The sequence below is a fragment of the Dendrobates tinctorius genome, unplaced genomic scaffold (assembly GCF_039654945.1).
Source record: "Dendrobates tinctorius isolate UK_male_01 unplaced genomic scaffold, ASM3965494v1 ptg000121l, whole genome shotgun sequence".
NCBI classification, from domain to species: Eukaryota; Metazoa; Chordata; class Amphibia; order Anura; family Dendrobatidae; genus Dendrobates; species Dendrobates tinctorius.
This window is the reverse complement of record NW_027361789.1, coordinates 1581626-1725804: the sequence shown is the minus strand read 5'-3', so window position 1 is coordinate 1725804 and position 144179 is coordinate 1581626. Positions and strand designations below refer to the sequence as shown.

The window sequence follows — 144179 nt, the reverse complement described above, 5'->3', positions numbered from 1 at the left end:
TCCATGAATAGTTTATTTCTGTGTTTTTTATTACACACGTTAAATAACAGTCATGGGTGTTAGATGCATATGCACAAAGAGGAACTCCGATCATCTTGTCATTGGTGTGAACCACAAACAACTGCACAGAACATCGAACTGAAGACTTTATTAAAAGGTCATTTTCTACTTTTAGAAGATTACTGACACGTAACATAAAAAAAAAAAAATAATCACATAATATTCCCCCTCTCCAGGTTTAGTGTGGGCTCTCCACCACTGCTCCAGTCTCAAGTGTTTTGCCTGAAGCGGTGATGTCATATTAACAGCCCACATCACTGCTGCAGCCAACCACAGAGTTCAGTGACTCTTGCCTACCTCCGTCACCTATCTACCTCAACTGGCAGCACATTATTTGTACCGGCCACTGACCACAGCGATTGGCTGCAGTGGTGAGGATGAGTACTGTCTGTTGGGATTTACTTTTCTGAAAGTGGAAAACCTCTTTAAAAGGAGTTGTAAACTACCGGGACAACCCTTTCTCAATCGCTACGCTCCCCTTTGTAAAATAGTAACAGCTGTACTCAAATCAGGTGGGCAAGACCTTGCAGCGGTGTCGGCACTAGGTCTCCTGGGCTCGCATGACATTGCTATGCCACGCAAGCCCTGGGGCCAAACAGCGGCTGCTTCACTCATTTCCTCTGGATCTCTGAATTTATTTGAAGGAAGTGGGGGGGGGGGGTTGTTTTTTTGGGGGTTTTCGAACTTTTACTGCGACTTTTGGAGCTTTAGTTATTGCATTTAACACATTACAAATTATGTGATTCAAAGATTTCTCTTATTCCATGATTTGGAAAAAGCCAATGAAAAGCAGCACCAAGAACCACTAGACATTAACACAAACAGCTGCGTTTGCTTATTAAAAAATAAAAAAAAAAAAAAATTATCTACAAATAAACGATATATAATGGTCTAAAAAGAAACAGGAAGATGGAAGAAAAATAATGGCACAGAAAAACACAAAGAGGAAAGTCTATCTAGCAGAAAGCAGCAGCAGTAAGTTCTACAATCTTTCTGTGACTTGTAGAGACAAACCTCTGCATTACCATATTTAAAATATAAATCCTTATTGGTCTGGTAGGGCCAAGGATAGAAATGATGCCCACTATAATCCGAGGCGGACATGAGGGAAGAGTGGGCTGCAGCTTATGGGCAGCCAGGAATTTCTGTCACTTGTTTTTTCTTTTAATTATTCTTAAAATTAAGTTTAAAATTTAACAAAGGAAAGTTTTCATTATTCTTGTTTTAGTGGAAAGCAATAAGGACATGTCATAAGCCTGACGTCCATCAGCATATTACAGCAATTTAATGGTTCAAAGAATGGCCATGTGCAGCCATGGGGAACAGTTCCATCAGATTCCAACAGGATGTCTGCCAGGATGTTTCCTTGAGCAAACCACAGTGAAGGAAACTTATTTTCCAGCAGCAAAGACCAACAAAGCTACAAGCTTAAAAATGCAATGAATGAGGAATACGGTGGTTTAAAGTCCGCACTGCCAGAGGTTCCAAAAATAATCATTTAGACTAGGATCACATTGCGTTAGGGCATCCGTTTAATGGATCCGTTAAACGGATGCGCTAACGCTGATGTCATTTTTGACACTTTAGTGACCTAGCGCTAACGGTATGTGTTAACGCTAGGTAGCACTAAGGTACCAGGCGCTACCTAGCGTTAGCCCATACAGTTCTATGCACAGCGTACGGGTCCATTAGCTGTGCGTTACTGCCAACGCACCCAAAAACGCTGCAAGCAGCGCTCGAGAGTGCGTCATGAATTAACGCATACTTTCTAACGCATGCCGATTTTGGCATGCTTTAGTATCATTGCAGGCAATGGGTGCGTTAACGGATCCGTTACATAGCGTTAGTGCTGCTATGTAACGAATCCGTCAGCGCATTGCCCCCTAACGCTGTGTGAACCCATCCTTATCATCGTGGTTTCGTCCTGATGAAGTGGGTTGGAAAACCTTGAAACGCGTTGACAAATAAACCGCACTCACGCTTCACCTCCGTGCGTGATCGCATTTTTGGAACCTTGGGCAGCGCGGACTTTGAACCACCATATTCCTCATTCATTTGCATTGCCACAACCCTATCAGGTGAGCATACCTACAATATCTTAGACCACTTGGTGATCAGATAAGATCCTATTTGCACTTAGTCTCTCCAGCTTTACAGTTTTTTACCAGCTTAAAAACGTCAGATGCTAATATATACTGAGAAGACGAGTACTTAGTAGTTAAAAGCATTGTGCGTTAAATCTCCAGTCACTAAGTGACTGAATACTCCTGAATTCTCACAGCGAGCACACAGAACACTGTCAGGATTCTCCGGAGAGGACAGACAGCTACTTGACCGCAAGCATGCAACTTGCATACTTCGGGATACATTCTGACTAGATGTGCTCAGCCTCACTTAATTCTCTTACATGTGAGCAGGATCGCTCCATACAATCGGAATATGCAAATTGCATACTTGCAGTCACATGACTGTCCACTCTCACCAGCGACAACACTGGAGAATCCTGACAGCGTGCAGTGCACACAATGTGAAGATTCAAAAGTCTGCAGTTACAGAAGAGTGACTGCACACTTATCGCAAAAGACTGGACAACTCCTTTAAAGGCAACCGATCATCCAATTAACGCTGACAACTACAGACTGCATGAATCGTACACTGGATGTGCGATAGAAGCAATGTAAGTTTTACTCTGACACGCTTCAGCATTTCAGAGAATATATACCGTACTTTGGAAAACCAAACAAGGACTAGGATGACTAATCTGAGACTGGGTGAGGAATAGCTGCTGGTTACCTATCTTGTGGACTTATTAGGCTGAGTTCACACGTGGCGTTTTTTTCGCGTTTCCGCTGCGGTTTTGCCGCGAAAACTGGAAAAATAAGCATCCCATGCATTCCTATGGGATTCCGCAATGCTGTGCTAATGCTGCGGTTATTACCGCAGCGGAATTGCTTAGCAGTAAAAAACGCAGCATGCTCATTAATTTCGCGGAATCGCGGCGATCCCACACCCATAGGAATGCATTATTCTGCTTACTTTCCGCATGTGGCTGTGCACACCATGCGAAAAGTAAGCAGAACATTTGCCGATGTTACTCACGGTCCGGAGGAGAGGAGACTGTCCTCTGGGCTTTGGGTACCATATCCCTGTAAAAATAGAATTTAAAATAAAAAATATTGTTATTCTCACCTTCCGACGTCCGGCGCAGCCTTCCCGCCTCTCTCCACGCTCCCGGTCCCAGTAAGCCTTTGCGAGCTATGACGTCCGTTCTCGCGGGATCGCGAATTCTCGGTCATTCGCGCGACATCATCGTGAATGACCGCGAGAACATAGGCGGCCTCAATAGTAAAAAGTTGGTCACACTCGTCAAACACTATGTTTGACGAGTGTGACCAACCTGTCAATCAGTTCTCCAAGCAATGCTACAGATCGCTTGGAAAATGCTAGCAAATCTGCAAGCTAATTACGCTTGCAAATTGCTAGTTTTTCCGCGGGAAAATTGCGGGAATTTAAAATGCGATTTTCCCGCGGAATGGAATTCTCGCGGTAATTTTCACGAGAGTTCCGCTGCATGTGAACCAGACCTACTGAGTCTAGAACTACGTGTGTGCACAGGGACCAGTGAGCCAAATAGATCCAGGCAGGGGAAGCAGATATAATAGATTCAATGAAACCCACAATTTTACCTGCAAATCTGTCTTCAGCCATTTTGAATCAAATCTTGATTGTGCAACCAGGGTGAACTTCTCTGAAGACATCTTGCTTACAGTACACTGCCTAGGATTTAATAGAGACAGAGAATTAGAAAAGAACTTTAATATAATGAGAATGAGTGGTAAAGAAATTCATTTTTACCACTCCAGTAAAATCCTTCTTAAAATGCCCCAAATAATATCTTTTGCTCAAGTTGAGGTTCTGCTAAAGTCTCATCTCCTACTGCCCGAGCGATTCTTTGATAACAGGGGTAATATAACAAAGCATACACATTTGCATACACTGACTTAATGCCCATGTACGTACACCTGACTTTTGAGACCACGGTCGCTTAATCGCCCATTTACACAAGCAGCCCAAACTCCCAAAGTCTCATAGTTCTCCGCATCGTGGATCCTGTTTGCACAGGACGATGGAGATAGAAAGTTTTCCAATCAGCACAACAAGTTAAAACAATTTTTATTGTTGCTCCATGAAATTAGTAGCATAAGCATACTAAAATATCTGACACGTTTCAAATCCAACTGGATCATTTTACCTGACAAATGAGGGTTTTGCTACGTCACGTTGCGATTGGCAACCTCTTTACCATGCAATACGATCATGAGCATAGGAACATTCGTTAACGATAAAGGTTGTGTAAATGCAACTTTACAGTGTGATGGGAACATTTACTGCAGTAAGACTGTCCTAATAACTAGTGGATAAACACGTAACCAAAGTCAACACGTGAACACTTTTTTTGTAAAGCAAACGCATAAAATTTCGTCTCTGACAAGAAAAGACATAAAACAATAATAATAATACAGAATATATATATATATATATATATATTTTTTTTTTTTTTTTTTTCAATTCATAAAAAACACAGGTGAACGGCACCAAGGCATCAATCCACCAACAACTAGTCCAGGATCAATCAAGGGCACACACTATGCAGCACGCTGCTAGGGATAACGGTGCTCTGCATCAGAAAAAAAACACCTAAGATATATGGACAGAGGAAAGAAGAAGCGGCACTCACCCAATTTGCAGTGCAGTGTTTCTTCATTCAACCATTAAAGGTCACACAATAAAAGACAGGCAGATAACAAGAGGCATGCGGGGAGAATGCCTCATGTTATCTGCCCGTCTTTTATTGTGTGACCTTTAATGGTTGAATGAAGAAACACTGCAAATTGGGTGAGTGCCGCTTCTTCTTTCCTCTGTCTATAATATATATATACACTCACTGGCCACTTTATTAGGTACACCTGTCCAACTGTGTGTTAAGACTTAATTTCTAATCAGCCAATCACATGGCGGCAACTCAGTGCATTTAGGCATGTAGACATGGTCAAGACAATCTCCTGCAGTTCAAACCGAGCATCAGTATGGGGAAGAAAGGTGATTTGAGTGCCTTTGAACGTGGCATGATTGTTGGTGCCAGAAGGGCTGGTCTGAGAATTTCAGAAACTGCTGATCTACTGGGATTTTCACGCACAACCATCTCTAGGGTTTACAGAGAATGGTCCGAAAAAGAAAAAAAATCCAGTGAGCGGCAGTTCTGTGGCCGGAAATGCCATGTTGATGCAAGAGGTCAGAGGAGAATGGGCAGACTGGTTCGAGCTGATAGAAAGGCAACAGTGACTCAAATTGCCACCCGTTACAACCAAGGTAGGCAGAAGAGCATCTCTGAACGCACAGTGCGTCGAACTTTGAGGCAGATGGGCTACAGCAGCAGAAGACCACACTGGGTACCACTCCTCTCAGCTAAGAACAGGCATCTGATGGCTACTTTCAGCAAGATAATGCGCCATGTCATAAAGCTCGAATCATCTCAGATTGGTTTCTTGAACATGACAATGAGTTCACTGTACTCAAATGGCCTCCTCAGTCACCAGATCTCAATCCAATAGAGCATCTTTGGGATGTGGTGGAACGGGAGATTCGCATCAGGGATGTGCAGCCGACAAATCTGCGCCAACTGTGTGATGCCATCATGTCAATATGGTCCAAAATCTCTGAGGAATGCTTCCAGCACCTTGTTGAATCTCTGCCACGAAGAATTGAGGCAGTTCTGAAGGCAAAAGGGGGTCCAACCCGTTACTAGCATGGTGTACCTAATAAAGTGGCCAGTGAGAGTGTATATGTGTATATATATATATATATATATATATATATATATATATATATATATATACACACACACACACACACACACACACACACACACACACACACACACACACACACACACACACACATATATATACAGATATTCAGTAAGCGCTATAGCCATTCGGATAAGCTGTTATCCGAAGCTATTCGCTCATCCCTAGAAAACTACCCAAAAAAGGCAGAATAAAAAAAAAAAAAGTCACTTCGGGTTTACAAAAAGCGTTTCCTAAAGAGTCTTCCTCTTGGAGAACGCGGAAGGTTTGCCTGCCTGAAAAAAAAAAAAAAAAATAGAATATTGGGTGCGCAAAGAGGAAGCACATAACTCATAGGAGTTACAGGGGGTTTCGGTAACCGAACTTTTACAGTTCTGTTCAAATATATAATTTGCTTGTTTATTGCTCTATTATGACTAATGACACGGATAGTGTCACTGAGGAAGCCTAGGGGGCACTAGCAGGGGGCACGGGACCGAGCGCAAAGAGTGGAAGAACTAAAGAACGCAGTGCGCACAAGACCTGAGACTAAGCAGTCACGTGATCGCAGGAGCAGGGTCACCGCACGTGAGGACAGGGAAACAGCCGAGAGCGCGGAGAACAGGGCACAGAACGTTAACGTAGTCAGTGGGGAGCCGAGGGTCAAAAGCCAGACGAGAGCGAGGTACCTAGGGATGAGAGAGTAAACAGAGACAAGCCAAGGGTTCAGAGAACCAGAAAGGACAAGGCAATACCAAGCAGGAAACAGAGGCAGAAGTCAGGGGGCAAACCGGGTCATACACAGCAAAGCTCACACGCACAGCGATTACAGAGGTGTAACCTGGGTCAGCTACTGCTAACCGAGTACACGGAAGTATCACCGACACCAGACCCAGGAACAACCAGCATTAAATAGCTGCCCCAGAATCAAAGACAGGCAAACTAGAATTAACTCTGAGGATGGAGGCAGAAATAATCCCGGCCAGAGTCATGACATTTTGTGATTAATCTGTCAATTCAGATCCTTGGGATTAGACTGTTCCGCTTTTCTTTTGTATGCCTGTTTCTTCCACCAGCGTACGAGTCATCATCACAAACAAGGCGGTTTTAGGTCCTTTTGACAACAGTGAACGTGCAGTCCTAACAATGGGAATGTGGGAGGTTTTGTAATGGTGGAATCGGTGGTCAGGGCAGTTATGGTGCATTAGGCTGCAGCCCGACAGCCAGAGATTCACTCATCCGAGACAATCAGGGTGACTCTCGGTAGAACGCAAGCCGGGCAAGATCCTCTCCCCTTGGTACCGGTCTGTCATTGCTCACGGTAATTTATATCTGTATTCTGTATGTAACCTCTCCTCTTGTACAGCACCATGGAATCAATGGTTCTCTAAAAATGTATAATAATTATGCAAATGACACTGATCAGAGCGTGATCCAAGTGTCAACACAGTACGATCATATTCTCTCGGATGCAACAATCGGATCACACTGAGGAGAAGAAGAAGACAAGATTTCTCCATTCTGTGAGTCTACAGAGATCAGACTGCACTCCTATGTCATCTGAGTGCAGTCTGCCGTTTCCCTCGCACCCACAGACTTGAGTGGATGAATGGAATCTGATTTCAAAAGTGAAATCACAGAATTTTGAGATTTTTTTTTTCCACAGACAGGTTCTGTCAGTAAAAAAAAATGTCTCATTGAGTAACATTAGTCCGAGTGCTGAGAAAAAAAAAAAAAAAAAGTCGATAGCACTTGCTCGATGTATGTGCAGTTGTGAGGGAGCCTTAAAGGAATTTGTAATTCTTAATAAAGCTCTTTAACAGTTGACCGTTACAATTGTAAGGATAATGAGCCCTATATTGAGGGGAGAGTGCCATGAAGATGTGGCTCCTTCCATCATCCAGGTGTACAGGCTGCCATTATGGCTGTGGATCTGTGAGCCTGGTATTTCTGCCCACAGGCCGTCCCTGCAGACTGCGGGACTATCCAAGATATTCAACCCAATGGCGGCTGCAGCCCACCCAGGCACCAGCTATTAGACCTGCTGGTTGAAGCCGACAAGATAAGCACAGTAGAGAATCAGACACAGACTGGCAACACAAACAGGCAGCGAGTGACACCCATTCACTATCTGTGCAGAACAGGGTGTGAATGTGCCCAAAAACAAAGATTAATCCGCGTAACCGACACAGCGAGAGATAGTACCGGAGCGGACGCCAGCTCACAAGGGGTCTATTATGAAGACAAGGGGCCCTAACACCAGTTTGAGATTACGGTGCATTCACATGCCCAGGGTCGGGCTGGCCTGGCGTGGTACTGGTGAAATGCTCAATTGGCCCGAGACAGAGAAGAAAAAAAAAAAAAAAGTTTTTAGCGGCATGGGCCCTTTAAAAGCGCAGGCAGGGGCGCGCACGCAGGGTACCTGACCCGCTGCGACAAAGCACGGGCTGCAGCTGTGACAGGGCATTCTCTGCTATGATGATAGAGGCAGCACGCCGACGTCACACAGCAGTGTCATTACATGGCTGCAAGCCCATCATAGAGGCGGTACGCCAACGCCTGCGGCCTTTCAATGTTACAGCCTGTCACAGATCAGAGCGCCCTGTCACAGCTGCAGCCGGCGGCCATTTTAACAACCCCACCGAATATGAAGTTGCAAGAGGACATCAAGGGAGCGCAGGAAGCTGAGAACAATCTTTTTTCTTCCCCTTTGTGATTGGGCAGGGTAGTGGACATAGGAGCAACATAGCGGCCTATGCGCATGTGTCGTTTTGACGCGCCTGCAACGTTGTGTTCGGCGCAGCGTCAAAACGACACATGCGGACGCATCCACATGGCCTGCGTACCCAATGTTAAAGATAGGTATGCAGGCAGACGTAGCAGAATGGAAGAGGTGCGGCAGTGGGCGGGGCATAACGGAGGATGTACGCAGCCCTCCACAGCTCTGCCCAACGCAAGTGTGAAACCAGCCTAATCCATTCATTCCCTATGTGGCTGCACTTGGCTTTTTCTGGAAGACCCCAAAGAGGATGACTGGAGCTGCAGTCAGATGTCCCATCTGCTGCTCCATTTTTAAAAGGGGATAAAAGTTCCCCATTCTCCCGATCAGTGCGGTTTCCAATGGTTGGTTTCCACCGATCAATAAGATAACCACCTACATAACCTGTGGATTGGTGATAACTTGTTGTCATCAAAGAACCCTTTAATGCAAACTACCTTATGAATAAAATTTGCTTTTTATTTTATTCCATTAAAAAGGAAACAAGTGTCTTCTACGACTAAGAGCTACGGCCAGAAACGCGTTAGAACGTTGGATTATTTTTAATTCGACTGGACAACACTTATTTGTATCCAGCCTGTGGATCCTTTTTTCTAAATGCATCCTATAGTCAATGGACTTGGATCCTGGCTGCACTATGAAGCGGTGAGGCTTGTTTCCTAATTTCTACTACTTTTTTCTCTACCGTAATTCTACATCCCAGGTTTGGCGGCACACAGTAGAAGTGCAGGAGCCGCCTGTGTATCAGTCGCCTATATTGGGGATAACGATTAACAGGTATTTGCATATAGATGGGCCCCTAGGTTCAATTCCCTCTGTAGGCCCCAGGCACCCTAGTCCGACCCTGCATGTGCCTGCAGTATGGGATCTATGACACCGTGAATTCCGATCACCAGAATTGCTGCCAACTCAAGAGATTCTTCCACAAGAGCGGAGTTCCCATTTATTCATTGCATTGGGATCAGTTTTCACATCTGTTGTTGTCTGACTTTATCAGTTTCTATTGCAAAATCATGGAGACAGATGGGAAAGAGAGGAAAAAAAAAAAAAACAAGCAGCATTCTTGGATCTGGCTCCTTGAATCAGAAAGATCCTATAGAAATCTACGGGATCCATGTCCACCTCAGTTTCCCTTCATCTCTCAAGATCACATCTCACCACCTGTGCACTTGACCCAATCCCATCCCACTTCATACCAAACCTCACCACAGTCTTCATCCCAACACTAACCCATCACTAACAACTGGTGTTTTCCCCTCAAGCTTTAAACATGCCTCCATCACACCTATCCTCAAAAAGCCCTCTCTTGACCCATCCTCTGTATCTAGCTATCGCCCTATATCACTTCTCCCCTATGCCTCCAAGCTACTGGAACAACACGTCTACCTTGAACTGTCCTCCCATCTCTCTTCTTGCTCCCTCCTTGACCACTTGCAATCTGGCTTCCGGGCACACCACTCCACTGATACTGCCCTTACTTAGGTCACCAATGACCTCTTAACCGCCAAGAGCAAGCGACACTACTCTGTCCTCCTCCTCCTGGACCTGTCGGCTGCCTTTGACACAGTGGACCATTCCCTATTATTACAGACTCTCTCATTCCTCGGCATCACAGACTCGGCCCTATCCTGGATCTCATCATACCTAACAGACTGGACATTCAGCGTCTCCCACTCGCACACCACTTCCTCACCTCGCCCCCTATCTGTCGGAGTCCCACAAGGTTCAGTCCTTGGGCCCCTGCTGTTCTCCATTTACACCTTCAGCCTGGGACAGCTCATAGAATCTCATGGCTTTCAGTATCATCTCTACGCTGATGACACACAGATCTACATCTCTGGACCAGATATCACCTCCCTACTAACCAGAATCCCTCAATGTCTGTCCACTATTTCATCCTTCTTCTCTACCAGATTTCTGAAACTCAACATGGACAAAACAGAATTCATCATCTTTCCCCCATCTCATGTGACCCCCCCAAGGAACCTATCCATTACAGTAAATGGCTTCCCACTCTCCCCAGTCCCACAAGCTCGCTGCCTCGGAGTAATCCTTGACGCTGATCTCTCCTTCAAACCACATATCTAAGCCCTTTCCACTTCCTGCCGACTTCAACTCAAAAATATTTCACGAATCCGTTCATTCCTCACCCAAGAATCTTCAAAAACCCTGGTCCATGCCCTCATCATCTCTCGCCTTGACTACTGCAACATCCTGCTCTGTGGCCTCCCCTCAAACACTCTCGCACCCCTCCAATCTATTCTAAACTCTGCTGCCCGACTAATCCACCTGTCCCCCCGCTATTCCCCAGCTTCTCCCCTCTGTCAATCCCTTCACTGGCTCCCCATTGCCCAGAGACTCCATTACAAAACCCTAACCATGACATACAAAGCCATCCACAACCTGTCTCCTCCATACATCTGTGACCTCATCTCCCGGTACTTTCCTGCACGCAACCTCCGATCCTCACAAGATTTCCTTCTCTACTCCCCTCTTATCTTCTCTTCCCACAATCGCATACAAGATTTCTCCCGCGCATTCTCCCTACTCTGGAACTCTCTACCACAACATATCAGACTCTCACCTACCATCGAAACCTTCAAAAAGAGCCTGAAGACCTACCTCTTCCGACAAGCCTATAACCTGCAGTAACCACCAATCGACCAAACCGCTGCACGACCAGCTCTACCCTCGCCTACTGTATCCTCACCCATCCCTTGTAGATGGTGAGCCCTCGCGGGCAGGGTCCTCTCAGGGTCCTGTACCAGTTATGACTTGTATTGTTTAAGATTATTGTACTTGTTTTTATTATGTATACCCCTCCTTACATGTAAAGCGTCATGGAATAAATGGCACTATAACAATAAATAATAATAATCTCTGAATATGTCAGTTCAGGTCCTCAAACTGAAAGTTGTTCCAGGACAAAGACATGTCACCTGTCACACAATCGTCGGCAACCGACCTGAAACAGCCGATGTCTGACCGGAGCCACGAGGACAACCCTTAATATCTGTTTTTCTGCTAGTGGCACAGTGATGGGCAGTGCCAGGCAGATGCGTTCTATGCCACCCACTGTCCCCGGGTCACGCACGCAGTCTCTGGCGCTGCCCCCAGTGTCCGGCATTGTGCGACAGCTCAGCGGCTCTGCCCGTGTACCCGGACCGTCCCCTGCGGAGCTCACCGACTGGCTGTCAGCGTTACAGACAATCCCAGAGCAGTGGAGAAAACCACATTGGACCTGGGGAGGGGGAGGATTGTTCAGAATATCTGGACCCATGTCACTGTTGGAAGGGGACAATCCCATTAATCCATATCTGGTGATCGATAGAGGCGCATCAAGATACGCAACAAAACGTCCTTTAATCCGTCACCCTGTAGTCCAGAGACCCCCGATCACTGCACTGTGCAGCAACCTAGTAGTGATCAGTGACTTGTGGACAATCTCTGGGAGGTACCGCTGCGCCCATCACTTATACACACAGTGCTGGATACACCGGGAGCAGCGATCACAGCCGGGCACATGCCCTGCCGGCAGCCCGGATCTCGTACTGAGCCTCGGCGAGCATTGGCTAGAATAGGGGGAATGCTCTAGGACCCGGATGTGACAGCTCAGGTCCCACTCACCTGATATGAGGGCCCCGGCAACCTGCGAGGGCCACCAACCCCCAGCGGGTCACTCGCACAGCCCGCCACAGCAGGAACCCAGCTCACCCGTCAGGATCAAGCGGCCTCTGAGTCTGTAGACAACACAGGAAGAACAAGACGCAGCCTGCAGCATATTAGCCAATCACACAGCAGAACACAACCGCGCCAACTAATCAGCACCGTGTGTGGGCGGGACATCCTCCAAAAGCTGCAAAGGGGAGGGGTGTGGGTGGAGCGTAGACGTCACGCCAGTACCTGTCACGTGACATGTTGCCAGGCTTCTGGATGCGTATGCTGAGCGCGTAGTACACAGTCCGGCACACAGAGACGCCGGGCGGGCTGAGGAGGGCGGGAAGTGACGGTCACAGGTCATCAGGTGTTTATTTGCTGTGCAAAGTGTGCATGGTGGTGCTCTACTGATGGAGATAATGACGTGACAGACGAGTCCTTGAAGTGTCCTGTCAGCGTGCGTTGGGGGACAACCAATATCTGACTGACTGACAATCTCCTGATCTGACTGCAGTATGGTGGTTGACCAGACTGGCGTAACCAGGGCAGGGAGCCGCCTAGGGTTCTCGCTCCTCCAGGGGCCCTTTCCGCCAGTGATGTGCCGCTAAGGGTGGTTTCACATTATCGTTTTTGTGCGCAGCGTTTCATGCGCACCTAAAAACGCATGACTGCACCCTTTTTCCGACCCATTCGCTTAAAAGTGCAGCGTTTACACTCGTTTGTATGCGTCTTTTGCATGCGTTTGCGTTTTTATGCGCATGCGATCGAAGAAAAAAAAGGACAGATAAAATTCAATGATAAAAACACAACCAATGGGACACAAGTGGCGTGTCTCATGGGATTACGTCACTATACCACTGCAGAGAAGAAATCCTCCCATTTTGCTTCTGTATCCTGCGTCAAGATGGATCTTCAAATGGACAGTTTGTACCGCCATCTTGATTTGGATCTTGGCTAGTTTTTTGCTTTTGTTGTAGCTTGTGACGAAGAACGGAAGAGAGAAAGTCGGAGAAGCCGGCGTTGGCGACACCCTATTATGGAAGTCCGGGAGAGCTTTGGAGCTTACCACTCTTTATTCACCGAGCTAAAGAACAATCCAGACAAATATTACGACTACACGAGGATGTGTTAAGACAGTTTTCGTTATTTGCTTCGACGCGTTGAAGGAGCCATCACTAGGCAGGATACCCAGCTCCGGAGAGCGATTCCTGCTGAGGAGCGTCTGTTGGTGACTCTACGGTACGTAATATTTCAAACTAAATGCCTCTGATAATTATTATAGTTTGGCAATGTACTTTTTTTTTTTTATTTCTCTTTTTGTTAGATTTCTGGCTACTGGAGAGACATTAACATCGCTCCATTTTCAGTACTGGATAGGAATTTCAACACATTCTGGGATTGTTGCAGATACCTGCCGGACTTTGTGGGACGTTCTTCGTGGTGAATTTTTACCAATACCCACCACGGAAATATGGAAGGACAAAGCTGCAAAATTCCAGGAAGTTTGATTTTCCCAACTGTATTGGAGCAGTAGATGGCAAACATATCCGGATTACCAAACCGACAAGAACTGGATCTCAGTACTTCAATTCTAAAAAATATTTTTCAATAGTGCTCATGGCCTTTGCCGGTGCGGACTGCAGCTTTGTGGCCGTGGACATCAGATCATTTGGACGCACTAATGATTCGAGAACATTTAAAGACTCATACATGGGCCAACGATTATATCTGAATAATTTCAATTTCCCTCAGCCACAACCTCTTCCCAACACTGAAGGACCTGCAATGCCGTTTGTTGTGGTTGGGGATGAGGCCTTTCAGATGTGTGCCAATCTCCTTAAATCATATTCCAGTCGGGACTTGGACCATACTAAAAGGATTTTTAACTACAGACTGTCCAGGGCAAGAAGAACTGTGGAGTGCGCCTTTGGTATCCTTGTCTCAAAATGGCGCATTTTGCAAGCATCAATTAATCTAAAAATTGAAACAGTGGATGAGGTGGTCAAGGCGTGTGTGGTTCTCCACAACTACATAATGGCTAAAGAGCAACGCAATGTTCAACTTGATGAACCTATTTCTAACCCATTGCCAGATTACCAGCAACACCCTCTGAGGTCAACAGTTGAAATGGGACAAATGAGGGATAGATTTGCAGCCTATTTTGTTTCCGATGTTGGGAGTTTGTCATGGCAAGATCAAATGGTATAGTGTTTGTGGGCTTATTATTTACTTTTCTGTGCTGTTCATAAAAAACCTAGTGCCATTCTTGGTAATGTTGCTACCAATAAAATACACCTTTTTTAAAAAAAAAATTCCATTTTATGTTTCATTACACCTGGTGAAATTTTGATAACATATTTAAAAAAAATAACTATAGAAAAATGTACTATCCTGAGTGCAATAGTGCCGACAACTGGCAAGGTGACCTGACCCCCTCCTCTTTGTGTTGTTTTGGACACCTTATAGCTCAATGAAAGATACCTAAAGCTGCCGAGCAAACAAAGAAAAGTAGAGGAGTATATTGTACATTGGAACTGACATGGAGATATGAGGTGTCAAAAATCTTTTGTGTATACAGCGCACGGTGTCTTGCCAGCGACGGGAGACTCAAAGAACAGTCATTGGTTGGGGGAAAAAAAACACATTTATTTGTCAAAATTATGGGAAAAAGGGGGATTGGTAAGTTGGAGTTTCATTTGGGTTTGGCGAAGGGGAGGTGCCAAGTATGCTTGCTGGAACTTCAGGGATACTGGAGGTTGAAACATTGGCAGGTGAAACATGGGAAGGTAAAGACAAAGGGGGAGGTGATGGTGGAGACACATGGACAGTTCTCTTTCTTTCTTTTTTTTTGACCTGTGGCTCCGCTGTGTTTGGGTGCTTGTACACGGCCTGGTGGTGGGTGTGGTCTATGTACCCTGCGTCTGCTCTGTGTTTGTTACACCGCTCCGTCATACTCACCCGGCCTCCGCTCCCACGCCGCAGCCTCTCTCCACCCGACGGCCACGGCGGTCACCTCTGACGGATTCGCAGCCGACGCCATCCCTGCATGCAATGCGCCATAGGCCGCGCCTCCCTGCTGCTTCTTGTGCTCCAGCTGTGCCCTGACCCGGAAGCACCTTCGGACCAATGGCAGGCCAGACGGGGCTATATCAGGCCGCTTCCCCCCTGAGGGAGGCGCCTGATCATTGTGTTACCTTGCACACTGGGCCCTGCTTCCTCTTGTGCTCTCTACAGTCTCTCGGTGCCGTCCTCAGTGTTTCCTTCAGCAGCCTCGCAGCCTGTCTTCAGTGTTCGCTAACAGTTTTTCTCAGTCTTGCTCCAGTGATCTTGTTTCCTCCGTCTCCTGCCTCCGGTGTTCCTGATCCATCCTGCTCCAGTCCTGCCTCCGGTGTTCCTGTTCCAGTCCTGCCGTCCTACTCCAGTCCTGTCTCCGGTGTTCCAGTTCCATCCTGCTCCAGTCCTCCTTTATTCCTGTCTCCTGTGTTCCAACTCTGTCCTGTCATCTACACTTCAGTTCCTCCACGTTCCAGTCTATAGTCTTACTCCATTCCTCTCTCCTGTGTGCCAGCCCTGTTCTGTCATCTACACTTCAGTCCCACTGTCCGACTCCAGTCCATCCTGAGCCGCCCCTCTCGGGACTGGCTACCGTGGTACTTGAACCCCTGGGCCTGCTCCTAACGGTCCCTGTATAGGGGTCGGTTCCACCTGGCAAGCTCGCCCGGGGTCCCTCAGTGCCACGGTCCAGAGGGTCCACTCCTGGAGATTCCGGCTCCTGACCACCCACGCTAACAGTGTTGTGGTCTGGCCTGGTGGTGGTGGACCTCCGTGCATGACCAGGACCCAGCATCTGCTCTGTGTGGTGGGCTGGCCTGGTGGTGGTGGACCTCCTTGTATGAGCAGGACCCTGCGTCTGCTCTGTGTGGTGGGCTGGTTTGGTGGTGGTGGACGTCCTTGCATGAGCAGGACTCAGCGGAGCGGTGTAGTGGCGGTCCCCAGCACCCGGCATGGTGTAGTGGTGTTGGGCGGCTATGGGCATGGTGGTGGATGCACAATGATATGCAGCAGAACTCGGTGTTGGACTTGACAGCTGTGGTACTGGTGGAAAGGCAGCCGCTGGTGGTGGCTGCATGAACCGAGTCTGCTGCATAGCATTGACATATGCTGCATTGCAGGCCTGTGTCACAGTTAACTGGAGTTCCGGCGTTAGGTTTTCGGACATGCCCTTCTCTATGGCACTAAAGAAATGTCTTGCCGGTCTCTGGAGCTCGACTTCCAGTTGTTCAAGGCATCGGGTGACATTGGAAAAGCCAGTTTGCACTGTGTCACACAGCGCCTTGAAGCAATTCTGGAACACCGTGCCCAAACGTACAAACTCGGGCAAGAGTGGCCTGTCCAAGCCCCGCTGCCGCTGGCTGGAAGAGCCATAAAAAGGAGGGGCAGAGGACTCGGACAGGGGAAGACCGGATGGACTGGCTGTCGGTTCTCCAGACTGTGCTGCAGGCCTACTAACCCCTTCGCTGTGGGATGTCTGGGACGGGTCCGATGGCATTTCATGAAGGACCGATCCTGATGCCGGTCCAGGTTCTAAGGTGCTGCTATGGGTTCTGTGAAAAGAAATGGAAACATTACTACCCAAAAATTTTAATTTTAAATTCGCCAACTCCTGTGGAATATAAAAATTCTGATTAGGTAACACAACACAATGGAATCCAACAAGAAAATACTTACACTCTGCAAGCAAGGACCGGTCTCAGGAAGCTGAGGAGACGATGGTACTTATACTTCCTGGTCCTTGCCCCAGCACCGTGTCGAACCTGGCCCTCCTGCCTCAGGTCCCTATTGAAGCGGTCCTTCATGGAACGCCGTCTTGTTTTTACTTTCTTCACTGTGAAAGGAAACAAAAAAAAATTTAACAATAGCAATTTTGGCAATGAAAAAATACAACCGTATGTGATGCAATAAACTTGCTGGAGTTCATCACATCACACACGGTTGTGTGATCACGGCCAACTCTATCACTGCAGCGTTGTCGCAATACTTACGAAAGTCCTTTTGACCCCTAGCTGAGGCATTGTCCCATCCATCGCACAGCGATTTAGCCACCTCGTTCCACAGCCGCCGTATCACCACTGCGTCGGAATGCAGAGGATCACGGTTGTCCCACAACGGAACTCGTTCATGGACAGATGTGATGAGGAGGTCGTTATTCACCTCGTCCCGCTGTGGAACCTAGAATTGAAAGAAAGACATGAATGATTAAATGATATAATCGTTTAACCCCTTTACTCGCAAGGTTGGTTTGCATGTAAATTCCCGGGCCAATTTTTACAATTATGACCAATGTCCCTTTATGAGGTAATAACTCTGGAACGCTTCCATGGATCCCGGTGATTCTGACATTGTTTTCTCGTGACATATCGTACTTCATGTTCGTGGTAAAATTGCATTCATTTCATTTTTCTATACGAGGTGATAAGGGCGGGTTGGATTTACCATTTTGAGCGGGTTTTTATTTTTGATAGCTGTTGCACACTAAAAGATGCTTTTTATTGTAAAAATAGTTTCTGCATCACCACATTTTGATAGCTATAATTTTTCCATATTTTGACCCACCGAGTCATGTGAGGTCTTATTTTCGGCGTGACGAGTTGACGGTTTTTTATTGATACCATTTTCGGGCATGTGACATTTTTTGATCGCTTTTTATGACAATTTTTGGGACGCAAATGACGTTTTCAGCGGTACCATGGTTATTTATATCCGTCTTTTTGATCGCGCGTTATTGCACTTTTTGTATGATAAAGCAATATTTTTTTGCTTCATTTTTTTTTTTTTACGGGGTTTGCTAAAGGGGTTAACTAACGGGACAGTTTTATAGGGCGGGTCCTTACGGATGGGGCGATAATGTGTAATTTTAGTGGGTTTTTTAAAATTTTCAAAAAAAGAATTTATTTTGGAATTTTTTTTTTTTATTTATTTGGCAATTTGTTTTACATTTATTTGTACCCTTTTTTTTAAACATTTTTTTACATTGTCACATATAATGTCACAGGGGGGACATAACTGTCATGTGACAGATCAATGTGACAGAGCAGCGATCTGTCACAGGCACTGCTGCAGGTCACAGGCACTGCTGCAGGCTTCCTCATGGGGTTAAAAAAAAAAAAAAAAAAACTTACATGTGCTGTTGCCACCGCTGCTCGCCCCGAGTTGGCTGCTCCTGTCTTTCATCACCACTTGAAGAGTTCTGTGAAGAAAAAGTAAACATTTTACACATGTGTAGAAGTGACAGTGAATACTTACGAACAGTTGCACTTGGTTGTCCACTGTGGGAATTCTCACTGGTTGATGGCATGATCCTCCTGAATTCTGCAAGAATAAAATTACACCAAAAAAAAAAATTACACACTGCAGGGCTAAAAACCATAAAAAAAAAAAAGAAAAAATTAGCTGGTATACTTACATGTCCCAAAGCTGTGCTGTCCTCTTCAGAGTCTGTAGAATTGTGAAGTAAAAACAATGCCCACCCACTATATTTAAGTATCTTTTTTGGGGGGTTGGTCTAGACAGTCCCTGCTCAGACAACGCAAGTGCACTCTAACGCAGTCGTGCGCATGTTACTGCGCACATAAGTGCTGCCATAGACTTTTATGCGTTTTTTGGCGCACTCCGTGCGCAAGAGTGCGCATGCGTTTTTAGACTGAAAATTGGTGGCAGAAAAATGCAACATGTTGCGTTTGGCGCCACACAGCGCACTTGCCCAGACGACACATGCGCTGGAAAACGCATACGAACGCGTGCAAACGCAAGTCCATGCACCCCACATGTTAAAGATAGGGGCGCATGTCACATGCGCATGGATGCGCCGCAAACGCTGCGCACAAAAACGCTAATGTGATACCACCGTAATAGCAGCACACCACATGGCCGCTATGGGGCCCGTCAGAGGAGTCTGACACTGCACCCTCCCCGCATTGCGCATTCAACTTATCGGCATCATAGATGCCCATGCAGTGATGGAGGGGAGTGTCATGTGACACTCTCCTATGACTCCCCCCTCTGCCTGTGACTCAGCGTGTGCCAGCAGTGGAGCTGATGAGATGCTCTGCAGAAGCCAGAGCAGCGTAGGAACGAGGAGAGGTTATATGTGTGTGGCTACCGCACAATACTGTGTTGTGTGTGATTGGCTGCATTAAACGTTGAGGGGGCTGCATTATACATTGTGTGAAGGTGGATGCACTATACTGTGTGTTTGTGGGAGGGGGGGCTGAATTATACTGTATGGGGCCTGCATAATACTGTGTGTGGGGGGCTGCTTTATACTCTTAGGGGGCTACATTATATTCTGAAGGGGCTGCATTATACTGTGTTGTGTGTCTGTTGCACTATATTGTGTGTGGGGGCTTCACTACTGTGTAAGGGGCTGCATTATACGCTGAGGTGGCTGTTTTATACTCTGGGGTGGCTACATTATACTGTGTGTGTGGGACTGCATTATACTCTTAAGGGCTGCATTATACTGTGTGTGGGGATTGTATTATACGGTGTGTTGGGGGCTGCACTATACTTTGTGTTTGTGGAGGCTACATTATACTGTGTGTGTAGGGCTGCATTATACTGTGTGTGTGAAGGGGATGCACTATACTGTGTGTGTTTGGGGGGAGCTGAATTATACTGTGTGGTGGTGGGGCCTGCATAATATTGTGTGTGTGGCTGCTTTATACTCTGAGGGGGCTACATTATACTCTGAAGTGGCTGCATTATACTGTGTGTGGGGGGGCGGCCGCATTATGCTCTATGAAGGGACTACATTATACTCTATGAGGGGGGCTGCTGTATAATCTATCAAGGACCATGGGAAGTGCATTTTTACTATATGCACTAACTGGGACCTGCATTATACTGTATCGAGGACTATCTGTACCAATCATTTTTCCTCAGCCGGAGTAAGGGTAGGTTTACATGGTCAGTAAACGATGCGTGTTGGACGCTGCGTGCGTGTAGGTTTACATAGTAGGGATTTGCTAGGGAATAGGGAGTTATCTTGGTGGGGTAGGATTGTGACTGTGAAGTCATATATCCTACCAAAAATCCTCTATCTGTTCAGCTCTCTCCCATTAAAAATCTCTTCCTCATTCCTTACTAGTTTGCAAAACTTATAAATAAAGAAAATCACCGTGCTATACTGAGATATAAAGGAATCCGGTTACCGGATACTCACTTAGTGATGTGAGAAGGATCTCATTGTCAGAGATGTTTCTCGATGTCAGAGATTTTTCACCCTGTTTGGGAATCCGTTTACATAAAAAGCTGCTGGATAAATAATATAGGATTAGGTTTGGATTAACCTGTGAATATAATTGCAAGCAACTAGGCTGGACTTATAGTACTCACTTGAGTTTGCCTAGTCCAATTATGGGTCCTGCTGTAAATATAACCAGTGCTGAAGCGGCCAGACTTGATGTGCATGCAATTAAATGTTCTGATTATGAAAAGAAATATAGCAATTGCAATCAGTAATAATGTAAGAAGAAAAAAAAAACCTGAAATAAATGCAGCTACTTGGGTAGCAGATGAGAGCTAAACTTACTGCAGAGTAAATTGAAAATGCAGGGTCACAGTGGTTGGTCCAAATAGAAAGCAGCTATAGCAGAGGCACTGTGTAATAGATATATGTGAGTAACATGCTGTGCCCACTATTAGAACGAGGTGCTGGACCTAGTGCACTTACTTGTGGTGGCTAGTGCTCACTGAGGCAGGCTGGGTGCTGGCGCTCAGCAAAGGAGCTGCTGCTGCTAGGTCTGCATGTGGAGGACGCCGGCACCTCACGCGCTCCGGCCAGTAGTAACGCTGAGGAAGGCGGCGTGATGTGGGGGCGGAGCTTGTGTGACGTCACACTAGAGCTAGGACGGGTGCGCGAGAGAGGCACGATACCGACGCGTTTCAAGGGAAAACTTCCCTCTTCATCAGGGTTGTGCCAGATAGTGTGCACACCATCCATTTATAGCAGTGTTTGATCAATTCAGCGACCACCTGACCCAGATACCCAGGTTGTGCTTTGATATTGAATGTATGCCTAAGGCTGAGTTCACACGTCGCGCTTTTTCCCCCCCAATTTTGCCGCGAAAAATAAGCACCCCATGCAGTCCTATGGGATTCCGCAATGCTGTCCTAATGCTGCGTTTCTTTCCGCGGCGGAATCGCTTCGCGGTAAAAAAAACGCAGCATGCTCATTAATATAGCGGAATCGCGGCGATCCCGCCCCCATCGGATTGCATTTTCCGCTTACATCCCGCATGTGGCTGTGCCCACCATGCGAAAAGTAAGTAGAACATTTGCGGATGGTACCCATGGTCCGGAGGAGAGGAGACTGTCCTCCGGGCTTTGGGTACCATATCCCTGTAAAAAATAGAATAAAAATAAAAAATATTGTTATTCTCACCTTCCGGCGTCCCGCGCAGCCTTCCCGCCTCTCTCCACGCTCCCGGTCCCAGTAATCCTTTGCGAGAATGACCGCCATTACGTCGATATCTCGCGGGAGCACGACGGCTTGCGGTCATTCGCGCAAAGGATTACTGGGACCGGGAGCGTGGAGAGAGACGGGAAGGCTGCGCGGGAAGCCGGAAGGTGAGAATAACAATATTTTTTTATTATTTTTTTACATTTTATCTTTTACTACTGATGCTGCATAGGCAGCCTCAATAGTAAAAAGTTGGTCACACTAGTCAAACACTATGTTTGACTAGTGTGATCAACCTGTCAATCAGTTCTCCAAGCGATGCTCCAGATCGCTTGGAAAACGCTAGCTTTCTGCAAGCTAATTACGTTTGCAAATCGCTAGTTTTTCCACGGGAAAATCGCAGAAATTTAAAATGTGATTTTTCCGAGGAATGGAATTCCGGAATTCTCGCGGTAACTTCCGCGAGAGTTCCGCTACGTGTGCACATAGCCTAAATCCCAGCTGAATAAATGCAGTTTGCCATTAACGTGAAAGCATAGTTAAAAACAAAAACACAGATTAACCCTACTTTATCCAGGAGATTTTAGTACATATAAAATATAACTTGTATTTGGATAATTATAGAATACCAAAAAAAAAAAAAAAAAAAGTCTTTGTGCATAAAATACCTAATTGGGCTCCTTAATATATTGTGATTAATATTACTAGTATGCTAGAATGCAGGACCATGGAATTCCCTATTACTATGAGGGCATGATTTAGAACGAAAAACACAAATAGATCCCTCTTTATCCAGAAGATTTTATGTGTATATAAAACATAGCTTTTATTTAAATTATTATAAAAGATGCCAATGAAAACATGTCTCTGTGTATAAGACCATGTTAAAATATATGCAAGATTAAAATTGCGTACTGAAGTGTGCCGTATGCATACTTATGTACCAGAAAAAAAAAAAAATTTCCCTTGTTCCCTAAATAAACCACTTGGTTCGAGATCACAATTTTATTACCGAGTTTTAAAACTACTATGTAAAATGGCTCTGAAAGAATGACTAAACATTTAATAAAATGAACTAGAAATTTTGAATTAAAATGATTATAAGATAAAATTAATAAGCCCTGTGTGGGCATGGCAGATCAGTGTATTGTAAGGGTTCCAATGGATTGTGATGAATAGGAAAATGCTCACACAAAAAATTGAATTTACTAAATTGATTTACTATATAAAGTGATAAGATCAAATAATAAACAATATAAAACTATAAATACATATGCATTAATCAGAAACAGGCATTATTCATACATTACATTATTCAGATAGTCTCATGTCCTCATGTCCTCTCTGGTCTGTCACATCTCTTTCTCTGTGTCTCTCTCTAGAGCAGATAGCTGGGAGATTAGATTGCATGCTGTGTAGACAGTAGTGGAATTTCCCATAAGTGCACTGAACTTAGTGAACAATGGGGCTTTGTAAGCAGCTGGGGCACCTTCTATGAACTTATTCTTCATCAATACTGTCAATATTGCAGCATCTGGTCCCTTCCAATCCTCAACAACAGCAAAGTGATCATTCAGATCTGGCACAGGATTGCGAGTTATACCTCCTATGCATGCGATTTCTCTAAATCTCTGAACTCCATCTGCAAGAGACTCCCATCGTGTCTGTGGTATTATTTCCATGGGAGAGTCATACACTTGTGCCACAGAATCCCTCACCAAATGCAACAAAGAGAAATTCTCTGCAGTGTCCCTTGCACGCCTCATTTTTAGACGCACCATAGGATCAATACAAATACTACAAAGTCCTACTGCCTCAAGACGGTTCAAGATTATAGTATCGGCTCCCTGATCCCATAATCTGAGAATCCATGCTAACAAAGGTTCTCCTGCTTGCTGCCTGTACCTCGTAGCTAATTCTGTTAATTCTCCTGCTGTATAATTCCTAGTTTCTTCGGTCATTGAAGCTTCTGCTCCTGTAGCTGTGTTTCCTGCATCCATCCTATCTCCACTACGCTGTGTGACTTCTCTCCTAGTTTTAGTAGTCACAATCGGTCTGGCTTGCTTTTCTTCCCCATTTGTCTCGCTGTCAGAGCCTTCCCATTCTAGCAAATCTGACCATTTCTCACGTGCAATCATGGTTCTAATCTGTGCAGTACAAATATCTGACACTGGCCGCTGTCTCCTCCTGCGCCTATTCTTATTCACATTTTTCATTACATAAGCTTCAAAATTCCTTTGCATATTGTCATGCTGTTTCATTTGGTCTCTCAAGGCTGATTGCAAGCTAATCCTTTGCTCTATAGCTGTATGCAGCTCTAAACGCAAATCATCTATCTCCATCTGTAATCTTTGAGACACTTGCACAAAAATCCATCCAACAGCTGCTGCAGCTTTCTGCTCTTTTGCATCATACCTTGAGAGATCAAATTTTGCAGCCACTTCCTGGGGATTTGATAACTGCTGTCCCTCCATATACGTGTTACATTCCTGTGCCATTGGGGTCCACTTTCCTGGCAACACCCATTCTGGCAAAGATCTGACACTACTCTCAACTGCTTTCCTACTCTTAACAAACTTATTCAATTTTGCAAACATTTTTATTCAAAACAATCCCACTTCTGACACCAATTTGTATTGTAAGGGTTCCAATGGATTGTGATGAATAGGAAAATGCTCACACAAAAAATTGAATTTACTACATTGATTTACTATATAAAGTGATAAGATCAAATAATAAACAATATAAAACTATAAATACATATGCATTAATCAGAAACAGGCATTATTCATACATTACACTATTCAGATAGTCTCATGTCCTCTCTGGTCTGTCACATCTCTTTCTCTGTGTCTCTCTCTGTCTCTGCTCTTCAGTACCCTCCTTTTATATGTAAAAACTTCTCTAAAGCCTTTGATGTCCCAAAGTAAATGTGAGACTTAAACAGTATCTATCCTTGGATGCCAGTGAGACGACCCCCTGAGGCCAAATAGATGAGAGTTCACCAGTTGACAATCCATGGGCAAAGTTAACACACCCAATCTAATTATGGCAAGGAAGGTCCTTTGTTGGTAGATAAGTGTAAGCCAGTTATTTGTTCTGCTTGGACAATTTGACCATCTGTTTCAATGACCTTCTAGGAAGGTTCAAAGAACTAATTGAAACTATATCAATAGTTGGTATTAATTAATTGGAGTGTTGCAACCATTAACCCTCCTTCAGGCGCAATATAGATTCTCCTCAGTTCATGCGCAATGTGCCTGACAAGCACAGGTCAGAAAACCACCTATAGTAGCTACATATTTCAATTTCAGGACTATAGAAGTAGTCAGTGACCTTCATAGGAATGTATTTAAAGAGATTACACCAAATCAGATGCAAAAAAAACCATTTATTAACCATAAACTTATTAAAACTAAAAGTACCACTTTTCGGTAGTACCGCCAAATAGGCTCCAGTTATCTTTACTTAACTATTGCTTAAATATAAAATTATGGAAAAAAACTTAAAGGATATTGCACTTAGATGTTACTTAATTATTTTCTACTCATTTTCAGTGGTTTCAATTGCAGCAGAAGCAGCACAGGTACACTTAGAAAAGCAAGGCTGGCAGACGAAAGTTGCATGGGAAAGGCAGATTGATTCTTTACATATTTTGCAGTCATATTTAGAAAGCCTTCTGAAACCAGATACAAATGAGCAGGTAGTACAACTGCGTCTTTTAGAAGGTGGTAGAGTCGGTGTTTGTTCTGGAACGTCCTTGGGACGTCCTTTGTATTTTTATCTTTGCCCAAATAATAAGCTAGATCTGTGTCTGTTTCCTCTGTATCAGTGTCATCACCATCCTGCTCTGTTCCAGAATCAGTGTTACATTCTGCTACCTCATCTTCAGATGAAATGTCACTAGATTCCTCTAAATCCTCAGTTACTGCTGGTTCTTCCTCATCATCTTCTAACAAAAAAATCTTCATTTCTTCTAAATGAAGGGGTTTAGATGAATCATACTGTTTTCTGGCCATTGCAGCAGAAAATCTGAAGCAAGAGAGAAAGAGTATGTGTTAGGCCTCTTTCACACATCAGGTTTTCGCCGTCAGGCGCGATCCGGCGCTTTTGACAGAAACCGGATCCGGCGAAATGCAATGCCGGATCCGGTTTCCCCCCCATTGACTTGCATTTCCGCCGGATCGCGCCGGATGGCCATGCGTTTCATCCGGTTTTCGCCGGATCCGGCAATGTGTCGCGATCCGGCGTCTGGAAAAAACGGCTACTGTAACGTTTTTTGTCTCCGGCGAAAAAGCCGGACACGCCGGATCCGGCGCGTCCGGCTTTTTCACACAATGAAAGCCTATGAGCGCCGCAATGCGCCGGATCCGGTTTTTTGGTCTGAGCATGCTCAGTAGCTCTGCCCACAAGACATATATAAAAGCAAGACAGTGGGACCCACAGCCACACCCAACATGCCACCCAAGAAAGAACCAAGCGAAGCAGGAGAAGGCAGGAGACCACTGCAGCACCATCAGCACCACAACCACCCCAAATGGAGCAGCAAATGCAACATGCTGAGGAGGGGAGGCCAGCAGCAGATGAGAGACGGTAATTATCAAATCCCCCATTCCTCCAAACTAGGGCTATTGAATATCAAGATATTCATTGGCCCTTTGTTTCTCTTTATTCAACAGCCGCCCAATAGATGCAGCAGCAGCAGCAATGGCAGCAGCTGGAACACCACCCACAGGCATGGAGTGTGGCCACCAGGAAGACAGCACATAATCTTCTGGGAGCCCTCCCTCGCATCGTCAGCGTTTGACGGTAAGTTTTTATTTCCCAAATCCATCTTCTCTGTAATATATGTCTATTCATTGCCTTTTATTTCAAAACAGGATTCACAAGATGAAGAGGAGCTCCCAGAAGAAGAAGGAAGGGGTGGACAGACACCTGGAGTGGGCTCACAATTGGTAAGTTTTTTGCATCAAACGCAGAAACACAACATCACACTACACACAACACATAGAAAACAATGTTCTGCAGACCACACACAGCAAACAAATGCCTACATCCAAAGACATAACATTTTTTGTTTTCTTCTCTAGTCTTCCCAATCTGGTGCTCGGCCAAGAGGTCCTCGCAGTGCCTCCCAGGGTCGTCGGCGACAGCAACGCGGCGGTCACCAGCGTGTAAGTATAAATATTTTTGCTTTGTTTTTTTGCACTTTTTATTTCATTTCTTATGTGGAGGCGTTATTTTTGTCTTTTTCTTTAACAGCCTTCACAGCGGGCTCCCGACTCTGACGGTGAGGATGGAGGACTCGATGTGGACCACCTCATCGATCTCGTCCGAGAAAGGGAGCCGCTCTGGAATATGGCTGACCGCCGCCACGCTGACCTTATCGTTACCCGACGACTCTGGGAGGAAATCTGTTCGCTCCTTGTGGGCCGCTGGGAGGACCTCGATGTTCGGGCCCAGATTACAGAGCGTAAGTATATACAGTACCGGTTGCTTGATGTAAACCGGTGTTTCCCGAACTCCAGTCCTCGTGGTCCCCACGGATCATGTGTTCAGGATTTCTATTTACTATGGAAATCCTGAAAACATGACCCCTGGGGACCATGAGGACTGGAGTTTGGGAAACACTGATGTTGTATACTAACCACTCCTTTCTCGTTTCAGGGAACAGAATTGTGAATCGGTGGCGGTCTGTGAGGGATCGTTTCAAGAAGGAGTTCAATAAAGAGATGCGGGCCCCGAGTGGATCTGGAGGACGCAGGAGCAAGTACAAGTACGCAGAAGCCCTGTCGTTCCTCCGGGAAACAATGGTCACCAGAAGGTAAATATTACACACCACATGTGAAAACAAATGTTAGATGTAAATTTTTTTTTCAGCCAGGGCCATACCATGTCAGTATTTTCATTGTTTTTTTTTCTCTTTATTCCACAGCACGGTGAGCAGCACTCGGGAGCCTGCACGATTGGACCCTTCTGAGGCGATCCCTGAGGAGACCGGCACCGAGGGACACTTCGACCGCCCCGGTACATCTGCACCTTCCCAGCTTTCCCACACATTCGACCCATCTGTCCCATCTACCAGCACAGGAGCATCGTGGCCGCCTACATTACATGAAGCTGCTGGTGAGGAGATCGCTTTCCCTTTACCCCAACCTTCTGCCCCTGCCACCTCTAGTACACCTGCGGGTACTGGGCGGCAGTGGCAGAGGGGTCAGGAAAAGACTTATGCGCCAGAGTTCTTGCATCTGAATGCATCTTTCCAGAACTGTCTAAAAGTCTTGTCAGAGCAAATCTCTGCAGGCTATCAGCAGATCAACTCCAGCATTCTGGAGGTGAAGACACTTCTGCAAACCATGCATTCAGAAGCAAGATCTTCGCCAAACCACACCTTTTTCAGGTCTGTTGTGGAGCGCATGGAAACGCTCTCTCCTGCCCAGCAGATGCATGTAATGCATTCATGCCACGCTGCTCTCCAGCAAGTTACCTCCCAGCCTCCTCCTCCCACCACAGTAGTTCCTCCACCTGCACCCCCTCCAGCCACTTTCCATCCTCCCCCTCCTATTACATACCATCCACCTCCCCAGCACCATCCACCTCCCCAGCACCATCCACCTCCCCAGCACCATCCACCTCCCCAGCACCATCCACCTCCCCAGCACCAGCAACCTCCCCAGCACCAGCAACCTCCCCAGCACCAGCAACCTCCCCAGTACCGGACATCTCCCCACTTCCAGCAACCTGCCCCGTACCAGACATCTCCCCACTTCCAGCAACCTGCCCCGTACCAGACATCTCCCCACTTCCAGCAACCTGCCCCGTACCAGACATCTCCCCACTTCCAGCAACCTGCCTCGTACCAAACTCCTTCCCCATACAACTTGCCATCAACATCATCTGCTCCTACAGTCCCTGCCCAACCCTCCACTCCACCACCCACCACCTCTTCTGCTTCCCACATGTCCACCCATTCTGTAGTTTTTTCCACACCTTCACCTCTAACTGTTCCTTCCCCACCACGATCCCAGTCCTCTCTCCACACTCCCAGTGTCGGTGTCCCGCAGCCCCTACAGCAGTATTTCCACCACACACTACACAGATTTATAATGTGTGTATTTAAATAAAAATGACCAGTTTTATGGTTTCAGTTTTATAGTTTCAAAGTTTTATTAAACAAGTTTATTAAAATTTTAAAAAAGTTTACTAAAAAAAAAATTTTTCAATAAAAGTGAAATTATTTTACACTGGTTGTCTGTCATTTCTTTCTGCGGCGAAAAAGGTTAAATACAGGGTATTTAAAAGGTGAAATGGTATTCAAAACTAGGTATATAACTGTGGGTAAATTTTAGCTTTTTGCCACAGTTGTGTTCCTGGTTGTGTTTGAAGCAAAGTATTTCACCTAAAAAGTTGTGTTTATTGTTGGTGATTTCCTAACAATGTACACAACTTTTGTTAAAAGGTGAAATACTTTGCATAAAACACAACCAGGTACACACCTGTGGCCTAAAGCTAAAAATAGAGACCATGACAAGATAGCCAACTTTGGTTGGCAAAGGTATATACTGTTGGTACAGAAGGTACACAAGTTTGGTTGGGCACAAATCTTTCACACTCTGTCATCCTGCCAGTGTACTCTGCCTTGAGGTGACATAAAGTATAGTGCAAAATTGTCCCTCATTACTGAAACCGTCACAGAACTTCTAGTGGTAATGTCATGGTAATCTTGCAAGGTGGTTTCTTCAGAGGTGTCCTCAATGGAAATGGGTTCCTTGCAGATAACAAAATTGTGGAGTACCACGCACGCTTTGATCACCTCGTCCACAGTTTCTGTCTTGAGGTTGATCGCAGTCAATAGGACCCGCCATTTGGCTGTCAAAATACCAAAGGTACATTCAACCATTCTTCTTGCTCTTGTGAGGCGGTAATTAAAAATGCGTTTTGGTCTTGTCAATCCTCTGCTAGAGTACGGTTTCAAAAGGTGTTCTGACAGCTGGAAGGCTTCATCCCCTACACAGACAAATGGCATAGGTGGACCAGATGTTTGCGGCAGCGGTCTAGGTGGTGGGAACTGGAAGGTGTTTCCATACAGTTTACGCCCCATGGCAGACAGTTTGAAAACTTGAGAGTCATTGGAGCGGCCATAGGCCCCAATATCAACCGCAATAAATTTGTATTCCGCGTCAGCGATGGCCATGAGGACAATTGAAAAATATTTCTTGTAATTGAAATATTCCGATCCCGATCCAGCTGGCTTTACAATGCGGATATGTTTCCCGTCCACAGCGCCCAAGCAGTTTGGAAACTGACATATCTGTTGAAACTTGTCAGCAATTTCAATCCACCTCTCTGTTGTGGGCTCTGGTAAAAACTCTTCAGCTAAGGAGTCCCACAGTGCACGGCATGTGTACTTCACAATTCCAGATATGGTGGAAATCCCGAGTCTGTACTGGAAATGCAGTGACGAAAGGGATTCTCCAGTTGCAAGAAATCTGTGGGGAATTAAAAAACAATAAATTAGTTTTAAATCACAGCATTACATACCAAAACTGAGCTATAACACTTGGAGATACAAACTACCACCAACAAGATTGCAGTGAAAGTGTGCTCTGATGCGAGCATATCCAATAAATGTGGCTTACCTTAAAGTCACCATCAGACGCTCTGCGGGTGAAACAGAGAAGCGGCAATAGGTGTCCGCTTTTCTTATGAGGTGTGCAATGCGCTCCACCAAGTAATCAAAATTCTCCATTTTCATCCTAACATATCCAAAAAATTTATCCGGGTTTCGTCGAAGGTCCATGCATAGTGTAGAATAGACTCCACGCGTCATTCTCTTGGCTGTGATGGGGTGGATCCACAAACGTCGTCTACGATGCCTGATGCGCTGCTGTCTCGCTCTCTCCTTCTCCAGAACAATCACCCTCAAACGATTTGCCTCCGCTGTAAAATCCGCCAAATTCTTCAAAATATTTCCAATGACAACATCCATCTTCGTCAGTAACTTGCTCTTCTTTCCAACCTGCACTTTCTCCTCTACAACCTGTCAAAGAAGGGCTGTAGGAACATGCTATATATAGTTTTCCAGTAGCCAATCCCGTTCGGAAGGCCACAAGGGTCAATTTTAAAAACCGGATCCGGCGTAATCCGTCGAAAAACGGATAGAAAAACGGATGAACCGGATGAGACTGATCCGGTTTTGTCTGTCAAGAAAAAGACGGATCCGGCAGAAAACCGGATCCGTCACATCCGGTTTTACGAAACAGTTGCCGGATCCGGCGTTCCGGCACGACGCCGGATCGCGCCTGACGCCGAAAACCTGATGTGTGAAAGTAGCCTTAGGGCGCAATGTGCCTTAGAAGCCACCCTCCTTTTGTCTAAGAAAACAGTACTTATGTACACTAACTTAGCATTAATCCTTCATAAAACAAGCTAAATACACAATCGTGATGAATAAAAAAAGAAAATACTAACCTTTCAATTTGTGTTGAAATCAGGCGCAATGTGCCTGAGAAGCCAAAGTGTTGATATCTGCTCACTAGAAGGTCTGCTGAGTCACTGTGATATCAGGTTTCACAGAGCCTGTAGAGTCAGGAGATAACTAGGAGGGGTGGGGTTTTCTGATAAGTGGGCAAGGAGAGAGAAGTGAAACTAATTACTGTGTGCCTGTCAGATCTATTGCGCCTGACGGAGGGTTAAAAATAAATCATAGTATACAATCAGGTATGCCGATAATAATGGTATACATGAAAAAAGGGGGTGGAAAGAAGGGTAAGACTAGAATGGGTAGGACTAGAAAGCATATAGTTCGATTTCATGGTTTAGGCCCCTTGGGGCTAGGCTTTCCAAAGTATAAATCCACCTGGATTCTACCCGTGACATTGCTTTAAGGTAGTCGCCCTTTCTGGGATTTGGCCGAACCACTTGTATACCTAGAAAAGAGACCCCTTTACAAGACCGATTATGAACATCCAGAAAATGGCGGGATAGTGGATGTCCCTTGTAGCCTTACTTGATGTTATCTAGATGCTCTTTAATACTAACGTGTAAGGGTCTCTTGGTTCTCCCTACGTAGATTTTGCTGCAAGGACACTTAAGAATATAAATAACACCTGATGTTTGGCAAGTAATACTATCCCTGATATAGAATGTATTATTATTAATTGTATCCGTAAAGTGCTTGTACAATTGTCTAGATGTTGCCGTCCTAACGCAACAAGAACACCTCCCGAATGATAGGAAGCCCAATGAGTTTGAATCAGTACGGGCTGGTTGAGAAACGTGGTTGGTAGAATTGCGCATTTTTGTGGTTGGCGCTAATATAAGGCCTAAATTTTGGGCCTTAGGCCGGGGTCACACTGTAAGGGTCTCTTGGTTCTCCCTACATAGATTTTGCTGCAAGGACACTTAAGAATATAAATAACACCTGATGTTTGGCAAGTAATACTATCCCTGATATAGAATGTATTATTATTAATTGTATCCGTAAAGTGCCTGTGCAATTGTCTAGATGTTGCCGTCTTAACGCAACAAGAACACCTCCCGCATAATAGGAAGCCAAATGAGTTTGAATCAGTACGGGCTGGTTGAGAAACGTGGTTGGTAGAATTGCGCATTTTTGTGGTTGGCGCTAATATAAGGCCTAAATTTTGGGCCTTAGTGTACACAAACCTTGGTCTTTCTGGAAGCAAATCACCTATACATTTGTCACCTTATCGGAGTGGCTAATGTTTGCATACAATTTTGTTGAATGATTTGTAACCTGAATGAAATTGTCGAATTTGTTCCTGAATGGTGGTTGGAATATTATCTCTAGGGGGGTTTATGGATCAAAGGGGATCTAGACATGGTTTGTACCTCTAATTTGGTTTTATTAAGTTACTCTGAGTCGCACCCTTTGGCTACAAATTGATCAGTTAAATATTGTGTTTCCCTCTGATAATCATTGATGTTGGTGCAGTGACGTCTAATTCTCATGTATTAACTTTTTGGAATATTGATCAGCCACGTAGGCAGATGGCAGCTACTGATGTGAATGTAACTATTTGAGTCTACGTCTTTGTGATGGCTTTTAGTAATTAATTTCCCTTGTTCTACACAAATGGTTAAATCAAGAAAATTCACACTGGACCTACTGACCGTAGGTGTAAACTCAGGTCCAAAAGTATTGGTATTAAGACTGGAAATGAATAGGTGCAAGTCAGATAGTGGGCCATCCCAGACAAAAAGGATATCATCTATGACACAGTGCCATAATTTTAGGTTTTTACGTAAGGCGCCATTAATATAGATGTTTTCGTGCTCCCACATGCCCACATAGATCTTTGCGAAACTCGGCGCAAAGCGCGTACCCATCGCGGTGCCGTGGGTCTGAATGTAGAACTGCTCATATGTAAAATAATTATGTTTCATGATAAATTCAATGCTATCAATAACAAATTGAATCTGGGATGGTTTATATATGTTTAAAGCATCAAGAAAAAATTTGGCTGCCTCCTGGCCTTTAGAAGGATCAATAACGGTATATAGTGACTTTATATCCAAAGTTGCTAAAATAAAATTATTGTTCCACTCCAGGGATTCCAAGACATGCAGAGTGTGAGTAGTGTCTTTTAAATAAGCTGGTAACAGAGTCATGCACTTTTGAAGATGTGTGTCCACATATTTAGATAGGTTAGCGGTTAGACAATTGATGCCAGATATAATGGGCCTACCTGGTGGATTTTCTGTATTTTTGTGAATTTTAAGAATATGATAAAACACCGCTATTGAAGGCGTTTTATTATTAATAAATTGAAATTCCTTTTTGTTCAGGATGCCTAAAGATTTGCCCTTGAGGGCTAGTAAATTTAGTTTATTTAGAAATGGTGTAGTTGGGTCTGAGGGAATTTGTTTATATGTAATAGTGTCCCCCAATAACCTCATGGATTCATAATGATACTTGTCATGGTCCATGATTACAATCCCCCCGCCTTTGTCTGCAAGACGAATGATCAGGTTATTATTCTCTTGCAGCTTAATGACAGAATCCCTCTCCCCAGGTGTTAGATTGTGTATCATATATCTCGGTTTTTTTTCTATAATTTTTGTTAGCCAATTTCTTTATATCCGCTGATACCAAAGTTTCGAAGATTTTGAACGAGGTGGAGTACTCATTCAGGGGATTGAATTATGAGGGTAAAGAAAGGCCTGAATGTGGATGAATTCTGAACCTGCAGTGTATGTGGTTCTTGAATGGTAGTCACCTTTTTTGAGAAAATACTTTTTTAAAGCAAGATATCGTAGGTATTTTTTAATGCTGATGTATAGGTTGAATGGTTTGGGATTGGCTGATGGGGCAAATTTAAGGCCCTTTTGAAGGAGTGATTCATCATTTGGGGTAAGTTCATAGGTACTTAAATTGAAGATTTTTTTTGTGCATGTTGCAGCTGTGTATCAGTAGTTTTAATCATTTTCTTTTGGGAAGGAGATGGGGGCAGGAGCAGATATAGATGCTCCCTGCGCAGGTGCCAGATTCCCAGTCCCGCAGTGTGAATACATCATAACACACTGCGGGGAGGGATCTGGGGCCTCCACAACACGCAGGCGCAATAGCCTGATGTCAGTTCCCTGGCAGCGCGCACTGCGCATGCCCGAGAACTGTTGGCATAGTGCAGGCGCCGACCATGTAACAGCAACACAGGAGGTGGCGAAAAGATGAAAGAGGGGCATGATGGATGGCTGGGAGGCGGCTGACAAAGGGGGAGACGCCATACCTCTGAGACTCAATATTTCATTGTTACTAGGGATCAGAAACATAAGAGCCACCTTTACAGAATGCAGCCTTAGTGCTGCTGAAGGTGGCTCTTTTACTTAAAAACGCCCTGGGGGGGGGTTGACAGGTTACCTTTAATACATGCTGAAAAAAAAGATAACAAAACTGTCACAGAAAATGGTTTTGGAAAAACATTAACAAAATGATTCAGAATGCTTTAACAAAAAAAAAAAAAAAAACACATAGAAAACACCACATGAAGCATGTCCTGGAGCAATTTCCGCTTGAGAAAGTCATCATTTTTCACCTCCTCGAAACAAACTCTATGTAGACGTACCCTAAAAGCATCTAGCTCTGATTCTGGCTATTGCTGCAGATTCTCTGCTCTATTTTTCATACATATTTAGTTAGATATTTTACTGCTGCAGGAAAGATCTGCTCAAACATCCTTGCAGACAGGGTGGATTCTAGTTTTTCAAATGCCTGAGGTGAAAACTAAAATTGTGCCAGTCCTCCTCAATCTTTATTATTATTTAGCTTCCTTAACCCCTTTTCCCCCAAGGGTGGTTTGCACGTTCATGACCTGGCCAATTTTTAGGCTGTGTAGCGTTTTTTTAAGCGTTTCCGCGGCGATTTTAAACGCGCAATTCTGCAGCAGAAACGCTTAAAAAGCATTCCATGCATTCCTAATAGAAAACGCATGTGCTGTGCCAATAGTGCATTTTTTACCGCTGCGGAATCGCTTAGCAGTAAAAAACGCAGCATGTTCATTAATTTTTCGGAATCGCCCGCGATTCCGCATACCATCAATTGTATGGGCAAAAACGCTTAGGAAAATGAATGCTAAAACGCTTGATAAACACTTAAAAAGTGCGTCAAAAACCCCATGTGTTTTCCCGGGAGCAGGGTGTGCGATTCTGCTCAGGAATATTCTGCTTGAGAATCGCTACGTGGGCACATAGCCTTACAATTCTGACCACTGTCCCTTTATGAGGTAATAACTCTGGAACGCTTCCATGGCTCCCGGTGATTCTGACATTGTTTTCTCGTGACATATTGTATTTCATGTTAGTGGTAAAATTTAATTGATATAACTTGCGTTTATTTGTGAAAAAAATGGAAATTTGGCGAAAATTTTGAAAATTTCGCAATTTTCCAACTTTGAATTTTTGTGCTTTTAAATCACAGAGATATGGGACACCAAAAACTTAATAAATAACATTTCCCATATGTTTACTTTACATAAGCACAATTTTGGAACCAAATTTTTTTTTCTAAGGAATTTATAAGGGTTAAAAGTTGACCAGCGATTTCTCATTTTTGCAACACCATTTTATTTTTAGAGACCACATCACATTTGAAGACACTTTAAGGGGTCTATATGATAGAAAATACCCAAAAGTTATACCATTCTTAAAAACTGCACCCCTCAAGGTGCTCAAAACCATATTCAAGAAGTTTATTAACCCTTCAGGTGTGTCACGGGAATTTTTTGAATGTTTAAAAAAAATGAACATTTAACTTTTTTTCACAAAAAAATTACTTCAGGTCCAATTTTTTTTATTTTACCAAGGGTAACAGAAGAAATTGGATGCAAAAGTTATTGTGCAATTTGTGCTGAGTACGCTGATACCTGATATGTGGGGGGGTAACCACTGTTTTGACGCATGGCAGAGCTCAGAAGGGAAGGAGCGCCGTTTGACTTTTTCAATGCAAAATTGGCTGGAATTCAGATCGGACGCCATGTCACGTTTGGAGAGCCCCTGATGTGCCTATCTAGATATGTGGTGAGAAATTTGAACCTCCAAGGGCTTCACAGAAGTTTATAGCGTACAGCAGTACAATTAAAAAAAAAAAAATTCCACAAAAATTATCTTTTCACCCTCAATTTTTATTTTTCCAAGGGTAACATGACCCCCAAAAGTTATTGTGCAATTTGTCCTGAGTACGCTGATACCCCATATGTGGGGGTAAACCACTATTTGGGCGCATGGCAGAGCTCGGAAGGGAAGCAGCGCCATTATGGCTGGAATTGGGATAGGACGCCATGTTGCATTTGGAAAGCCCCTAATGTGCCAAAACAGTGGAAACCCCCCACAAATGACACCATTTTGGAAACTAGACCCCCCAAGGAACTTATGTAGATGTGTGGTGAGCACTTTGAACCCCCAAGGACTTCTCAGAAGTTTATAACGCCCGGGCGTGAAAATAAAAAAATCATATTTTTTCCACAAACATGATCTTTCAGTCCCCAACTTTTTTATTTTTCCAAGGGTAACAGGAGAAACTGGACCCCAAAAGTTGTTGTCCAATTTGTCCTGAGTACACTGATACCCCATATGTGGGATAAAACTGCTGTATAGGCACACGTCGGGGCTCGGAAGGGAAGTAGTGACGTTTTGGAATGCAGACTTTGATGGAATGGTCTGCGGGTGTCATGTTGCCTTTGGAGAACCCCTGATGTACCTAAACTGTGGAAACCCCCCAAAAGTGACCCCATTTTGGAAACTAGACCCACCAAGGAACTTATCTAGATGCAGTGGCGTAGCAACTGTTTGTGGTGCCCGGGGCGGTCGAAAAATTTGCCGCCCCTTTGGTCGTTGATAATTCGGAAGCATCCGAAGAGCCCACACTACACTCAAAGATCTAATTTTTAGTCTGCTACTAACTCTGCTATTATTTCTAAATTTCTAGACTTTCAACTTCTTGCAGTTCTCTATATGTATGTATTAGCTTGATGATGCTGGATGAAGACCTAATGGCTTTTTTTAATACTAATTTTTAATAATGTGACATAAAAAAAAACAGAAAGTACAAATTATTTTGGCGGACAGGGGGCGGACACTGACAGCTTGGGGTCCCTGTGCAAGAAATGTGTCCGGGCCCCCCTCCTTTTATGGCGTCAAAGCTACGTGTGTGTATATATACATATATATATAGATTATTGATGTTATATAGCCACACACACACATATACAGGTATATATTACATAGTCTCCTTTATTATGTATATCCCAATCCCCCACACCCCTCATTGTCCTCCTCCCCTCGCATCCCATTATTGTCCTCTCCCCCACCTTCATCATTTTCTTCTCCACCACTATCTTTGCTTTCTCCCCCACCACTCCCATCATTGCCCATTTCACCACCTCCATCATTTCCTCCTCCTCCACCACCCCCATTTATTGCCCTTTCCACCACCACCATCATTGCATTCTCACCCACAACCCCATCATTGCCCTCTCGACCATCACCCCATCATTGTCTTCTCCCCATCACTGCCTTCTCCATCACCCCATCACTGCCTTCTCCCCATCACTCCCATCATTGCCTGCTCCATCACCCCATCACTCCCATCATTGTCTGCTCCATCACCCCATCATTGCCTGCTCCATCACCCCCATCATTGCCTGCTCCATCACGCCATCACTCCCATCATTGCCTTCTCCACCCCATCACTGCCTTCTCCATCACCCCCATCACTGCCTTCTCCATCACCCCCATCATTGCCTGCTCCATCACCCCATCACTCCCATCATTGCCTTCTCCATCACCCCATCACTGCCTTCTCCATCACCCCATCACTGCCTGCTCCATCACCCCCATCATTGCCTGCTCCATCACCCCCATCACTCCCATCATTGTCTGCTCCATCACCCCATCACTGCCTGCTCCATCACTCCCATAATTGTCTGCTCCATCACCCCATCATTGCCTGCTCCATCACCCCCATCACTCCCCTCACTGCCTGCTCCATCACCCCATCATTGTCTGCTCCATCACCCCATCATTGTCTGCTCCATCACCCCATCACTGCCTGCTCCATCACCCCATCACTGCCTGCTCCATCACCCCATCACTGCCTGCTCCATCACCCCATCACTGCCTGCTCCATCACCCCATCACTGCCTGCTCCATCAACCCATCACTGCCTTCTCCATCACCCCATCACTGCCTTCTCCATCACCCCATCATTGTCTGCTCCATCACCCCATCACTGCCTGCTCCATCACCCCATCATTGTCTGCTCCATCACCCCATCACTGCCTGCTCCATCACCCCATCAGTGTCTGCTCCATCACCCCATCATTGTCTGCTCCATCACCCCATCACTGCCTGCTCCATCACCCCATCACTGCCTGCTCCATCACCCCCATCACTGCCTGCTCCATCACCCCCATCACTGCCTGCTCCATCACCCCCATCACTGCCTGCTCCATCACCCCCATCACTGCCTGCTCCATCACCCCATCACTGCCTTCTCCATCACCCCCATCATTGTCTGCTCCTTCACCCCATCACTGCCTTCTAGACCATCACTCCCATCACTGCCTGCTCCATCATACACACAGACATACACACAGACATACACACACAGAGACATACATACATACATACACACATACATACACACAAGACACCACCTCTCTCCTCTCACCTGTCCGCAGCATCGCCAGCGCTTCCTCCCTCACACAGCAGCGGCCGCTGAATGATGACGTCATTCAGCGGCGCTCCTCTGTGTGAAACAGGAAGCGCGGCCTCCGGGCAGGAAGCAGGACGGACCCTTGCCGCTCCGTTCCTGCTATTCACTCTTGCAGGCAGCGGAGCTGCCGTGATCGCATCGCTCCCTGCCCGCCACTGCACTGCAGGGTGGAATTGCTGCTGCCGCGCCGCCCCCACACACATGCCGCCTGGGGTGGACCGCCCCCCCCACGCTACGCCAGTGTCTAGATGTGTGGTGTGCACTTTGCACCTCCAAGTGCTTCACAGAAGTTTATAATGCCTGAGCGTGAAAATAAAAAAAATCATTTTTTTTTCCACAAAAATGATATTTTTGCCCCCAATTTTTTATTTTCCTAAGGGTAACAGGAGAAATTGGACCCCAAAAGTTTTTTTGCAATTTGTCCTGAGTAGGCTGATACCCCATATGTGGGGGTAAACCACTGTTTGGGCGCATGGCAGAGCTTGGAAGGGAAGGAGCGCCATTTGACTTTTTCAACGCAGAATTGGCTGGAATTGAGATCAGACGCCATGTTGCGATTGGAGAGCACCTTATGTGCCTAAACAGTGGAAACCCCTCAATTTTATCTCCAACCCTAACTCCAACATACCCCTAACCCTAATCTCAGCCCTAACCCTAGCTCTAACCCTAATGGGAACAGGGAAATATATACTTTTTTTTTATTATTATTATTTTTCCCTAACTAAGGGGGTAATAAAGGGGGGATTTGATTTACTATTTATGGTGGGTTTTTATGTTTGGCAGCTGTCATACGCTAAAAGACGCTTTTTATTGTAAAAATAGTTTTTGCATCACCACATTTTGAGAGCTATAATTTTTCCATATTTTGTCCCACCGAGTCATGTGAAGTCTTATTTTTTGCGGGACGAGTTGACGTTTTTATTCGTACCATTTTCGGGCACGTGACATTTTTTGATCGCTTTTTATTCCAATTTTTGGGACGCAGAATGAACAAAACCCAGCATTTCACGAATTTCTTTTGGGGGGTGCGTTTACACCGTTCCGCGAGTGGTAAAATTGATAAAGCTGTTTTTTTCTTCGGGTATCACGGTCACATGTGTCTGGATGCAGCGAATACTGCAAGGCGAACCCATGACACGTGTGACCCTGGATTCACCGCCTCCAGTAGGGCGAATTTAAAATGATAAAAGACGTGCAGCTGGATACACCGCCTTCAACTGGCGAATTTAGGTATTACACGTATTTATACAATAGTCTGGAAACCCCGCCTCCAGTAAGGCAAATTTAAATAATAAAGGGGAACCTGGGTAACAATAACAATGGTGGGCCCTGCGATAGGGAATAGGGACGTCGAGACCTCCTGAGCTCCCCTGAGCCAGAGTCCCTGCACTCCTAACGTTCCCTATGCCTGTTCCGCATCGGGCGACGCACAGGAACCTTAAAACCCTGACTCGCCCTGACCCTAAACCCTCACTAGGGAATTGGTCGGTGCGGAAACTAATCCCACCACTGCACTAAACACACACAAGGGAAAATGACAATACAGGGGGAACACCACTTAGCTTTGCTCTGTTGCGTACGCTCCTAGCATCAGAGCCCACCACCTGCGTGCATCTTCACCCGGATCCATCACCATAACCGGATCCATCACCATAGTGCAGCCTTGGAGCAGAGTCCACCACCAGTTGCAGCTGCCCAGTAAACAGAGTCCCAAAGATGAGTCCAGCTTCTGCCAAAAAGTCCAGCATGCTTGAGTCCAGTCTTCAGCAACCAAGTCCAGCATGCTGAGCGCAACTCTCACCATCGTCGCCACTCCACCAAGCCATGCAAGCACCTCATGCTGACACCATAAACTGCAACTCCACCACGCCATGCCAGCCCTCCATGCAGACTCCATAGCTGACTCAACCCCTCTGGCTGAGCTGCCCAGGACTCTCTTTCAGCTCTTTCTTTCACCCAGGCTTCCTTGAGAATGACTAACTCACAATATCAACAACAGTGATTGAACACACCTGACTCTTTTATAGAGCCTCACACCTGATTTATAATTACGTGCACATTAAACCAAAGAGACTAAAGTGCGCTACCGCTCACCACCACCGGGGCAACTTAGAATGAACGACAACACGTGTAATAATTCTAATGGCCACCGGGGGCAATCAACCCACTTTGGCACCAAGCCAAAGGAAAAAAAGTTCACTTTGTCCATTTACTTGTCAGATCCAACTTGGATCATGACATCGGGACTGTACGATTACAGCGATACCTCATTTATGTCTTTTTTTATGTTTTGCCGGTTTTATGCAATGAAAACAATTTTATATAAAAAATAATTATTTTTGCATCGCTTTATTCTGCGAGCTATAACTTTTTTATTTTTTCACTGATGACACTGTATGGTAGCTCGTTTTTGCAGGACAAGATAACGTTTTCAGCAGTACCATAGTTATTTATAACCGTCTTTTTGATCTCACGTTATTGCACTTTTTGTTTGGCGGTATGATAATAAAGCATTGTTTTTTGCTTTGTTTTTTATTTATATTTTCTAAGGGTTTCGCTAAAGGGGTTAACTAATGGGACAGTTTTATAGGGCAGGTCGTTACAGACGTGGCGATACTAAATATGTGTAATTTTATTTTTTTTTTTACTTACAGAAAATGAATTTATTAGGGAACATCTTTTTTTATTAGCGATTTTTTTTTTTTATAAATTATTTTTACACTTTTTTTTGCTTTATTACATTGTCCCAGAGGGGGACATAACTGTCATGTGTCAGATCGCTGATCTGACACATCACACAGAGCTGTGACAGATCAGCGATCTGACAGGCGCTGCACAAGGATTCCTCATGCTTGCGCTCTACAGGCACTGAGGAAGTCACCTCCTTGCAGGTCCCCGAAGGCCCCCGTGGCCATATTGGATCCGGGGACCTGCAGGGAAAGAGGCCCCCGCAGCAACGCTGCACATCGCTCTGCAGCGTGATCGCCCCTGACACATAGTGCCGGGTGTCAGCTGTGATAATCAGCTAACACCCGGCCGCGATCAGCGGCACTCCCCCCGTGAGCGCCACTGATCATTATGACATACTATCCCGTCCATGGGCATAGGGGCCCAGGTCCTGTGGACTGGATAGTACGTCAGATATCAGGAAGGGATTAAAGACTGGGGGTATGTCAGTTTTTGTATTTCCGTTTTTTTGCTTCCCTTCTTCCCAGAGCCATAACGCTTTTATTTTTACGTCAATATGGTCATGTGAGGGCTTGTCTTTTTGCAGGACGAGTTGTAATTTTGCATGACACCATTGGTATTACCATGTCATGTATGGATGTATGGGAAAATGGGAAAAAAATCTAAGTGAGGTTAAATTGCAAACAAAGTGGAATTGTTTTTTTTCTTTTTTTTTCTTTTTTTTGCCATGCTCACTAAATGCGAAAACTGACCTGCCATTATGATTCCTCAGGTCATTATGAGTTCATAGATACCAAACATGTATAGGTTCTTTTTTATTTAGGCAGTGAATAAAAATTAGAAAGTGTGTAAAAAAAAAAGTTGCCGTTTTCCAAGACCCGTTACATTTTTCGGGATCTGGGTATGGATGAGAACTTATTATCCACACAGACCTCTCTGTATACCGAATCGATTTCTTTCTGCAGCATTACCCACACTTTTATATTGCCTATCCTCTTCTTGTGGCAACTCTCCATTATTGTGACCGCTATACCATGCATTCTAATATCTTCCCATTACGGCAACTTACATACTAGCTGGAGGTTCCACAAGTATTGCTTCTGTTTTGCAATTGCTCCCCATTGTGTGAATATCCACCTATGTATTGTATTTTATGCAGCATTCAGGGGTATTGGATGGTTATTGTACCATGTTTACATGTTTTTAAATGTTTTTAATGAATTTGTATGTCTATGGTAATCAATAAAGTTGTGTATATACAGTGCCTTGCGAAAGTATTTGGCTCCCTGGAACTTTTCAACCTTTTCCCACATATCATGCTTCAAACATAAAGATACCAAATGTGAATTTTTGGTGAAGAATCAGCAACAAGTGGGACACAATTGTGAAGCTGAACGAAATTTATTGGTTATTTTAAATGTTTGCGGAAATTCAAAAACTGAAAAATGGGGTGTGACCATGATTGACCACAGGTCCATTTACATGGTGCTCTTTAGGCTGTGTTTACACACAGCGTTTTTTTAGCGGTTTTTACGGTTTTCACTATAAAACCGCTAAAAATAAGCTTCCCAGTCATTTCTATGCATTTTGCACTTTTTGTGCACATTGATGCGTTCTTTACTGCGATAAAACCGCATTGCGGTAAAAAACGCAGCATGCTCATTAATTTTGTAGATATTTCCACGGTTTTAGCTTCTTCCATGCGGTTTGAAACCGCTGCGGAAAAAAAACGCATAAAAAAATGCGCAAAAACCACCGCGGGAAAAATAGGTGCGGTTTCTGGGAAGGGATTCAGGTTTTTGAGCAGAAAGTTTCTGCAACGTGTGCACTTAGCCTTAGAGCGCCGGTTCTCGGAATCAAGAGGGTCCCAGCAGTCAGACCCCAGCAATTACAAAGTTCTCTGAATAGGGGATAACTTGGCATAATCCATTTCAATGGGTTTTCCAATATTTTTTATTTCCCATAGGAATACTGAAAATAATAAACTAATATTAACCCTCCCAAAGACCAATGTCGCCTCTCCAACAACAGGACAGGAGTGGTACTGTGCAGTGTATATATAGAGGACAGGAGTGGAACTTTGCAGTGTATACAGTGGGGAAAAAAGTAGTCAGCCACCAATTGTGCAAGTTCTCCCACTTAAAAAGATGAGGCCTGTAATTGGCATCATAGGTAGACCACAACTATGAGAGTCAAAAGGAGACAACAAATCAAGAAAACCACCTTGTCTGATTTGACAAGATTTATTTTTCAAACTATGGTGGAAAATAAGTATTTGGTCATTAACAAAAGTTCATCTCAATATTTTGGTATATATCCTTTGGCAAACCTGTAAGTCTTCACCAGGTTGGCACACACTGTCGGTGGTATGTTGGCCCATTCCTCCATACAGATCTCCTCTAGAGCAGTGATGTTTTGGGCCTGTCGCTGGGCAACACAGATTTTCAAATCCCTCCAAAGGTTTTCTATGGGGTTGAGATCTGGAGACTGGCTAGGCCACTTCAGGACCTTCATATGCTTCTTACGAAGCCTCTCCTTTGTTTCCCTAGAGGTGTGCTTGAGATCATTATCATGCTGAAAGACCCATCCAGGTTTCATCTTCAATGCCCTTGCTGATGGAAGGAGGATTGCACTCAAAATCTCACGATACATGAGCTCGTTCATTCTTTCATGTAACGGATCAGTCGTCCTGTTGCCTATGCAGAGAAACAGCCCCAAAGCATGAAGTTACCACCCTCATGCTTTACAGTAGGTATGGTATTGTTTGGATGCAACTCAGCATTCTGTCTTCTCCAAACATGACAAGTTTTCTTTCTACCAAACAGTTCTACTTTAGTTTCATCAGACCATATGACATTCTCCCAATCATCTTCTGGATAATCCAGATGCTCTCTAGCAAACTTCAGACAGGCCCAGACGTACTGGCTTAAACAGGGGGACACGTCTACTGCAAGTTCTGAGTCCCTGGCGGCATAGTGTGTTACGGATGGTAGCCTTTGTTACGGTGGTCCCAGCTCTATGCAGGTCATTCACTAGGTCCTCCCCGTCTGGTTCTGGGATTTTTGCTCACTGTTCTTGTGAGCATTTTGACCACACGGGGTGGGATCTTGCGTGGAGCCCCAGATTGAGGGAGATTATCAGTGGTCTTGTATGTCTTCCATTTTCTTATTATTGCTCCCACAGTTGATTTCATCACACCAAGCTGCTGTCATGGGAAGCCTAGGTAACTTTAGGCTGAAACCCCGGGGCCCCTGCGGTGTCCCTCAGACTAGGGGAAACCCTGTCTGTCCCTCAACCCAGGGTTTACACTGAAGGTGTGCCTGCCTGGGCCTCCACCCTGTCCTTGTCTCCTGTCCAGCCCTAAGCTGAACCCACCACTCTCCACCCAGTGAGGAGACCAAACACCAGACCTCACAAATAAGTATGGACAGGGATAAAGGAAACGCACCACACTGCGTACACACAGGAGAATAGAATAATGTGCAAGGGCAACCAAAAAATACAACACAGGGAGGCAAAATTGCAACAACGGAATATACTACACCAGAAACCATATGCTCCTTAGACCACCACTCCAGACCGGTATTGCTAGCACAAGGCAAGAGCTATAGTCGGCGACGCCCATAGTCACGCAGGACAATTTAAAGACAGAGGGCGTGGCTAAGCCCTCAGCCAGAATGACAACCTGGTTAACCCAATCCAAGCCGGATCAGAAGACCAACCAGCGCCGCAGAGAACCAAGTGGTAGGGTGGGGTATTACCGCTGTCTGCCAGACACCCTGGTGCCGGACACCCTGGTGCGAACAGTGTCCGACATGACAGCTGCTTGCCTATTTCAGATTCAGTCTTCCCAGCCTGGTGCAGGGTTACAGTTTTGTTTCTGGTATCCTTCAATAGCTCTTTGGTCTTCACCATAGTGGAGTTTTAAGTGTGAATCTTTGAGGTTGTGGACAGGTGTCTTTTATACTGATAAGTTCAAACAGATGCCATTACTACAGTTAACGAGTGTAGAACAGAAGAGCCTCTTAAAGAAGTTACAGGTCTGTTGGAGCCAGAAATCTTGCATGTTTTTAGGTGACTAAATACTTATATTCCATCATAATTTGCAAGATAAATGTTGCCAAATCAGACAAGGTGATTTTCTGGTTTTGTTTTCTCATTTTGACTCTCATAGTTGTGGTCTAGCTATGATGTCAAGTAAAGGTCTCTCATATTTTTAAGTCGGAGAAATTTCACAATTGCTGGCTGACTAAATACTTCCAACAAGACAATGACTCTAAGCACACAGATAAAATAACAAAGGAGTGGCTTCAGAACAGACCTGAAAATGGCTGTCCACCAACGTTCACCATCCAACCTGACGGAAATGGAGAGGATCTGCAAGGAAGAATGGCAGATGATCCCCAAATCCAGGTATAAAAAACTTGTTGCATAATTCCCAAGCAAACTCATGGCTGTACTAGCTCAAAATGGTGCTTTTACTCAATACTGAGCAAAGGGTCTGAATAATTATGACCATGTGTGTCACGCCAAGACAGACAGGGCAAGGTTAGTGAATCCACTTGACCACACAGGACGCTGGGGAAGCTGAACCCTAGGAACCACCCGGACAAGGATGTCCGATGAATAGCAAGGCTTTATTTAGACTCTTAGACAGGAGAGGCTATAAAGGAGAACCCTCTAGAATGAAACACCGAATTTCCCCGAGGGAGCTCCAGCGTGCAAACCCCTATAACAGGGATTGACCCGAAACAACCAGGGAGGCTCCAACAGCTGCAACAGCTCCAAGACCAGAGGATCAGACCCAAGAGGAACAGTAGAACTGAGAGGAGGTGAGTGAGCGATCCAGGGGAGGCAATTTGAGCTGGTAGCATACCTCATTGATTCTCCGAAGCACTTCAAATGGGCCGATAAGTCATGGAGCTAATTTGTAGGAGGGAATCTTGAGGCGAATGTGCCTAGAAGAGAGCCATACCTTTTCACCAGGTTGAAATGGAAGGGAATCCAGACGTCTGCATGGTCTTTCATCCACACGGATGCCCGCTCCAAAGAAGCCTTGGTCTCGGACCATATCTTGGAGAAGTCTCTAGCCAGATCCTCAGCTGCTGGATTACTGGGAAAGGTGTTCAAGGGAGTTGGAGTTCTAGGGTGGCACCCATAAACCACAAAGAATGGAGAATTAGAAGAAGCCTCACCGGCGTGGTTTTTGTAAGAGAACTCCGTCCATGGCAACAAGGCAACCCAGTCACTGTGGTGCACGTTGACAAAATGACGCAGGTAGTTGGTGAGTACCTGGTTCACCCGTTCCACCTAGCCATTGGCTTGTGGGTGGTATGCCGAAGAGAAGTCCAGAGAGACATCCAGCTGATTGCAGAGGGATCGCCAGAATCGGGACACGAACTGTACTCTCCTGTTGGACACAATATGAAGTGGTAAACCATGAAGATAAAAAACATGTTGACATATCCGCCAGCTTGGGTGAGGAGGGTTGACCGGACAAAGGGATCCATCTTGGAGAACCGTTCCACCACGACCCATATCACTGTACAACCAGAAGACACCGGCAAGTCAGTGATGAAGTCCATCACGGTGTGCCTCCAGGGAGCAGACGGTACAGGGCGGGGCAGAAGACAACCAGTAGGAAACCTCCTGGGGGTCTTTGTTATGATGAGTCACTGAAGGAGGAAAAAACAAAATACTAGCTAAGTCCAGAAAAACCAGAGAGGTTGGCAGCTATCGGATTGCAGACCCCTGAACCTATCCACAACAACTAGCAGTAGCCGTGGGGGGTTCCTATGGTGCCCTAGACCCCTCGATCACAGCCGGAGAACTACATGGCCTAAAGACATAAAGGGGAAAAACTAAACTGCCCCAGAGCAGACCCCAAAGCAATAGGCAGCCCCAACATATAATGACGGTGAAGCAAGATGAAAACACTAACACAGATAGAAAGATAGGTTGAGCAAATGATGGGGCCCAAGCTAACTAAATAGGACAGGAAAGGGAAGCTGCTGTCTGCCATCCGCAAAAACCCTATCCAAAATGAGCCAACCGACTGATAGGAAAAACAGGCCCTGAAGTCGCTAGGCTTCAAAAGACTATATCAGCACTCAGGTATATTCTGAAGACAGAGCAAAAGATCAGCAGATCAGAGACAAAAATGGAATTCAGCTCACCCCCGGCCGGGGATGGCATAACTCCCAAAAAACAAGGCAAAACAAAAACAAAACTGAAGAGTACAAAGCAGAGCAGAAAAACTTAGCTTTGAGACGCAGGAATCAGACTGGTTTCCAGGAATCCAGCAGGATCATCAGCAAGGCAGAAGGGCGTCGGCTGCCTTATATCCAGTCCTCAATTCCAGCCACCCAGTCATCATCTAGCTGCCCAGGTGTTTGGTAATCAGCCTCACTACCTTCCTTCACCAGAGGAGGGAGTTCATCAGACCTCAATGGTGAAGGGAAAAATGAACTCACAACAGGTCTTATTGCGGGCACGCGAGGGACAAGCAGAGACAATCGCTGATATCTAGACCTATCTTGAGCCACCAGTAGTGCCGTGAAATCAGCTGCATAGTCCTCTTTAGCCCCGCATGACCAGCAAGCTTAGACGAATGTCCCCACAGAAGTACACGTTTCCTGTCCGAGACAGGGACGAACGTCTTACCTGGAGGTAGATGCAACAGAAGGACCGATGCCACGGAGATTGTTTTAGATGGATCAATGATGTGGCGAGGTTCCTCATCCAGGTCATCGGGGAAAAAGACCTGGATAAAGCGTCAGCCTTGATGTTCTTCTCAGCCGAATGGAAGTGGAGGCGGAAGTCGAATCGGGCGAAGAATAACGACCATCGAGCTTGACGAGTGTTAAGCCTCTGAGCCAACTGAAGGTAGGACAAGTTCTTATGATCAGTGTAGATAATAAACGGATGAACGCCATTCCTCCAAGGCCAAATTGATAGCCAACAACTCCTTGTCACCAATAGAGTAATTACGTTCACAGGACGAGAACGCCATAGAGAAGAACCCGCAGGTCACCATCCTCCCGAAGGAATTCTCTGCGTGAGTATGGCTCCAACTCCAGAAGAGGAAGCGTCCACCTCCACGAAGAACTGCTTATTGACCATTGGCCTATGGAGAGCGGGAACAGTAGAGAAGGCCTGTTTGAGAGACAAAAAGGAAGACTCCGCCTCTGGAGGCCACTCCTTAGGATTGGATCCTTTTCGAGTCGGGGCCGTGAGAGGTTTGGTCAGATCCGAGAAGTGCGGGATAAACTGCCGGTAGTAATTGGTGAACCCCAGGAATCGCTGAATAGCTTTGACCCCCACAGGACGTGGCCACTTGATAACGGCAGACACCTTGTCAGGATCCATTTCGAGACCCGTGTCAGAGATGATGTAACCCAGGAAGGGCAGAGAGCTCTGCTCAAAGAGGCACTTCTCAAATTTGGCTAACAGATGATTCTCAACCATTGGAGCACCTGGCGGACGTTTCTTCTATGAGTGGAAAGGTCCGGGGAAAACACCAGGATATCATCCAGATATGCAAATACGCAGACGTAGGTAAGGTCACGGAAAACGTCATTGACGAACTCCTGAAATACCGCAGGCACATTACTTAACTCGAAAGGCATTACCCAGTATACATAGTTCGCGTCACGAGTGTTGAAGGCAGTCTTCCACTCGTCCCCGGAACGAATCATAACGAGGTTTTAGACTCCTCGGAGGTCCAACTTGGTGAAGATCCTGGATCCACGAAGGCGATCGAAGAGCTTTGTAATAAAGGCAGAGGATACTTATTCTTCACCGTTATAGCATTGAGACGTCGGTAGTCGATGCATGACAGTCACACGCAGAAAAGAATAGGCCAAAAATCGGGGATCACCCTGAATAGGAATTTAGCAAAAATATTACAATTTTTATTTATTTAAATTAAGCACAGCAAACAACAACAACACATTAAAAACATTAAAAAATGGTCACACATGTGACACATTCAAAAGATATACAGTGGGGCAAAAAAGTATTTAGTCAGTCAGCAATAGTGCAAGTTCCACCACTTAAAAAGATGAGAGGCGTCTGTAATTTACATCATAGGTAAACCTCAACTATGGGAGACAAACTGAGAAAAAAAAATCCAGAAAATCACATTGTCTGTTTTTTTTCATTTTATTTGCATATTATGGTGGAAAATAAGTATTTGGTCAGAAACAAAATTTCATCTCAATACTTTGTGATATATCCTTTGTTGGCAATGACAGAGGTCAAACGTTTTCTGTAAGTCTTCACAAGGTTGCCACACACTGTTGTTGGTATGTTGGCCCATTCCTCCATGCAGATCTCCTCTAGAGCAGTGATGTTTTTGGCTTTTCGCTTGGCAACACGGACTTTCAAAGGTTTTCTATAGGGTTGAGATCTGGAGACTGGCTAGGCCACTCCAGGACCTTGAAATGCTTCTTACGAAGCCACTCCTTCGTTGCCCTGGCGGTGTGCTTTGGATCATTGTCATGTTGAAAGACCCAGCCACGTTTCATCTGCAATGCCCTTGCTGATGGAAGGAGGTTTGCACTCAAAATCTCACGATACATGGCCCCATTCATTCTTTCATGTACCCGGATCAGTCGTCCTGGCCCCTTTGCAGAGAAACAGCCCCAAAGCATGATGTTTCCACCACCATGCTTTACAGTAGGTATGGTGTTTGATGGATGCAACTCAGTATTCTTTTTCCTCCAAACACGACAAGTTGTGTTTCTACCAAACAGCTCCAGTTTGGTTTCATCAGACCATAGGACATTCTCCCAAAACTCCTCTGGATCATCCAAATGCTCTCTAGCAAACTTCAGACGGGCCCGGACATGTACAGGCTTAAGCAGGGGGACACGTCTGGCACTGCAGGATCTGAGTCCATGGTGGCGTAGTGTGTTACTTATGGTAGGCCTTGTTACATTGGTCCCAGCTCTCTGCAGTTCATTCACTAGGTCCCCCCGCGTGGTTCTGGGATTTTTGCTCACCGTTCTTGTGATCATTCTGACCCCACGGGGTGGGATTTTGCGTGGAGCACCAGATCGAGGGAGATTATCAGTGGTCTTGTATGTCTTCCATTTTCTAATTATTGCTCCCACAGTTGATTTCTTCACTCCAAGCTGGTTGGCTATTGCAGATTCAGTCTTCCCAGCCTGGTGCAGGGCTACAATTTTGTTTCTGGTGTCCTTTGACAGCTCTTTGGTCTTCACCATAGTGGAGTTTGGAGTCAGACTGTTTGAGGGTGTGCACAGGTGTCTTTTTATACTGATAACAAGTTTAAACAGGTGCCATTACTACAGGTAATGAGTGGAGGAAAGAGGAGACTCTTAAAGAAGAAGTTACAGGTCTGTGAGAGCCAGATATCTTGATTGCTTGTTTCTGACCAAATACTTATTTTCCACCATAATATGCAAATAAAATGAAAAAAAAACCATACAGTGTGATTTTCTGGATTTTTTTTTCTCAGTTTGTCTCCCATAGTTGAGGTCTACCTATGATGTAAATTACAGACGCCTCTCATCTTTTTAAGTGGTGGAACTTGCACTATTGCTGACTGACTAAATACTTTTTTGCCCCACTGTACATATCTCATAATAGAGAACCAAACCTGATAACCACTACCACTTTTGGTGGAGAAAGTGTCTTATACCCAAGGTCCATGTAAACTAATACCCAATTAGAAGGTTTTGAAAGCACACTAATACACTGTAACCATCACAGCTGACGAAGCCACCTAGAGTGGCGACACGCGTCGGGTCATTAGTCCAGCCTGCCCCACTCCACTTCACTTCATATGTGATGTATTGGGTTCTGTGCATCTATGTATATTATTTGAAGGTGGACATGTAGATGTCCTTTGGTTGTTTGCACTCTTTACAGCCCATTTCTGGTCTGGATGACCTGGTCTGCTCTTGGAGCCTGACTTCAGGCTGAGGTATTTCCAAATGGGGTTTATTCAGTACATTCCAGAAATGTTTGTTTTTTATGTACCACATTGTGAATAAGAGTATGCCAGAGCTATATAACTAATTGTATGCACTGTCTCAAGGCATTATTTGAGCTTGTGATAACATCCATTTAAAATTTATCTGCATCACTGATATCCATGATTCATTTGTGATGGTTACAGTGTATTAGTGTGCTTTCAAAACCTTCTAATTGGGTATTAAAAAGAAGAACCCTGCACCAACTGGGGAAGAGAATGTCTGGATGAACCTCCCGAGCCAGGTTTTCTTTAATGTAGTCGGACATAGCTTGGGTCGCGACAGGCGACAGAGGGTAATCCGACCTCTGGGAGGAGAAGAACTCTGGAAGGAGAAGAACCTGGAACTAGAACAATGGGGCAGTCATATGACCTGTGTGGTGGTAGAGTCTCTGCCTCATGTTTTTCGAACACATCCGCAAAGGGCCAGTAGGACGATGGTAACCCGGGCAGGGCTGAAGGAAGTCCCGAGTGTCACCTGGTTGCACAGGTGTGAGACAGTGATGATGACACAACTGATCCCAATGAAGGACGTCTCCTGTTCTCCAATCCAGGACTGTTTCGTGGGTATGAAGCCATGGAAGACCAAACTGAAATGGAGAGAGGTTCGGTAGTGCATAGAAGACGATCTTCTCTTTATGGAGAGCCCCAATCTGAATTTCCACCTCCTCTGTGATGCCTAGGATGGAATCGTGCATGGGTCTTCCATCCACGGAAGTGATGAGATGAGGATGCTACAAAGGAAGAACCGGAATACTAAGCTGATGAACCACAGCTTGCACAAAGTTACCTGCTTAACCAAGAATCCAAGTACGCCGTCTGAGAAAATCGCCTGCCACCGACCAACATGTGTATAGACACAGTAAGGGGTAGAGAGGATTCAATCTCACCTAGGAAGGCCTCTCTTTCCAGACCAAGGAGGAGAAGTTTTCCAGCCTCTTGAGACATCGACGGCGAAAATGGTTAGCACTCCCACAGTATAGACACAGCCTCCTGGCAAAACTTTCCTCACGTTCTCGTTCTCCGAACTTGATGCGGTCGACCTCCATAGGCTCGGCAACAAGATGAGGGGTCTTTGGAAAGATGGAGCTAAACGGGGAAATTGCCTCTTATGGGCTCTGTCCTTGGTCTGTTCCTGGAGGCGGAGATCGATTCGGATGGCGAAAGAGATGAAGTCATCCAAAGTATCAGGAAGATCCCGAACTGCCAATTCATCCTTAATTCTACCAGACGACGCACATCGGAAGACTCCAATCAAGGGTTTGTTGGACCACTGTAACTCAAAAGCCAGAGTACGGAACTGGATGGCATACTGACTGACCGAGAGAGAACCTTTGTTGTAGATTGAAGAAAGCTTCCATCGACAACGCCACTCGTCCTGGTTCGTCAAAGATCTTGCGGAAGGTGTCTAGGAAATGTTGGAGATGGGACACCACAGGATCGTTCCGCTCCAGTAAGGGATTAATCCACGCTAAGGCCTCTCCCTCCAAGTGGGAGGCAAGGATCGCCACTTTAGCTACGTCCGTCGGATACTGATGGGGCAATAACCGAAAATGCAGCTGACACTGGTTAAGAGACCCCCTGCACAACTTGGGATCACCAGAGTACCGAGTGGGTTTGCAGAGATGAGAAGGGCAGGATGCCACGGCAACCACCGGTTCGAGCACTGGTACAGGAGAAGGAGCAAGCACCCTTTGCATGCTGGCTAGACATTCATCCACAGAAGTCAAGTAATTTAACATCTGAGTTTGCATGTCACGTTGCTGGTCAAGTTCCTGATGCAGATTCGCAAGTTGTGTAGCATTGGTCAGGTTCGGCAGCCTGAAGAGAACTGAGGCAGGCATCCAGAGTCTGCATGAAAGTCACCAGTTGGTCCTGACTTTGACGAAGACCGGCTAGTTCCCTTTGGGCGGAGAATCGGGTATTAGCAGGATCCGTGGCCTGGGTAAAACCTGTCATGCCAAGACAGGCGGAGCTAGGTTAGGGAATCCATTTGACCACAGAGGACGCTGTGGAAGCTGAACTCTAGGAACCACCAGGACAAGGACGTCAGATGAATTGCAAGACTTTATTTAGACTCCTAGGAGAGCCTACAAGGGAGAACCCTCTGGACCAAACACCGAATTCCCCTGAGGGAGCTCCGGCGAGCGAACCCCTATAACAGGGATTGACCAGGAACAACCAGGTAGGTTCAAGTGCAACAGCTCCAAGACCAGAGGATCAGACCCAAGAGGAATAGTAGAACTGAGAGGAGGTGAGTTAGCGATCCAGAGGCCTAAGGAGCTGAATGGGCAGAACCCCGGCACTAGAGGAAAACACTGGATATTAGTATAAAGCAAGACAAGGCTGAACAAGCAGGCACTGGCCTGGGACCTGAGAACAGCAACATAGAACTAAGCACAGTTACCCAGGCACCACCCAAGAGAGGTGAGGACCTTAAGTATAGGCAGGTCTCTCAGTGATTGGCTAAGAGGTGATTACAGGAAAAAGAAGTACAGGTCCTTTAAATTATTTGACAGCCGCGGGCGTCCTATGCTCGCTCCCCCGCCACCCGGGAGTGAGGAGTTGGTGGAGACACGTCGGGAAGACGCTGCAGCCCGAGGGAACATTGCGGGAGAGCGGACAGGGTATGTAAGATTGCGGGAAACAGAGGAATGCCCGCAGTCAGATGGAGCCTGATCTCCCAATATCCGAGAGACGGATCCCGCCGACCGGGTCGTTACAATGTAATATTTCAGCTTTTCTTTTTTAATAAATTTGCAAAATTTTCTACATTTCTTGGTTTTTTTTTCCGTCAAGATGGGGTGCAGAGTGTACGTTAATGAGAAAAAAATTAACTTTCTTTGAATTTACCAAATGGCTGCAATGAAACAAAGAGTGAAAAATTTAAAGGGGTCTGAATACTTTCCGTACCCACTGTACAGTATATGCCTGATGGTGGTCACTGAAAGCTTCCATCCACTGTTGGGACTAGTGTTGAGCGACTTTTGTTTTTTTAGGGTCGAGTTTCGTTTCATGAAACCCGACTTTTTCAAAAGTCGGGTCGAGCAAAATCGGCCGACTATAGGGAAAAGTCGGGGTCGTCCCGAAACACGAAACCCAATGTAAGTCAATGGAGAATTAAAGTCGGCAGTGAGAGGAGGACAGGAAACACATCAACAGTGCCCATTTGAATGCCAAAAGCATAAATTCTTGTTACTGAAGCTTGTCAACCTTAATTAACTTCATAGTACTAGTTACGCACTGAAAAATGGGGGTTATTTGGCTACAGTTGTGGGGGGGGGAGGGCTGGCTCCAGGTTTTTCGTGGGCCCAGGGCCAAAGAGCGCCCCTTTAACACATACCACAACTCATGATGCTCCGATACGGCAGAGAAATAGCAGTATAGTACAATGAAAAATACTTCACTTCTTACATCTCATGACTGATATCCATTTTAAATTCTCCAGTACCTCCAAAAACGGACAGTATATAACTCCATACAGTATTATGGCCAGCGCTTAGTGCGCTATACAGAGTAATGAGGCCCATATATTTCTCCATACGGAATCATTATTCCCATATAATGTTTCAAACCGTATATGATGAGATCCACATAATGCTACAGTATATGTTGGTCCCAATGGATGAAGCTCCACTGTCTTATGGGCCCAAATAATGCTCCATATATAATGGGCCCCATTTCTACTGCTCTAGTGTATAATGGGCCCTGTAAATGCTGCTCCAGTGTCTGATGTCCACCTTTGGAATGCTCCAGTGTATGGTGGGCCCCATATATCATTCACCAGAGTATAGTGCTCCCCAAAAATTGCTGTCCCAACATTGAAAACAATTACGTAAGTCTCCTTGCTAGGGAATCCCTGCACTACTCTGAACTCCTTGTCGTCCCCATCTTCCATCTCACTGCACTTGGCTGTTTAGGCCCTCCCACCGGCAGAGACACTTTTGCGTACTATGCGGTGCCCTGTGCCAGTGCCATTGCCCATGAGTATGCCCCCCCACCTGCTCAAGGAACCTGCACTTTCTTCTGCACCTTCCTCTATAGTATGCGGGAAGGGGAACCTGAGTTTCCTCTGGGTCAGATTCTGGCTGTGTAGAGTGTGAGGGGAATGTAGTGGTCTGGGTCAATGTACCAGCAGCATCATCCAGCAGTGGCTGGGCCTCAGTGCACTTGTGGCGTCCCCAAGAGTACGGTCGCCACTGTGGCATTGCCTTCCTCCTAGGGAGTGTGTTGTCAAGCTTGGGAACAACGAAGGATCTCTCTAGTAGTGAAACCAACACACAACACATTTCCCACTCCAGGCCAGCAGGGAGACTTCTGAACCTGACTGCTGAGGAGCTGCTCTCTGTGGTCGGGAGGAGGTAAGTTTGGGCACTCTGTGCAGGGAAGGGGAAGTGTGAGAAGGGGAGCTGGAGGATGAGCAGAGTTAAGGCTCACTCCTAGCTGGAGCGCATGGTCCGGATTCCGGTCTCCGAGTTTGTAGGGACACTGACGTTCCTGCAGCAGAAACCGGGGGAAGTAGCAGCTATAAATGCTCTATACCCAACTAAGGCTCGGAGGCCCCAGCATCGACGTGTGCGAGTTAGAAGGAAAAGGCTACAGCTGTCTGCCATACAAGTAAAGTCTGAGGAACATCTGTTAAACAGGAGGCGTTTCAGTGAACCACGGTCCTGTGAGTGCTTCCCCCACAAGCGCCAGAAAGGAGACGTTCAGGAAGGTACATGTTGGCGGAGTGTTGGAAGGGAGCTTTCCATTCTGGTCCCGGAGGTTGGCAGAGGTCCTGACCCGGAGGACACAGCACGGTGGCAGGCATCTGTGTAACCTGCAGACTGTGAGTAAAGCTTTGGAACTGCACGCTCTGGTGTTCTACAGATATTCCAGCACCGCTACATCTGGGTACCAGCACCTACACCGCCTGTGCCTTTCCCCCATCACTACATCTACACTTCCCTGGGACTCCAGCTCCACCTGTGGGGAGCTTCACCATCTTTGCTGCACAACACCATCAGTGCCAGAGGATCTGCATGCAGCGTCGGCCTAACATCTATGTTGCCGAACACCACAGGTGGCATCAAACTATCTATATAAACTCTTTACCATTATACCACGCCATTTACATGGGCGCCCAGGGCCACTGTCCGGGTCACTGCTGCTGTGACACATCCCACTGACACCGGCCCGGTACCGAGTACCCCACAGCCCTGGGAGGGCGACCCATATGCCGACTGCTGATGGGGCGGCGTTAGTCCCACGAACCTCCAAACAGCGTCCCTGAAGGCAAAGTTTTTGGTTTCCGGGGGCAGTATGATTGCAAAGCTGAACCTTAAAGGAATGTCCAAAAGGGCACCACCAGGAGTGGAGCCTGTGGCTTAATTGGACTGCACCCGGGAAACCACTACCATACAAGCTACAGAAAAGATGGACAGATTGCAAGCTTTGTCGATTCTGTGTGTGGTGTGGTATGTCCGTTTGTAGTTGTGCTAGCGATTTCTCAGCTTTATTCCGTTAACGACCAAGACTCCGGCATGGCCCCGCGGTACGCGTCAAGCTTACTAGAGGGATACGCGAGGCTGCGGCACGTGAGATCGAGCAATAACAGGTCTAGCATTCCAGTACATGTCTGGGGCTGCATGCACGCTACACTGAAAGGACCAGCTTTTGTCGCTTACAGGTGCAGATAACCTGCTGAACTCCGTTAGTGATGGGGATCTGGGATTCAGATTATTCCCCGCGAACGATGATTTCCCAGTAAGTTCAGGTCAACCGCAATTCCGAAGTTAGGCCTAACCGTCATTCCTGAAAAAATTACGTGTCCAAACCACAGGTGCTGTAGCTTGCTTAACAGCTCGGCAGCCGTTCTCAGGCCCAGTATGGATTCAACAACATTGTAGAAAGTTGATAAAGGGTACAGTTTCACCGGATAACACGTATATTTGTAGCCTACACATTAAAAATATATGTCTATAGATCAGGAGGCAGACTCAGATGTTCTCAGGCCCTGTATGGATTTGACCAGATTGTACAAAGTTGAGAAAGGGTACTTTATCACTGGATAGCAGGTATATATAGCATAGTTTAAACATGTAAAATCTCCGTGTTCTCAGTATGGATTACACAGCAATCTAAAAAGTGGAAAAAAGGAAATGCATTTGAGGCGTACACAACTATATACTTTTGGTGTTATTTTTAAATCTTCATATATATTTCTGTCTCGGTAATACAGTCCAGCCTCTCCGCAATAGGAAATGAGATGCATACAATTAGTGACATAAAGGCTATTGATTGCAGAAATCTAGGAATTATTATTCACGGGAAAAACTTCCGTCACAATTCTCATAGGCGATGCTGACCCTAAATTGATTTGTGTGTTGAGACAGTGAAAACATTTTTTTGTGAATAAAGTCTTGCTGTATCGCACTTCCGTTGATTCCATCACTGTTACTCATCTCAATCCAATTTTTATCACAGGGAGCGATGTAAACATGGTGCTCACTGGCTATCATGATCTGTCACGTAACTTTGGAGTGCAAAAGACAGAAGCCACAGGCCGTAGGCGATTCTATTTGATTGGCATGAGAGGGCACATTTTGAAATGTGCGCCGGAATGTCACACGTTTGTGAGTAGGAAAACTGTGAAAGCTGATGATAAACCACCACTGCATGTCATTGTGAGTCGACGTCCATAAGAAATGGAAGCCATTGATCATCTGGAGCTAGAACCCGGCGAGCAGGACAGGGCATAGCTACATCTTAACCATCATCTTTCAGTTCAATCAATTTGTAATGGCACTCCCAGTGAAGGATTTGACAGCCCAGACTACACAGCGGAGGAGCAGGGAGAGGTAAACATTGCAAATGCTGGGGCCCTGCCCAAGCAAGGGGGGCACACTCGTGGGCGTTGGTCATGGCACTGGGCCCCTCATAGTACGGCGCTGTGTCTGACAGCGGGTGTGCACCACCACCGTCAGAGACACTTGATTGCACTATGAGGGACCCTGTGCCAGTGCCCGCGCCCAAGAGTCGGCCTACCCACCTGTCCAGGGCAACGGCAGTCGCACGGTTTCATGCGCTAGGTGGTGACCCAGGCCATGGGGGGGGGCAGCCCAGTTAGGGCGGTTTACAAAGTGGCATATGTTGATGTGGGACATTCAGCTGCTGCAAAAGGCGAAATAGGTCAAGTTCGCGGAATAGGAGGAGGACCAAAGCAAGCCATTTTTCTGGCAACCTATGTGTCATCAAGGGAAGGTGGGACAAAATCCTTGGAAACCCATGCATGGTTCATTTTCAGTAAATAATTTTATTAAGTTTAAGGCAAAGTGAACAAAGTATCGCTCATATCACATATAAAATGTAAATGTACATCGGTTAAAGTTAATTCAAACATGCGGATCAGGCAAATAGCACTGTATTGTGAATACTTTTACCAAGATAGGAATGGTAAAATAAGAAAAGAAAAGAAAACAGAAAAAACAGAGAAAGCAAATCAATTCAGATTATACCGTGTCATGGTAAGACTTCTCAAAATAGTATTATGGAAACTATTTTAACTATAAAGACTGAGTGAAGATCAGAAAGAGAGAAGAGGGAAGAAAGAGATAGGTATAGGAAAGAGAAGAGGGTATGGGGGGGGGGGAATAGATAGATAGATAGGAGTAAGTTGGGTGTCCAGAGAACTCATACGCACAAATATCCGAATCTTCATAAAGATTACAAATATCAGTTAAAGGCACCTGGGGGATAAACGACCACAGTATAGCCCCTTATCTGTGCCAAGACGAATATTCCGGAGTCTCTCGGAAAATGAGCCAGGAAGTCCACGTGCTAGCATGTGCATCCCATTTGTCACTGTCATCTGCCATCAGGGATTCCATACGCTCCAATCTATTTATCTCCTCCAAAAATTCCCTCATAGAGGGGGTAGTAGTTGTCTTCCAATGTCTTGGAATAATCATACGAGCAGCGATGAGAAAAAAACGCAAGATACCTCTTTTGGTCACAGAGAGAGATCCAGGAATTAGGGACAGTAAGGCTATTTGAGGAGTGGGGATTACTCGAATACCCGACAGTTGAAAGTACACTTCAAAAATTGAATCCCAGAATGACCTTATCAAGGAGCAATCCCACCATATGTTTCATAGTACCAATTTCGACTCCGCATCTCCAGCAGGTATCTGGTACTGTGGGGAAGATCTTATGCAGTACGTCAGGGCATCTGTACCAGCGTGTAAGAATTTTAAAATTTTTCTCCAGTGCACTACAAGAAATGGACATTTTATGAGAGAGTGTAAAGATTTTGAGATGATCTTGTTCCGACAACGTAATCTGGAGCTCTCTTTGCCAGGCCTCCAAATACGTTGGGGCACCTTTATACTGGGCTGTACACAAGAGGTTGTAAATCAATGCGATGGCATGCTGCGGCACGGCTTTTAATGAAATTAGGGTTTCAAAGTGTGTAGGTTTGGATAATAGAGCGTTTCCCGGGAATTTCTTTTTTAGAAATGTGGTCAATTGAGTATATTCCAGCCAGGATAATCTCCTCTCCGGGCATGACTCCTGCAAAGCCCCAAAAGACGCCGTTCCAGATAATTTCCTAGCCACCTGTCCCAGTGTAGCTCCGTCTGCGGAGTCCCAACATAAGAAGGTAGATCTCTTCAACGCAGGGGGAAAGTCTAAATTATTAAAAAGTGAGCTCATACTCCCCGGTCTGTGGGATAAGTTTAATGTCTCCAGATGTCTGTCCCAGAAAAGCATGAGCGCCTGAGTCAGAGGTTGAAACCCCGAGACCGCCGGTCTCTGTTGAAGGGGGGCCCATAGGAGCTGTGCCAAAGGGAACGGGGAGAGATGGGACTCAACGCCCACCCATTGTTTATTGAGATTGTTAAATCTCCAATCTAAGACCCTCGTAAGGAGGACACTCTGGTAATATTTTTCGAAGTCAGGTAAACCAGCGCCTCCCCTGGATTTGGGTCTCACCAGTGTGGCGTAACGAATCCGCGGTCTCCCCGTCCCCCAGACAAATCTGCTACACGCCCTCTGGAGCTGTCTAAAATACTGTTTGGCAACCTTTACCGGGACTGTTTGGAATAAATAAAGGAACCTCGGGAGTATGTCCATCTTGAGGGCATTGATCCGGCCAAACCAGGAAAGTCGGCCCAGGTTATATCTATTAAGATCTGCAAGAGTTCTAGTAAGCAGTGGGGAGTAATTAGCCTTAAACAACTCATCCGGATTGGCCGAAACAAATATCCCAAGATACTTGATAGATTGGGTCTCCCACCTAAATGGGAAGGCGGATTTTAGTCTATTGACTTGTGTGGTAGGAAGAGTAATATTAAGGGCCTCTGTCTTTGAGTAGTTTACTTTGAAGTTAGAAACCATGCCAAAGCGTTGAAATTCCTGGATGAGGACTGGAAAGGCGATTTCCGGGTTTGTTAGATATAGAAGGAGGTCATCAGCGTATAAGGCAAGTTTATAAGATTTCTGACCTATATCAAAGCCCTTTATATCGGAGGAGTTTCGAAGGGATATAGCTAAATGCTCCATGGCTATCACATATAGAAGGGGTGAAAGAAGGCACCCCTGTCTAGTGCCATTAGATATTTGCAGGGGAGAAGATAGAGTATTATTGGCTCGAACTCGTGCCGAGGGCCTATGATACAGGGCAGAGATTCTCTCCAACATAGTTTGACCGATTCCCAGCTGTCTGAGGGATGAGTGTAGGAAGGTCCAGTTAAGACGATCGAATGCCTTCTCGGCATCGATCGATAGAAGGCAGGCTGGAGTACCTTGTCTGTACATGTGGGAGGTCAAAAGTAGAGTTTTAATAGTGTTATCGCGCGCCTCTCTACCCTGGACAAACCCTGTTTGGTCAGTATGGATTGAGGCAGGCAACAGCGGGGACAACCGGTTAGCTATTAGTTTGGCGAAGATCTTGACATCTACCCCTATAAGAGAGATAGGGCGGTAGTTGGAGCATAGCGATGGGTGCTTCCCAGGCTTGGGAATCACCGTTATGGTAGCCGCAAGAGTTTGCGCGGCAAAGGGGCAAGCTGAGGATATAGCGTTAAAGGTCCTGGTCAGGAAGGGCGTCAGTTCCAAGGCGAATTGCTTATAGAAATTGGCCAGGAAGCCATCCGGACCAGGACTCCTACCATTGGCTAGACCCTAATAACCTCAGTGACCTCCTGTTCGCTAAAAGGGTCATCTAGCATGAGAGAGTCCACATGATTCAGTGGGGGGAGAGGGGTACCATCAACATACTCGTCCACTTTCGTTTGGAAATTTGTTGGGGACATGTCCGCCACTGGGCCACCTAGGTTGTACAACCCATCATAATAGTCTCGGAATACATCTGCAATTTTATGAGGTTTATATGCTGAATGGCCAGATGGTGATTTAATGGTGGGGATAAATGTAGAGGGTAGGCGAGGATTAAGAAACCTAGCCAGAGCTCTGCCTGGCTTGTTAGAGAATTCGTACATAAATCTCCTACCTCTGTCTCGGTGACGGGCAGACGCATCCAAGAGGGACCCCAGATCTAGTCTAGCCTTGAGCAAGTCTGTTAAAATCTGAGGGTCATGGGTCCGTTTATGGGCCTGTTCTAGGTGTTGGATGGAAGTCAGTAATCTATCTATTTTGCAAGCTCTATCCCTCTTGAGTCTGGTTCCCTGTTGAATAAAAGTCCCCCGGATCATCCCCTTCAAGGCCTCCCATTGGAGCGGTAAGGGCGTTGGGTCATTGGCGTGAAATTCGAAGAAGTCCGTGATGGTCTTCCTGATGGCTGACTGACATATCTGATCTTTTAATAAGTGTGGGTTCAATGACCAAACCCACTCCCTAGGGCGCAAGTCTGTCAAGAGGAAAGAAAGTGACACTGAAGCATGATCGGACCACACCATAGGGTCTATAGTACAGGCCGGGTCATGTGAGAGTAGGTGGTGGCTAATGAAAAAAAGGTCTATTCTACTGTACATATCATGGACAGGAGAATAGAAAGTGTAGTCCCGTGTTTTAGGGTGTAGGGTACGCCAGATGTCAATAAGCCTCAAGTCCAGTAATTTACTCCTAAGACCCCGCAGTTTAACTGCAGGAACAGAGGACCTACCCGAGGAGGAGTCAACAGCTCGATCAAGGATAAGATTGAAATCTCCTCCAAGAATCAAGGAGCCTTCAGCGAAGTCAGAGAGGGTGTTCAGGTACTTTTGGCAAGTCCTGGCCGGGTCCTGGTTGGGGAGATAGAAATTGGCAATGGTAAATAATTTGGTACAGATCTTAAGTTTGATAAGAATAAATCGCCCCTCTGGGTCGGATTTAACTGCTAAGACCTGGGCTGGGAGAGATTTATGTAGAGCGATGCTAACTCCTTTGGATTTTGCAACTGAATTGGTACTATGAAACCAGGAATTATAATACCTATGCTTAAATGTGGGGGTGTGGTCCGTTTTAAAATGAGTCTCCTGAAACAGTAGAATATGGATTCTTTTTTTATGCATGTTATAGAGGATCTTGGATCTCTTCTCTGGTACATTAAATCCTCTAACATTTAGCGAGCATAGGTTGAGGTTCGCCATCTTAGAAGCCCTATCTTCTGGGCACCCGAGAGAAGAGTAGGGAGATGGGGAGGAGAAGAAAGAAACTGAGATTAAAGGAAAGAAAGCAGAGAAAGTGGTAGAACGGAAAAAGAAACCAGAATAATAAAGACTAGTATCAAGACCTGTCTTTACTTAGCCTCCTGAGTCCTAGCTCAGAAGGCAATTAAACTGAGAAAATACTCAAAACTAGTGTTCTAGGAACACACCCTAATGTGGGAGGTGACTGGAACTATGTCGCCTGAAGGACGGCTGCCACACCACCTAACTAGTTAATACCGAAAAGGGGTAGAAGAAAAGGAAACCACAGATGGTCAGTCACCCGACCAAAATGAAAGTAACATATATAACAGCTAACAGCTCAAGTTCAATAAAATTAATCACAGCAACAAGGTGAGAAATGCAGCAGGAGAGATAAACTCCCGTCTCCTGGCTCACAACTCGTAAGGCTTTTAGGAGAAGCATGGATACCCATGGGGGTTCAGGCGTCCCAACCCAGCATTGGAGCATGCCGGGAGGGGAGGCAGAGAATCCCAACATTATTAGAATTAGTGATGCCCAGGGGAGAAGGGGGGGGGGGAGGGGGGAGAGGAAAGGAGAGGAGGGGGAGAGAGAAAAAAAAAAAAAAATGCATGGTTCATTTTAATGAAGGTTAGATCATCCACATTTTGGGTTGACAGACGGGTCCTTTTTTCTGTCAGGATTGATCCAGAGGCACTGAAGACTCTTTCCGATAGCACACTTGCAGCTGGGCAAGCGAGCTCCTGTAAGGCATATTGTGCCAATTCAGGCCAGGTGTCCAGTTTAGCGGCCCAATAGTCAAAGGGGAATGACCTGTGCGGGAGAACATCGATATGGGAGGAAAAGTAGTTGTTAACCATAGTTGACAACTGCTGTCTCCTGTCACTTTCCATCGATGCTGTATTAACAGTTGTGTGAGCGGTCCGTGAAAAATCAGTCCACAACATTGTCATGAAACCCCTGTCTCCAATGCCACTTCTGCTGTGTGCACCACGAACACCTCTGCCAAACTGCCCCCGGCCCGTACGGCTCGTGTGAGAACCATCACCGCTGCTGTGTGCTGGGAATGCCTCAACCAACCGGTTAACCAGAGTTGCTTGTTTAGTAGCCAATATTAGGTCAAGGTTCTCCTGTGGCATGATGTTTTGTAATTTTCCTTTATAGCGTGGATCCAGGATGCTGGCCAACCAGTAGTCGTCATCGTTCATCATTTTGGCAATGCGTGGGTCCCTTTTTAGGATCTGCAAGGCATAATCTGACATGTGGGCCAATGTTCCCGGTGTCAATGATGCACTGCGAGTGCTGGGTGGAGGAGCACTTTCTGGCAAATCCACATCCCTCCAGTCACGCACAAACCCTGTACCAGACCTTGCCACGCCAACATTTTCACTTGCCCCACGAGATGCATCCTCCTCCCCTAAGTAATCATCCCCATCATCATCCTCCTCCTCTTCTTCCTCCACCTCATCCAGGAGAGGTCCCTGAGCAGACAATGGCTGAATGTCATCAAGGATTCCCTCCACCTCTTCCTCCTCGTCAACATTGGCTGCAGACGCCTGCTCCTTAAGGTGCGTCAAAGTTTGCATGAGCAGACGCATAAGTGGGATGCTCATGCTTAGGATGGCGTCTGCGCTTACCAGCCGTGTGCATTCCTCAAAACACTGAAGGACTTTACAGAGGTCTTTCAGCTTCGACCACTGCACACCTGTCAACTCCATGTCTGCTCTCAAAGTGCCTGGCCGTGTATCCTCCCACAAATGCTTTATGGCCTGCCTCTGCTCGCACAGCCGCTCAACCATGTGCAGGGTGGAGTTCCACCTTGTTGCAATGTCGATAATGAGGCGGTGGTTGGGAAGGTGGAGCAATCGCTGCAGCTTCTGCATACGAATGGAGTGTACAGGCGATCGGCGGATGTGCGCGCACAGTCTTCGCACCTTCTGGAGCAGGGCTGATAACTCCGGATAATTGTTGAGGAAGCAATGCACCACCAGGTTCAAGGTGTGAGCCAAGCAAGGTATGTGGCTGAGTTTTGAAAGGGCTATGGCTGCCACAAAATTACGGCCGTTATCACTAACTACCTTGCCTGCCTCAAGATGTACACTGCCCAGCCATGACTCAGTTTGTCGCTGAAAGTACTCGGCCAGCACCTCGGCGGTGTGTCTGTCGCCCAAACACATCATCTGCAACACAGCCTGCTGACGCTTTCCACTAGCTGCTCGATAGGGGGACACCTCGTGTGCAACAGTGGCAGATGCAAATGGAGTGCTCGTACAACTGCGCTCTGTGGACGAGCTTTCGCTTCTGGAGGAGGAGGAGGGTCGAACGCCTACAGCCAACTGTTTCCTATACCGTGGGCTAGGCAGCACTGTCCCACCACCGCTGTCCCCTGTGGACCCTGCATCCACCACATTAACCCAGTGCGCAGTGATGGACACGTAACGGCCCTGGCCATGCCGACTGGACCATGCATCAGTTGTGAGGTGCACCTTTCCACTCACTGACTGCTTGAGTGCATGGACAATGCGGTCTTTCACATGATGGTGGAGGGCTGGGATGGCTTTGCGAGAGAAGAAGTGGCGACTGGGTAGGTCATAGCGTGGTACTGCATAGGCCATGAGTTCGCGGAAAGCTGCGCTTTCCACCAACCGATAGGGCATCATCTCTAACGAGATTAGTTTGGCAATGTGGGCGTTCAAACCCAGTGTACGCGGATGAGAGACTGAGTACTTTCTTGACCTACTCATAGTGTCTGGGAGGGTGAGCTGGACTTGAGAGCTGCATATGGTGGAAGTAGCAGTGGACAGGGCGGACTGAGAGAGGGTTGATGATGGTGATGGAGTTGGTGTTCTTTCTGATGGCCTAGATTCAGTCTTTCGTTGATATAACAGTGGGATTCCCTGACTGCTGTGGCCTTGCAACGACACCTCAACATTTGCTGCTGTGCCAACCGGTGGGCTTACAGTGGGGGAAACAATGTAGCGTTGCTGACTACCTTCTTTGTGATCAGTTGCACATGTGGTACTTGAGGTTTGGTATTGTGTCCACGCTTGCAAGTGCATGCTGGTTAACTGTCTAAGCATGCAACTGGTATTCAAATTTTTCAGATTTTTCCCTCGGCTAAAGGTCTTTGCGCACTTCTTACAGATAACCTTGGCCTGATCATGAGGATTTTGTTAAAAAAAGTGCCACACTGCACTCTTCCTACTTTGGCAGACATTTTGCGGCCTAGCACGCTGTGATATTTTGACCCTCTGGACAAGCTGTCCAACAACTCTTTTGATTTTTGGAACCTGTCTTTGGAGTGCTCCGGGCCTGCCAGATAACAGCTGTTGCGATGTCGATGTCTGCTGTGGATGCTCCTCCTCCTCATCTGAGCTATTGGAAGCAGCACCCTCTTCCCCCAATGGATGCCAATCTGGGTCAACAACTGGGTCATCCATCACCTCCTCTTCAATGTCATGTGCACCTTCCTCTGTGTCACCGTGTATGGTGGTATAGTGTGCGGGAAGGGGCACCTGAGTCTCATCAGGGTCAGAATCTGGCTCATTACACTGCGAGGACAATGTAGTGCTCTGACTGAATGTACCAGCAGAATCATCTATCAGTGGCTGTTCATCAATGCACTCCATGTCAGATTCATCTTGGCCTGGGTAATTCACCATTTCACTTGATAATCCAGGCATGGTATGTGAACACAGCTCCATGGAGTAATCAGTAGTATGGCCTGCGTCATCCTTCAATCTTGGTTGGGGTGAAGGACACAAGGAAAGGTGTGGTTCATGAACATGAGCCTCCAATGACGAATCAGTGCTTTTATTTTTTACAACTTCAGAAGAGGAGGCGATAGAGCTGGAGGCTGAGTCAGCAATGTAAGACAAAACTTTTTCCTGAAGCTCTGGCTTTAAAAGCGGTTTGCCAACTCCTAGAAAACTAAGCCTTCGAGGCGTTGTGGAGCCAGACGATGACGCAGGCTCAACACCTCCTGCATTCGGTCCTATTTTGCTTTTGCCACTACCATCAGATCCACCACCAACACCATCATTACCAGCTGCCAACCCCCGCCCAATTCCACGGCCTCTTCCACCAGCCTTCCTCATTTTTGGTAGAAATGTAGACAAAATCCAACAAACTATATAGTAATGTAAAACAAGGTACACTTGTGGACACTGGACACAGTGGTGTATTTAGGGGGGGCAGCGGGGGCAGTTGCCCCATGGGGCAGCCAGCAGGGGGGCGCAGTTGGGCCGCCTAATGCAGCGGTCCACAGTGTCCTCCCTGGTGGCTGCGTTCTTCCGCCCCCCCTGGCCTGGGAGTCGGCGGTTCTCTGTGTCAGCTGTCAAGCTGACAGCCGGCGCAGAGAAGGAGCGCGTGCCGGCTCCCACGGAGCAATTGTACTGGCGTCTGTACAGACGCCAGTGAAATTGCAGCTCTGACCACCGGGTCAGAGCGACGTTAGCAGAGTGATCAGGTCATGTGATCACGCTGCTGACATCACTCCCCGGCGCCCAGAGAGAACCCTGGTGGTAAGTGTGCTCCACTGTGGAGCTGAAGAACCACCGAAGATGGGAGATGGGGGGGATTTGTAGTGGGGATGGGGATTAATGTGTGGGGGGATTTGTAGAGGGCATGGGGGTTAATGAATGGGGATGGGGGTTAATATGTGGGGGGGTTAATGAATGGGGATGGGGGTTAATGAGTGGGGATAAGGGTTAATGTGTGGGGGCATTAATGAGTGGGGGATTAATGAATGGGGATGGGGGTTAATGTGTCTGGGGGTTAATGAATGGGGATGGGGTTAATGTGTGGGGGTATTTGGAGTGGGGATGGGGGTTATTTAATGTGTGGGGGGATTTTGAGTGGTGATGGGGGTTGATGAGTGGGGATTGGGTTAATGTGTGGGGGGATTTGGAGAGGGGGGGGCGCCGAACCGAATTCTTGCCCCGGGTGCTAGAAAGCCTAGATACGCCTCTGACTGGACACTTTTGGATTGTGTGAGGCCCACTGAATATCACAGCGCTATGTGACAGGCTCGATGTCGCAGGTGTGAAAAATGTCACTAGAGGATAACGGAGATTTTGAATTTCTGCACACACTTGTGGACACTGGACACTTTTGGATTGTGTGAGGCCCACTGAATATCACAGCGCTATGTGACAGGCTCGATGTTGCAGGTGTGAAAAATGTCACTAGAGGATAACAGAGATTTTGAATTTCTGCACACACTTGCGGACACTGGACACTTTTGGATTGTGTGAGGCCCACTGAATATCGCAGCGCTATGTCACAGGCTCGATGTCGCAGGTGTGAAAAATGTCACTAGAGGATAACGGAGATTTTGAATTTCTGCACACACTTGTGGACACTGGACACTTTTGGATTGTGTGAGGCCCACTGAATATCACTGCGCTATGTGACAGGCTCGATGTCGCAGGTGTGAAAAAGTCACTAGAGGATAACGGAGATTTTGAATTTCTGCACACACTTGTGGACACTGGACACTTTTGGATTGTGTGAGGCCCACTGAATATCACAGCGCTATGTGACAGGCTCGATGTCGCAGGTGTGAAAAATGTCACTAGAGGATAACGGAGATTTTGAATTTCTGCACACACTTGTGGACACTGGACACTTTTGGTTTGTGTGAGGCCCACTGAATATCACAGTGCTATGTGACAGTCTCGATGTCGCAGGTGTGAAAAATGTCACTAGAGGATAACGGAGATTTTGAATTTCTGCACACACTTGTGGACACTGGACACTTTTGGATTGTGTGAGGCCCACTGAATATCACTGCGCTCTGTGACAGGCTCGATGTCGCAGGTGTGAAAAATGTCACTAGAGGATAACGGAGATTTTGAATTTCTGCACACACTTGTGGACACTGGACACTTTTGGATTGTGTGAGGCCCACTGAATATCACAGCGCTATGTGACAGGCTCGATGTCGCAGGTGTGAAAAATGTCACTAGAGGATAACGGAGATTTTGAATTTCTGCACACACTTGTGGACACTGGACACTTTTGGTTTGTGTGAGGCCCACTAAATATCACAGCGCTATGTGACAGGCTCGATGTCGCTGGTGTGAAAAATGTCACTAGAGGAGAACGGAGATTTTGAATTTCTGCACACACTTGTGGACACTGGACACTTTTGGATTGTGTGAGGCCCACTGAATATCACAGCGCTATGTCACAGGCAGAAATTGGCTAGTGTATGACAAACTACAAGGTGTATATAGAATTGGGCAGAATAGGAATCTCCCTAGAGTGTAGGTCTGTAAGAACGGAACATGTCCTAACCTTATTCTTACAGAGCGACACACAGATAGCTTCACTGTGGCCGTGATAACAGCCGTTACACGGTACTGAGAGAGGAGCGTGCACGTACATGGCTGTCCGGTGTACGTAAAATTGTCAAGCTCTGTGTTTTTTAAGTATACGGACTGACACACGCTGTCTCTCTATAGTTTTGAATGTGATCAAACAGCAAATATATTTAACAGTTTGAAAACTAGACAAAACTAGAAGGTGCAGGTCTGTAAGAACGGAACATGTCCTCGACTTATTCTTACAGAGTGACACACAGATAGCTTCACTGTGGCTGTGATAACAGCCGTTACACGGTACTGTGTGAGGAGTGTGCACCGCTGTATGGTGTGAAAAAATGCACGCTCAGTACCTCACCAGGACAAAAAAAAAAATTGAGATTGCTTTTAAAAAAGCAGTTTGCAGAGCAGTGGGTAAACAGCAATGCAGCCGTCAGGAAGCCTTAGAAGGCAGCCTAACAACCAACACCGCTGATCCAGCAAAATATAGCCTCCACTTGCACTGCACACACAGTGACTGGTGTGTTGTACAGGCAAAATCGCTAGCAGTAGAAGCAGTTTTTGGTGTCTTCTTCCCTGCCTAACGCTCTCCCTACAGAATCAGCAGCAGCTCTCCCTATTCTGAGATCAGCATGAGTAAGATGGCGGTCGGCGTGCACGCCCTTTTATACCCCCTGTGACGCCCACCAAAGCAAGCCAATCACTTGCATGCCCTTCTGAAAGATGGTGGTGACCCCTGCCTATGTCATCACGTTGCCCACAGTGTCCGTGGATCCTGAGTGGCTGAAAAAGAGCGCAAAACAAACTTTTGAAACGCGACTTTGCCGCTTAAGTCGCCGACCGCATCCTAGGGTTGGGTTTCGTTTCATGAAACCCGAGTTTGCCAAAAATCGGCGACTTTTGAAATTTTTCTACCCGTTTCGCTCAACTCTAGTTGGGACCCATTATGAAGAAATATTACGGTATATGGTATGCACTTTTGTGGCTGTAGCCCTCGGAATAGGAAAGCATGGACGGAGGGCAACACTTCCCAACGTATACTGTAGGCTGAGTGCATAAACACAATGATCACCTTGCCTAACTCACCCACCATTGCTTCAGCGCAGGATCTCCGCCAATGTCTCTGGTCTTCATTGACAGGCCACAGCTGTGATGTCATGACTACAGTAAAATAGCATCAAAAACTTCATGTGTGAATCCAGACAACAGTCTCACTCACACTTGGAGGAGTCATTAAAATGCTTCAAAAACTGCAGGACAGGTCACACAGGCAATGGTAGTTTTCTTCAAACTCAGGTTTATTGTTGGAAAAAGTGCTGAAATTTGCATTAACTAGAGCAGGCTGAGGTCTGATAAAAGTCCCACACTGATAGTCGGCTGTCATTGGTAAGATCAAGGCCATGAGACAGGCTTTCTCTCTGAGGAATAGGCTTATCACAGGCCCAGAACAAAGAAATGTTATAGGAAACAGCATTAGTGTATGCACTCATGGAGCAGAAACTGAGCGGAACCTCTCGAAATCCTTCTCAAAAACTTGTAGTTTCCGCTCCAAAACACTCAGCAAAAAGCGTCAGGGTCTGACTCAGCGCTGATTGCGCCTGCCTTGATGAGGGGGTGAGAAGGAGTCGGGTGCTGCTGATTCATGAACCGGAAGCGTCTGATGAGTGGCGTGCACTAGGACAGAAATCTCACTCCATAAGGGGACTGGAGTGAGATTTCTGGTGCACAGAGCGTCACAGCTCCTCATAAATTAGAAATTCCCGAAGAACTTGAAGACATCACAAGCTGCCAAATTTTTGCACAACACCAAGTTTCACCTAAATTTTGCGACTTTTCAAACCTTTTATGCCAGAGTTCTGGTGGGAAAGCTTTGATGCCTCCTGCTCTCATTGTGCACATACCCCAAAGATGTTTTTAATAAAAAACTGTACCCAATTTACTACAGCTTGCCACAGGCTGTGGCCACACAGTTTTAACCCATTAAGGTACATTCACATTGAGCTTTTTTCTCATGCATTTTAGCCATTATTCAGCACCAATATCCATTTGATCCTTCTATACGACTGCAGATTTGTACACAGATTTAAAAGCAGCTTAAGGCCATGTTCACACGGTCAGTATTTCGTCCGTATTTCACCTCAGTGTCTGGAAGCCAAAACCCGGAGTGGGTGATGAGTACAGAAGTGGGGACGGGTTTGTATTATACTGTTCCTCTGATTGCCGCACTCCTGATTTTAGCTGACACATACTGAGGTAAAATGGTGACCAAATACTGAATGTGTGAACGTGGCCTAATTTGGGGTATGTGCACCCAGCCTCTTTCTCCACCTAATCTTAATATAAATGGGAATAATGTGTGTGGGACGCGGTTCAGACTGGAAATCTGACAGCACGCGTTCCCCGACAGCCGGAGGTTTATTACGAGGATTCTGAAGTGGATCCACACAAGAGTATTGGAAGTAGTTTTTAATATTGATTTTTAAGTGAATCCACATAAAACCGATGTGTGACTGCCCCCTCACACTCGCATGGAGGCTTTTGAAGCTGAAACTCAAATACTGAAAACTCATGAAAAACTTGGGGTTTCCACTCCAAAACCTCAGCAAAACTATTGTGTGTGAACACACCCTAAGGGACCCAGTGAGAGAAAACGCGTTGTCTGCTAATGTTCTTCGTACTGTATAAATTCCATGAGACCGTCAGCCCTGACACAAGTTTTACTTTGTAACATTTCATTATAGCAATAAAGTTAGGAGAAAAAAAAAAGCCGCCGCATAATATCCCATTCCCTATGGCAGTGCGGGCACAGAGCGGCGTGTGAGCGTCTGCAGAGCAGCACGGTGACACCGGAAGGGGCCTGACATGCGCCGGGTGTCAGCAGGAGCCTGCCTCACCCGGTGCGGACCGGGCACTGAGCGGCACTGCCACCATGGACTTCCCGGCGGAGCTGCCCTTACTCGGGCTGAGTGTGGCAGTGGTCTCCAGTCTGCTGAATGGCTCCACGTTCGTGCTGCAGAAGAAAGGCATCCTGAGAGCCCGCACCAGAGGTGAGGAGGGCAGCGTGTCCCGGAGGGGTCAGCATCGTATAGGGCAGCCCGGGAGGCTGCAGCACGGTATACAGCAGCCCCGTATAGACCAACCCGGGAGGCTGCAGCACGGTATACAGCAGCCCCGTAAGGACCAACCCGGGAGGCTGCAGCACGGTATACAGCAGCCCCGTAAGGACCAACCCGGGAGGCTGCAGAACGGTATACAGCAGCCCCGTATAGACCAACCCGGGAGGCTGCAGCACAGTATACAGCAGCTAGGGAGGTTGCAGTATCGTATGCAGCAACCGAGGAGGCTGCAGCACCTTATAGAGCAGCCCCGTATAGACCGACCCGGGAGTCTGCAGCACGGTATAGAGCAGCCCCGTATAGACCGACCCGGGAGGCTGCAGCACGGTATACAGCAGCACCTTAGCAGCCCCGTATAGACCGACCCGGGAGTTTGCAGCACGGTATAGAGCAGCCCCGTATAGACCGACCCGGGAGGCTGCAGTATCGTATGCAGCAACCCAGGAGGCTGCAGCACGGTATGCAGCAGCCCCGTATAGACCAACCCAGGAGGCTGCAGCACGGTATACAGCAGCACCTTATAGAGCAGCCCCGTATAGACCGACCCGGGAGGCTGCAGCACGGTATACAGCAGCACCTTAGAGAGCAGCCCCGTATAGACCGACCCGGGAGGCTGCAGCACGGTATACAGCAGCCCCTTATAGAGCAGCCCCGTATAGACCGACCCAGGAGGCTGCAGCACGGTATACAGCAGCACCTTAGAGAGCAGCCCCGTATAGACCGACCCGGGAGGCTGCAGCACGGTATACAGCAGCCCCTTATAGAGCAGCCCCGTATAGACCGACCCAGGAGGCTGCAGCACGGTATACAGCAGCACCTTAGAGAGCAGCCCCGTATAGACCGACCCGGGAGGCTGCAGCACGGTATACAGCAGCCCCTTATAGAGCAGCCCCGTATAGACCAACCCAGGAGGCTGCAGCACGGTATACAGCAGCACCTTAGAGAGCAGCCCCGTATAGACCGACCCGGGAGGCTGCAGCACGGTATACAGCAGCCCCTTATAGAGCAGCCCCGTATAGACCGACCCAGGAAGCTGCAGCACGGTATACAGCAGCACCTTAGCAGCCCCGTATAGACCAACCCTTGAGGCTGCAGCACGGTATACAGCAGCACCTTATAGAGCAGCCCCGTATAGACCGACCTGGGAGGCTGCAGCACGGTATACAGCAGCACCTTATAGAGCAGCCCCATATAGACCGACCCGGGAGGCTGCAGCACGGTATACAGCAGCACCTTATAGAGCAGCCCCGTATAGACCGACCCAGGAGGCTGCAGCACAGTATACAGCAGCACCTTATAGAGCAGCCCCGTATAGACCAACTCAGGAGGCTGCAGCACGGTATATAGCAGCACCTTATAGACCAACTCGGGAGTATGCAGCACGGTATACAGCAGTACCTTATAGAGCAGCCCCGTACAGACCGACCCGGGAGGCTGCAGCACGGTATAGAGCAGCAGCAGCAGCCCCGTATAGACCGACTCGGGAGGCTGCAGCATGGTATAGACCAACCCGGGAGGCTGCAACACGGTATACAGCAGCACCTTATAGAGCAGCCCCGTATAGACCAACCCGGGAGGCTGCAGCACCTTATAGAGCAGCCCCGTATAGACCAACCCGGGAGGCTGCAGCACGGTATACAGCAGCACCTTATAGAGCAACCCCGTATAGACCAACTCGGGAGGCTGCAGCACGGTATATAGCAGCACCTTATAGACCAACTCGGGAGTCTGCAGCACGGTATACAGCAGCACCTTATAGAGCAGCCCCGTACAGACCGACCCGGGAGGCTGCAGCACGGTATACAGCAGCACCTTATAGAGCAGCCCCATACAGACCGACCCGGGAGGCTGCAGCACGGTATAGAGCAGCAGCAGCCCTGTATAGACCGACCCGGGAGGCTGCAGCACGGTATAGAGCAGCAGCAGCAGCCCCGTATAGACCAACCCGGGAGGCTGCAGCACGGTATACAGCAGCACCTTATAGAGCAGCCCCGTATAGACCAACCCGGGAGGCTGCAGCACGGTATACAGCAGCCCCGTATAGACCAACCCGGGAGGCTGCAGCACGGTATACAGCAGCCCCGTATAGACCAACCCGGGAGGCTGCAGCACCTTATAGAGCAGCCCCGTATAGACCAACCCGGGAGGCTGCAGCACGGTATACAGCAGCACCTTATAGAGCAGCCCCGTATAGACCAACTCGGGAGGCTGCAGCACGGTATATAGCAGCACCTTATAGACCAACTCGGGAGTCTGCAGCACGGTATACAGCAGCACCTTATAGAGCAGCCCCGTACAGACCGACCCGGGAGGCTGCAGCACGGTATACAGGAGCACCTTATAGAGCAGCCCCATACAGACCGACCCGGGAGGCTGCAGCACGGTATAGAGCAGCAGCAGCCCTGTATAGACCGACCCGGGAGGCTGCAGCACGGTATAGAGCAGCAGCAGCAGCCCCGTATAGACCAACCCGGGAGGCTGCAGCACGGTATACAGCAGCACCTTATAGAGCAGCCCCGTATAGACCAACTTGGGAGGCTGCAGCACGGTATACAGCAGCACCTTATAGAGCAGCCCCGTATAGACCAACCCGGGAGGGTGCAGCACGGTATACAGCAGCACCTTATAGAGCAGCCCCGTATAGACCAACTCGGGAGGCTGCAGCACGGTATACAGCAGCACCTTATAGAGCAGCCTCGTATAGACCAACCCGGGAGGCTGCAGCACGGTATACAGCAGCACCTTATAGAGCAGCCCCGTATAGACCAACCCGGGAGGCTGCAGCACGGTATACAGCAGCACCTTATAGAGCAGCCCCGTATAGACCAACCCGGGAGGCTGCAGCACGGTATACAGCAGCACCTTATAGAGCAGTCCCGTATAGACCAACTCGGGAGGCTGCAGCACGGTATACAGCAGCACCTTATAGAGCAGCCCTGTATAGACCAACTCGGCAAGCTGCAGCACGGTATACAGCAGCACCTTATAGAGCAATAGAGCAGCCCCGTATAGACCAACCCGGGAGGCTGCAGCACGGTATACAGCAGCACCTTATAGAGCAGCCCCGTATAGGCCAACCCAGGAGGCTGCAGCACGGTATACAGCAGCACCTTATAGAGCAGCCCCGTATAGACCAACTCGGGAAGCTGCAGCACGGTATACAGCAGCATCTTATAGAGCAGCCACATATAGGCCAACCCGGATGGCTGCAGCACCGTATAGAGCAACCGTGTAGGCTGCAGCACCGTATAGATCAGCCGCGGATGCTACAGCACTGTATACAACAGTACCTTATAGAGCAGCCCTGTATAGACCAACCCGGGAGGCTGCAGCACCGTATACGACAGTACCGTATAGAGCAACCCAGAAGGATGCAGCACCGTATAGATCAGCCGTGGAGGCTGCAGCACCGTATACAACAGTACCGTATAGAGCAGCCCTTGAGGCTGCCGCACTGTATACGGCAGTACCATATAGAGCAGCCCTGGAGGCTGCAGCACGCCAGCACCTTATACAACCGTACCGTATAGAGCAGCTCTGTATAGAGTAACCCGGAAGGCTGCAGCACCGTATAGATCAGCCGTGGAGGCTGCAGCACTGTATACAACAGTACCATATAGAGCAGCCCTGGAGGTTGCAGCACCGTATAGAGCAGCTTCTGAGGCTGGAACACTGTTTACAGCCGTGCCGTATACAGCAGTACTGTATAGAGCAGCCCTGGAGGCTGCTGAGCTGTATACAGCAGTACAGTGTATAGCAGTCCCGGAGGCTGCAGGGCCGTATAGAGCAGCACCGTATACATCAGTACTGTATAGAGCAGCCCTGGAGGCTGCAGGGCCGTATATAGCTGTCCTTTATGAAGCAGCACTGGAGGCTGCAGCGCCTTATACAGCAGTACCGTATAGAACAGCCTCAGAGGCTGCAGGGCCATATAGAGCAGCCCGGGAGGCTGCAGTGCCATGTAGAGAAGCGCGTGAGGCTGCAGCTCCGTGTAGAGGAGCGCGGGAGGCTGCAGCGCCGTGTAGAGGAGCGCGGGAGGCTGCAGCGCCGTGTAGAGGAGCGCGGGAGGCTGCAGTGCCGTGTAGAGGAGCGCGGGAGGCTGCAGCGCCGTGTAGAGGAGCGCGGGAGGCTGCAGCGCCGTGTAGAGGAGCGCGGGAGGCTGCAGCGCCGTGTAGAGGAGCGCGGGAGGCTGCAGCGCCGTGTAGAGGAGCGCGGGAGGCTGCAGCGCCGTGTAGAGGAGCGCGGGAGGCTGCAGCGCCGTGTAGAGGAGCGCGGGAGGCTGCAGCGCCGTGTAGAGGAGCGCGGGAGGCTGCAGCGCCGTGTAGAGGAGCGCGGGAGGCTGGTCTTGCAGTGGTGTATAGAGCAGCCCCGGAGGCTGGTCCCGCAGTGGCGTATAGAGCAGCCCCGGAGGCTGGTCCCGCAGTGGCGTATAGAGCAGCCCCGGAGGCTGGTCCCGCAGTGGCGTATAGAGCAGCCCCGGAGGCTGGTCCCGCAGTGGCGTATAGAGCAGCCCCGGAGGCTGGTCCCGCAGTGGCGTATAGAGCAGCCCCGGAGGCTGGTCCCGCAGTGGCGTATAGAGCAGCCCCGGAGGCTGGTCCCGCAGTGGCGTATAGAGCAGCCCCGGAGGCTGGTCCCGCAGTGGCGTATAGAGCAGCCCCGGAGGCTGGTCCCGCAGTGGCGTATAGAGCAGCCCCGGAGGCTGGTCCCGCAGTGGCGTATAGAGCAGCCCCGGAGGCTGGTCCCTCAGTGGCGTATAGAGCAGCCCCGGAGGCTGGTCCCGCAGTGGCGTATAGAGCAGCCCCGGAGGCTGGTCCCGCAGTGGCGTATAGAGCAGCCCCGGAGGCTGGTCCCGCAGTGGCGTATAGAGCAGCCCCGGAGGCTGGTCCCGCAGTGGCGTATAGAGCAGCCCCGGAGGCTGGTCCCGCAGTGGCGTATAGAGCAGCCCCGGAGGCTGGTCCCGCAGTGGCGTATAGAGCAGTCTTGGGAGCGTTGTTGGCTCCACTCACTGATGCAGTGCCAGCTTGGCGCAGAACTGATGAGGCCACAGACTGCAATGACAGGGCAGCCTGCTCACCATGGGCAACTCAACTCCCAGACTCCTGCCACAGAGCATTTTGAATAGAAAATACCACTGGGGTTTCCCTATATGCCACCTTCATCGCTGGCAGATTCTGCTGATGTGATGAGAGGGCAGATGAGTTTGATTTCGACCCAATTAACTGAAATATTGCAAGCGCTGCACGTTTCACCGTTTGGGGAAAATCTGAAAAGGGTCAAAATGGAAATCTCCTATTACAACTTGGTAGTGTTGGAGAAAAGATTAGTGGTGTGTAATTCTTCTGTTATTCCTCCTAGTAATGTATGAATAAGTTACCGTTCTACTTGTCCCTATGGTTTGCTAGTATCGCCAGTGCCAAGACTGCCAGACTGTAGGCGCAAGAAGAATGGTAACATCCAGTCGCCAGTTTCTTCATACGTTTACAGAAGGGATTACAGAGCAATGAGAAATGCCAGGATTAAACGGAACCTATCAAGTCCTCCATGCCTGCAGAACCATTGCTGTGGAGTGAGTAAAGGTACTGTCACACTAAGCGATATCGCTAGCAATATCGCTATAACTTGTGACGTTATAGCGATATTGCTAGCAAAATCGCTGTGTCTGATACTTACCTACGACCCGCTCCCCCGCTGGTTATCACTGATCGCGCGAAACGTTCAGGACCGCTTCTCGTCGTCAGCTTCCTGCTGGGCTTCCTGTGGAGAGATGAGTGACGAGCGTGGAGCCGGGCGGGAGGACGCAGGATCGCCTAGTCTGACAGGTAAGTAGCGACCCGTCCCCAGCGATATCGTTGGTGAGATCTGCCTGTGTGGCAGCTCACTAGCGACCACTTAGCAATGCACCAGCGATCCTGACCGCGTCATATTGCTGGTCGGGATCGCTGGTACATCGCTAAGTGTGACAGTACCTTAAGTCAAACATCTGACTTCTCAATGTCCCTGACTCTGTCCCCACAGCACTGTCTCACTACTGAGCATGTACATAAAGTGTAGTACAGATTCATCTCAACTAAAAGACTAAATCAGTGGTGGTGAACCTAAGGCACTCGGAGCCTTCCCTCTGGGAGATGCCGCTCCTTTCTTCCCGTGTTCAAATGTTTTCGCGTCTTTTAAGCGTGAATACACTTGTACAGTCCTGTTTCAGGACCAGGGCAGAAGAGCTCCTGTCAGCCCCAGGTCTGATGTGCAGCAGTGTGATTACATCATCATGCTGCTAACCTCCTCAAACTGAAGCAGAGACAGCAAGGTCACTGATAAGAGCTCCAGGAGGAGCTGAACATTAAATGTATCATGGGGGGGGGGTGGAGACAATTGTGAAAGGGGGCACAGTTTTGCTAGAGACAGTGTGGGGGGATGAGACGTTCCTTTATTCAGATGGGCAGTGTGTGTGTATATTTTGTAGAGGGACAGTGTGTGTATGTTTGTGTGTGTTTATTTATATATATATATACAGTATATATTAGTGGTCCAAAAGTAGGTGGACAGAAAATAATATTTATTTTAAATTATATATAAAATTATGTTTACTAAAACAATCATAACATTGACAATTAAATTATATTCTGAACAATGATACAAAAGCCCTTAAATTTTATCAACGCAGGTGTTCAAACGGTTTTCCACCACAATTTGCACAGCTTTGAAGTCTGCCTCTTACGCTTCAACAAACATTTTTGCACAAGTCTCTTTGGATATTAATTTCTTGAAATGCATCTCTTATGTAATTTTTCAAATCACTGACACTTTTTGGTTTTCGACTATAAACTTTGTTCTTGAGAAAAGAAAAAATCCATTGGGGTCAAGTCTGGTGAACATGTCAGCCAATCAAGTGGGCCTCTTCGGCCAATCCATTTATTAGGAAATGTTTCATCAAGATCCTCACGGACTACTCTGTAATAATGTGGAGGGGCCCCATCTTGTTGGAAATGAAGGTCATTTGAATTAGGCTGTTGCTGTAACTGGGGAACAACTTAATTCATTAGAATTTCGAGATACTTATCTCCTGTGACTGTTCCATCAAAAAAAAAAAAAAAATGGTCCAAAAACACCAAAAGTTGAAATACCATCCCAAACATTGACACAAGGCTCACTTAGTTGTTGCTCTAATGTTAAATGCATGTTCTCATTATACCAGTAAATACAATTATGTCTGTTAATATGGCCAGATAATTTGAAAGAAGCTTCACCACTCCACATAATGTTATCTAAAATTACTGGATTTTCTTCAATTTCGTTAAGCATAATCTCACTAAATTGCAGCCGCCTGTCTGGATCATCCTCCAATAAACCATGAATTAGATGTGGACGGTAAGCTTTCCACCCAATAGATTTCAGGATTCGCATGATGGAAGCTCGTCAAATTCCCAATTCTAAAGAGACTCTTCTGGTGGACTTTTTTGGACTCTGAACAAATGTTTCAGCAACAAGTTATTTATTATTTTCTGTACAGGTTGTTTTGGGTCGACCAGTTTTTGGAGCATTAAGGATTGAGCCAGTGGCATCGAATATGTCACGAATGCGGTAAATGGTTTGTCTCTTTGGGGCTAGAGTACCAAATGTTTCAACCCAATTTGCTCTAACTGTTTCAGCATTTTGAGATTTCCAATACTCTTTTAAAATCCATTTTCTTTGATCTGTATTTAAATTATTTGCCATTATGGGTTATCTGAATTATCTGAAAAGAAAACAGATTTGGAGGAGATTTATCTGTGAAAACTGGATGTGTGAAACTGACTCAGTTGCCCTTAGCAACCAAACAGATTCCACCTATCATTTTCCAAAGAGTTTGTGAAGAATGAAAAGTGAAATCTGATTAATTGCTAAGGGCAACTGAGTCAGCTTGAAACGCGTAGACCCGTGTTCTTTTGTCTTCCTCTACCGTATCTACCACCTCTGTCCCCCATTTTTGTTTGCCATTTTCTTATAATTTCAATTTTTTCTCATTAAAAGTGATATTTTAATTCTACATAATTAATGGGAACCTGTCACCAGGAATAACGCTGTTAACCTGCAGATATAGGGTTAATCTGCAGGTTAACAGTGTTGTTATGCTGTCCGGTGCCTACACGCAGCAGGAAGTGTTAGGGACTGGCGGAACACACCAAATAATAATGATAGTATAAGGTGCGTTCGCAGCCCGGGGTCCACCGTGCAGAGATGGTATCCTGCTGCTCGGTAATGGCGGAGTACTAACTGCACACCGGTGGGTAACCACTGACCCGGTGTGTCCTGGAGAGAACTCTGTTACTTCACAGAGCCACTGAGAACATACACAGGAGCCTGTTAACCTCACAGGACTCGGCAGTGGGAGCGCCAGTAAACAGTCATAGGACTCTGTCCCAGAGACAAGGGAGAGAGTCCCTCTAGACCACCAGCGCTCGGCGCCGCGGTTGCGGTGCCAGCAAAAGAGTAATAAGCACCCTAGCGTGCACAGTGTCTCACAGGCATACGCCACTAATCGCCCTGGATAGGGCTAACAAGCGCAAGACTTGCGCACGGCGCTGTACTGGCAGGTGCTGTGACAAAGAGCGCTACGATGGTGCCGCGAACAAGACGACACCACCGGACGCTAGTGTACGGAAGCTAGGAGCACGGCGGCGTAACCATAGCCACCTATTGACGCAGACTCTAACTAGAAACCCTACAACATACACAACCAAAGGGAGGGGATCATAATGAGTCAGTCACCAGTTTCATGCATCCATCTTCACACATACAACTAACCAACAGAGTCTATCCTAGCGCACGGTCGTGCGATCCTTTTATAGGCGCTGCCTTCCGGGACCTTCCTGATGGTCCCAATCCGAGCTGCAACAGGACCTGAGCATGTGAACTCCGACCACCAATGAGCGTTCGTCTCACGTGCATGCTCAGAAGGAGAAAAGCAGGACTTAGTCCTAGGAGTGTCTGCTTGCTGCTAACTCATGCATGGTGCTATAGCTGAGCCAGGAGGAGCAACCAGACGCCTAGCATTAGTCTGGGCAAGACACTGGGACCGACGTCTCTGCTGAGCAGGAACCTCTGCGGCTGCAGAAGAATGGGAGACCGCAGAGGTCATGGCTTGAGATTCCCGCTGTGCAGTGGGGGAAACTTGACGCCTAACGGAGAAAATGATCTTTATTCTCAATGCCTGAATTCGGTATTCACTCATGGGGACTTTCGTGCCGATTTGGTCACAATCTGAGTATACAGACCGGCCGCTGTAGCTGCCCCCCAGCCCTGACTCACAACTGGCCAGAATGCAGAGGCAGTGTGTGTATATACTGTATTTTGTAGAGATACAGTGAATGTGTGTGTATGTATTTTACAGAGGGCTAGTGATTGTGTATATTTTCCAGTGGGGCAGTGTGTGTGTATATATTTTGCACAAGGGCAGTGTGTGTATACTGTATATTTTGCAGTGGGGAAGTGTGTGTGTACACTGTATTTTGCAGAGCGGCAGTGTGTGTGTACTGTATATTTTGCATAGGGGCAGTGTGTGTGTACTGTAAGTATATTTTGCAGTGGGGCAGTGTGTGTGTGTGTATACTGTATATTTTGCAGAGGGGCGTGTGTGATTTTTCCATGTCTTCTGTAATGGCCTAGAATCTAGATCATTGGAACAGGAACACTGTAGAACAGACATTTATAGGATAGTTCATAACTTTCACAAATTCTTATGAATGAAATGAAAACACTTACAGCTCATCCTGAATTGTACTACTGTACCCAATCTACTATATAATCGTCTAATTCTGTCTGTCTGTAACGGAAATCCCGCGTCGCTGATTGGTCGCGACCAATCAGCGACAGGTACAGTCCGGCCGCGAATTGGCGCGGCATTCGAACAACGCACGCCACCGCTACCGTCGGGAGATCTGCGGCGCTAGCCGCTGATCTCCCAACGGTTGCCGCGGGTCATCTTCTGCCGCATGGAAGTCAGCGGCGATGCAGCCGGGAGATGACCGGCGCAGCACTCAATGTGCGGATGGTACCCAGGGTCTGGAGGAGAGGAGACTCTCCTCCAGGCCCTGGGTACCATAACCCTGTAAAAAATAGAATTAAAATAAAAAATAGTTATATACTCACCTTCCAACGGCTCCCGGACTTTTTCCATCCTCTCACCAAGCGCCCGGCATCTTCCGGTCTAAGTAATGCTTTGTGCGAAAGACCGCTGATGACGTTGCGCTTTCGTGAGAGTAACGTCATCTCTGGTCTTTCACGCTAAGCATTACTGGGACCGGAAGATGCCGGGAGCGTGGAGAGGAGATCGGGGGCCGTCGGAAGGTGAGAATAACCTTTTTTTATTATTATTTTTTACATTCTATCTTTTACTATTGATGCTGCATAGGCAGCATCAATAGTAAAAAGTTGATCACAATTGTCAAACACTATGTTTGACAAGTGTGACCAACCTGTCAATCACATTCCAAGCGATGCTTCAAATCGCTTGGAATGCGCTTGAATTCCACACGCGAAAATTGCGTGAAAAATGCATGTTTTCCGCGGGAAAACTCATGCGAATTCACATGCGTTTTTCCCACGGCGGGAATTGTGGAAATGCTGCGGAAATTTCCGTAGCATTTCTGCAACGTGGGTACTTAGCCTCAGTGTGACACGCAACAGCGACCAGGCCCCCGCTGTGAGATCGCCGATCGTGGTGGATCGTCCTGGACCATCTTTTGAACGTCGGTCTCCCGCTGGCCATATTCTAGACTACCCGATGCGTTAGAATCGGGCCACCATCTAGTTTGTTATATATTTTAGCAGTCGAAGTCTATTTTACACCGACTCCACCAAAATAGACTCCGACTCCAAAGTCCAACCCAGAACCACTAGGAGTGGTTACAGACATAAACAGATCTTAAGAAAAAGTATTTCTAAAGTCCGTTTATGTTATGTAAATGAGGGCTTTGACTAGTTTATGGGACGTTGGGGTCCCCAGAATAGGTGTCGCCTTACACAATTTAAAATATCGAGGATGAAAACAACAGCTTACTAAAGAGAAACCCCATCTAAAATATAACTTTTAATAAGTATAAGACGTGGGGGTAAAGAATTAAAGTATGTAACAATCTAATGCCTCTAGGCAAATAATATTGCCAGTGTAATATATACTGCTGAAAAAAATAAAGGGAACACTTAAACAACAAAATGTAACTCCAAGTCAGTCACACTTCTGTGAAATCAACACTGATTGTGATTCAGTTTCTCCTGCTGTTGTGCCAATGGAATAAACAGGTAGAAATGAAAGCAAGGTCACTAACATCCACGTGTCTGCTCAGTAAAGGTACTGTCACACTTAGCAATGCACCAGCGATATGACGCGGTCAGGATCGCTGGTGCATCGCTAAGTGGTTGCTAGTGAGCTGCCACACAGGCAGATCTCACTAGCGACATCGCTGGGGACGGGGGTCGCTACTTACCTGTCACACCAGGCGATCCTGCGTCCTCCTGCCCGGATCCACGCGTCGCTCGTCGTCACAGCAGGAAGCGCCGCAGGAAGCTGACGACGAGAAACAGTCCAGCCTGTTCTCGTGCGATCAGTGATAACCAGCGAGGGAGGGGGTTGTAGGTAATTATCAGACATAGCGATGTCGCTAGCAATATCGCTATAACGTCACAAGTTATAGCGATATTGCTAGCTATATCTCTTAGTGTGACATGCCCTTAAGAGTGTCTAGGGTTCCCTTTATTTTTTGAGCAGTATATATCTGGCCAATAGCCACTTCTGCTTAAAAAAATGCATTAAACACACAGAGATTTGCCCACTAAACACCATTCCTCAAAAAAAACCCTAACAACCAGGGTCACTACTGAGTCACTATTCCCTAAACAAATAAAACATGGCAGAGATATAGTTGTGCTCAAAAGAACATCAGTCTCACTCAGCCGGTATGCAGAAATGACTAACGTCTTATAGGGCAAAGTAGGAGCGGAGGGACAGCCATCGGACGAGTGGGCGCGCCAATTCTCGTAATCTTAGGGTGCCAACCTCCGCTACTTGGTAGGCTCTCAGGCATATTTGTATCTAGGGGTCAGATCACTCATTTCTTTACACCGGCTGAGTGAGACTGATGTTCTTCTGAGCATAACTACTGTATATACTCGTGCATAAGCCGACCCGAGTATAAGTCGACCCCCCTAATTTTGCCACAAAAAACTGGGAAAACTTATTGGCTCGTGTATAAGCGTAGGGTGGAAAATGCAGCAGCTACTGGTAGATTTCAAAAATAAAAATAGATACCAATAAAAGTAAAATTAATTGAGACATCAGTAGGTTAAATGTTTTTGAATATCCATATTGAATCAGGAGCCTCATATAATGCTCCATACTGTTCATGATGGCCCCATAAGATGCTCCATACAAAATATGCCTCATTTAATTCTGCTCAAAGATTAATGATGGCCCCATAAGATGCTCCATAGAATAATATGCCCCATATAATGCTCCATAAAGGTTATGGCCCCATAAGATGCTCAATAGATTATGTCCCCATAAGATGCTCCATAGATTATTCCCCCATAAGATGCTCCATAAAATGCTCCATAGATTACGCCCCCATATGCTGCTCCATAGAATATGCTGCTCCATAGAATATGCCCCCATATGCATCCCCATAAAATATGCCCCCATATGCTGCTCCATTTAAAAAATATGCCCCTATATGCTGCCCCATAGAATATGCCCCCATATGCTGCTCCATAGAATATGCCCCCATATGCTGCCCCCATATTATACCCCCATATGCTGTTGCAAAAAAAAATGCCATACTCACCTCTCCTCGCTGGGGGCAAGGTGCCGGTGTCACCCCTCGCTCAGGACCGGGCACCTGAGATATTCACCTGTCCGGGGTCCATCACCGCTTCCTGTGTCAGTGACTGTTCAGCCAGCAGAGGGCGCAGCGCGCACTAACCACGTCATCGCGCCCTCTCCTGGCTAAACGTAACTGACACAGGATGCAGCAGACAGCGGTGAGCAGCGTGAGAACGGAGACAGGTGAATATCGCTATACTGACCCCCTCCTGGCGCGGTCTCTGCAGCCCGGCTTCTCCTGCAGTCTCCCTTCCTTCCTTCAGCGGTCACATGGTACTGCTCATTAAACTCATAAATATGCGCATATTCATGAGTTTAATGAGCGGTACCACATGACTGCTGAAGGAAGGAAGGGAGACCGTGGAGAAGCGGGGGGGACTGCAGTGGGTGCGCCGGGGGGGTCAGTATGCGCTGACACCCCCGCTCCCCCTCATCCCGCCGACCCCCAGGTATATGACTCGTGTATAAGCTGAGAGAGGGACTTTCAGCCCAAAAAAATGGGCTGAAAATCTCGGCTTATACACGAGTATATACGGTATATCAATGCCATGTTGCACTTGTTTAGGGAATAGAGACTCAGTAGTGGCGGTATTTCATTCATTCCCTAGTAGTTTGCAGCCGGGATGGGCGCATCTTAGCACCGTCCTGGTTGCAAACTGTATATCGCCCAGATATGGATTACAGCGTGGGATAGAACGCTGGACAGGTATGGTATATTGTTGGTTTATTATTTTATGTTTTTTACAGGAGAACGAGGGCTTCGGGCAGTTAGCAGAAGTTGTAAGTATGGTTTAATTAAGAACAATAAAGGAGTCTGCGTGTTTATTTTAAATAAAGGATTTTTAATAGGTGTCTGTGTTTTATTTACTATTTGACTATTTGGGGTTAGTAATGGGGGCATCTAATTGATGCATCTTCATTACTAACTTCGGGGCTTGATGTCACAAAGGTGACATCAACACCCCAACTATTACCCCATATGCCACCTCTACAGGGCAGTAGGAAGAGCAAGGCTATGTGCCAGAATTTTCTGGGGCGGCTGAGCGCTGGTGTTTGTAGCCAGGGAGGCCACTGTCCATGGCCACGTCCTAGGCTATAAATATCAGCGCTCAGCTGTCTGCATAGCTATTGCTGGCTATAAATTATAGGGGGACCCCATGCCATTTTTTTTCCTTGAAATAATCATTTATTTTATTTGAGTGTCCATGACAGCACCACCGATAGAGGGGATCCGCCCTTCAGGAACAGGAAACCTACAGGTACAAAAGTGCGGCACCTCTCCCACACATCAGTTCCACCAGTACCCTTAAAGTGCAAGTGTCAGCCTTGGGGGCCCTTTTTAGCTGAAACATCGCCGATAATTACTGGATCAATAGGTTTATTAAGGCGGCGAGTAGGTCCAGACCAGTAGTTAAAGATAGGTTCATGCCGTGGGATTTGAACTTAGTTCTCACGGCCGTGACAGAGACCCCGTTTGAACCCATTTCATCAGCCTCGGTAAAAAACCTTTCCCTCAAAGTAGGCTTCTTGGTGGCACTGGCGTCAGCTCGTAGAGTAAGTGACATTCAGGCGTTATCTAGGCTTCCTCCATATACGCAATTCCAGGACGATAGGGTAATACTTAGGCCTGATCCAGCATTCTTACCTAAGGTAGCTTCCAGTTTCCATAGGATGCAGGAAATAGTCCTTCCATCCTTACTCCCTAATCCAGTTAACCAAAAGGGAAAGAAACTCCACACCTTAGACGTTAGATGTCAATTGGAGTACTTAGCAGTTACTGACTCCTGGAAAAAGGATAATGCCTTGTTTGTTTCCTTTCAAGGCGCCAGGAAGGGCCTTAGGGCATCAAAAAGCACACTAGCTAGATGGATTAGGGAGGCTATTTCGGTAGCGTACACCTGGAAGGGCAGGCCGGCACCTAGAAATCTGAGGGCGCATTCCACTAGAGCCATGGCAACCCCGTGGGCCGAGAGATAGGAAGTCTCCATTGACCAAATATGTAAGGCAGCTACTTGGTCCTCTCCAAGCACGTTTTACAATCATTATAGGTCAGGCCTGGGTGCTTCCTCAGACTTCTCCTTTTGTGTAAGGGTGCTGCAGGCTGTAGTCCCTCCCTAAGTAATGATTACTCTCTGTAATTCTCTCGGTGGTGCTGTCATGGACGCTCGAATAAAGTCTTAGTTACTTACCGGTTACTGGTATTTTTCGAAGTCCATGACAGCACCCTTAGATTCCTTCCCTTTTTTTTTTTTGCTCTTGGGTGTGCACTTCTTCCTCTTATATGGTCCACATATGGTAAATAGTTAGGAGTAATAGTGTTGTACATAAATCATGCTATTTGACTTTGGAGGTCCTCTTGTGCTCTGTAATCCAACTGATGTGTGGGAGAGGTGCCACACTTTTGTTTCTGTAGGTTTCCCGTTCCTGAAGGGCGGATCCCCTCTCTTGGTGGTGCTGTCATACCGTTAACCGGTAAGTAACTAAAGCTACTGTCACACTTAGCGATGTACCAGCGATCCCGACCAGCGATATGACGCAGTCAGGATCGCTGGTGCATCGCTAAGTGGTCGCTAGTGAGCTGCCACACAGGCAGATCTCACCAGCGACATCGCTGGGGACGGGGGTCGCTACTTACCTGTCACACTAGGCGATCCTGCGTCCTCCCGCCCGGCTCCACGCTCGTCGCTCGTCTCTCCACAGGAAGCGCCGCAGGAAGCTGACGACGAGAAACAGTCCTGGACGTTCTCGCGCGATCAGCGATAACCAGCGGGGGAGCGTGTTGTAGGTAAGTATCAGACATAGCGATATCGCTAGCAATATCGCTATAACGTCACAAGTTATAGCGATATTGCTAGCGATATCGCTTAGTGTGACAGGCCCTTAAGACTTATTAATTGCATGTCAATAATTTTGCACACACACTATACTCATTGAATTTGTATCTGACGTGTGTGTGTATATATATAATAAATATATATATCACCTACCCAACTCTATCTCTCTATATCTATATATAAATCTATTATGTATGTATCTATAGTATATGTATATATCTATATTATGTATGTGTGTGTGTATGTATATATATATATATATATATATATATATATACAGTATATATGTGTGTGTGTCACTGACATCTATATATATATATATATATACACTCACTGGCCACTTTATTAGGTACACCATGCTAGTAAGGGGTTGGACCCCCTTTTGCCTTCAGAACTGCCTCAATTCTTCGTGGCAGAGATTCAACAAGGTGCTGGAAGCATTCCTCAGAGATTTTGGACCATATTGACATGATGGCATCACACAGTTGGCGCAGATTTGTCGGCTGCACATCCCTGATGCGAATCTCCCGTTCCACCACATCCCAAAGATGCTCTATTGGATTGAGATCTGGTGACTGAGGAGGCCATTTGAGTACAGTAAACTCATTGTCATGTTCAAGAAACCAATCTGAGATGATTCGAGCTTTATGACATGGCGCATTATCCTGCTGAAAGTAGCCATCAGATGTTGGGTACATTGTGGTCATAAAGGGATGGACATGGTCAGCAACAATACTCAGGTAGGCTGTGGCGTTGCAACGATGCTCAATTGGTACCAAGGGGCCCAAAGAGTGCCCAGAAAAAATTCCCCACACCATGACACCACCACCACCAGCCTGAACCGTTGATACAAGGCAGGATGGATCCATGCTTTCATGTTGTTTACGCCAAATTCTGACCCTACCATCCGAATGTCGCAGCAGAAATCGAGACTCATCAGACCAGGCAACGTTTTTCCAATCTTCTACTGTCCAATTTCGATGAGCTTGTGCAAATTGTAGCCTCAGTTTCCTGTTCTTAGCTGAGAGGAGTGGTACCCAGTGTGGTCTTCTGCTGCTGTAGCCCATCTGCCTCAAAGTTCGACGCACTGTGCGTTCAGAGATGCTCTTCTGCCTACCTTGGTTGTAACGGGTGGCAATTTGAGTCACTGTTGCCTTTCTATCAGCTCGAACCAGTCTGCCCATTCTCCTCTGACCTCTGGCATCAACATGGCATTTCCGGCCACAGAACTGCCGCTCACTGGATTTTTTTTCTTTTTCGGACCATTCTCTGTAAACCCTAGAGATGGTTGTGCGTGAAAATCCCAGTAGATCAGCAGTTTCTGAAATTCTCAGACCAGCCCTTCTGGCACCAACAATCATGCCACGTTCAAAGGCACTCAAATCACCTTTCTTCCCCATACTGATGCTCGGTTTGAACTGCAGGAGATTGTCTTGACCATGTCTACATGCCTAAATGCACTGAGTTGCCGCCATGTGATTGGCTGATTAGAAATTAAGTCTTAACACACAGTTGGACAGGTGTACCTAATAAAGTGGCCAGTGAGTGTATATATATTTATATATCTATTCTATGTGTATATATCTAGTGTTTTGTGAGCTGTCAGTATGATTTTACAGTAGCCGGACATGAATTGCCAGCTTTTCAAAGGACACCGGTTGCGTAAAAATCGGACAGCACTCGCATTGTGTGAGTGCTGTGCGTTTTTTTTCTTTCACCCATTGACTTGTATTGCTGATTCTCTTCCGAGATATGCAGCAATACGCAGCTTGCTGCGATTTTTTTTTTTCTCAATCTGTTTTCAGCTGAGAAAAAGATCGCAGATGAAATGTCACTTATTGAATAACATTGGTCCGAGAGCAATCTGTTTTTTTTATCGGATTGCACTCATCTGTATTTCTTGCAAATGGGTATGAACCCTTAGTGTGTCATCAGTGTATGGTCCGTGTGTTAATTTTTAGCATTAGTGTGTCATGAGTGTTTTTCATGGATAAGTGAGTAAAGAAATGTCACAGCTTCTCCTATACTTTGCAGTGTTATATGCGAATCCATCACAATATTACAGTCCATTGGGGCTATCATAATCTATAAAGCTGAGTTTAAGTAAGTGTGTGTATGTATCAAGCCACGCCCACTCAACATAGCCCCGCCCACTGGCGGCTGGAGAGCGGGGTTGCAGAGGGAAAGTGCGGGACGCAGGTGGAGACCGGAGCTGCGAGGGAGAGAGTGGGACACTGATGGAGAGCGGGGCTGTGGAGGGAGAGAGCGGGATAGCGGAAGGAGAGAGCAAGACACGGATGGAGAGTGGGGCTGCGGAGGGAGAGAGCGGGACGCGGAGGGAGAGAGCGGGACACGGATGGAGAGCGGGATAGCGGAGGAAGAGAGCAAGACACGGATGGAGAGTGGGGCTGCGGAGGGAGAGAGCGGGACACGGATGGAGAGCGGGATAGCGGAGGGAGAGAGCAAGACACGGATGGAGAGTGGGGCTGCGGAGGGAGAGAGCGGGACGACAGTTAGTTACTGTGCCCGGGCAACGCCGGGCTCTTCAACTAGTATACTATATAAGCCATTAAGTGCAGCCACCGTGGGGTCAGTATTTGATATCACTCTGCCAGCTCTTTTGCACATAGATCATGATATTTTGTTAGCCCTTAACTCTGTTTAAGCATTATAGTATTTTTGTGCCATCGCTCTCTCTGAATCTAAGTGTATTTGAATGAGGACCTTTTTTTGATCTGTATTTTTTTGCATGGTCATTGCTCTGCAAGCCTTCTCTGCAAATTTCTTTCAGATGCACTGGTCACTTTATGACACTGATTATACCACAGGGTTTTTTCAATATACATTTATTAGGCTGTGTTCACACACAGCCTTTTTTTAGCGGTTTTTACCACGGTTTTCACTATAAAACCGCTAAAAATAAGGTGCACAGTCATTTCTATGCATTTTGCACTTTTTGTGCACATTGATGCGTTCTTTACCGCGAAAAAACCGCATCGCGGTAAAAACCGCAGCATGCACATTAATTTTGCGTTTTTTTCCGCGGTTTAGGCTTCTCCCATGCTTTTAGAAACCGCTGCGGTAAAAAACGCATCAAAACCGCGCAAAAAACGCACAAAAACCGCCGCGGAAAAATAGGTGCGGTTTCTGGGAAGGGATTCAGGTTTTTGTGCAGAAATTTTCTGCAACGTGTGCACTTAGCCTTATAGCGACTTTTATTAATATTTACATAACACATTGTGTTGTACTCACTGACTGTTATTTTTATCTGAGTCTGTGCTTGTCCCTGCTCTCAACTGTTTCCAGTTTTGGACAAAAAACTATGCAGTCTAAGACCAAGTCTTAGCTTTAATAACATGTGTAAATACTTTTGTATTCAATTTTTACTTGCTGACTTATATACTATATTATGACAGCCTCACTGAACTGCAAAATTCTGAGGATTCTCTTTCCCTTGTTACTTCTGTTTTTAATATTTTTCGATTACGGTATTCAAAAATAATGTAAATTTTATTAATCAGTTGTGTATCATTTATAGGTTTAACATTTGGATGGCTACACAAGAGCTATTTATTTGATTAATCTGTGTTCAGTGTGAAATATGGACAGCACACAGTTCCATGTATTATATGTTTTTCACGGATCCATAGACTTGTATTGTTACTTGTCATCCGAGATACCAGCGAACAAAGGACATTTCTTTGTAGGTTTTGCATGGACACACAGGCCATGAAAAAACAGACGTGAATAGCACCATAGATTATAATGGGTACAAGTTCTATCCGTGAAAAAAAAGGATACAACATGGATGTCTGAATGCTGCCTTATAGGCATATATGAGGCTGTAAGTTTGGGCCAGGAGACCCGCGGTCTGTACATTGCGATCTGTATATGCTTCTGTCTGAACGTTGGCTCGGTTTGATGTTACATGGCGCCTTTGGCCACTACACAGATCATGATGTTAAATGTCGCAGTTTGCTGCTGAAACATAATACAAGTGAATGGGGTCACGTTTCAGTGACCTCTACACAGTAAGCTGTACGGTGCATGTCCCTTTCATTCTTTACATCCAGCCCATACAGGAAGTTGGACCTCCACCACTGATGTTGATGACCCATCATATCACTATCATCAGCCCGGATGACCCCTATGACGGCATGAGCGTAGGTTCTGAATGTGATGGCAACAAGCTGTTACTCAAATGTCCTTACGCCGTCACAATAACAATGGTATTTCCTTATTCTTGAGAAATGCTAATAAATATACTTGAACCATTATTTAGAAGTATTATCCATTATAACAGCTGTATCTGTGCTTATTTCTTAGTATATTTCTCATTCTTTATTGAAGGTGTGTCTTACCTTACAGACCTGATATGGTGGATAGGCACAATTACCAGTAAGTCACCAATTACAATTGCTGGATTTTCTTATTTTGTCAGGATTTTTTTTTCACTTAATATCAATGATGAGACAGTTTAATCTAGTAGATTCCTGTGATGAAATCTTCATTATTGATATTCTAAATTAAAAAATAAGTTCAGCCTATTGGAGAAAAAATATATCTTTTGGTTATGTATAATAGGGCAGCTGTATATGTGTTTCATAACTTTATCTTGACTTTTTTCTAGTGGCTTTGGGGCAGATTGGAAATTTCCTTGCATATACTGCTGCTCCAGCTGTGCTAGTGACACCCTTGGGTGCTCTGGGAATTCCTTTTGGGTAAGTCCATGTTGAATATCTTTCTAGAGAATCAGGAACATTAACTAGTACACGGTCTGCATTTTGGTGTTAGGAGCGTCCAAAACGATCTATAAAAAGTGAATTTATCACAAAGAATTAATCTGTATACGTATTCCATTTTTATTAACACTTGCCTCCAGTGATCCACTTTATGATATCACATTAGGCCCTCTTTACATGTCCGTTTTTTGTGTCCGTATGCGGTCCATTTTTTAAGGATCACAAATACGGACACACGCACACCATTTTTTTTTTTTTTTTATATCAGCAGCACTGACAAAATATGTGCCACACATGGATGACATCCGTGTTTCATCAGCGTGACACCCACTGTCGCCTGGGAAGAAGCGGTACAGTTTGCACCTCTCATCATTGTCGCCCGGTCTCCCTGTGATCAGCTCGACCAGGCAATAATGATGGGAGTGGTATTCAGCACCCGCTGTGTCCCTCTTGTGTAAAATAAATAATTAGATTAAAAAAAATAATGGTTTGGGAAAAGCCCACGGCTGGGGCCTGATGTTTAATAATTTGGGAAAAGGAAAAATAACCCTAAAGGTTCTCAGGCTATTAATAACAGCTCACAGCTGTTTGCTTAGCCTTTACTGGTGAATTTAAGGGGGGCCCCAGAGAAAAAATGTTGTAGGGTCCCCCTATAAATTCAAAGCAGCAAAGGCTAAACAGACAGCTGTGGGTTGATATTAATAATCTGGGAAAGGGCCAGAAATATTGCTTCTCCCACCTTTCTCCCCCTTTCACAGGGGTCCAACATCAGCCTTCAACCGGCCCCAGAAATGGCGCATCCATAAGATGCGCCAATACTGGAGCTTAGCCGCACTCTTCCCACTTGCCCTGGTGCAGTGGCAAGTTAGGTAATAGGGATGGGGTTGATGTCAGCTTTGTATTGGCAGCTGACATCAAGCCCAGGGGTTAGTAATAGAGAGGCGTCTATAAGACACCTCTATTACTAACCCCAAAATAAGTTTGGAAATAAACACACACAACAAGAATAAAATCCTTTATTTGAAATATAAATCCACACCCTCGCCTACACATTTATTTAAAAATAAAAGAACAAAACTATACTCGCTTTCATTCTCGCCTTGTCGCTCTGATCTCAGGGAGACCAATCAACAATGATGAGAGCTGCCTTCAGCAGCTGGTGCCTGGGAACAGCACGAACGTTTCTTCTTTTCCCAGGCGCCGATACGTGTCACACAGACGGTACACAGATGTGAAACATGGACAGCAAATTGATACACATTTACACCTTCGGCCTGGGACAGCTCATAGAGTCCCACGGCTTTCTGTATCCTCTCTATGCTGACGACACACAGATCTACATCTCTGGACCAGATATCACCACCCTACTAACCAGAATCCAACAATGTCTGTCTGCTGTTTCATGCTTCTTCTCCGCTAGATTTCTAAAACTTAATATGGACAAAACAGAACTCATTATCTTTCCCCCATTCCATTCCACCCCCCCCAATGGACCTATCCATTAAAGTAAATGGCTGCTCACTCTCCCCTGTCCCACAAGCTCACTGCCTTGGGGTAATCCTTGACTCTGATCTCTCCTTCAAACCACATATCCAAGCCGACTCCACATCCTGCTGACTTCAACTCAAAAAAATTTCCCGGATCCGTACGTTACTCAACCAAGAAGATATGCAAAAACCCTAATCCATACCCCCCCTTCATCATCTCTCACCTTGACTACTGCAACCTTCTGCTCTGTAACATCCCCTTTAACACTCTCGCACCCCTCCAATCTATTCTAATCTCTGCTGCCCAACTAAACCACCCGTTCCCCCACTATTCCCTGGAATCCCCCCCCCGTCTGTCAATCCCTGCACTGGTTCCCCATTACCCAAAGACTCCAGTTTAAAACCCTAACCACGACATACAAAGCCATCCATAACCTGTGCCCTCCATACATCTGTGACCTCGTCTCACTGTACTTACCTGCATACAACCGCCGAACCTCACAAGATCTCCTTGACTCCTCTCTTATCTCCTCTTCCCACAATCGCATACAAGATTTCTCCCGCCCACCTCCCCTACTCTGGAACTCTCTACCACAACATATCAGACTCTCACCTACCGTGGAAACCTTCAAAAGTAACTTGAAGACCTACCTCTTTTGACAAGCCTACAACCTGCAGTAACCACCGATCCACCAAACCGCTGCACGACCAGCTCTGCTCTCACCTATTGTATCCTCACCCAGCCCTTGTAGATTGTGAGCCCTTGCGGGCAGGGTCCTCTCTCCTCCTCTACCAGTCGTGACCTATGTGTTTTAAGATTACTTTACTTGTTTTTTATGTACACCCCTCCTCACATGTGAGGCGCCATGGAATAAATGGTGCAATAATAATAATAATACTACACGAATGTTACATACATACATATGGATGGCATAAGGACACGGACTTCCTGGTCATGTGAAGGAGGCCTTAGTCTGTACGTTCCAAAATTAGAATAAAAAAAATGTTCTATGTTGCTGACATGCTCCATGTATTTACAGGCTGTGTACTGTCATTTCGTTTTTTCGGTAAAATAGGTCAAGACTTTAATTACTGCAGACCTTTATTTATTTTTTTTGCTGAACGAAAGAGCTAAAATATATTGAATTACTAACTGAAGGGAATATCAAGCTGTGTGTCTATAGAGTGACCTTTAGAGCTAATAAAGTCTTATAATCATAGCAGCATTGACACTGATTCATTTATGTAGTTTCTCTCTAAAGTGTGATTAGGGTGGGGGAAGTAATGAGTGAGAAGGATTGTAAACAGCGTGACCTATGACCAGGCTGCAGTCCCTTTAAAAGGACTCTGTGATTGACAACCTGTTAACACTGCAAGATAATCATTAAACAAGCATTTTAACCCCTTCCCGTCATGCACCGTTTTAGTATTGCTCTGCGGGAGGTGCATTCCCGCAAACGGCAGTACTAGTACGTTGCGCCGATCGCGAGGACTCACGCTGAGCACCACAGCGATCAGATGCCGGTGTCAGCTGTATGCTAGCACCAATCGTGGGGATTTAACTCCTCTGATGGCACTGCCAGTATTTACAGCAGCATAGAGGAGCATCGCGCAGGGAGGGGGCTCCCTGCGTGCTTCCATCAGGACAACACGATGCAATCGTGCTGTCCTGATGGTCTCCATGGAGACCCCTGGCCCCGAGATGGCTACCGGGTCATTCTGGATCCAGCAGGTAAGGTGCCTGCAGAAAGCAGGACCTGAGAAGCCTCCTTCCCTGCCTGTCAAATTGCTGATCTGATACTCCGCATTACAGAACATCAGATCAGCGATCTGATGTTATAAAGTAATGTTTTACTCTGGGACAATGTAAAAAAAAATTGCAAAGTGTAAAACTATTTAGAAAAAATCCCCAAATAAAGAAAGATAGATATTTTTCCAATAATTAACCCCTTAAGCCCCAAGGGTGGTTTCCACGTTCATGACCGGGCCAATTTTTACAATTCTGACCACTGTCCCTTTATGAGGTAATAACTCTGAAACGCTTCCATGGATCCCGGTGATTCTGACATAGTTTTCTCGTGACATATTGTACTTCATGTTAGTGGTAAAATTTCATTCAAATAACTTGCGTTTATTTGTGAAAAAAATGGAAATTTGGAGAAAATTTCGCAATTTTCCAACTTTGAATTTTTATGCCCTTAAATCACAGAGATACAGCACACAAAAAACTTGATAAGTAACCAGGGCTGTGGAGTCGGTAAGCCAAACCTTCGACTCCGACTCCGACTCCTCAATTTCCCTTACACCGACTCCAACTCCAACTCCACGACTCCGACTCCGACACATATTGCTTATATTTAAGTGAAAAATTTATTGTAGTACAATGTGAACCTCAGACATTTAATCATTTTTATGATCCAATAATCAAGATATTTAGATAGAACAGAATATATATTGGTGTACTACCCGGTTTTCATTCTTTTTGGTACAGATACGATATGGATAGACAGATATGGATAAATGGATAGATAGAGCAGATTTCTAATCTGCTTTTGCTATTGAAAACATTATCTATGAGCTCAAAAACCTTTCAGGTGATGCAGTTTTTTAAAAAGATGATCAGCTTTTGCAGCTGAAAAACGTATCCTCAAAAAACACAGGAAAAACGCTGTGTGTGAATGTAGCCTTAGATCAGGAATATAACAGCCATTTACAGGACATTTCATAACTTTCCCAAACTCCTATGAAAAAATATTCAGCATATTCTGCATTGAATTACTGTACCCAATTTATTATATATTTTAGGAGTCGGAGTCGGTCCATTTTATACCGACTCCAACTCCGACTCCGACTCCACCAAAATGAGCACCGACTCCGACTCCACGACTCCGACTCCTACTCCACAGCCCTGTAAGTAACATTTCCCACATGTTTACTTTACATCAGCACAATTTTGGAACCAAAATTTTTTTTTTGTTAGGAAGTTATAAGGGTTAAAAATTGACCAGCGATTTCTCATTTTTGCAACACCATTTTATTTTTACGGACCACATCACATTTGAAGCCACTTTGCGGGGTCTATATGATAGATAATACTCAAAAGTGACACCATTCTAAAAACTGCACCCGTTAAGGTGCTCAAAACAACATTCAAGAAGTTTATTAACCCTTTAGGTGCGTCACAGGAATTTTTTGAAATTTTTAAAAAAATGAACATTTAACTTTTTTTTCACACAAAAAATACTTCAGGTTCAATTTTTTTTATTTTACCAAGGGTAACAGGAGAAATTGGACTGCAAAAGTTATTGTGCAATTTGTCCTGAGTACGCTGATACCTGATATATGGGGGGAAACCACTGTTTCGGCGCATGGCAGAGCTCAGAAGGGAAGGAGCGCCATTTGACTTGTTCAATGCAAAATTGGCTGGAATTCAGATTGGACGCCATGTCGCGTTTGGAGTGCCCCTGATGTACCTAAACAGAGGAAACCCCCCACAAGTGACCCCATTTTGGAAACTAGACCCCCCAAGGAACTTATCTAGATGTGTGGTGAGAACGTTGAACCCACAAGGGCTTCACAGAAGTTTATTACGTACAGTGGTACAATTAAAAAATCATATTTTTTCCACAAAAATGATCTTTTCACCCCCAATTTTTATTTTTTCAAGGGTAACAGGACCCTAAAAGTTATTGTGCAATTTGTCCTGAGTACGCTGATACCCCACTTGTGGGGGTAAACCACTATTTGGGCACATGGCAGAGCTCGGAAAGGAAGCAGCGCCATTTGTCGTTTTTGGCTGGAATTGAGATCGGACACCATGTCGCGATTGGAAAACCCCTGATGTACCAAAACAGTGGAAACCCCCCCACAAATGACACCATTTTGGAAACTAGACCCCCCAAGGAACTTATCTAGATGTGTAGTGAGCACTTTGAACCCCCAAGGGCTTCACAGAAGTTTATAATGCCCGGGCATGAAAATAAAAAAAATCGTATTTTTTCCACAAACATGATCAATTAGTCCCAATTTTTTATTTTCCCAAGGGTACCAGGAGAAATTGTACCCCAAAAGTTGTTGTCCAATTTTTCCTGAGTACGCTGATACCTCATATGTGGGAGAAAACTACTGTATGGGCACACATCGGGGCTCGGAAGGGAAGTAGTGACGTTTTGGAATGCAGACTTTGATGGAATGGTCTGCGGGTGTCATGTTGCTTTTGGAGAGCCCCTGATGTACATAAACAGTGGAAACCCCCCACAAGTGACCCCATTTTGGAAGCTAGACCCCCCACGGAACTTATGTAAATGTGTGGTGAGCACTTTGAACCCCCAAGTGATTCACAGAAGTTTATAACGCCCGGGAGTGAAAATAAAAAAATCATTTTCCACAAAAATGATATTTTTGCCCCCAATTTTTTATTTTCCTAAGGGTAACAGGAGAAATTGGACCCCAAAAGTTGTTTTGCAATTTGTTCTGAGCAGGCTGATACCCTATATGTGGGGGTAAAACACTGTTTGGGCGCATGGCAGAGCTTGGAAGGAGCACCATTTGACTTTTTTAACGCAGAATTGGCTGGAATTGAGATCCGACGCCATGTTGCATTTGGAGAGCACCTGATGTGCCCAAACAGTGGAAACCCCCAATTCTAACTCCACCCCTAACCCTAATCTCAGCCCTAGCCCTAGCCCTAGCCCTAACCCTAATGGGAAAATGGAAATAAATACATTTTCTTTTAATTTTATTATTTTTCCCTAACTAAGGGGGTGATAACGGGGGGTTTGGTTTACTATTTATGGCGGTTTTATTTTTGGCACCTGTCACACCCTAAAAGACGCTTTTTATTGTAAAAATAGTTTTTGCCTCACCACATATTGAGAGCTATATTTTTTTTCCTATTTTGACCCAGCGAGTCATGTGAGGTCTTATTTTTTGCTGGACGAGTTGACATTTTTATTGGTACCAATTTCGGGCACGTGACATTTTTTGATCGCTTTTTATTCCGATATTTGGGACGCAGAATGAACAAAAACCAGCGTTTCATGAATTTCTTTTGGGGGGTGCATTTTCACCGTTTCGCGTGCGGTAAAATTGATAAAGCGCTTTTATTGTTTGGGTCAGTACGGTTACAGCGATACCTCATTTATGTCGTTTTTTTATGTTTTGGCGGTTTTATGCAATGAAAACTATTTTATATTAAAAAATAATTATTTTTGCATCGCTTTATTCTGCGAGCTATAACTTTTATTTTTTCGCTGATGACGCTGTCTGGCGGCTCATTTTTTGCGGGACAAGATGACGTTTTCAGCAGTACCATTTATATTTATATGCGTCTTTTTGATCGCGCGTTATTGCCCTTTTTGTTCAGCGGTATGATAATAAATCATTATTTTTTGCTTCGTTTTTTATTTTCGCTAAAGGGGTTAACTAATGGGACAGTTTTATAGGGCAGGTTGTTACGGACGCGCCGATACCAAATATATGTACTTTTATTGTTTTTTTTCTTTTTTTATTTCCAAAAAATGAATTTATTGGGGATTTTTTTTTTTCTAATTTATTTAGCGATTTTTTTAAAAATTATTTTTACATTTTTTTTTAACTTTATTAGGTTGTCCCAGGGGGGACATCACTGTCCTGTGACAGATCGCTGATCTGTCACATCACGGATCACTGTGACAGATCAGCAATCTGTCACAGGCACTGCACAAGGCTTCCTCCTTGCCTGCGCCTTGCAGGCACTGAGGAAGTCAGCTCCCTACAGGCCCCCGAAGGTCCCCGTCGCCATCTTGGATCCGGGGACCTGTTGGGAAAGAGACCCCCGCAGCAGCGCTACACATTGCGTTGCTGTGGGGGGCTCAGGGAAGCACGGAGGGAGCCCCCTCCCTGCCGATGCTTCCCTTTAACCCCTCGTTACACCGCGATCGTGTTTGATCGCGGTGTGCAAGGGGTTAACGTGTCGGGGGCGGTCCGTGACCACCCCTGAGACATTGTGCCGGGTGTCAGCTGTGATAATTAGCTGACACCCTGCCGAGATCAGTGGCGCTCACCACGTGGGAGCCGCTGATTGCTGTGACGTACTATCCCGTCCCTGGTAATTAAGTCCCAGGGCACATGGGCGGGATAGTACGTCACATGGGATTAAGGGGTTAAATTTATGTAAATTAAAAAAAAAAAAAAAATAAGTGTCTACTTTACATCAGCACCACTTGTAAAATGTTGTTTTATTTTGTTAGCCTTTTAAGAGGTTTAAAAATGTTGAATTTAAAATTAAATAAAAAAATTTTTAGGTTTCAATTTCAAAGAGATATTGTGGGTGCTATCTATTGGAAGCCCTCAGAGGTGATACCATTTTAAAAACAGCGCCCCTCAATGTATTCAAGATTGCTTTCGGGTGGTTAATTAACCCTTCAGGTGCTTTTCAGGAATTAATGCAAAGTGGCATGACAGGAATGAAAAGGTGTATTTTTACCACCTAAATTTTGATAACGTCTGAATAGGCTACTAAAGCCTGCAGACTCTAAGGCCATTATTTGGCCATCAGCTGCCATGGCAAACATCAGGTCCACAAGATCAAGATCTCAGGGTGCCGATGGTGATAAAGAGGGAGCCCCTACACTCTGTTAACCATCTAGATGCCGTACTCACAATTGACAACAGCATTTAAGGGGTTAAACGACTACAGTCAGAGCCAACACTGATTGTGGCTGATACCGTAGGGGGATGCATGTCTCTTATATACTTCAGTAAAAAGATGTATTGGTGGTCACTAACGGATTAATAATGTCCTGCAATTTGGTAATCTTCTGGTTAGATTTACTGCACACATATTTGCCTTTTAGCTTGGATAAGTTATTAGTCTAGACCAGGGGTCCCCGACCTGTTGCTCGTTAGCTGCATGTGACTTTTTGGTCCCAACATGCATGGCTCATGGCGATCTGTAAGTTTCATACATTATTTTAGCATGTAACTAATAATAATAATCTTTATACAGCGCTAACATATTCCACAGCGCTTTACAATTTGCACACATCATCATCACTGGCCCCGATGGGGCTCACATTCTAAATTCCCTATCAGTATATTTTTGGAATGTGGGAGGAAACCCACGCAAACATGGGGAGAACATACAAACTCCTTGCAGATGTTGTCCTTGGTGGGATTTGAACCCAGGACTCCAGCGCTGCAAGGCTGCAGTGCTATCCACTGAGCCACCATGCTATCCACTGAGCCACCGTGCTGCCCACTATGAAAAGATCTCCAGATAGTGACTTTTATGAGTAGCCTGACACAGAAGAGAAGATCTGGATGTGCATATGCAGGGGTAGAGGGAAAAAATAAATAATGTAAGCTAGAAATAGGATCATAATGTTAGTTAGAGTTGAGCTTGCAGCTAGACCACAATACCAGATGAGGGTATCGTTGGTACCTTGAATGTAATTATTTGCCAATATGGGCAAAAGGTCTCAGTTTGATTACTGTGGGAAAGGTTTGGCTGCCATCGTAACAATCATGGTGGGCTCTGAGTGTCACTACTGTAGTGGTGCGAGCCCGATTATGGCTTGTGACTATCACTTAGAGTTGAATGTGGCTCTCGAGGTAAGAAAGGTTTGAGACCGCTGGTTTAGACCATCAAGGTCCTACTAGGTAATGAAGTGAGGGAGATCCTGGAACACATGCATTGGTTGATGAATGAAGAAATAGTTATTGCATTTTGTTGGTCCTATAGGTAAGAAAACCCGTGTCATTTGTCTTACCTCAATATTGTCTTAAAGAGCTTTTTAGCTTCAGTAGTAGATCAACTTTTAAAGAGAACCTGTGTTGCTAAACACGTTGTCTGAGCTGCAGTCAACATGTTATAGAGCAGAATGAGATGACTAGAATGATATATAGTTTTACGGGAAAAGATTCACAAGGAACTACCATCTACTCATTGAAATTCCTGCTCATTCTGAACTGAGGAGTCGAGAGGGTGGGACTTTTCCTATCAGAAATCATTTATTGGGAAAGACTGCCCACTGGACTTACTCTATACCTAGAATGAGCAGAAATTTAAATGCAGAAATGACAAAGTTCTAATGAATCTTCCCTCATACGTATCAATCTGCTCATTAAATCCTTCTCTATACCTTATGCTAGCAGATAAGACTGAATGTACAGTGTGACAGGTTCACCTTTCATGTTTTAGCAGACAAAAGTGAATATATAGACAAATGCACATTATTCAAACTCATTGCAAATTAGGTTTATTACATAGTAACATAGTAACATAGTTATTAAGGTTGAAGGAAGACTAAGTCCATCTAGTTCAACCCATATCCTATCCTAACTTGCCCTAACATGTTGATCCAGAGGAAGTAAAAAAAAACCCATGTGGCAAACAGTAAGCTTCACATTGGGGAAAAAAATTCCTTCCCGACTCCACATGCGGCAATCAGACTAGCTCCCTGGATCAACGCAATATTAAGGAAACTAGTGTATATACCCTGTAATATTATACTTTTCAAGAAAGGCAACCAGTCCCTTCTTAAATTTTAGTAGGGAATCACTCATTACAACATCATATGGCAGAGAGTTCCATAGTCTCACTGCTCTTACAGTAAAGAATCCGCGTCTGTGAGTATGCTTAAACCTTCTTTCCTCCAGACGTAGAGGATGCCCCCTTGTCCCCGTCACAGGTCTAAAGGTACTGTCACACTTAGCGATGCACCAGCAATATGACGCGGTCAGGATCGCTGGTGCATCGCTAAGTGGTCGATAGTGAGCTGCCACACAGGTAGATCTCACCAGCGACATAGCAGCGGTCGCTACTTACCTGTTAGGCCTCTTTCACACTTCCGTTTTTTACAATCAGTCACAATCCGCCAGGTTTTGAAAAAAACGGATCCTCAAATTTTTTTTTGAGGATCCGTTTTTTTCCCCATTGACTTGCATTAATGGCGGATTGTGACGGATTGCTGTCCGTTGCATCCGTTTTTTTTGAGGATCCGCCAAAAATTGCTGTCCGTCACCATCCTCAAAGATTTCAAAACGGAGCTTGTAACGTTTTTTTCTCTGGCGGATCCTCCAGACACTCATTTAACCCGAAATTCTTTCTGGGTGCCGGACAAAAAAAAAAAAATTCTCTCTCTCTCTCCCTCTCTCCCTCTCTCTCTCCCTCTCTCTCTCTCTCTCTCCCTCTCTCTCTCTCTCCTTCCCGGCCAGCATTTCCTTTAAATTTCCGCATTTTCAGGATCCGTCTAAAAACGGATCCTGTGCCATCCGTTCACATCAGTTAACAACGGATCCGCTTGTATGACTTTTTGGCGGATTTGAACTGATGCAAAAAACTGAAGTGTGAAAGAGACCTTAGACGCGGCGATGAAGACGTCCTCCCGCCCGCGTCCGCTCGTCGCCACAGCAGGAAGCTGACGACGATAAACGGTCCAGGACGTTCTCGCGCGATCAGCGATAACCAGCGGGAGAGCGGTCGGAGGTAAGTATCAGACATAGCGATATCGCTAGCGATATCGCTATAACGTCACAAAAAACAGTGACATTATAGCGATATTGCTAGCGATATCGCTTAGTGTGACAGGCCCTTAAGAGTAAAAAGATCATTAGAAAGGTCTTTGTACTGTCCCAGCATATATTTATACATTGTAATAAGATCACCCCTAAGCCTTCGATTTTCCAAACTAAATAACCCCAAGTGTAATAACCTGTCTTGGTATTGCAGACCCCCCAGTACTCTAATAACCTTGGTCGCTCTTCTCTGCACCCGCTCCAGTTCAGCTATGTCTTTCTTATACACCGGAGAAAGTGTGGTCGCACTAGTGACTTGTATAGAGGTAAAATTGTGTTCTCCTCATGAGCATCTATGCCTCTTTTAATGCATCCCATTATTTTATTTGCCTTTGCAGCAGCTGCCTGACACTGGCCACTAAATGTGAGTTTGTCGTCCACCCATACACCCAGGTCTTTTTCAGTGACAGTTTTGCCCAGTGTTTTACAATTAAGCACATAATTATACACCTTGTTCGTTCTACCCAAGTGCATGACCTTACATTTATCCCCATTAAAGCTCATTTGCCATTTATCAGCCCAAGCTTCTAGTTTACATAAATCCTGCTGTAATATAAAATTGTCTTCCTCTGTATTGATTACCCTGCAGAGTTTAGTGTCATCTGCAAATATTGAAATTCTGCTCTCTATGCCCCCTACAAGGTCATTAATAAATATGTTAAAAAGAAGCGGGCCCAAAACTGACCCCTGTGGTACCCCACTGCTAACCGTGACCCAGTCTGAGTGTGCTCCATTAATAACCACCCTCTGTCTTGTCGAGCCCTGTTTCTGACCTTTCACAAAGACAAGGTGGTTCTTAGACCAGCTCCTCCTTTTTTGCCAAAAGTCGTTTCCTCGTTTCATATTAATGAGGATATTGTCTTGCCCTCTTTGTCCAGCACCGGTACACAGTGTGGAAAAGACCCTTCATACGTTGGTCCTGGTGAGAGCGCTCAGTAGGTACGTGTCACGGATGGCACCCTTTCGTCAGACGCGCTGTTCGTGCTCCCTGAAGGTCACAGGAAGGGACTCGCTGCCTCAAAATCGACCATAGCCAGATGGATTTGTTTGGCTATTCAGGAGTCCTAACGCATCAGAGGCGCGCCAGTTCCAGCAGGGATCAGAGCACACTCTACTCGGGCAGTGGGCGCCTCTTGGGCGCTTCGGCACCAGGCTTCATCGGAACAGGTTTGCAAGGCAGCAACCTGGTCCAGCCTGCATACGTTTACAAAACATTACAATATCCATACTCAGGTTTCAGCGGATGCGAGCCTGGGTAGTAGGATTCTCCAAGCAGCGGTGGCGCACCTTTAGACAGGAGATGCATGTAGCTTGGATCGGTCAGTCAACTTCCCACACAGGGACTGCTTTAGGACGTCCCACAGTACCTGTGTCCCCCAATGAGGCGAAGGAGAAGCATGGATTTTTGTGATAACTCACCGTAAAATCCTTTCCTTCAAGATGATCATTGGGGGACACAGCACCCATCCTGATAGTCAAGTTGGCTTCTGTTTGTTTAATATGCTCTTTGTATGACATTAGGGTGGTTTTTCTCTAGACATGTTACCTGCATTAACGTTGATGTTGTCTGATTTTTGTTTGATCTCCTACTGCTTTTGCACTAAACTGGTTTCCGCCCGCAATCGGGGTGAGGGTGTATACTGCGGAGGAGGAGCTAACCTCTTTTTTTCCACTTAGTGTCAGCCTCCAGGCGGCAGTAGCATACACCCACAGTACCTGTGTTCCCCAATGAGCGTATCGGAGAAAAGGATTTTATGGTAAGTTATCACAAAAATCCATGTTTCTAGCACTTAGGGGCTCTTTCTATGGAATCCACAAACTAGTCTAGGAAAATGTGTGCTCCAGGAGGCAAATACCACTCCGTCCTTCCCGAATCTCTCCGTATGGCAAAGTAGCACTGTACATCCACATGTGGGGTATTTCTACATTCAGCAGAAATTGTGGGACAAATTTTAGTGCCATTTTTACCTATTTCCCAGTGTGAAAATGTAAAACTTGGGGCTAACCTACAATCTTGGTGGTAAAAATGTAAATTATTTTTTCTTCACTGCCCAATGGTATAAACGTCTGTGACATATCTGTGGCGTCAATATAATCACTGCATCCCTAGATGAATTAATTGAGAGGTTTATTTGGTAAAATGGGGTCACTTATGGCAACTTCTGCTTTTCTGGCACCTCAGGGGCTCTGCCAATGTAACATGGCACCCTCAAACACGTACAGCAAAATCTGCACTGTAATATGGCGCTACTTCCCTTCTGAGCTTTGCACTGTGTCTCAAAAGTAGTTTTCTACCACATATGGGGTATCGGTGAACTCAGGAGAAATTGATGTAGCTAAAAACGATTTTTGTGGGAATTTTTTTTTTTTACATTTTCACGGCTTAACGTTATAAACTTCTGTGAAGTACCTGGGGGTTAAAGGTGCTCAATATACATCTAGATAGGGTCCCAAAGAGGTCCAGTTTCCAAAATGGTGTCATTTGTGGGGGGTTTCCACTGTTTAGGCACATCAGGGGCTCTCCAAACACGACATGGCGTCTGCTAATTATTCCATCAAATTTTGCATTCAAAAAGTCAAATGGCGCTCCTTCCCTTCCAAACCCTGCCATGTGCCCAAACAGTAGTATCCCCCCACATATGGGTTTTCGGTGTACTCAGTAAACATTGCTCAACAAAATGTATGGAGCAATTTCTCATGTTAGTGTAGGGAAGGTGACCTGACGGACGGACTGACTGGTCAGGTTTCAAAGGGGTTTGCACTTGTCAGGCAGGATGTCAGTTATGACAGAAGGGAAAACAGCTAGGAAAGTGTAGGTGACGTGCAGTACCTGGAATTGACATTAGAGGGCAGGGAGGAGTGTGAGCATAGGACTTGACATCAGCTTAGGGCTAAGAAACCGTTGGTCATGGGGGCGGAGCTACAGGGAATCGGGAAAGCTATAAATTTGACAGGAGGGTTCCAGAAGATTCCAGTCCCCAGGGGGAGCTCAAGTGACAAGAAGACTGTGACAGTTGGTGCACTGTGAGGAAAACCCAACCAGGGGGACTGAGGAGAAAGGAAGTCAAGGGGGGTGGTCCTGACACGAAGTACCGCAGTATAGATGAGGCTCCGGGTGTAGGACACCGTATTTGGAACGACGTATGACCAGTAAAATTACGTTGGTGTACAGGCCTACGGCAGCCACAGTGATGGAGCTGTCAGAGCGTCACAGAGTGAAAAGGGACGGTACGTATATATACGTCCCTGTTGAAATAATGCTGTCTTAATGTGTTCTGTAACCCGAGAGCTGTGAAGAGAATCGCGGTGTGTTGTGGGACCGTCAGGCGGACGGTGAAAGAAAGAATAAACTTGGACCTGTTGCACCCAAAACGTGCCTCCATCTTGTGTCTGTATGTCACTGCGCGGTATACAGAGGGACCACCCCCCCAGCCCGGCCTACCGACCCTACATTACCCTTAAGAAAATGCAAAATATAGGGCTAAAAAAGATTCATTTGGGATAATTTTTTTTTTTTTTTCATAGCTCTATTATAAACTTCTGTGAAGCACCTGGAAGTTCAAGGTGCTCAATACACATCTAGCTAAGTTTCCTAAGGGGTCTAGTTTCCAACATGGTGTCACTTGTGTGGGGTTTCCACTGTTTAGGCACATCAGTGGCTCTCCAAACCCGACATGGCAACTGCTAATTATTCCAGCATATTTTTCCTTCAAAAAGTCAAATGGTGTTCCTTTCCTTCTGAGCCCTACCGTGTGCTCAAACAGTAGATTTCCCCCACATATGGGGTATCGGCATGCTCAGGAGAAATTGTACAACAAAATTTATGGTCCATTTTCTCCTGTTACCTTTGCGAAATTAAAAAATTAGGTCTAAATGAAATTTTTTGTGAAAGATAAGTAAATGTTTATTTGTTTTCTTCCACATTCCAAAAATTACTTTGAAGTGCCTGAAGGGTTAATAAACTTCTTGAATGTCTTTTTGAGTATTTTGACGGGTGCAGTTTTTAGAATGGTGTCATTTTTGGGTATTTTCTGTCATATAGGTCCCTCAGTCACTTCAAATGTGAGGTGGTCCCTAAAAATAATGGTTTTGCAAATTTTGTTGTAAAAATTAGAAATCACTGGTCAACTTTTAACCCTTAACTAAAAAAAAATATATTTCCAATTGTGCTGATGTAAAGTAGACATGTGAGAAATGTTATTTATTAACTATTTTGTGCGATATGACCCTCTGATTTAGGGGCATAAAAATTAAAAGTTTGAAAATTTTGAAATTTTCAAAATTTCCACCAAATTTCTGTTTTTCTTTTTTGCAAACGCAAGTCATATCAAATTTTTTTTTACCATTATCATAAAGTACAATATGTCACGAGAAGACAATTTCAGAAGCGCGGAATCCATTGAAGCGTTCTAGTGTTATGACGTCATAAAGTGACAGTGGTCAGAATTGTAAAAATTGGCCCGGTCAGGAAGGTGAAAACAGGCTTCAGGGTGAAGGGGTTAAAGGGACTCTGTCAGCACAGAATGACTGTTCAAATCAAGTACAGGCACTCTGTTCTTCATGGTATAACCAGTCTTTTACCCACACCTTCCCACCTGCTTGTTTTTCCCAAATCTCCTCTCCCGTCTTTGATTCACAGAGCCAGAGAAGGGCGGAAATACAAATAAAGCAGTCAGGTGGGAAGGAGTAGTTACATAATTAGCCACGCTATAATGCTCCGAGCACCTGTACTTGGTTTGACCAGTCATCCTGTGCTGACAGAGTCCCTTTAAAATGCTTGTATCATGATTAACTTGCTGATGACCCACTGAATAAGCAAAACGCTGTTTCATCAGGCGAAATGATTTTCTGCACAACGCAAAAAGTCATCGCTCTCAGCGGTGCATCAGTCCTGTATAAGTAGTACTCGCCATAACCAAGAGCTATGGCAGCTTATTACATCGTTTACTTTGGTCTGCCTGCATAAAAAGCAATTTAAACAACTGCCAATTGGTCCATGTAAATAGACCATAAGTTTATCATTCGGCTTGTTGCATCCTGCAGTGCATTACTGTAGTGTTCTGGTATTGATAAATACAGCTGCCTTTTTTCTGTGATGTTTTTTCATCACCCACCGTTCTTGATGAGAGGTGTGATAGAATCATAGGTGCACAATTTATTAAGAGGAACACGTCCCTTAATCAGATGCGTCGAAAAAGTGGTGTGTGCATCGCCACAAATCTTACTTCTGTCGGGGACTTGAGTAGGATTTGTGACGGTAGATATGCCACAGCTCATCATAAATTAGATGAGTGGGTGTTGCCATTCCCTGGCCCAACTCCGCCCATTTTGGCGTGGAATGAAAACACCAAAGGTAAAAACATTTTTGCAACTTCATTTGCGCAGAAAGTGTTTTACGTTAGATTTCTGGAGCAAACACTGATGAATTGGAGCCCAATAGGTTTCTGTTAGTGAATTATGAAGGTGAGACTGCAGCATAAATGGTTGATGGTGCATTTACATTACCTTATTTTGATGATTTGTATTAGATTGTTCCATGCGCATACGCTGCCAGCTATCTCTCCAGACTTCCCCCAAATTTAGGACCTCTTAGCTCGGCAGAGTGTTCCTAGCTGCAACTTATCTCCAGGGAAAACTAAACATTGTTTTAGAACTTAAACATGTTAGATTATTATTATAGCACCCTTTATTCCTTGGCACTTTACATGTGAAAAGGGGTGTACATAACAAAAACAAGTACAATAATCTTGAACAAAACGAGTCGCCAACTGGTACAAGAAGAGAGAGGACTCAGTCTACAAGGGCTGGTCATGTAGAGGTTGGTGGAGCGAGGGTTACTGCAAGTTGTAGGCTTGTCAGAAGAGGTAGGTCTTCAGGTTTCTTTTGAAAGTTTCCACGGCAAGCGAGAGTCTGATATGTTGGTGTGCAGAGTCCCAGAGTAGGGGGGATGCGCAGAGTAGTCTTGTATGCAATTGTGGGAAGAGGAGATAAGAGGGGAGTAGTGAAGGAGATCTTGTGAGGATCAGAGGTACAGGTAATTACCAGGAGACTAGGTCAGTGATATATGGAGGAGACAAGTTGTGGATGGCTTTGTATGCTGAGGTTAGGGTTTTGAACTGAAGTCTCTTGGCAATGGGGAGCCAGTGAAGGGATTGACAGAGAGGAGAGGCCAGGGAATAGCGCGGGGGCAGTCAGGCAGCAGAGTTTAGGATAGATTGGAGGGGTGCGATAGTGTAAGGGTACCGTTACACTTAGCGATGCACCAGCGATCCCGACAACGATATGGATCGCTGGTTCATCGCTAAGTGGTCGCTAGTGAGCTGCCACACAGGCAGATCTCCCCAGCGACATAGCAGGGGTCGGGGGTCGCTACTTACCTGTCAGACGCGGCGATCCTGACGTCCTCCCGCCCGTGTCCACATGTCGCTCGTCGGCGCCACAGGAAGCCCAGCAGGAAGCGCCCGATGTGAAATGGTCCAGGACGTTCTCGCGCGACCAGAGATGAGCAGCGGGGGAGCCGGTCGGAGGTAAGTATCAGACATAGCGATATCGCTAGCAATATCGCTGTTACGTCACAAAATCGGTGACGTTACAGCGATATTGCTAGCGATATCGCTATGTGTAATGGGGGCTTAAAAGGGGAGGCCACAGAGCAGGAGGTTACAGTCGTCGAGGCAAGTGATGATAATGGCATGCAATAGCATTTTTGCAGAATCTTGGTTAAGGAATGTGTGGATCTAGAAGATATTTTTGAGTTGCAGTCGGCAGGAAATGGAAAGGGCTTGGATGTGTGGTTTGAAGGAGAGATCAGAGTTAAGGGTTCCCCGAGGTATCGAGTTTAAGGGACTGGGGAGAATGACGTTGATGGATAGGTCTTTTGGAGGGTTGACTGAGATGGTGGAAAGATGATGAATTATGTTTTATCAATGAGAAGTTTTAGAAATCTAGCAGAGAAGAAAGATGAAACAGCTGAGAGACATGGTTGGATTCTGGTTAGTAGGGAGGTGATATCAGGTCCAGAAAGGTAGATCTGTGTGTCATCAGCATAGAGGTGATACTGAAAGCCGTGGGACTCTATGAGCTGTGCTAGGTTGAAGGTGTAAATGGAGAATTGTAGCTTGAGGGACACCGACAGATAGGTGAGGAGCTGGTGTGTGAGTGGGTGAAGTCTTGTTCCAGTAGTTTTCAGGCATAGGGGAGAAGTTATATGCGGCGACAGCTGGACAGAGAAGATGGGTTAAGGGAGAGCTTTTTGAGGATGGGTGTGATCGAGGCATGTTTGAAGCATGAGGGGAAGACACCAGTTGTTAGTGACAAGTTGAAGAGATGAGTTAGGGTTGGGATGAAGACTGTGATGAGGTTTGGGATGTGGTGGGACAGGATTGGGTCAAGTTCACAGGTAGTGAGATGTAATTTGGAGGAGAAAGTTGATCTTCCGTAATGGCAGATAAGCTGATTTTGGAGGAGGAGGATTGAGTAGGAGGAGGGGCTGTGGGGATTTTGTGCAAAAGCTTTGTCTGATGTTGTCAATATTCTGCTTGAAGAATGAGGCAAAGTCTTCATCTGAGATTAGAGGAGGGGGAGGGGGGTACTGGATGTGTTTAGTTAAGTTTGAGAGGGGAGCTTGAGAGATGAGGAGTATGTTTGTATTGCTGCAATGAGTGTGGACTTGAAAGTAGTGAGGGACTGTTTGAATGTGATGAAGTGCTCATTGGAATGGGACCATTTCCATCTCCACTCAGTAACTCTGGAAGCCCGCCTCATTTCTTTAGTGAGGGTGGTGTGCCAGGGTTTTAATCCAAAAACTAAGGAGAAAATTGATACCCAGGTAAATACATATAACAAAATTCAAGTTGACACCACAACACTGTTTTTAGAAAAAACTACTTGAAGGAATAATTACCCAAAAAATCATTCAATGTAAAAATTCTCATTTTATTAAATAACGACACCAATAAGGACAAAGGTATATAAAAGCATTTGAAAAGGCATAATGAAAAGAAAAAGACACAGTAAAAAAACCAAGGGGAGCAGGCCAGCACATCATATACAGCACTATTGATACTAACCATATATAAAATTTAAACTCTAAAGGTTGGAAACTGTAGCATGGACACCCAAAAAAGGGATTATGATATATATATATATATTCCCAAGAAAAATGTGTGCCAGGGTTGCCTGTTGATTGTAAGAGCTTTGGTATGTGAGGGGACGACTGATTTGAGAGCTGCAGCTGTTGTGTTGTGTATATAAAGCAGCAGCATCTGCATTGTGTAAGGAACTTACATATGTAAGAGGGAGAAGGGATTCAGAGAGTGAGTGTAAGTCGAGGTGTTGAAGATTTCTGTGAGGGCGTGCAAGTTTGTGGAGTGAGGTTTGTGAACTTGGAGAAGAAAGAAGAATGCAAGTAGGTTGTTGTCAGAAAGAGGGAGAAAGTTGGAGAGGTTAAATAGGAAACAGGTGGATGAAAATTAGGTCCAGTGTGTGGCCATTTTTGTGAGTGGCTGCAGAAGACCATTGAGGGAGGCCGAAGGAGGAAATGAGCGATAGAACTTAGAGACAGCTGAATGGGAAGTGTCAATGGGGATGTTGAAGTCTCCCATGACGATAGTGGGGATGTCAGTGGAAAGGAAATTATGTAACCAGGTGGTGAAGTGGTCGAAGGTGGTGGCTGGACTTGGGGGGCAGTAAATGACAGCCAGTTGGAGGTTCGAGTGGGACTAAATATCACACAGTGCACCTCAAAAGAAGGATGGGTAGCAGTGGGATTTGTTTGAAGGAACAGATATCTGACAGGAGAAAACCAACTCCTCTGCTAAGCTTGTTTCTGTGGCGGGGGTGTGTGGGAAATGTGGAATCCATCATATGAATGTGCAGAAGAGAGGCTGTGTCAGAGGGGGGTAAGCAATGTTTCAGTGATGGCGAGGAAGGAAAGTTTGTTAGTAATGAAAAGATCATCGATGTATGAAAGTTTGTCGGAGATAGGAGCTCTATGGAATGCTCGCTCTGCTAGAGGGACTGGGAAAGCGGGGGCTGGATGGGAGGAAGATGTGACTGTGGGGATGGGGTGAGGAGGACCAGGATTTGGAGAGATATCTCTGACAGTGAGGAGGAGCAGAGAAAGTGTTAGTAGGAGAAGGCATGAGGTGGCTGTGTATGGAGACAGAGGATTGTATGTTGAGGATGAGGTGAGATGGATGGGGGGAATGGAGGGAGAGATGACCAGTTCCTTACAAGGTGTCAGGATTAGGGGGGTTAGTAGAAAGTGGAGGACTATAAGGGTGAGAATGAAAAGCAAAAACATTGTTTAATATGACTGTCCAGATACCGTCAGTTACCTTTTGGTCTAATTCAGTGCAACGCACTTATATGATGTACTTAGAGGATGCAGGAGCAGACTAAGTGCTCACAATATATTTGCTAACCAATTAATTCAGGTTTGAAACACGGGGAGGAGGCATGAATTCTTCTTTTTGATCAGTTAATCAAGCTGAGCCTGATGTAGGATATTGCAGGCAGAGTAACCAAATGGGTCATAGATCCTTCTATTTCCTGACATAATCTGTCAATAATAATACATTATGTAATAATAACCAATAGATTATGATCTGTATTTATTTTCCTGAATAATTTATATTGATTTTTCTTCATGTTCGGAAGGTCCATCTTGGCCTCATATGTGCTGAAAGAAAAGCTTAATTTCTTGGGCAAACTGGGATGTCTCCTCAGCTGTGTGGGCTCCATTATCCTCATCATCCACGCTCCTAAGTCCGAAAGCATAACATCCAGAGCTGAGTTTGAAGAAAAGCTTTCCAATCCAGGTACAAACTTTCTGGAAATGTCATTTAAAAGGGTTTTCCGCTATTATAAGGTTGATAATGTATCCTTTGTATAGGTCATCAATATTAGATCGATGGGGGTCTGAGACCTTGCGTACCCATTGATCAGCTGTTATCAGCTTCAGTAGCTGCCGGATATACTGGATATAAGCAGTATACAGCGGTGGACAATACAGCTCTGTCACGCTGTTTAGTGGGCACTCGCAGGATCAGATATTATTCAAGTGATAGGTCATAAATATCATGGTAGTGGCAGCCTGCTTCAGCCACATACTTTTGACATACTTTTTTAATATAATTATTAATAGATTTTACTGAAACGTTATTTTCCAATGAAAAGATTTGTCAAACACTAGAGAAGCCCTCTAAATGGGTCTGGCTCCTATAACTACATCAGATTAACTCCTTCACCACCTTGGGGTTTTCCATTTTTGCATTTTCATTTTTATACTCCCTTTCTTTCCAGAGCTATAACTTTTTTTTTTTTTTGTCAATATGGCCATGTGAGGGCTTGTCTTTTGCAGGATGAGTTTCACTTTTGAGCGACACCATTGGTTTTAACATATTGTGTACTGGAAAACGAGAAAAAAATTCCAATTGTGGTGCAATTGCAAAAAAGTGCAATTCCACAATTGTTTTTTTTTTTTTTACCATGTTCTCTAAATACTAAAACTGACCTGCCATTATGATTCTCCAGGTCATTACGAGTTCCCAGATACCAAACGTATAGTTTTTTTTTATTACAAAATCCAAAGTTTGCAAAATCAAAAAAAAAAGCTGCTTTTTTCGAGATCCAACCCAAAAAAACAATTCGAGTGTTTTTTTTTTTTTCTTTTTCCTTTACACCGTTACCGATTGGATTAATTCTTTTTAGATTTTGATAGATCCGGCATTTCTGAACTCGTCAATACCAAATATCTGTATCCTCTCGCGAGTCTCTCGCATCAACACCCAGCAGACACATTAATAGAAAATTACCATAATGTATATGTAATTACACCTTACGAAATATTTAGGAAAATGATGCAAAATTCTTTGCATTCTGCAACATACAGTAAGCATATAACAATAAAGTACAACAACTTAAGGAAGAGAAACCAGAATGAACAGAATGGTAGCGGGATAGAAACGCTGCTCCTGAAGTTCCATATGAATGAGCCTGACAGTCTGATAATGACGCAGCCACTCTCCGGGCACCATATTTGCCGCCTGTCATGGTTCTAAGCAGATATAACAGGAGTCCTATAAGCATGATGTAGGGTTAGACAAAGCTAGCAGATTTTATCATGCAGTTAGGCATGGCTCATGTGCTTGTCATCAGACATATAATCAGATGATATATATTTTGTCTTTCAGTATTTCTGAGTTACATCTGCTTCGTTCTCCTGATGTTGACGTTGCTGATATTTTGGCTTTCTCCAGTGTATGGGAAGAAAAATATAATGGTTTACATAGGTGTCTGCTCGCTGTTAGGCACATTTACTGTGCCCTGTACCAAAGGCATTGGACTTTTTGCTCAAGATGCTTTTACCAACAATCCAAGTAATTCAAGCTCAACATACCTTTTCTTCTGCCTCCTAGCAGTCCTGGGGTGTAGCATTCTCATTCAGTTTCGATATATTAACAAAGCACTGGAAGACTATGACTCTTGTGTATTCAGTGCTATTTATTATGTTATGTTCACAACATTAGTCTTGGTTGCAACTGCAATTCTCTTTCAAGAATGGACCAAAGTAGGAGCAGTAGACTTCTTGGCCATGGTGTGTGGGTTCACGACGGTGTCTACTGGAGTCATCTTAATCCAAATGTTTAAAGAGTTAAATATCAGTTTCCGAGAGCTAAACAAGACGCCAGAGAAGAAAGAGTGAAAAGACCAGCCCCAACTAAGACTAGTGGCTATTCTCTGTCAAACTGGCCAAAGCTCAATAATATTTAACTTTTTTTTTTTTTTTTTTAACAAAGACAATGCAACAATACTCTTATGAAAACTCAATACGCTGGCGCTGCTGGAGAAGAGAAACCTACAACTACAACATATACAAAGGGGTGAACTTAAGGGATGAGCGAATGCGCTTGGATAAGGTGTTATGCAAGCATGATCGGCTGCTAACTGAGTGACTTCATTGTGCTTGAAAAATATGTATGAGTCCCCGCGGCTGCATGTCTCGTGGTTGTTCGACATCCGCAACCCATTCAGGGATTGCCTAACAAACAGAGACATGCAGCTGCAGGGACTCGTATTTTTTGAGCACACCAAAGACATTCGGTTCACACGCGTGCATGTTCGGATAACACCTTATCCCAGCATGTTCGCTCATCACTAGTGAACATGTAATTGGAGAGGACCAGAGACCACTTGTTTGTAGTTACCGTGTGTGACTATGTTGGTTTGGCGGTGTACTCTATTATTCATCTAATCTCCTGACTAGTTCCTAGTATTTAGAGGATAGGTAGAAGTAAAGGCCTGCACAGAACTTGAAAGCCCCAGAGGCTTTGAGATTTATACTTATTTAGAATATGAATCTCGTGGTGATTTAATGTTTTTGTGGATTAGTTTGGTGGTAGAGTATGGCATCTAACTTTCTAGGCTGCTTCAAGTCACATCCCATTACTCTGGGGCTATGCAGGTTCTAGCGACCCACACTAGATAAAGCAATACCTACTCTGTCAAAGGGGTTTTATCAGTGCCTGCTTTGTATTATCTATTGACTCTCTGCCACTAACTTTTGCTGCTTACTATAGGGAGATAGCTGAAGTTCTTCATATGTGGGAAGAGAATAAGTTTTCGTCAGATGTGCCTATGAAAAATTGCAGTTATTTCATCCAGAAAGAAATGGATGATTTATTTTAGCCATATATCATGTATATGTCTGTTTTTATGTCCATGTGGCATCCATTTAATGGCAGTCAGATCTGAAAATCAGATGAGATAAGTGCATGCTTCAATTTTTTTACACATGCAGACATACGCTCATGTGAACTACCCCATTCATTTACATTGGTCCTTGTGCAGTCTGGATGCTCTCCGTTTTGTATACTGACAGCACATACAGTAGATGCAAAACACATTCAGACTAACATATTTTTGGTTCTTGTCCTGTCTGTGGTGAATGGACAGCACACAGGCCTAAGGTTAACTAATGTGTTCAGATGGCTATTTTTCACACAAACATCGGGTCCACGTGAAAAAAAGCACAGCTTGTACTTATCTGGTCATTTGGGTGGACAACTGCATGTAGATAGCAGGCAGCTCCTGCACCCGTCTGCTATGGGCACAGGCACATAGGCGGTTCCTGCTCCCGTCTGCTATGGGCACAGGCACATAGGCGGTTCCTGCACCTGTCTGCTATTGGCACAGGCACATAGGCGGCTCCTGCACCCGTCTGCTATGGGCACAGGCACATAGGCAGCTCCTGCACCCGTCTGCTATGGGCACAGGCACATAGGCGGTTCCTGCACCTGTCTGCTATGGGCACAGGCACATAGGCGGCTGCTGCACCCGTCTGCTATGGGCACAGGCACATAGGCGGTTCCTGCTCCCGTCTGCTATGGGCACAAGCTCATAGGCGGTTCCTGCACCTGTCTGCTATGGGCACAGGCACATAGGCGGCTGCTGCACCCGTCTGCTATGGGCACAGGCACATAGGCGGTTCCTGCTCCCGTCTGCTATGGGCACAAGCTCATAGGCGGCTCCTGCACCCATCTGCTATGGGCACAGGCACATAGGCAGCTCCTGCACCCGTATGAGCACAGGCACCTGCATCCACCACCGAAGTTACTTTTACAGAAGAGGCAATGGGTCCTATTAGTCAAGGGTCTATGTTTAAGAAATGGCTAATACACATGTTCTAAGGAAGTATCCTTTACATAGAGGGAATATGTTTGTTTTCTTATGATTAGTTGATTATAATATGTGGATAATAATGGTCAGGAGGACTGGGCGTGCCACATGTCTAGCATAGTGGAATTTGGTCAAGTCGAGGGAGATTGCTTGTAGTAAGGCCATGTTCACACGTCCAGTATATTCTCAGTATTTTACCTCAGTATCTGTATGCAAAAACCAGGAGTGGGTGATAAATACAGAAGTGTTGACGTATTTCTATTATACTTTTCCTCCCATTGTTCCTCTTCTGGGTTTGGCTTACACATACACTGGTAAAATACTGACGCAAATACTGTCTTGTGAATGTGGCCCAAATGGAGGAGATTTTCTGAGGGGCTAACTGGAATCTGGCTGCGTAGAGGTATGTCATGTACATGAGAAGAGCAAGCTGCCCATTAGGGATAGGGCTATGTTAGAATCAGAACGCTGCTGCTTAATGACTAACATCGATGCCAGGGACACGATTGGGGCTCTCCAAGGGAAGCAATGACAGTGGAAGCCAGCGGACCACACTACTAACAGCCTATCCCAGTCCTGACGGGTGTTGTTGGGGAATTTGTGTATTTAACCAAGTAAATGTGAGCTCACAATACAAGGAAGTTATTACTGCTGTGAGATTGACCCAGCAGACAGGTAGCCCTTTAATTATCTGAAACTGGTAGATTTCAGTAATGTATTACACGACATTCCATTAATTTTTTTTTATTTTTTTCTCTGAAAACTGAGATGTCTCAAACTGATAATTGGAACGTTGTAGTGACAAGGGATGGTCACTACAAATGTATTGTAAGGTGAAGAACCTTCTTATGGATTACATTCTGACATCATTCCGAGAGTATAAGGAGCCACTGTCGTGAAATGCTCGAGGTGCACTCAGGTATCACATCTTAAGACCACGCTGTGTGAACTTCATTAAGACATTTGATAACTGTTTACTGATCTGTGATATTAATGACTATTAATATGAACAAATGCAAAGGGAACAAAGTAACGTGGATGCTGTTGCTCGTACGACGCAGTTACCGTATATACTCGAGTATAAGCTGACTCGAGTATAAGCCGAGGCCCCTAATTTTGCCACAAAAAACTGGGAAAACTTATTGACTCAAGTATAAGCATAGGGTGGGAAATGCAGCAGCTACTGGTAAATTTCAAAAATAAAAATAGATACCAATAAAAGTAAAATTAATTGAGACATCGGTAGGTTAAATGTTTTTGAATGTCCATATTGAATCAGGAGCCCCATATAATGCTCCATACAGTTCATGATGGCCCCATAAGATGCTCCATACAAAATACTCCTCATATAATGCTCCATAAAGTTCATGATGAGCCCCATAAGATGCTCCATACAAAAAAATATGCCCCATATAATAATGCCCCCATAAGATGCTATATATGTCCTATATAATGCTGCATAAAGGTTGATGGCCCCATAAGATGCTCCATAGAATAATATGCACCATATGCTGCTGCTGAAGGCCCCATAGATATATATGCCCCACATAATGCATAAAGGTTGATGGCCCCATAAGATGCCCCATAGATATATATGCCCCACATAATGCTGCATAAAGGTTGATGGCCCCATAAGATGCCCCATAGATATATATGCCCCATATAATGCTGCATAAAGGTTGATGGCCCCGTAAGATGCCCCATAGCCATAGATATATATGCCCCATATGCTGCTGCCATTTAAAAAAAAAAAAAATGACACCTCTCGTCGCTGGGGGCCAGATGCCGGTGTCACCGCTGGCTCAAGGCCCCGCCACCTGCGATATTCACCTGTCCCCGTTCTACCGCCGCGTGCCACTCTGTCTTCCGGCTCTCTGCAGTGACTGTTCAGGCAGAGGGCGTTCACTAACCACGTCATCGTGCCCTCTGACCTGAACGTCACAGCCAGAGGACACGGAAGACAGCAGCGCGTGCTGACGGAACGGGGACAGGTGAATAAGCTAAAAAAATGGGCTGAAAATCTCAGCTTATACTCGAGTATAAACGGTAGCTTCTGTATGACAGCAGGGTCTTTGGGTTACTGTAATGTAGCAATACTAATGTATTATCATCTATTATGTGCTCTGTACATACAAGCTATGTTGAGCATACTAAAAAGAACTAAAAAGGGAATAGCACTGGAGAATATGGTATTTCTTGGGAAACGTGGTGTTTTTAACCTTATTACTTGACAAAACTGTGGGAAGACTTTTGCAGTAGAAACTTGCAGATATGCATTGTAAAGAAAATTGCATGTTAAGTATATGAATTTGCATTGATTATTCTTTTTTGTGTGTCACCTAAGCCAAAGGCTCATACACACAAACATGCTTTGACATGGTGCTTTTTTAATTTATTTTTAATTTATTTTAATAAAAACAAAGATTATTGAATGTTTGATTCGATTTGTAAACATTTTTTATTCATTATTTCTTTTTAATGGGAATCTGTCAGCTGTTTTGGACGCTATAGGATGCGGCTGCTGCCTTTCAGGGCTTAGCTACAGCATTCTATAATGCTGTAGATAGGCCCTGGGTACCACCTGCAAGATAAGAAAAATAAGATTTATTATACTCACCGGGGGGGGGGGGGTCCGGCGCCTCCCATCATCTTGCAACACCACTCTCCTGCTTGCTTTGCAGGCTCCCCGGCAGCAGGCGCACTTATCTGTCCTGGTGAGGGCAGAGCAAAGTACTGCAGTGCGCAGGCGCCAGACCTCTCTGACCGTTCCTGGTACCTGTGCACTACAGTACTTTGCTCTGCCCAAAAAAGGACTGATAAGTATGTGTGCGCAGGAGTGTGATGCCGAGGAGTCATGAAGCAAGCAGGAGGGCGGCGTTGCAAGAATATGGGAGGCGCTGGACCTGTGACACCCATCAGACCAGACCGCACCAGACCGCCCCCCCCCCCGAGTGAGTATAAAACAAATTTTTCTTATCTTGCAGGTCGGATCAGGGGGCTTATCTATAGCATTATAAAATGCTGTAGATGAGCCCTGAATCGCAGCGGCCGCATCTTATAGCAGCCAAAACTGCTGACAAGTTCGCTTAAATTATCCAAAATGAAAAACAAAAGATACTTTTCAAAAAGGGGTTGTAATTGAAAATGTCCTGGCTGTTTTGTTTCTACAGTTCCTGTACAGTCAAATCTCCATGGTAACAGACAACAAACCCGGAATAGTCTGATCCTGTAGTCATACCTTTTCTTTCTGTCCTTAAAGGGGTTTGCCCACAAAAAAAGTTCATTTTAATCAACAGATCTTGGAAAATCTTAGACCATGTTCCTGTACAGTCAAACACGGCCATTACACAGGACACAGGAGGGGCACATTTATAAGATTATCACAGCACAGGAACATTTTTTTAAAACACATCTAATTGTTGAAATTATTATTATTCCAAGATTTATTGATTAAAATGAACTTTTATTCATGGGAAAACCTCCTTATCTTCTCCCTACCCATTAATTGTAGGTCAGCACACAGTAGAGGGAAATGGAAGAAAATATCCCTGCATGATTAGACGATATAGGGTTTGTTATCTGCTACCATGTAAATGAATAAAAAAAATATTAAATTGAAGGGGTTATCTGGGCATAAAATAACAATGTTTTATCAATATCAGACTTTTGGGAGTCTGACAATCAGCTGTTAAAAGCTATTAAAGTAAGAAGTGATGTGAAGTTCTCCGCAGCTGCTGCTACACATTGCACGGAGCTGTCGTGTTCATTGTTAGCATGGTAGCTAATAAGAACGAATAGGTCAGAGTACCGGGTATAGGACCCCCATTGTTCAGTCTTTACACCCAACCCCAACAGCTAATAGAAGATTGTTATGGGTGCCTGATCACATATTACATGTCTGAAAGACCCTTTAAGACATATTTCAACATTCATTTTTCATTTTAAGGGCAATGAGTCCATTAAAAATATGATTGTAATGCTAACCCTTACCCTTTACAGGGTATTTGTCACTAGACAGAACCCATCATATTTGTGTAAGATAGTATGCCCTACTAAGATAGTGAATGCATGTGTAAGTTTTCCTGGGGTATATCCTTAGTAAGTAGACTGTGAACAAAGCTCATGGTGGAGCAGCTTTCGGAGATCGGTGAGCGTCAGATTACTGACAGCCCTACTGATCACAGATGAGCGTAGTGGAACATTGTAGCCCTATACATAGAATAGTGGCCACTGCCAAATGCTGCACCTTATTTCCCATTCAGCTAAATGGGTGATATACTGCAAAATAATATATAGTTACTTCAATACAATTTTTATGTGAACCTAAGCCTTTGGTAGCTTGCCTTCATTAAAGGAAATCTGTCATCAGATTTTTGCTGTGTAATCTGAGAGCAGCATTATGTAGACACAGAGACCCTGATTGGGGTAATGTGTCACTTACTGGGATGTGTTGTGCTCAGGGCTGTGGAGTCGGTAAGCCAAACCGCCGACTCCAACTCCTCAATTTCCATGACACCGACTCCGACTCCCTCATACATGGCTCATGTTTAAGTGATAAATTTACTGTAGTAAAATGGTAACATTTAATCATTTTTATGATACAATAATCAAGCCATTTAGATAGAATATGAAATATATTTATTGGAATACAAATTTAGAACAAAAAAGTTTTGCATATTTACAATTTATTATACACTATGCAGTAAGTGGAAAAAAAACAGTTTTCAACAAAAACGTACTGAACAACATTTGTGCAGTGTATGAATTTGTTCTGAGAAATAGTATCGCCTCCATCAGATCCTCCTTCATAGAGGACCTCAAATCTGACGTAGTTATTTTAAGGCCAGAGAACAATCTCTCTACAATAACTTAGATTGGTGGCAAAGCAGCAACCACATGGGCAACATCTCCAACAATTTCAGGCTGTAAAGGAATTGCCTCGTGCACAGTCAGTTTTCATGAACGATTAAACTCTTCTACTTCTTTGAGAGCAAGTGAAAAATGTTGCTGAAATATGGTCACTCTGTTTTCTATAGGAGTGGAATCTTTTTCCCTGCGGCAACGTTCTGCCTGCTCCATGTCGTCCAAATACTTTTCAAAATCAAACTCCTCATCTAATAAGGATGAAGAAACGGCAGCAGCAGCACTGGCAAGACCCGAGTCCTCATGTTTTTGGCCGTCCTGAGGCCCAATCATCCTAACTGCTACCTCAATCAGAGCTTCTTTTCCTTTAGTAAGCTGTTGATCATATAAACAGCTGCCAAAAGAATTTTATTTTCCAATAGCTGTATCTCTCTCCGTTTCATTGAAGCAGCAATGCCATCTGTGAATAAACCTCCTCTTTGGGACAGGCAAAATAGCAAGTTCGTCCACTCCCTTATGAAAATGCCAGGACTGAAATCCTCAGCTTGTAACTTTTTAGTCACTGTAAATGGGTAATGAAGCAACTCCTTCAAATCAGCCACCTGTGTTCATTCACCTTCATGTAGTGTTACCTGAGGGTTGGCCATATCTACTAGGAAGCAATCGCTCAATAATTAAATAGGTACTGTTCGAGTGGCTTGATCCACAATTGCCCCTTTTCCAGCACGTCTCTTCAAGATGGAAGCAATTTTAGGGGTTCTGGCAGCAATAGCCAATTTCCTCACTTTGCTAATCAGATTTCCAGCATGTCCCTCTTGCAGGCTCTTATTGCCAGCTGCAGCGTGTGCACAACACAGCGCATGTAATGAATAGGAAAGAGGCGTGAAGCAGCTTCAACAAGATCATCTAATTGTAAAGAATCATTTTGCCGTACTTCTGTAGTAATATCTGTTTGTTCCTCCGTTATGGGAACAGAACTGTGGCGTTCCACCTCCAACATACTGAATATGAAATGTTCTTCTAACTGCTGTTCACCTTCATTATTCTCATTCATCAGTTTAATTGTATTTTTCATGTTTGAAGCATTATCAGTTACAATAGCAAGAACCTGTTCTTTTTGAGTTCGTAATCTTGTGGAACTTTTTCCACTAAGGTCTGGAGAAACTGGCTGCTGTGATGAGCTTTAGTATCTTTTACTGCCAGCGTCTTAGCAACAATTTTTTTGTTGCCACAAACATATCGAATGTTGATAGCAAAATATTTCTCTCTGTAACATGTGCAGGCATCCATTTTAAGAAACACAAAGCATCTCTTGAGAGAGATCTTCCTTTTGGTAAGGGTTTCTACAATCACTGTCTCCATTAAGAGCTTTAAAAGCTGGTCGTGCAGATAATGATAATGTTACACTGTCCTTCACAACAAGCTCAATGAACTGTCTTTTAGGCTGTGTGCCCACGATGCAATTTTTAAGTGTTTTTGCTGTGATTTTCGGCGCGAAAACATTTAAAAAACTCGTACAGAACGCACCCCATGCATTCCTATGGCATTCCGCACATGCTGTGCTAATGCTGCGCTTTTTTCCGCGGCGGAATCGCATCGCGGAAAAAAACGCAGCATGCTCATTCTTTTTTGCGGAATCGCAAAGAATTGCCGCGATTCCGCACCCATAGGAATTCATGAGAACCGCTTAATTCCCGCATGTGGCTATGCCCACCATGCGCAAAGTTAAGCGTCTCGTGCGGTTGGTACCCATGGTGTGGAGGAGAGGAGACTGTCCTCCAGGCCCTGGGTACCATACCCCTGTAAAAAAATTAATAAAAAATAAAAAATCGGGGTATATTTACCTTCCGGTGTCACGTGCAGCCTTCCCGGGCCTCAGCGTTCCCAGTAATGCCTTGCGGCAAGGTCCTGTGATGACGTAGTCTCGCGTTACTCTAGCGGTCTCGTGAGATCGCTATAGCAACGCGAGGCCAACGTCATCACAGGTCTCGCAAGGCATCGCTGGGAACGGGAGCGTCGCTGAGACTGCGCGGGACGTCAGAAGGTAAATATACCCCGATTTGTTTATTTTTTTATCATTTTTAACATTCTACCTTTTACTATTGATGCCGCATAGGCGGCCTCAATAGCAAAAAGCTGGTTATACTTGTCAAACACTATGCTGCCACACCCCATCTCCAGCAAATATCCGCAAGCCACGGTCTTTCCTGCCAGCTGGCCGCCACCAGGACCCGCCGTCGCTGAACCCCCCTGCCAGACCCACTGCTGCCTGCCCAACATGTACGTACACACACACACACGTACACACACACGCAGACACACACACGTACTCTCACATACACACGTACTAACATGCGCACACACACGAACTCACATACACACGTACTCACATACACACACGTACGTACTCACATACACACACGTACGTACTCACATACACACGTACTCACATACACATGTACTCACATACACAAACACACGTACTCACACACACAGACGTACTCACATATACACACATACTCATACACACACTTACTCACATACACACACAAATTCACATACACACGTACTCACATGTACACACACGTACTCACATATACACAAACGTACTCACACATACACACGTACTCACACATACACACGTACTCACATACAGACACACGTACTCACACACACGTACTCACACACATACACACGTACACACACACACGTACGTACTCACATACTTACACACACGTACTGTTGTGAGCTCATTTTCTCGTTCACCTTTGATGTCCGATGAACTCCCTCTGCTGGTGAAAGGAGGTGGTGAAACTGATTTGGATGGGAGAAACCTGTCACCTGAACAGGTGGATTGCGATTGGACATCCGGAATCTCTGAGTGGATATAAGGCAGCCGACACCCTGTAGGGTTGCTGGTGATTTCTCTGCTCTGAGCTCTGGCCTCCAGTTCCTGTCTTCTAAAGCTAAGTTTTGCTCTGTTATTGTTCCATGAGATTTTGTCTGATTTGCTTAGTTTTGTGTTCTGCCAGCCCCGGCTGGGGCTCTGCTGAATTTCCATTTTTGTCCCTGATCGGTTAAATCTCTTTTGCTCTGTCTTCAGAATATATCGGAGTGCTGATATAGGGATTTTGAAGTCTAGTGACTTCAGGGCCGTTTTTCCTATCAGACGTGTTGGGACATTTTTGGTAGGGTTTTTGCGGATTGCAGCCAGCATCTTTTCTGTCCTTTCCTATCTAGTTAGTTGGGCCCCATCGTTTGCTCTGCCTGTCTTTCTGTCTGTGTTTGTGTTTTCATCTGTTTTCACCGACAATACATGTTGGGGGCTGTCTATTGCTTTGGGGTCTACTCTGGGGCAGTTTAGATTTCCCCTTTCTTTCTTTAGGCTTATTTAGTTCTCCGGCTGTGAAGAGGCGTCTAGGACCACCATAGGAACGCTCCACGGCTACTGTTAGTTGTTGTGAATAGGATCAGGGGTCTGAAATCCGCTAGCTACCAACCTCTCCGGTTTTCTGGACTTAGCTTGCATTTTTGTTTTTTCCTCCCTTGTTGACTCATTCATAACATGTACGTACTCACATACACACACATACTCACACACGTACTCACATACACACGTACTCACATACACACACACACACACACACACGTACTCACACACACATGTACTCACATCTCCAGCACAGGCCACAAACCACCCTCTTTCCTGCCGGCTGTGACTGCACGGGGGTGGGTGGGCAGGCAGCTGCGGGACACACACATGTATGTAAACACACACATGTACACACACACATGTACTTACACACACACACATGTACTCACATACACACACATACATACACGTACTCACATACATACACACACACGTACTCACATACACACACACACACACACATGTACTCAAATCTCCAGCACAGGCCGCAAACACCCTCTTTCTTGCCGGCTGTGACAGCACGGAGGTGGGTGGGCAGGCAGCTGTGGGACACACACACACATGTACGTAAACACACACACACGCACCCCACACACACTTCCCTCCTGATACGATAGCATCAGGCACACCTCTAGTGTTATAAATAAATCAATAAAACAACATCATATGTATGGGATCTATAAAAAACATACGATACAATATGTAGATATTAAGTGTGCAAAAGATGTCTTCAGGGATAGGTCAACTGCATAAAAAATAGTACGTATAATCAGGACAGCAATGTACAGATATCAATATGATATATAAAAATATATAGATACAAAGTAGGAACCAGGTGCTTAAAAATCAAAAGAACATACGGTGCCTTGCGAAAGTATTCGGCCCCCTGGAACTTTTCAACCTTTTCCCACATATCATGCTTCAAACATAAAGATACCAAATGTTAATTTTTGGTGAAGAATGAACAACAAATGGGACACAATTGTGAACTTGAACGAAATTTATTGGTTATTTTAAATTTTTGTGGAAATTCAAAAACTGAGAAGTGGGGAGTGCAATATTATTCGGCCCCTTTAACATAATACTTTTTGCGCCACCTTTTGCTGCCATTAGAGCTGCAAGTCGCTTGGGGTATGTCTCTATCAGTTTTGTACATCGAGAGACAGAAATTCTTGCCCATTCTCCCTTGGCAAACAGCTCGAGCTCAGTGAGGTTTGATGGAGATCATTTGTGAACAGCATTCTAACATCTGGATACGTTTATTTGTGAACCATTCCATTGTAGATTTTGCTTTATGTTTGGGATCATTGTCTTGTTGGAAGACAAATCTCTGTCCCAGTCTCAGGTCTTTTGCAGACTCCAACAGGTTTTCTTCAAGAATGGTCCTGTATTTGGCTCCATCCATCTTCCCATCAATTTTAACCATCTTCCCTGTCCCTGTTGAAGAAAAGCAGGCCCAAACCATGATGCTGCCACCACCATGTTTTACAGTGGGGATGGTGTGTTCAGGGGATGAGCTGTGCTTCCTTTACGCCAAACATATCGTTTGGCATTGTTGCCAAAAAGTTTGATTTTGGTTTCATCTGACCAGAGCACCTTCTTCCGCATGTTTGGTGTGTCTCCCAGGTGGCTTGTTGCAAACTTTAAACAACACTTTTATGAAATATCTTTGAGAAATGGCTTTCTTCTTGCCACTCTTTGTACTGTCCACTTATTGCCACTCTTCCATAAAGGCCAGATTTGTATAGTGTACGACTGATTGTTGTCCTATGGACAGACTGTCCCACCTCAGCTGTAGATCTCTGCAGTTCATCCAGAGTGATCATGGGCCTTTTGGCTGCATCTTTGATCGGTCTTCTCCTTGTTTGAGATGAAAGTTTAGAGGGACGGCCGGTTCTTGGTAGACTTGCAGTGGTATGATACTCCTTCCATTTCAATATGATTGCTTACACAGTGCTCCTTGGGATGTTTAGTTTTGTAAATCATTTTGTATCCAAATCCGGCTTTAAACTTCTCCACAACAGTATCACGGACCTGCCGGTTGTGTTCCTTGGTCTTCATGATGCTCTCTGTGCTTCAAACAGAGCCCTGAGATTATCACAGAGCAGGTGCATTTATACGGAGACTTGATTACACACAGGTGGATTATATTTATCATCATTAGTCATTTAGGACAACATTGGATCACTCAGAGATTCACAATGAACTTCTGGAGTGAGTTTGCTGCACTGAAAGTAAAGGGGCTGAATAATATTAGACGCCCCACTATTCAGTTTTTTTATTTCCACAAAAATTTAAAATAACCAATAAATTTCTTTCAACTTCACAATTGTGTCTCACTTGTTGTTGATTCTTCACCAAAAATTAACATTTGGTATCTTTATGTTTGAAGCATGATATGTGGGAAAAGGTTGAAAAGTTCCAGGGGGCCGAATACTTTCGCAAGGCACTCTATCATGTCTAATAAATCATGTTTAATAAAGTACCATTCCTATGAGCAAATTGCACATAACAAAGTGTCATATCTTAACAAAATGCCATGCCTGTGTATAAATAGCACATTTCAAATAGAAATAGCAGTATTCTGACCACCACCGAGAGCCCTGCACCAGCCTGGCCTGCCCCAAAGCGCGTTTCGCTGAGCTTGGACGTCACAGACGACCCACAGTCCACGAAAGCCGAAGTGGGCGTGTAGCAATTCCCACAACAAAGTTCCACTTCCAACAATATCTTATGAAATGAGGAAAAAGGTACCCGAGAGTCTGAGTGACCTCGACAAGCACGCAGGCCCAGCTTGTTAGTCAGTGGGCAGGAGGGGCAGTCCATTTTCCAATGTCCGGGATATCCACAGTAAAAACATAACTCCTTCAAGTTGCCATCTCCTCTCCTCCTTGAGGTTGGTGGCCCCCACCTCCATAGGTTCTGAATGTGGCATAACATCAGGATTAGTAGCAAGCAAAGGAACCTCCCACAGCCTCCGATCTATACGGATGGCCTGAGTCATAGCCTCCTCCAAGGAACTGGATGGTGGATGGAGAGCCAGGGCGTCCTTCAGATGATCAGATAGTCCCCTCCTGAACTGACATGTAAGCGCAGAGTCGTTCCAGGACACTTCAGTGGACCATCGTCTGAACTCTGAGCAATACCATTCGGCAGATAGTTTACCCTGGAAGAGACCCATGATTGTGTCCTCTGCCACCCCGACCCGGTCTGGTTCATCAAAATTAAGTTCTAAGACCTCAAAAGAACCTATCCACAGACACACGTTCAGAGGCAGTCGCAGGTAAAGAGCCCACGATTGAGGACCCTCCCACAGTAAGGAAATAATTATCTCCACTCGCTGACTCTCATCTCCAGAGGATCGGGGTCTAAGGCCTGTTTCACACTTCAGTTTTTTGTGTCAGTTAAAATCTGCCAAAAAGGCGGAAAGCGGATCCGTTCCTAACTGATGTGAACGGATGCCACCGGATCCGTTTTTTTGACGGATCCGCCGAATGAAGAATTTTAAAGGAACCGCTGTCCGGGAAGGGGGGAGTGAGAGAATTTTTTTTTTCTCTGTCCGCCAGAAATGATTTCAGGGTTAAATTTCCTCCTGACTTCATTCCTCCGGGCATGTGCTCTATAAAAATGCGGATCCTGCAGTAGAAAAAACGTTTCATGGTCCGTCCAGGCATCTCGGCGGACGCAAAAAAATGACGGATCCGCAAAAAAACGGATCCAACGGATGGCCATCCGTCAAGATCCGCCGGTAATGCAAGTCAATGGGGAAATAAACGGATCCGCCAAAAAAAATGGCGGATCCGTTTTTCTGCAAAAATGGCGGATTTTGACTGATGGTCAAAAACGGAAGTGTGAAACAGGCCTAAGAGAACAGCAGCTTACAACTCTCCCTGAATGTACGGAATTTCTACTTTTCTCCAGAGAAGGTATCTGGGAGCCTGACCATAGGTTCAGGAGAGTGCAGCAAAACATCAACAGTGTCAGAGTGCTTACAGACAAATTGGGAAATAGAACCCTGAAAACATTTAACTGTCTCAAAAAGCTCTCTCTACAGTTGGTTATGAGACGTGGCCAGAGCCCTATGTTCCACAGACAAGTCCTGCATCATTTGCGGTAAACTAGACATCTGATCCGTCAAGGTACGGAGCGGATCCATAGAAAAAGGAGCAAAGAAAAAAAACTGTCAGTGGTCAGTTATGTCACACTGCTATGCAGGTAGATGTAAGCTCCACTAGATGGCAGTAGAGTGGAGGGAAGACTGCACACAGCAAGAGAAGACCTGCAGCGCAGCAGTGAGGCTACCAGCAGGTGGCAGCAGAAGTCAAACAAGCCGGGTCGATATTAGTCTGTAGCGCAGTACCAAGGAATAAACAGAGTCAGAACCAAGCCAAATGTACCAGTACCAGTCAGGAGCAGATATGCCAAAGACAAGAGACAAACAGCAGGTCAGGGTCCAAGCCAAGACAAATACCAGAGAGTCCAAAACATGAAAGGGGGGACACAGAGTCGGGATGGGAAGAGTGGAACAAAACAGACAAGGCCAAAATCAGCAACAGCAAAAGGACAAATCAGGGTATACACGGAGTCGGCTACATAATTTGTAATTATGTAAATTAGCTCTCAAAATAATTTTGTCCTGTAAAAAAAAAAAGGTCTATTGTAATTCTTGCAAGCATAGGGAATCATGCACTGTATAATTTAGGATAGAAATAAACAATCTTTGCATAAATCAATAGGACAGATGATAAGAATAAAGTTTGTAAAATATGTTGTTAGCTTTACGCTGAACTTTCAATGTCAGGCTTGTCTCAGGGTACAGCTCACTAAATGCTTCACATCATATTTCTTTAGTCTATGAAGTGGGGAGGAGGGAGGGAGCATGTTTGTGCTGAATCATATTCCAGAACACACACACAAAAGTATATATGCCTTCATCAATCCTGTTACTGTATTTCCGAATTTCAGATGTTAGAATATAAGGGGGAAAACTGTTTTCTATGTATAGTGTATATAAGTCATCAGAGGAGCTAATTTCTCCAAACAGGTGCTAAGAGGAAAATCAAACTAAAACATCAAGCATACAGAGGAGTAGCAAGAGTGGACCCTCTGGGTCACGGTATCGGGCTCCTGGGGCGAGCTGGCCAGGTGGTGCTGACCCCTATACAGGGACCGTTAGGAGCAGGCCTGAAGGAGTCGAATACCGCGACAGCTGATACCAAGAGGGGCGGCTCAGGTGCGGATGAGACAAACAAGGCAGAGGTTCAGGAGCGACTGGAGTCGGGCGACAGGAGAGACCACACGGGGCCAGAGTACCGTACGGAAGGCACACGATAATCAGGCGCCTCCATGAGGGAGGAGCCTCTTGATATACCCTGTGCTGGAGCTTGATTGGTAATCGCTCCACAGGGCTGGTGCAGCAGGGGTTTAGTGAGGGGAAGAGCGCGCGCCCGTGGCCTAAGGCGCATGCCCGGGACAGGAGTAGAGGAGGAGGAGGAAGCCCCATGCAGAGCTGCAGGACGGGAGACTGGGGGCGCCGCGAGCCAGATGGAGTGGTGAGCGGGGAGTCGGGGGGAGACCCCGGGAGCAGGAGCAGGCAGAGCCGGCCCTGACCTGCCAGACGGCGCCAGCTTGACATTTATGCACAGTTTATTGAAAGTTTAGCTATGCTTTAAGAAATACTTGCTTTAATCCTGCTTTTCTGTTCACTCCAGAAGTTCTGAGATGAATGCAGGCTTTCCTTCCCTGTGTGTTTATTTTTTCCCCTTATCTGTAGAGGAGGAGCTTCATTACTTTTCATGAACATAAACTGCAGCACAGAATCATCTCAGCTAAAAGTCTAGACCTTACGAGGGGCGCCTGAAAACTTCGAGGCCCACCCATGAAATCTTTTCTGCATGGTCTTGTTTTTGCAATGCATTATGTTTGTTATTTAGTTAGTTGAATGGTCTCATGAGCAATCTGGATTTATTTTGATTTTTTTTGTTTCCGCTACAGCATTTTAAAGTTGGGTCGCAAGGCTGAAATATGGAAATGGAGAAGTTGGCAAACTTCACACATCGGCTGTTTTAAGGGGGAAAACTGTTTTCTATGTATAGTGTATATAAGTCATCAGAGGAGCTAATTTCTCCAAACAGGAGCTAAGAGGAAAATCAAACTAAAACATCAAGCATACAGAGGAGTAGCAAGAGTGGACCCTCTGGGTCACGGTACCGGGATCCCTGGGGCGAGCTGGCCAGGTGGTGCTGACCCCTATACAGATTGCTCATGAGACCATTCAACTAAATAACATATTGCACTGCAAAACAAGACATGCAAAAAAGATTTCAGGGGTGGGCCTCAAAGTTTTCAGGCGCCCCTCGTAGATCAGGACTAGGACAGAAATTTATAGGACATTTCATAACTTTCCAAAATTCTTATGAAAAAAATATAACTCACAAACTGCATTGAACTACTGTACCCAATTTATTATATAGTTTAGGAGTCAGAGTTGGTCCATTTTATACCGACTCTGACTCCACCAAAATGGGCTCTGACTCCACAGCCTTGGTAGTGTTTCAATAAAATCAGTGTTTTATCTGGAGTTTATCCGTACAGGACTAGGTGTCTAGTGCCTCCAAGTCAAGTTCTCTGTCTTACCCTACCCCCACCACTAATTTTCAGCATTCTGTCAATCAGTAGTGTGGGCAAGGTTATACAGGACGAGATATGCAGCAGAGAAAACTGTGATTGTATTAAAAATGATAGCATGGAGACCAGCAAGTGACATCACTGGAATTAGGGTCTCAGATTACATAGTAAAAACCTGGTGAGAGATTCATTCCCATTAATTAACTTTAAGAAAACTTAAAAGCAACCTGTCATCTTATTCATGCATGAATTAGACGGTGACTATGGTATTGCAACCGTGTATAATTTACGCTGAAATTCTGCAGCCTCTCGGAGCGAACATAGTTTAAAAAGTTGGTCGGGGACTTTGGCCCTGATTGATCATGGGCATTTTTTAGGTCTCGCTTCTTTTTTGTGCTCTTTTTATATGTTGACTGTCTTTGTGGCAAATTCTTCAAAATGACATACATCGTTTGTGAATAATGAAGAGTGAACAAGCTCGGATAACGTGATATTTGAGTATCTTGGGCGTGCTTGGATATGGCTTGCCTAACTATCAGGCAATCTCCACATGTTGCGTCTGTCTAACAGCTGCAAAACATGTGCCGCAGAGACTCGAACATATTATCCAAGCACAACTAACCTACTCGGATATCACCCGAGCGTGCTTGAATAACACGTTATCCGAGCACGTTTGCTCATCACTATTTGTGAAGTTTGCGTAAAATCAGAATTATTCTTTTTGTCTTAAACCTTTTTTGTGAGTTCAGCGGAAAAGTCTCATGTTCCACCAAAACGGCACAAAATTTGCAGAAAAATTCCAGATGTACATAAACGCAATACAAAAAGGGATGATACTAGAACACTTTTGTGCAAAAGAAATGCTATCTTTTAAAAAAGATTCAATTGATAAGTCAGTTGAAAACTAAATCTAAAAATACCAAACCCTACCCACGATGAGAAGCATTAAAAAAAGGCAAACACATATAAAAGTATACTTTGACAAGGGCTCTAATTATAGGAATAAGGAGCAAATGAAAAACAAGGGTGAAAAACACCAAAAACTAAACAAAAGGAAAGTGCAAATTCAGTCATGAGTAGGGCCTTCTGTGTCTTGACTCCGTGAGCACACACATAGGGAGAGACCTGTCCGTCTAGGGGAGCGGGGCACGGAGGATCCACCGGGAATCCACTTCGGATTAGGCGCTGAGTCTAGTCCCCAGTCAGCTTTTTCCTTTTTCTCTGAATGTTGCCGTGTTTCACGGTAAAACATCCACGGCTTCACTAATGTAGCTAGTCTGATTTGTGCCGCTTGTGTTTGAGGCAGTATGAATCTGTTGACCGGTGCCCATTAATAAGTTATCACTTTTGCATCACATTTATTTTATTTATAGATTTTCTGTGGTTTTAAAGAAGTTTACAATAATTGGACAAAAATAGGGAATGTTATACAATAAAGAACTTTCCATTACTTAACTGATAAATCTACCTCCAGTGTTCCCCACTAGTGGCCTCAGTGGTCACATGCCATTCATGCCAAGGTCACTATAGGGGCCACAGTCTAGCTGCAGGAGTAACAGGAATGATGTTCGGATAACTTACTGGTAAGTTATGGTATCTTTTTTTTTTCTTTTTTCAACCTACTTTTTACTCAAGTTTTGTAAAATCCTGGAAAACCTCATTAACCCCTTCACTACCAAGGGTGGTTTGCACGTTAACTCCCGGGCCAATTTTTACAATTCTGACCACTGTCCCTTTATGAGGTAATAACTCTGAAACGCTTCCATGGATCCCGGTGATTCTGACATTGTTTTCTCGTGACATATTGTACTTCATGTTAGTGGTAAAATTTCATTCAAATAACTTGCGTTTATTTGTGAAAAAAACGGAAATTTGGCGAAAATTTTTAAAATTTCGCAATATTCCAACTTTGAATTTTTATGCCCTTAAATCACAGAGATATGGCACACAAAAAACTTGATAAGTAACATTTCCCACATGTTTACTTTACATCAGCACAATTTTGGAACGAAAAATTTTTTTTGTTAGGACGTTATAAGGGTTAAAACTTGACCAGCGATTTCTCATTTTTGCAACACCATTTTATTTTTACGGACCACATCTGTCATGTCGGACGCTGTTCACACCACAGCATCCGGCAGGCAGAGGTAGTTCCACCTCCAGCCACTATAGCCTCAGTGGCGCCGGCCTGATCTTCAGGCTCTCGGGGGTTAATCCTGCTGGAGACCAGGTTGGATGGTTAGTCACGCCCACGGTCTTTAAATAGTCATGCTGGCCTATGGGCGTCGCCGATTATAGCTTGTGTTTCATACCAAGTGGTTCCGGTCTGGAGTGGAGGTGTTCAAGAGAGAGAGATTCATATCTGGTGTCGTATGATCCGTCGTTATCCTTTCTCCTTCCCATATTTGTGTTTAGTTGTGCCCTGTTCACATTACTGTTTATTCCTGTGTGTGTGCGGCGCAGTGCAGTTTAAGTTCTCCCTGTCTGTCTTATTTGTGTGGGAGCTTTGGTGGTGTGTCTCCTCACTGGGTGGAGGGTGGAGGGTTAAGTGCAGGGCTGAGCAGGAGATAAGGAAAGGTCGGAGGCTCAGGCATTTGCACCTTCAGCAAAAACCCTGGGTTGAGGGTCAGACAGGGTTTCCCCTAGTAAAGGGACACCACAGGGGCCCCGGGTATTTCAGCCTTAGTTGAACTAAGCCCCCGTGACATTATAATCGGCCCACATTTTTTCAGGAGTCCATGGATCCATTAGATTCCATAACCCGCCAGTTGGCGGCGCTGTCCATACAGGTCTCCGAGTTGAATGGGGCAGTTCAGCAGCAGGGCCTGGTAGTAGCAAAGGTGCAAACGGCATCTGCAGGTATCGGTGCAGAGCCGAAGTTTCCGCTGCCAGAACGATTTTCAGGCGATCGCAGCAAATTTGTCGTATTTCGGGAGGCCTGCAAATTATACTTCCGCATGCGGCCAATATCCTCAGGTAATGAGGCCCAGCGAGTAGGGCTGGTGTTGTCATTACTGAGTGGTGACCCCCAAGCATGGGCATTTTCCTTACCACCTGACTCTGCTACATTTCATTCGGTCGATAATGTTTTTTCTGCCCTCGGGCTCATTTACGATGACCCTGACCGACTGGCTCTAGCGGAATCTAAAATCCGCGCCCTCCGCCAGGGGGAGCGCTTGGCAGAAGACTATTGTTCGGAATTTCGCCGCTGGGCTGTAGACACACAGTGGAATGACCCAGCACTGCGGAGCCAGTTTATTCATGGGGTATCAGGGAGGGTGAAACAAGCCCTCCTGATGTATGAGACTCCGGCATCATTGGAGTCTGCCATGAGTTTGGTGATACGTATTGATCGCCGTTTTCGTCAGGGGGCACAGGAGACGCTACCTCTGGGGGAAAACAGAGGTGCAGGTGTGGTTGAAGTAGATGAGTCCCCTGAACCTGTGCAGATTGCTGGCGTGGCACAGGTTCAGCCTCGCGCTCCGGGAGTCCGGAAGTCCGGAGCATGTTTCTACTGTGGTAAAGGAGGTCATTATGTTAACGTTTGCCCGGTACTACCTAAGAGGGTCACACCGGCGGAAAACTGTTAAGCTCAGAGGGTATGGAGGAGACCCAACTGAGCGTATGCATATCCTCCATGATGGTATCTCAATGTATGCTCCCTGCCAAGGTTATTGTCGCCGGCAGAGAGCTACCTATATCAGTGTTTGTGGATAGCGGTTCCGCCACCAATCTCATAGATGAGGAGTTTGCACACACCGCCGGGTTTAAGATTGAAAAACTTCCTCACCCCATACAGGTGGTGACCATTAATGCTGTTCCCCTCCCTCAGGGGGAGATTACTGAGTTTGTGGCAGAGGTGAAACTCCACATTGGGGTCCTACATTCTGAGTCGGTTACATGTAGGGTCCTCCGTAATCTCCCAGCTCAAATGGTCCTGGGTTTTCCATGGCTGTCCAGGCACAACCCGGTAATTGATTGGAAAACTCAGGACATAGTACAATGGAGTGGTTTCTGCCAAGACAATTGCTTGGCCACATGTGTGTCCGCCGTGACGCCCAGCCTGCCGGAGGCTTTGCAGGATTTCGCGGATGTTTTCTCTGAGAAGGGTTGCTCAGAACTGCCTCCACATAGAGCCTATGACTGTGCTATTAGGTTAAAACCCGGGGCCAAATTACCTAAGGCCAGGATGTTTAATATTTCTGGTCCTGAGAAACAAGCTCTGAAAGACTACATCGCGGAGAGTCTGAGCAAAGGTCACAACCGGCCTTCGTCCTCGCCTGTAGCCGCGGGGTTTTTCTTCATTAAGAAGAAAGATGGGGGGTTACGCCCGTGTCTGGATTTCCGAGAGTTAAACCAGATTACTATCCGTGATCCCTACCCAATGCCGTTGATCCCGGATTTGTTCAACCAGGTAGCGGGGGCAAAATGGTTTTCCAAGCTGGACCTCAGGGGGGCGTATAACACTCCTGAGGGTCATTTTGAGAGTCTGGTTATGCCGTTTGGGTTGACCACCGCGCCTGCCGTTTTCCAACATTTTATTAATGATGTCTTTGCTCATGTCCTGGGGAGATTTGTGATTGTATACCTGGATGATATCCTCATTTATTCTAGCGATCGGGACACTCATTTGCAGCATGTTAGGCAGGTGTTACAGTTGCTCCGGGAGAACCAGCTCTATGCTAAGCTGGAAAAATGTTTATTTTTTGTCCAGGAGTTGCCCTTTTTGGGATATATTGTGTCCGCAGCTGGTTTTAAAATGGACACCGCTAAGGTGCAAGCGGTGTTGCAATGGGAGAGGCCGGAGAGTCTGAAAGCACTCCAGCGGTTCCTTGGGTTTGCGAATTATTATAGGAAATTTATAAAACACTTTTCGACTGTCGCCAAACCGCTCACGGACATGACAAAAAAGGGTGCCGATCTGGCGAACTGGCCTGAGGTGGCTATACGTGCATTTGAGCGTCTGAAGAATAGTTTTGCTTCAGCCCCCATTCTGGTGCAACCAGACGTGTCTAAACCTTTTGTGGTAGAGGTTGATGCGTCGGAGGTGGGAGTGGGGGCAGTACTGTCTCAAGGCTCGTCCTTGAGCGAGATGCATCCATGCGCCTACTTCTCCAAGAAGTTGTCGCCGGCCGAACGGAATTATGATATCGGCAACAGGGAGTTGTTGGCCATCAAACTGGCTTTTGAGGAATGGCGACACTTCTTGGAGGGGGCGGCTCACCAGGTCACAGTTATCACCGACCATAAGAATCTGCTCTACCTGGAGTCGGCCAAGCGTCTGTCTCCTAGGCAGGCTCGCTGGGCATTGTTTTTTACTCGTTTCAATTTTCTTGTGACGTACCGTCCCGGGGCTAAAAACACCAAGGCGGATGCTTTGTCTAGGTGTTTTCCGGGGGGAGAACCTCGGGAAGAGCCGGTACCCATCCTCCAGAAAGGGGTAGTGGTCTCGGCTCTCACGACTGAGGTAGAGGCGGAGATTGCCGAGGCCCAAGAGGAGGTACCACCAGGACTTCCCGCCAACAAATCATTTGTACCCCTGCATCTTCGGCCTAAGTTGTTGAAGGAACACCACGATTCGGTACTGGCTGGTCACCCAGGGGTGAAGGGCACCTTAGAGCTGGTATCGCGTCGTTTCTGGTGGCCCAAAATCCGGCAGGACGTGGTCTCGTACGTGGCAGCTTGCATCACGTGCGCTAGGGCTAAGTCACCCCGAACCCGTCCTGCTGGCACGCTACAGCCTCTGGGGGTACCCAATAGGCCATGGACAGAAATCTCCATGGATTTTATCACTGACTTACCAGCCTCGGCAGGGAACACGGTCATCCTGGTGGTGGTTGACCGTTTTTCAAAGATGGCGCATTTTGTGGCGTTGTCCTCTTTGCCCAATGCTAAGACGTTGGCTCAGGTATTTGTGAAGGAGGTGGTCAGACTCCACGGAGTACCGTCTGACATAGTATCTGATAGGGGTACGCAATTTGTGGCGAGGTTTTGGAAAGCTTTTTGCTCAAGGTTGGGGATCAAGTTGTCACATTCATCGGCGTTTCATCCACAGTCTAATGGACAAACTGAGCGCATGAACCAAAATCTAGAACAGTATTTACGATGCTTTGTGTCCGACAACCAGGAGGAGTGGTCTACTTTCCTTCCTCTGGCCGAATTCGCATTAAATAATCACCGCCAAGAGTCATCAGGAGAGTCTCCATTCTTTTGTGTGTACGGTCAACATCCTCAGTTTTGTACCTTACGTCAGGGTGACTCCGGGGGTGTCCCGGAGGAGGATCAGCTAGGAGCCCAATTGTCATCAGTCTGGAGGCGGGTGAAACAGCGTTTGTTGAGCATGAGTGCCAGGTACAAACGGGTGGCTGACAGTAGACGCGTGCCAGGTCCGGACCTGTGTGTGGGTGAATGGGTGTGGTTAGCTATGAAGAACATAAAACTCAAAATCCCTTCTTTAAAACTGGGTCCAAGGTTTATTGGGCCTTTTAGGATTTCTGCCATCATTAACCCAGTAGCTTATCGGTTGGAACTTCCCGCGGTGTACAAGATACACAACGTGTTTCACAGGGCTTTATTGAAAAAGGTGGTAGGCTTGGTGGACACGACGCCGATGCCACCTCCAGTCATGGTGGATGGCGAGTTAGAGTTCGAGGTCGCCAAGGTAGTGGACTCTCGAGTAGTACGCCGTACTCTTCAGTATTTGGTGCACTGGCGGGGGTATGGTCCAGAGGAGAGGTCTTGGGTTCCAGCCTCAGACATACATGCGGATCGGCTGGTCAGTTCTTTTCACCGTCGTCATCCGGACAAGCCGGGTCCTATGAGTCTTGAGGGCCCTGGGGTCCCTCGTAGAAGACGGGGTACTGTCATGTCGGACGCTGTTCACACCACAGCATCCGGCAGGCAGAGGTAGTTCCACCTCCAGCCACTATAGCCTCAGTGGCGCCGGCCTGATCTTCAGGCTCTCGGGGGTTAATCCTGCTGGAGACCAGGTTGGATGGTTAGTCACGCCCACGGTCTTTAAATAGTCATGCTGGCCTATGGGCGTCGCCGATTATAGCTTGTGTTTCATACCAAGTGGTTCCGGTCTGGAGTGGAGGTGTTCAAGAGAGAGAGATTCATATCTGGTGTCGTATGATCCGTCGTTATCCTTTCTCCTTCCCATATTTGTGTTTAGTTGTGCCCTGTTCACATTACTGTTTATTCCTGTGTGTGTGCGGCGCAGTGCAGTTTAAGTTCTCCCTGTCTGTCATTATTTGTGTGGGAGCTTTGGTGGTGACTTCTCACTGGGTGGAGGGTGGAGGGTTAAGTGCAGGGCTGAGCAGGAGATAAGGAAAGGTCGGAGGCTCAGGCATTTGCACCTTCAGCAAAAACCCTGGGTTGAGGGTCAGACAGGGTTTCCCCTAGTAAAGGGACACCACAGGGGCCCCGGGTATTTCAGCCTTAGTTGAACTAAGCCCCCGTGACAACATCACATTTGAAGCCACTTTGAGGGGTGTATATGATAGAAAATACCCAAAAGTGACACCATTCTAAAAACTGCACCCCTTAAGGTGCTCAAAACCACATACAAGAAGTTTATTAACCCTTTAGGTGCGTCACAGGAATTTTTTGAATATTTAAAAGACAACATTTAATTTTATTTTTTCCAAAAAAAAACCTTCAGGTTCAATTTTTTTTATTTTACAAAGGGTAACAGGAGAAATTGGACTGCAAAAGTTATTGTGCAATTTGTCTTGAGTACACCGATACCCGATATGTGGGGGGGAATCACTTTCGGTACATGGCAGAGCTCAGAAGGGAAGGAGCGCCGTTTGACTTTTTCAATGCAAAAGTGGCTGGAACTCAGATCGGACGCCATGTCGCGTTTGGAGAGCCCCTGATGTGCCTAAACAGTGATAACCCCCCACAAGTGACCCTATTTTGGAAACTAGACCCCCCAAGGAACTTATCTAGATAGTGGTGAGAACTTTGAACCCACAAGGGCTTCACAGAAGTTTATAACGTACAGCGGTACAATTAAAAAATCATATTTTTTCCACAAAAATGATCTTTTCACCCCCAATTTTCATTTTACCAAGGGTAACAGGACCCTAAAAGTTATTGTGCAATTTGTCCTGAGTACGCTGATACCCCTCATGTTGGGGTAAACCACTATTTGGACGCAAGGCAGAGCTCGGAAGGGAAGGTGCGCCATTTGACGTTTTTGGCTGGAATTGAGATCGGACACCATGTCGCGATTGGAAAACAGTGGAAAACCCCCACAAATGACACCATTTTGGAAACTAGACCCCCCAAGGAACTTATCTAGATGTGTGGTGAGAACTTTGAACCCACAAGGGCTTCACAGAAGTTTATAACGTACAGCGGTACAATTAAAAAATCATATTTTTTCCACAAAAATGATCTTTTCACTCCCAATTTTCATTTTACCAAGGGTAACAGGACCCTAAAAGTTATTGTGCAATTTGTCCTGAGTACGCTGATACCCCACATGTGGGGGTAAACCACTATTTGGGCGCATGGCAGAGCTTGGAAGGGAAGCAGCGCCATTTGACGTTTTTGGCTGGAATTGAGATCTGACATCATGTCGCGTTTGGAAAGCCCCTGATGTACCAAAACAGTGAAATCCCCCCACAAATGACACCATTTTGGAAACTAGACCCCCCAAGGAACTTATCTAGATGAGTGGTGAGAACTTTGAACCCCCCAGTGTTTCACAGAAGTTAAATGCCTGGGCGTGAAAATAAAAAAATTGTATTTTTTCCACAAACATGATCAATTAGTCCCCAATTTTTTTATTTTCCCAAGGGTACCAGGAGAAATTGGACCCCAAAAGTTGTTGTCCAATTTGTCCTGAGTACGCTGATACCTCATATGTGGGAGAAAACTACTGTATGGGCACACGTCGGGGATCGGAAGGGAAGTAGTGACGTCTTGGAATGCAGACTTTCATGGAATGGTCTGCGGGTGTCATGTTGCTTTTGAAGAGCCCCTGATGTACCTAAACAGTGGAAACCCCCCACAAGTGACCCCATTTTGGAAACTAGATCCCCTAAGGAACTTATTTAGATGTGTGGTGAGCACTTTGAACCCCCAAGGGCTTCACAGAAGTTTATAATGCCCGGGCATGAAAATAAAAAAATCATATTTTTTCCACAAACATGATCAATTAGCCCCCAATTTTTTTATTTTCCCAAGGGTACCAGGAGAAACTGGACCCCAAAAGTTGTTTTGCAATTTGTCCTGAGTAGGCTGATACCCCATATGTGGGGGTAAAACACTGTTTGGGTGCATGGCAGGGTTTGGAAGGAGCACCATTTGACTTTTTCAACGCAGAATTGGCCGGAATTGAGATCAGACGCCATGTTGCATTTGGAGAGCACCTGATGTGACCAAACAGTGGAAACCCCTAATTCTAACTCCAACCCGAACCCCAACACACCCCTAACCCTAATCCTAGCCGTAATCCTAGCCCTAATCCTAACCCTAGCCCTAACCCTAACCCTAGCCCTAACCCTAGCCCTAATGGGAAAATGGAAATAAATACATTTTCTTTTAATTTTATTATTTTTCCCTAACTAAGGGGGTGATAACGGGGGGGTTTGATTTACTATTTACGGCGGTTTTTATGTTTGGCAGCTGTCACACGCTAAAAGACACTTTTTATTGTAAAAATAGTTTTTGCATCACCACATATTGAGAGCTATAATTTTTCCATATTTTGACCCACCGAGTCATGTGAGGTCTTATTTTTTGCGGGACGAGTTGACGTTTTTATTGATACCATTTTCGGGCACGTGACTTTTTTAATCGCTTTTTATTTTGTTTTTTTGGACGCAGAATTTACAAAAACCAGCGTTTCATTAATTTCTTTTGGGTGGTGCGTTTACGCTGTTCCGGGTGCAGTAAAATTGATAAGGCGGTTTTATTCTTCGGGTCAGTACGGTTACAGCGATACCTCATTTAGGTCGTTTTTTTATGTTTTGTCGGTTTTATGCAATGAAAACAATTTTATATAAAAAATAATTATTTTTGCATCACTTTATTCTGCGAGCTATAACTTTTTTATTTTTTCGCTGATGATGCTGTGTGGCAACTCGTTTTTTGCGGGACAAGATGACGTTTTCAGTGGTACCATGGATATTTATATGCGTCTTTTTGATCGCGCGTTATTGCACTTTTTGTTCGGCGGTATGATAAGAAATCATTATTTTTGCTTCGTTTTTTATTTTTTAAGGGGTTCGCTTAAGGGGTTAACTATTGGGACAGTTTTATAGGGCAGGTCGTTACGGACGCGGCTATACCAAATATGTGTACTTTTATTGTTTTGGTTTTTTTTATTTTCAAAAAATGAATTTATTGGAGAATATTTTTTTTTTTTTTTAATTTATTTAGCGATTTTTTTAAAATTATTTTTACACTTTTTTTTTTTAAACTTTATTACAATGTCCCAGGGGGCACATAACTGTCCTGTGACAGATCGCTGATCTGTCACATCACAGATCACTGTGACAGATCAGCGATCTGTCACAGGCAGTCCAGAAGGCTTCCTCATGCCTGCGCTTTGCAGGCACTGAGGAAGCCAGCTTTCTGCAGGCCCCCGGAGGTCCCCGTCGCCATATTGGATCCGGGGACCTGCAGGAAAGGAGGCCCCCGCAGCAGCGCTGCACACTGCGCTGCCGTGGGGGGCTCAGGGAAACACGGAGGGAGCCCCCTCTCTGCCGATGCTTCCCTTTAACCCCGGTACACCGCGATCGTGTTTGATCGCTGTGTGCAAGGGGTTAACGTGTCGGGGGCGGTCCGTGACCGCCCCTAACACATTGTGCCGGGTGTCAGCTGTGATAATCAGCTGACACTCGGTCGCGATCAGCGGCGCTCACCACGTGGGCGCCGCTGATCGCTGTGACGTAATATTCCGTCCGTGGTAATTAGGTCCAGGGTCACATGGACGGAATATTACGTCCATTGTAGATAAGGGGTTAATATGTCTTGTCCCGTTTCTGTGAGTTTTACAGCGTGAACACAAAACTGACACATTTTACTCTACATTCAAAGGAGTAAATTCTGAATGGTAAGAAGTTTTAGATCTAGATAAAAATGTGAAAGTCAAACATAAAAGGGGTTGCCCACTACTCAAACAACCCTTTCTCAATCCCTACATTTCTCCTTGCAAAATAACGCCACTGGCGCCATTCCAGCAGTGTCGGCATTGGCTCTACCAGGGATCGCGTGACATTGTGATGCGACCCCTGCAGCCTATCAGCTCTGGCTTCAATCTCCCCGCCTTAGGACAAATCACATACATCCGGAGGAAGTGAGAGCAGCTGC

General features: G+C 45.7%; 2 protein-coding genes across 4 annotated transcripts in view; one reads left to right on the top strand and one right to left on the bottom strand.

Annotated features, from left to right (window-relative positions):
- The window catches only part of HERC2 (HECT and RLD domain containing E3 ubiquitin protein ligase 2), a 364746-nt gene extending 352277 nt beyond the window's left edge, over positions 1 to 12469 (bottom strand). For all 3 annotated transcript variants that reach the window (XM_073541474.1, XM_073541475.1, XM_073541476.1), the window contains exons 1-2: positions 12313 to 12469; positions 3747 to 3837 (exon numbers count right to left, since the gene is read on the bottom strand). In XM_073541474.1, coding sequence (XP_073397575.1) covers positions 3747 to 3818 — 72 coding nt within the window. In that variant the 5' untranslated portion in view covers positions 3819 to 3837; positions 12313 to 12469. The remainder of the gene's footprint in view (positions 1 to 3746; positions 3838 to 12312) is intronic.
- A 59969-nt stretch (positions 12470 to 72438) lies between these two features.
- NIPA1 (NIPA magnesium transporter 1) lies at positions 72439 to 120365 on the top strand. Its single transcript, XM_073541466.1, has 5 exons — positions 72439 to 72705; positions 92812 to 92859; positions 93092 to 93182; positions 113909 to 114069; positions 115444 to 120365. Exons 1-5 carry the CDS (start codon positions 72588 to 72590, stop codon positions 115953 to 115955), a joined length of 930 nt encoding a protein of 309 aa, XP_073397567.1. The 5' UTR covers positions 72439 to 72587; the 3' UTR covers positions 115956 to 120365.
- The last annotated feature ends 23814 nt before the right edge of the window (positions 120366 to 144179 follow it).

Excerpts from the sequence above, each read along its gene's own strand:
- NIPA1 (XM_073541466.1), top strand. The coding sequence starts at position 72,588 with ATGGACTTCCCGGCGGAGCTGCCCTTACTCGGGCTGAGTGTGGCAGTG. Across the intron at positions 92,860-93,091 it reads GTGGATAGGCACAATTACCA|TGGCTTTGGGGCAGATTGGA; the intron begins GTAAGTCACCAA and ends ACTTTTTTCTAG. Across the intron at positions 114,070-115,443 it reads AGAAAAGCTTTCCAATCCAG|TATTTCTGAGTTACATCTGC; the intron begins GTACAAACTTTC and ends TTTGTCTTTCAG.